Source organism: Tetrao urogallus, assembly GCF_951394365.1.
Source record: "Tetrao urogallus genome assembly, chromosome: 3".
Lineage (NCBI taxonomy): Eukaryota > Metazoa > Chordata > Aves > Galliformes > Phasianidae > Tetrao > Tetrao urogallus.
In genome coordinates this window covers 37,256,582-37,372,456 of record NC_136815.1, presented here as the reverse complement: position 1 = coordinate 37,372,456, position 115,875 = coordinate 37,256,582, and the positions used below count along the sequence as shown (strand labels likewise).

The following is a 115,875-nucleotide window of genomic DNA, read 5'->3' as shown; positions in this document are numbered from 1 at the left end:
CTTGCTGCAGCTTACAGAGAGAATAGGGTGTGTGGCTGGCAGCAGGGCTGTACCCTCTCCTTTGTTATTTATTCTTTTTCACCCTCGTACAGATAATGAGGAGAAACCTGACTGGAGGTCAGCTTTACTGGAAGTTACACACAGGTTTCATCCTGTTTTGGAGACCTGCTCCTCAGGCAGGCAGCATGGAGCAGCAGAGGGAGCACTAATCCCCAGTGGGAGTAATCCACTCCCAGTCTGGGTTTTGAGGGAGAGCAGTTGCCTTTGGACATTTCTTTGGGCAGAAAAGGACTCAGGCGAGAAGAGAAGTGTCTGTAGAGTACAGACATGAAATTCTCGCTGAAACACGGTTACAGAAAGTATACGAGATTAATGTTGATCGTGTTTATGAGGTAAGAGCGTAGGAATACCATTTTGAAGATGAGAAGTGTTGATTCTCCTCTACTTGGAGTGCAGCAAATCGTGATGTTGAAGGCAGCAAAGACTAAGCACTGAACCATGGATCTGTGCTGATGAAGAAGGCTTTGTAGAGTAACAGTGTGGAACAAACAAATGAAGGGAATTTTTTTTTAAAGATAATAAAGACATACTTAAAGATTTTATTAAATCTTTAAATCAGTTAAGAGACTAGTGGGTTTGTATATGCAGGTTGTTAAAAATATATGTGCAACTTGACTCATTGCAGGTGCAGTAAAGAAGCACCTAGGAAAGAATTTTCCAAAATTTATTGTCCTTCCAGTACCAGGCAATTGCTAAAGTGTTAAATGAGCATTTCCTACCTTCACATGTTTCAACTATTTAATTTACATCACTGCATTTTTTCCACTGTGCTGAAGAACTGCTGTGATGGTGCAGGCCCCCATGCCGGTATTTAAAAGGAGTTGGAAAGGAGAGAAACTACCTGCTCTGCAGTGTTTCCTAAAGAATGGCAAGGGAGATCTTTACTGTACACCTGCCTCTTCCTCAGAAATGTGTTGCATTTGCAGGCAATCCTTTTGCTACAAAGAGGAGAGTGGCAAGTGCTGATATTACAGGTCCAAGCCTACTGCAGCAGTAGCATATAAATGTAGTGATGTTATTAAAATTCCACTCTGACTTAATTGGAGGAGAAAAAAAAAAAGCCATAAAATCATAAGACCAAATGAAAAATAAATGTTTACTCAGTATGTTAATAGTTCTCTGTACACTGACATTTACTCATTTACTCATATTGGGCCTGCAGCTGCTTACAGAAAAGCTGTCATCTTATTTTTTAGTCCTTCTTCTTTCCTATAGTTAAGAATGACTTCAGAAGCATTTTGAGATCTCACTAACATCACTCGTTTTACCTCGTTTTACCACTTGTTTTATCAGAAAAGTGGTCTGATTTTGTTCATCGTCCAGTTTTCAGGAAGTAGAAGCTGAAACATGACATACAAAGTACATTTACTGTTCCAATGTTTGCTTCCAGTTTAGTGAACTTAATGGTAAAAATGGAAGGCTAGTTAAAGGCTTTTACTGCTTTAACCTGGCAAGCGTGTTAAGAGTCAAAAATGGAAGAATACCCTTGTTCATGCCTGTTCTTCTGTGTTAACCAACAAGTGCAAAAGATGTGTTAGCTGGTTGGTTGATTTGTTTTGCACACCACTTGAAGTCAGAATGGACTCTGCTGGGTTGGTTGCTGCCAGTTTTGTGCTTGGTGCAGTTTGCCATAGTGGAGAGCCACTCAATTAAACCTAATGGACTGACTCTAATAAAACCTTAAGCCTTACGTACCTCTAAGAGCGTTCGCTTTGTGGTAGTAGTAGTTTCAACCACCAAGCTCTTCATAGGGGACAGCATCAGTCGTTATGTGAGTTTCTGTAGGGTGTTGTTCTGCTTTGTATTTTGGAAAAAAAATGTGATGAAACAGAATTAAATTTCCGGAGTTTTAATACTGTGCTGAGTCCAGTAATATTTTGCATATCACATGCAGCAAATTGGTGTTAGGCTACCAAGTTACAATGCCAGTGCAAAGTAAATATTCATAGAGGTTTAGGCCTGTACTTTAATCTGCCGAAGAAGCTATGAGAAAAATGCGGAGTATTTTTTGGAGGCAGACTACTATTTGTACTAATTACCATAAAATGTGTACTCTTTCGCTTTCTGCCGTGCTCCCAAGGTTCTGATTTCTCAAGTTTATCTTAATTAAATCAGTCATTATACCAAGCCCACTGATTCCTTTGTTTCTGCTGCCATGAAGTGATGAAAAACAGCTCCAGCAATCAGACGCGAGGTGCAGAGCAGTGGTGGATCTCATGGGGTGGGAGCAGTGCATCGGGGCAGCCCAACCCCTCCCTTCATGGCAAGAAGCTCAGTGCCACTGAGGCAGCCGTGTTAGTGTTATGGCAAGAATCACTGTGCCGTGACGTTTTAACGTACAGGTTTTAGAAAACCTTCCCCAAGTGTAGTTTCTGAAATAACATCTGGCTCTGTATGCATTGCTCAGGGGTTACACAAACAAATTAGTGTTACACCACGGTGACCTTGGTAACATTTAGAAGAGGGAAACCCCATAAATAGCGCAAGGAAAACTTACTTGCAGTAACTCACTGAGCAAATCAATAAAAATTGTGTCATATTCATTTGGTTGGCTCTCTGCACCTGAGTCTGCCCACCCTCAATAACAAGGGCAATCCTAACCCAGCATATGGATGGATTGCTTGATTGGCTGCAGCCTTTTCAGCGCTGGAAATAGCATCCCTGTCCCTGGAACGTCTTGTTGGGGTTCAGAGCACTAAAAGTTGATTTTCAGTGTCAAGGAAGTTATGGGTTGCTGTATGAAACCAGAACAAAGCTATTTGGGCAAGTGTATTCGATTGAGGAAAGCCTACAGTACATTGGTTTTGTTTGTTTTTTATTTCATTGCCAAAAAGAAGGTGGGGAGGAGGAAGCAGCAGAAGAATAAATGCTGCAAAACCAGACTTGAAACTGATGCAGAACTAACTTTCCTGTTACAGCTGCCAGAAGGAGAAGCTGCTGAGCACTCCAGCCCACTGGGTCAGTAAGGAGTGTTTCCCAGGCACGTGCCCTGTGGAGATGCTTTGCTGGTTCCATTCACTGAAGTCCCAAAAATGCCCCCAAAGTCATACCAAACAATAATAACAACAGCAACCACTACCACAGTAATAATAATAATAAGGATGATAATACAAGATTTGTTACTTGGGAGACTGCGAAAGGGACTGCTGACTGGAAAGAAGCTAGAGGAATGGCCAGAACCAGATGGGCTGTTAGATGCTGCATGCTGGAGATATGCCCAAGCAGTGAGCACACTCACTGCAGCCCATGGGAAGCAGGCAGAAGGAAGGACCGACTGCAAACAGGGCTCATGCTCTGCAGGGCTGGGTTCCCATCTCCAGTCAGCACAGCCTCTGAGCATGAAGTCTGGCCCTGTGGTGTCCCCTGAAGGTATGTGAGATGCAGTTAGCACCTGATGATATGAGCAGCACCTGCTCACTGCACAAGGGTTTCCCTGTGTGGGGAATTCCCCACCAGAATGTGCATGAGGCTGTGCAGTGCACCCCTGCAGTCTACAGCACAGATTCATCATGTACTCGGGCTGTTCCTGCCAAGCCCTGGATTTCTGCATGGTAGGAGCCAGGGGTCACCGTCCCCCTAGGATATGTCCCTGCAAGAGCACCTCAGGGTTTTGGGGCGTAGTATTGACACTGTCCATTCCCGGGCCCCTTCTCAAGTCTCAAGCAAATGACTTATCTGAAGTCTCCCCGTGGAGTTTTGGCCCATCCCTTTCCTTGTTCCAAAACCAAAGAGACTCATACTTCCCAGTAGCGCAGGCTTCATTGAAAACCTGCTGAAATTGCTCTGGTTTTGTGGTTCCTCAAACTTAGGAGAAGTGCTGCTGAAGGCAGCCTGCCTTGATGACAGCGCAGTCCTTCCTGTCTCTGTATGGCTCCAGCTATTTTCTTCCTCCTTCACAAAACTGCACTGCAACCTTCTTGTGAAACTACTGTGGTTTGGTAGGGCAGTGCAATGGCTTCACCAGAGTCATTAATACCACACGGACATGAGAAAAGGCTCATTCTTTGTTGTATGGGAAATAACAAAATACCTTTTCCTCGTCCTTTATCCTAAAAATGCATCTGAGAAATAAGACTGTCAGAGAGGATATTTCTCTGTGTGGTTATTGCAGGTTGGTGCAGCTTGAATAAATACATTTATGATATCAGGACACCTGATATCATACCTGTCTGGAGCTCAGGAAGTTCTTCACAGTGTCACAACCAGCAATAGCAACAGTGGTGAGAGCTTTTGTGAAAGGTGGTATTGTGATCTGACAGCAGCATAGGTCCCAAGGTATTCATTAAATTGTTCCAGGCACGGGGACAGCCTATGATTATGCTGAACAGGAGCAAATTGTACACTTTGCTTGACTGGCATACAGGAGCTTAATCTGAAAGGCTGCATAGGAGGGCTGAGCTTGTACAGGTACAGCCCAAGAGCACAAACAAGCTCAGCCTGGTGGCTGACTTCCTAAAGCCACCAAGTTTCTTTGTGAGCTGGGGTTTCTCCAGCTCCAGTCTTTGCTTGTATCAGAAACAGTGCAGCCAGCAGGAGCAGGAAGATGACCGTTCCTCTGTATTCAGCACTGGTGAGGCCACACTTTGAGTACTGTGTTCAGTTTTGGGCCACTCACTACAAGAAAGATATTGAGGCCATGGAGTTTGTCCAGAGAAGGTCAGTGAAGCTGTGAGGGGTCTGGAGCATAAGTACTATGGGGAGCAGTTGAGGAAGATGGGACTGTGCAGTTTGGAGGAGGCTCAGGGGAGACCTTAGCACTCTCCACAACACACTGAAAGGAGTTTGTGGTGAGGTGAGGGTTGGTCTCTTCTTCAGGTAACAGCAATAGGATGAGGGAATGGCCTTAAGTTGCACGAGGGAAGGTTCAGGCTGGATATTAGGAAAAAATTCTTCTCAGAAGGCGGCGAGGCTTTGGAACAGGCTGCCTAGAAACATAGAGATTCACAGTCCCTGGAGGTGTCCAAGAAAAGAACATTCATTTCACTATTAATACGAACAATCACCTAATCCAAAATTATTGCTGTTATAAACACTCCAAGTGGAGAAATCATTTCATCTATTTGTAAATAGAAATGCGGTTTACAAGTGGATGCAGTAGCTGCAGAATCAAGGTCTGCCAAGAAGAAATCCAGTTTAGCTGATTTGACAGCCCAGTTAGCTGAAAAACAAGCTGTGCTGGTACAGAAGGCTCAGAGTACTCTTAAAGATTCATAATCTCGATGGAGCCCAGAGGAGGAACCAGTGGTGAGCAGCTGTTACACATCCAGTTACCTAAAAAGAAATAAATCCAAGGGTTTGGGTTGCTCACAGACATGATCAGTGGTGAGGAATTAGGGAAATTGCAAAAATGCCTTGAGAAGGAATTCCAAGGAACTACAGACAACAGCTTAACAGTGAGAAGGGACCCAGCTTTGGAGAGAAACAAAAGAAGCCAGAATTTGTAGATCACAGCTTATAGGTACCTGTTTTTCCAGATAGTCTGAAGAGGGAAGAACGTGGTGCCCAGCCCTGTGCTGGTGTTTGGTAGTATGGCTGTCAGCAGCCATGAATCTGCTGGTGCTGAAGAAGCTGCAGCCTTGCACAGCAGGACTACAGTGAGCAATGATGAAGCGATGTCCATGGCAGCTTGTAGAGACTTACGCAAAGTATTATTAAGAAAAGATCAAATTCCTGCTGGAGTCCAGGCTGTGTCAGGCAAACACTGCCTGTTTCTTTCTGCTCTTCTTCTGCAGTGTGACTTTTGCAATGCCTTTTGGTCAACACAGGGAGGTTTATTTGTCATTTTCACTGTAAGTGTGGCCAGATGACCTTGATGACAGTGCCTGGTTGCGTTTTTGAGAGCACACGCTAAGTGGCTGGGCCAGGATCACCACCAGCAGATCGTTTCCCACAGCCTACTGTGAAGGCAGTAAATACAATAACTGCTCTGTGCCAGCCACGGTAGGGCTCTGAAGCACAGGAGCACACCAGAAAAACTACAGTTAGAGAAAAATACCAGAGCTGATTCAGTGGATAGGCCTAGGATCCTGTGACGGGGTAAGAAATAACTAATGTGTTCTGAATGGGCAGGGGGATGCCAGGATCCCTCCTCACAGCCCCTGAAATGCTTTGAGTGCTGTATGACTGTCTGAAGAGAGCTGTGGGAAAGAGGCAGAGCAGCAAGCAGCCAACATCTATCTATTCAGGCCACCACTGTCCTTTCCTGTTCAGTTTTTCATTAAAAGCAGAACAAAACCAGAACCTCAGTGGCCAGAGGTGTGATAACTGTTAGCTTTCTGGTCATGAGAAAAAATCAGAATACTGCAGTTTGCTGCTTGTACCATAAAATGTGTTTGCTGAGACTCTCATGGTTTAACACAAAGCACTGAAGAAGTAATGTTTGTAAAAGATAGTTTTGAAAGTTTTGAAGTTTCTGGTTATAACTCGTAGCTTCTTGCTTATCCCTCTTCATTCTAGTTGAGCATTTGCTTCATGCTGTGGATGGAGTGAGCCTCAGATCTTTTCCTCTTTGCCAAGGAGAGATTCCTAGTTTTCTTTCTGTCTTGTTGCATTCCTACCACAACAAGCCAGATTCCAACCCTCAAATCAGTGCATGAATGAGTTTGCTGCAGCTTTGTCTGGAAGGACAAGCATTGCAGAGCTATAAGAAGGGTGATAGAGGCAGAGCCAATGCCCCTATGGAGTACTCATCACTGGGGCTTTTATGAGTGCATATCAGTGGCTGTGGAGACCCCCTTGGTAAGTGTCACATGGCAGGATCCCACCTTGCACACTCCAAGCCTATGCTGCAATCTGAGGGGTGCAACCACAAAATATGTTAAAAAAAATGCATTCTTGATCCTAATTGAACCCAGTTTAGAGATACTCAGAGAGAATAGGGCTGATGTTTGCAGCTTGGAAAAGCCATTGTGCAACTCAGCCAAATAAATTAATGAAGTGGTAGCAAGAAGGGCAAGATTGTTTTGAAATAGGAAGGAATTATTATTGTATATTAAGTTGATTATGCATCAGGGTTGAAATGTACAGAATGGGTAGGCTATGCTATAGCTGGGAGAAGCCAGGCACACAGCCAGAGGCACACAGGCACACAATGTGTGCGTTTGTGTGGCTGGTGGCAAGCAGATCCGTCACCCTCATTGGAGAGGACTGCAAATGAGAGTAGGGCCTGCCAGATGGCAGACATCCGGAAAGACACAAGGAGAGAGCAAAGCGTAACCACATTGTGCATGGCCTGGCCACAGATGGGAATCTGCAAATCACAGTCCCAGTGCGAGCTCACAGGAAAACGCTGACAAAGTCAGAACCAAGCTCCCGAGCCTCCTCTGAGCAACTGAAAGACTGGGGCGAGGGTCCAGGTGGATCTCATCCATGGTGCACAAAGCCAGAGGAAACTGCAGGCCTCAATGTGGCTGAGCTGCTGGCTGTGTAGGGCACACAAGAGGGATGAGGGATGTCAAACCTAACTTCACACTACTACTACTGCTCATTAGCTCTGGGGCTAGCTAGGCACTGGATCACCTTGTACATTATACTGGATGGGAATTTCAATATCATAAGGAATGCAAATATGTTCCCAGTTACCTTCTCCTTTGGTTGCCACCTTCCATGGGCAGCCACAGGATAAGGTGTCCTGGAGCTGCTGAATGCCGATGTGGGCTGGGGACAGGGCATTTCTGTGTAGTTCTTTTTGTGGTTGCATTGTGCAAACAAAAATTATTCTAGGCTTGAATTCCATAAAGTGAAGACTAGAATAGTTGGAAGAAAATAAAGGCGTTTGTTTTTTTTTTTCCTCCAGCATCCAGGCTGCATTTGACTGCTTCTTGCTTCTTTGCAAAACTATTTGTCTTTTTCCCTTTCAAGGAAGTCTGCAACACTGCAACGTGAGACTCATGACCATGTCCATTTCTATGTCCTCATCTGCCTTTGCTCAGGACACAGGAGGGCAAGGATAAGCAAGGCAGAAGTTGCTCTTCAGTCACTTTGGGCTCAAGGATTGTGGCACACAAGGACAGGATTCTCTTCTCTGACATCTTGAAGTTTTATTCTTAACCTATATGAGCCCAAATAAGAGAGGTATGAGGGGCCTGGATATCAATTTTCAAGATACATAGAATAACAGAATCATCAAAGTTGGAAAATACCTCTAAGATCTTCTAGTCCAACAGTCAACCCATCACCACCATGCCCACCAAATCGTGTGCCTCAGTGCCACACCTACATATTCCTTTAGGATATCCAGAGATGGTGACTCCAGCACCTCCCTGGGCAGCCTGTTCCAACACCTCAGCATTCTTTCTGAGAATATTTTTTTCCTAATATCCAAACTGAAATTAACATTAAATAATCCAACATTAAGACAAGGACTGGCATTTCATTAGGGTACTGCCACAGGACAGTGGGAGCATTCCTGGAAGCCAGGCAGACAAAAGCCTCTTCCCCTTATCTGATGAAGTCTTCCTCAGCTTCTTGCAAATCCAAGTGAAAGCAGGTAGCTCAGAACAGCTGACTGGATTTACACTGAAGGACACACCTGTTTGGACAAATCAGTGTTTCTGAAACCAACTACTGGTATGGGCTTTGAGTTCTACCCTATCCCAAAAATAAGACCTAGGAGAAGCACTATGATTTGGGTCCCATGTCTGCGGTATATCTTCTGTGCAGTAGCTCTTTAGACCTCCTTTTTGTGTGTGTATTTGTTGGGAGGCTGGGTTGATAAGAAGGGGGCTTTGTAAAGGTATGAGCTTTTCCACTCTGCTGCGATATAATGAGCTGCAAATGACTTGTCAGTTCATGTTTCCAATTACTGTTATTACTATTATTTAAAAAATGTGGGTGTTTCTGAAATTGCTTTATATCAGATGATAAGTATACTCGTTCTTTAGTTACAGTAATTAACATTCTGAGCTTGATTCTGCCACCTCAATTGCTTTAAGAGCTGGGGCTGGTTACCACATTTTCTATAAATAGATTACAACCTCCTCGTTTTAATTCCTGATGTCTCAGAGATCCCCCCTACCTGCCTCCATGTTTTCTGTTCCTTATCCCTGTCATTCCTTTAGTTTTTCTCACACCAAATTATATCTCTTGAAAAGGAATGCTCCAGGTTTTCTTGATTTTTTTCTTCTTTTTTTAATAACTGAAATAAAAATGCCATTTCTAAGCAATTACCATCTCTTGGCAAGTTGTCGTGGAGCACATTTGTTCTCACCAGCTCTTATGAACAGCTTCTGTGTTAGCCTCTTTCGGGCCACTGTTGAGTTTCCTACGATGGTGCAAACATCCCACTGCCCTGGGAGGGGACATTGTATAACTGCCCTGTGGAGCAGCCTGAATCATATAATCACAGAACATCCTGAACTGGAAGGATGCACAAGGATCATTGAGTTCAACTCCTATCTCCTGCATGGGCAGGACCACTCAAAAACCAAAGCCTATGTCTGTGAGCAGTATTCACTTGTTCTTTATGTTCTAGGGACACCTGTTTTAGGGTGCCAGAGGTTCCACAAATGCCATTTCCATCTTCCAACGAAGGCTTTATCCCAGAGCAAACCACAGCATTCAGAAGAACTGCACCACCCCCTTGTACACCACTGTTAAAAGAGAGATTGCACCTCATTAAGATGCGATGAGTAACATGTTTGAAAATGAAATTAAAATGTTTTTCAGTCATTCATGAACCCTTTTTTAATACAGTATGAAGCTTGACAATATCAGTGGTTGTACTTTGATCTGATGAAATCTCTGAATGGGAGCACATTTAGTAGGTAGTATTTATTCTGGCAGAGAACCAGTAGGTAAAATCTGCTTTCATTGCTCTGTGGAATAAAAGTTTTGAATTTTGCACTGTACTAAACTGCTTATTGCCTTGAAATAAGCAGCAGTAACACCCAACTGGATGCCTGTATATACTGTGCTTGCGAATGGACTGATCCATAATTTTAGTGCTAGTGGTGGCAATGGTGATGAGGAGACGGTTGGACTAAATGATCTTGTAGGTCGTTTCCAACCTTGTGATTCTATGATTCTATCATTCTATGGGAAACAATCTAGCAGACAAATCAGCCCCTTCATGAATTAAACCAAATCTTTATTTGGATATGAGGCATTTGTGCCTGAGAGAGCTATTATTTTGGAAAAGGCCCATAAATGGGCTTTCTAAAACCTGGGCTTTGTGTGTCTTACGTATGCAATTCTCACACAGCCATGAGTTATGCCTTGCTCTGCAGAAACCAGCAGTCTTCTGTGAAAATGCTTTTGAGACCTAAAGCTCCAATTGAAAGGCAAAACACAGTTCAGTGTCTGGCCAAGCCACTGAGCTGCTTAAATAGTTCCTCTGCCTCCCACCTTCTTTCAGCCTTGCCCTTGGGGCAGGAATTACCATTTCCGATCTGTTTCCCTATTGCACAACACTGAAAAACTTCTTATAACCAAAAGAGAGAGGGAGAAAGTTTACCCAGAAACAGCTGACCACTCTCTGCCAAAAATAAGCATTAGCATATCAAGATAATTATGCGTGCTTTCAGTCAGCCCTATCAAAACTCGCAATCTCATGAATGTCATGGGATTCAATGTTTTCTTCATTCTCCAGCCGATAACAATCAAGGAACCACATGAAAATCTTGATTTCTTTAGCAAACTTACAAAGTCACACATGAATTTCTAGATCTGTGGTTGCTGAGAAAACATGATGAAAGAAAACTTCTGAAGGTAAACAAAATCATCTCGCCATCATTCCGACCCTTTGTTCACTCCTCCTGGGTTAAAATGTGTAATGCTTTTGGGTTTTGGTTTTTTTTTTCTGTTTCTTATATGTGACCACACAAAACATGGTTTGTAGTGAAACATCCTGTAACGGTCTCTGCTCTTTTGGATAGATTGTTTCTCATACAAGGCCATAACACAAACAGAGGCTTTATAGCTGATCTCTACTCATCATATATGGCCCTGAGAGCAGGGAATGGGGCTCAGGCTCCCCCCTCTCCCATGCAGATTAGGAAGAAATGCGGCAAAGGAAGAAGCAGGCAGCAGGCATCCCTACCCCCATGATCTGGACATGTGCTGGCTACCCACAGCCTGGCTGCTGAGAGATGGGAGCTTTGCATGGCTTCCGCACAGCGCTGGCTGGGGAACAGCCCACAGCTGTTAATGCTGTGGTGATAGGGATGGTGTGAACTGCGGTTGAGTAGCCACTGATGGACAGCTCTTTATTGGAAAAAAGAAAAAGAAAAAAAAAGTATCAGGATAATAAATGCAGTATATAATCCACACCAAAGAATATGGTTTGGGCAGGATTCTTCCCAGTGATCTGGATGATGCTGTTTGCTACTGCATCACATAGCTTTCAAATGTGGACAGATGTATTTTTGTCACATGATATTTTTTCTGGCCTCCGATAAGCTTTCAGAGACAGACTTAGTTTCCTTAGCATTTCTTTGTATTCACACAGCTTTAAAACATCTACCATTAAGCATGTTGCAGGGTTGAAATGCTTGCCTCAGGAAGAAATGTGAAAAAGAAAGAAAAACATAATAGTTTCCGATCATCAAATATTTTGAGTGAGTCATTTGCCTGCATAGCTAGATAAATGCAACAGGACATCCTGTAGCCGTTGTGCAGTTACTTTAACTTCTATTTTTTTCCCTATGACATAAATTGTGAAGTAGGGAAGAAAGTGCAGTGAAGTCCTGTGCGGGAAGCTTTACTCTTCTCTACGTTTGGATTCTCTCCCATGACATGAAGGGGAATTTCTGGGGCAACTACCCACCTGGGTGTGAAAATACAGAGATGGGCCATGGTCTCTTGTAGGACAAGCAGCAGGGAATTCAAGGGTAAAACTTGAGGGAGGTTAGAAAAGCTGATGTTATTTTGCTGAGGTTTTTGTCTCATGAAAAGTTCCAGGTATTACCAGCATCAGAGGGAGAGAATAGCACTGAGCCTTCACCAGAGCTTTCCTGTAAAAAGAGCTGAATTGGTTTAGCTCTTGCATGGCACGAGAAGAATTTCTAGGAGATTTCTATTCTTTCTTTTGGATGCTGATAAATGGCCACAGCAGAATACCAGTAAAAATGCCGCGACTGAAGTCAAATTCTTCTCCCAGCAAAACGAAATATAATTCTGGTCATACACTTGATTTATTTAAAATCAACAGAGAGAGAAGGAAAACCCTGGTAGAAAAGAAAATAAATAAGATGTTTTCCTCATTCCATTCTATCTGCAAGCACAAACAGAGCTTTGAACTTCAGATCCACCAAATGTCAGTCTGTTCTTACCCAAAGGCCTTGGAAAAAGATATCTTCTGTCAGGTAGATAAACACGTAGTCAGTAATCTTGGAGTGGGTGGTTTATGTGCATGTGTTTGTATATACATATAAAATCACCAAAAATTAACAGCTTTAAACTACAGGTTAAGTGAAAGGGAATTAGTGAGGAGGTTGCAAATGAATAAAGCCTAACATTCTGCCATATTTCTGATAGAATTTTGGAGGCACGACTCCACACCTAAAATAACTGTAATCTCTTGACATTCACCTTTCTCCCTGAAATCCATTTCCAGGACTTATCTCTGCTGTAACACTTAAAAGTAGCTAGCTGATGAAACTGGAATGGCGATGTGTCACTGAGACAGAGGATTTTATTCCAGTCATTATAAATCTCTTTACTTAGTATCAGGAAATGCCTTTGTTCACACAGTATGTAGCATTGTGGTATCCAGTTGTAATCATAATAAACCCCGTTAATAATTACCTCAAATCAAATCTGTCAAGAAATATGTCTCACAACTTTATGAACTGATAGTGAGACGAGGGCAAGCCAGAGTCTAACTACTATTATTATGTACATTTGATTCTGGCATTGTTATTCCTCTTCCATATGTGCCCAAACTCAGTAGGCAGAACAATAATGATGTGGCTCTTTCTTTACTTTTATTTACTATTCACATCAACAGAAGCTCTCTATAGCTCTCTTATACAAATCTGACTTGCACTTCTTCCACTCCCTTATTCTTTTTACTCTGTTCCTGATCTGGTCACAGGTACATGGGAAGCAAACATTTTGTTCTTTACGTTGGCAAACTTTTTTTTCCACTTTTCAATCACCAGTCCTCCTATCATGGTGCTATCTATTTCACAACTTATTTTGTCAATAAAATTTCTGCCACTCACTGTCTGCATTCCAGCTCTGGTTTCTTGCCCTAAGTGTAGACCGGGAAGTCTCTGGGGCAGACACTGGCTCTGGATCTATGTGTGAATGTTTACTTATCCTCAAAAAGCCCCAGCTCTAAACCTCAAAGTCCTTTTTACAGTAATGCTGATGTAGGTGATAAAAATTTAACCTTTTAATTCCAGTAACTGCTCAAAGCACTATTTTCTAGCTTTGCCCAAAAGGTAAAGGAGTCTGTGAGTTCATTGCTCTCATCTTTTAATCCAGCTTTGGGCACTGCAGCCTCTGTTGTTCTATGCTATTAGTGCAAAGCCTTTTCTTTCCCTCCCTTTTGTTTGAAACAGCCTTCCAGAGCAACTTGTTTTTCCCTGCTTTTCTTCAAACATTACCTGAAACTTACCTTCCTCTCCTGATTGTTCTCACACAATTGTTCTCTAAACTCTAAACCTTTTGATATAGTTGGCTTACTAAAGTATGCTGTGAAAAAATGGCACAGGAAAGAAAGCATTGCTTTGTTCCTGATGATATTTTTATTTGTGCAGCGTCTGGGAACTCTCATTACTTACTAAGCAGCTTTCAGTGTTTGCTGTTGATGACAGTGATATCACTTTTCTGTCATGTTCTCATCAACTAGTCTGGTATAATGTCTTTGGACCTCAAAGCATACCTAATAAACTAACTTAGGGTTGTACTTCTTTTTATCTTTGATGACTGACACACTCAGTTCATAAAATAGGTGCTTTCTCCAAGTATTCAGTTGAAAAGGCTTTTTGAATTGATACAAAAAAAAAAAAAAATAGTGAATCTGGGAGGGGAAAGAGTTTGTTGTGCTGCTATACTCATAAAGTGAGTTATGCGCAATACTCTCAAAGCATATGCAGAAGCAGAAATGCATTCAGAAGCTGCATGTTGGTTTTGCACGAAAGTGTGTAATTCTGAATGAGTTGACCATGGCTAGCCTATATCAGTCTAGCTGAAGAGCATCACTGTCAGAGAACTGGTACAGATGGCATCACTGTTCCCTTCTTGAAGTACAGCATATCCGCACAGTTCTCACTGCTCTTCACAGGCTATGCTGAGGAAACTGGCCTTTCATGTCTAGGCTTCATTCCTGCATCCTGGGGCTGGGCAGCCTCAGTGGGACAGTTCAGAGCTGCAGTGCCCAAGAGGTGACATGGAGCCACTTCCCAAAAGATGTGCTTTGCCTGCCCAGGTTTTGGTTGCACAAATGACAGATCCACATGGCTCATTGCAAAGGAGTTTGATCTCAGCCAATGCTTTCAGCCTCAGAAATCTCTAGATAGCTGCTGACAGGAGTAGGCTCTCACAGTGGCTGTCTTGTGCAGGTGTTTCCTGGTGGCCTTGGAGCTGAAGCAGGGCGTAACAGTCCTCTTGTACAAACAGCCTCCTCTGTGCAGCCTCCCATTCACAGCACAGCCAAATGAATAGTAATCAGCAGTCTGTCCTGTAGACCTTCTTGTGCCTCATGCACATCTGCCTGTGCCTTTCTTTGCCTTTGTATCCTGCCACAGTACACTGTGGTAGACACTTTCCCCTCGTGAGTGTGAGATCCAGGCCAGGGATACTGGCCAAAGCTATCTGCAGCAGAAGATGCTCTCCTAGCAAGACTGTTATTTTGCCCTCAGATCTCACCCACACACTCCCCATCTGAAGGTCCTCAAAGTCTCAGGAGCTTCCTGAAAGCAATATTCTGGCACACACCAGCAAGGTGTGCTTGCCAAGGAGCCTGGAAGGGGTCACTAAGTGAAGTCCTCTATACCAAGTCCCTCTTTCCTCTAGATGTCTCAGTCAACGTGATGGTTTCTTTGAGCTGTGGGAGTCCCATGGGACAACTTCTGATTGATTTTTAGTGTTTCTCTTCCTAAAAAAGTAGCCCTCACTGGTTCCTGTTCATCTTCATTCATATCCTCCACTGTGTAGATGAGGGGAAAGTCAAGAAAATGGGGTACTTTTGAAGATTTTAAGTCATTGAATAAGATTTTACCTGACATGCCTGAGGCTTCTGCTTGGCCAACATTGTTTCTAAGTGCAATAATTTAATATTTTCATCATTCTAAGTACTATTTATTCAGAGTTAACACTATAAGGAAGGATCAGATTCCTAGGTTTCACAGCCTGTTTACAGTTAGCAAATAGCCTTAGCACTGCAGTGTGTTGTAATAGCAAGTTAATATCATTGCTGTCAGATCAAACCAGACTCTTGCCAAAGATATTTGTAACTTGCTTTCCAAGAGCCAGTCTAATACTGACTATAGCTATCATGTAGTTCTCAAATATTTGTTACTTTGAGTGTTAAATGCCGTTCAGCTTTTAAATGGAGCACAAAAATTTTGCTGTGGCAGGCAAGGTTCAATCTATGCCATTAATAGAAACCTTGTTTTTCTCATCCACTTTGCCCTAGTGGCAAACTTATATGATTCACAGAACCACAGAATCATAGACTGGCTTGAGTTGGAAGGGACCACAAAGATCATCAAAGGATCATCAAGATCCAACCTCCCTGCCACAGGCGGGGCTTCCAGATGCTAGATCAAGTACTAGATTGGGCCCCATCCAATCTGCCCTTAAACACCTCCAGGGACAGGCATCCACAACCTCTCTGGGCAACGTGTTACAGCACCTCACTGCTCCCTCAGTAAAAAACTTCCTACTAATCTACCATGTAATCTAAATCTCCCTTTTTTTTAGTTTAAAATCATTCCCCCATGTTTATAAACTCCCTTTAAATACTGGAAGACCAATATGATGATAACAGGTGCATCTTAACATCTTTTTCACATTTTTATTGTTTATTTTTAATCAGGATTTTGCTATTCTTGATATATTACTAAATTGAATGTAAAGAACCGTATTTCTAAATCCAGTGAAATATCTGCCCACAGTGGTATCCCACCAGAACACAGGATACAATATCTGGATACAATCTGGATGGTGGGGATCAACCTTGTACACAGCAAGCTGATTCTGACTCTCAGCAGATCTTTTCCTGCTCAGTAGATTTCTTCTAGCTGCTAGCTGCCGAGCAAGTAATGCTACCTGAAAGCTGAAGTAACTTCTTCAATTTCAAAGACAACTGGACACTGGGGAGAGCAGGATGAAGAACTTCAGAGAGGAAAGGGTGTGCATCAACCAAAAGCATGATCTCACTTTGAGGCCAGTGTTGCTGGCTGAAGTCCAGACAGCACGTGGGTTGAGTGGTAGTGAGCTAAAAGGAAGCTTATCTGAAAAGAAAGTCTTAAGAAAACTGAGACTAGCATACCAAAAAGAACTGAAGACAGAAAAACAGAATAATGTAGGTTAGCCTCCAACTGCCCACTCATATCATGGCTCACTAAGTCAGACCAGGTATCTGAGGGCCCTATCTAGTAGTCTTGAGTTTCTCAAGGGATGGAGATCTTGCAGGCTCTCTGTGCACCTGTTCCAGGTTTAGCCATTCTCATGCCAAGAATAATTCTCCCCAGACCCAGCTGGAGTTTTTATTGCCATTGTCTATTGCCTTTTGTCATTTCACTTTGCACCTCCAAGAATCTGACACCTTCTCAATAACACATTTTCAAGTCGTCAAAAAATATAATTAGACCTCTACCAAGCCAACTCTTCTCCATTATGAACATGGGTCTCAGCTACACCTCAAATATCATGCAGTCCTTTTTCTTAATCATGTTTGTAGCACTCTGCTGTGCCTGCTCCAATTTGCAACTCAATCCCTGGTGAGGAAGAGGTGAAAAATAATAGGAGAAAAGGTATGGGCAAAAGAAACTGTGGAAGAAAACCTACAAAAAGTAAAGCCAAGAGCAACTAGAACAGTGTATGCAAAAGAAAGTGAAAGATGGAAGGTGAAAAAAACAACATGAGGAAACAGGCCACATAATTCCAGCTGCGAGCTGTAGTAGGTGTGTTACTAGAGCACCTCAAGAATCTGGCTCAAAATACTTTTATCTGAGACATCTGTTGTTCCACTGCTTCACTTTAAAGATGAGTGTCAAGATGCATTTATTTCAAAACTGGCTTACTACAAATCTAATTAATTTTGCAGTAGTGTGCATAAGTTAAGGAGGGTATTAAATGGGAGGTTAAACACGTATTTTCAAAAAAAATCAGTGATACTGTTGTGGTTTTTTTTTTTACATTCAACTTGATCTTTCACAAACACAGATATCCAAGACAAGTCTGAGGCACAAATGTGGGGGTGGCAGCTACTGACATCTTTGCTCTGATTCCTTGATCTTCTTCTTTGTGGCAGGTATGGCCATGAGCTTGCTATGCACCACTTCCCCACTTGTTCTGAAGCATTCTGACCTTCTGGAAATTACTCTCCAGCTTAGCAGAATAGGTGTCATTTGGCAGTTTTTGCTTGAAGTGTTTGTCAGGGCTCTAGCTGTCAATGATATGAAGATAATTCTTCTACTGTGTTGGGACTGTTGTGAATAGTCATTCTGATTGTGAGCTTGACAGATCAACTGGCTGTTGTTCAGTGACTCCTCACCATGCTTGGCAGACATCGACTTGGCACAACAGGGCATGAAGCCACTTTGGAGGCCTGGTAACGTCAGTCTTTGACAAGGCACTACATGCATGCAAAGGTGATGGCAAACCAGAGCGACATTTTGAGTAATGTCACTGAGCCATGGGACAACAGCTGCCACCTTGAGTAGTGCTCGTCCTAGAAAAGACACATTTGCCTTTTTAGGGAAAACATTTGTAATTTATCTATAGCCTAATTCACTTTACGGTTTTAAGGATTGTCTTACAGTTCTTCTCCATTCGGGATATTGCTCAGTCAAGTAGATATTTTGCATTTTGATCTGCATCTGCAGATTATGAAGCACATACCTCTCTCTGCCATGGGTAAATTTCTTTCACTTTTGTTGTCTTTTTTACGACTAATCAGCCTGCTTAATCATAAAAAAAAAACAACAATGCTAACTGTTAACAAAAAAATGAGATTTATATTGAAAGAATGGAGTTAATAATAGAAAGCACAACATTTACAGAAAGAGGTAAGAACTTCACAGCACTGTACACTCCTAAGTCTAAATACCAAACAAAAGAGAAAATCAAAAGTCAAAGGAGATGATAGGGAACATGCAGAGCCACTTTATCTGGTTAGCTGTATTCCATCTGAGACTGTTTAAAAGCCTGAAAGAAATGGAATCCAGTTGAGTACCTTCAGTGAGGATATCCTAGGTATGGGTACTTCCTCACCAGGTACAGGATGGTTCTGATACCCTCCACTATGCTTGTATTTCCCCATTTAGTGGCATTTCTTGTAAGAGGTAAAAGACTTGGAAAAGATGCACTATCTTTTCAATTTCTCAGCATTCAAAAATTTTGCAGGCACAAAACAATATCATTTTTTCCTATCTGCTTTCACCAGAATTATTTAACACAAACTGCAAGGCAGGAAAATCCATCTGTAGAGTTGTAAGGTAGCAGATTAGAATTAGAATAGCATAGAATGTGTTTTACATATTTTGGTTAAAAATGTTAAAGATGGGTTTATTTATTTTATCTCTGAGATTGTACATTTCACAAGCTGAAGAAGTGCTGATGCGAACAACAAATTAGCCACACTTACCATTATGCAATTTGCATACCGAATGCAATGTATGCATTTGTGTCTGTAGGAGCTCTACATAGTGCACGTCTGTTTATTTTTGGAAACAAACTTGGCTTAGCTATGTGTATAAGCTGACAAATTTAACCCTTTGTGAGCAAGAGGGCTGGAAGAGGGCTTGCTTGGTGAGAGCAGGGTGCATACAGGTGTGGAACTGAGTTGTAGATGTAGCTTCTAGAACTATTAGATGTAAAGTTCAACACAAAGGAAATCTGCGTACTGGCCTCATAATACACTGCACTGACCTGAAACATACAGTAGAAAGTTTTCGTGGATTAACTTTGTATCAATAGATTTTAAGCTGGCTTTGCTATAGCAGAAATTCAGTGTCTCTCCCATAGTCAGACCCATCCCAAGAGTCTGCCCCATTGCCCTCTTGCCTCCACTCTGCTCATCCTATTCAAAGATAAAGATCCTTAGATGTCATCCGCAAGCCTACAGTCTTACATGCATTGGCCATCTCCAGTGTGTGCTGACGCTCACCGTAGTCAGGCTTCTTTATCACAGATCTCAGCCTATATTCCTGCCTTGCAACAGATACCTCGTCTTTCCCTTGGCATTCACACGTGTGCCAGTACAGCACTGTCACTGACAAAAGTCAAGCTCTAAAACTATGCAAGCCATAAAAATAGCTGTTGTTCTTCAGAAACAGTCCATCCCAACCCCATTCCTTACATACTGCTGCAGACATTTGTGGGCAATACACATCAAGATACAGTTCACAATTTCCCACAGATGTTTCAGTGGGGCCATCAAAGGGACCTGGGAAAATTAAGAGCAAAAGACAAATCTCAAACATTCTGGCAGCTGATCCTGGACAAGAACTTGGGAAGTGCCCATCTTCCACATCTACAATACAAGTATGTCTGGAAATAGCTGCCATGTCCCCTTTTGCTCAAGATTTGGTTTTATTTTTGTATTTGTTTTTCAGTAACTTCCTGTACTCTTGTTTCCAGCTGAGAGCTTTATTTGGGGGCTTTTGCAGCAGGGATGGATAGAATCAGAGTTATTAAGGATTGACATCTCAAGCATTTGAAACCCTGCGGCAAAGAGCTGTGGTGGATGGGACAGTATGGCTGGGAATTCAGAGTCAGCAGGGCCTGGCTCCAAGAATGGGATTCAAAGGGCTTCAGGGGGAAACAGCAACTGGGAACAGGAAAATCAGAGAAAAAATGATTTACAGCTCATGTCCAACATATGCATGATTTCAAGTTACAGCAAACAGCTGTCAAGCACTCAGCAGAAAGCAATTAGTCAAGTTGTCCCTGACAACATGACCCTCCCAGTTTTCACAGGACAGGACAGGACAGGAACAAGCTGCAGCTGATGGGGGGAATGGCTGTAGTTTCACTGGTTGCACTCTTTCCCTGTCACCATCTGCTCTTTTGACTCTCTTCTGTGAAGGAAGTAGTGTGAAAAGTGGAGGCTGGTTTGGAAGGGCAGCTTAGCAACCTTCCAGCTTCCTCTTAGTCACACTGCACAGCCTTGCTGAAGCCTTGTCCTGAAGTGGCAGTGCAACAGCTGGGTTGCTGCTAAATGCAAGAAGTGGACTCATACCATATTAGGGTGATTGAGCAACTCTATTGCTCTGAACAGGCCCAGCAGCAGGTTTGTACTCTACTTGGCTACACACCATCAGATGAGCAGGAGATATGGAAGATGTGAGTGCCATGTTCTTTGCCAGATCAGCCAGCTCAAATGGATAGCAGTAAAGTCATCATGACTAATTGCATCCGTCCTCCTGATGAAAGATTTGCCAGGTCAGGAGACAAGGAATAAAGAAATCACCCCCCAGTGTGTTGCCACTGCTGAACAGCTGAATAGCCACTGCCACGGCTGAACAGCTTTCCCACGTCTTCTTTAGCCACAGAATGTGCAGGCTGAGACCTTCATGGGTGACACCTCCCAGCTCACACAGGAAGCCATCACCTTTCCAAGCCCAAGGCTAGTTGGCAACGCACAAGCAAAAATTAGTGTTTTTAGGTTTAAAATAACATAGACAATCTTCCTGATGCTCAGTGGCACTGTGTTTTCAGTCCCAGACAAGAGCTGCTGTCACAAACCCTGGGGAACAAGGGGACAGGGATGATAATTTTGATCAGTACCAAATGTTTTCAGCAGTGCTACCAAGTGACTTCATTAATTCCATGTCCACATATGTTGCTTGATGCTCTGCTACTCCAGAGGAAAACAAAAGCTGCACTGTGAAGGGATGCTTCATATCACTGCATGGCTGTGGCCGGGAAAAAAGACTGCTTTCCTACTGCTACTGCAGCTGTTCAAGAGTGGCTTAAACACTGGTGTTGCACAGCAGAAATGCCAATGGTGGCCTGATTCATTTTGGTGAGAAAGTTTTCCATAAAAACTATCTTGGAAAGATATACTTCTGCAGCAGCTCGCTCTGGAAGCCACCGTCAGAAGCACCACATTGCCTGTGCACTAACATTTCACGTGACAGAGGGCAAGGAAGATGCAGGCTGGATGCCCGATCAGGCTGCCGAGATCAGGCATAAGGCCCATTGCTCAAGGTTGCAAAAAAAAATCCATTCTAACAAAAATGTCTCTACTGTGCAATCTTTCTAATTTGAAATGACCACACACCTGCTCTTGAATTAGCTCAAAGCTGTTTTTTTGTGGGTAATTTAATATTAGTGTCACAGAACCGTGTGCTAAATGAAATTCACACTTTAATAGGGTGGGCAGCCTCGTCAGACCAAAAAAGGAATCTGCAAATCTTTGAAAGTGAAGGTCTCATGGAACAGCTTGTTTGCCAGCTCACCCTTATTGTTGCCCAGATGAATGAGCTGTGAAGTTCGGCTGCTTTTCTTGGCTCTGTGAACAAGATGATATTCATGAGAATGAAGATCTTTCACTTGATCTGTCACTTCTTGGAGGAAGGCAATTTGGACAGTTCACAGAATACACATAGGCCATTTTCAGTTTCCATCACGATACTCTTGAGTGCCATGCCACAAACACAACTAAGCTCATTGCAACCAGTTCTCAAACTTGCTAGCTGCTGAACATGCTTTGGTTCACTAATGAGCATTTATTTCTGCTCACAGCCATGAAACAAGTTGGGGGGCGGGGGAGGGGTGAAGGATTCCTGTGTATCTAAATAAAAAGGTAATGGTGGGTGAATCAAATATCTAAGATGAGCAAAGACACAGAAGAAGGAGATTTTTCTTTACTTCAAGAATTAGAGTATCTCAAGGTAAGAACTTTTCCTATGTGCTGTATTACTATGGCTCATTCATGGGAATTTGAATAAACTAGATGAAATAAAAAAGGGGTGCCTTTAGGATTAATGACCCGAAAATGTCAGTGTAATAAAACATAGCGGGCTGTGCATTAGACACAGGAAAGATTCCTCTCTTTGAATCCACTGAGTAGGTGTCATGTTAGCTTGAATGACAGGTCAAACGCAGGAAGAGCCGAATAGGGATCTGCCCATTATCCCCTAAAGTGTTTTTAAATCATCCAGAAAAGTCAGCATGCAAATCTGATCATAAAGTAAGACAGGTCACATTTCAAATAATCGCAATGGAGCTGAAATTGAAATTAAGAAATTTTTTTGTTTTCGTTTTTTTTTCCCACCAGGCTTCAAACTGCAAACCAGAAGGGGAACTTGTGAAATAATATCCAGAAATATGAGTGCATTAAGTTTCTTTGAAAAGTCTTCATCAAGAAAAGCACATTTCTTCAAACAAAATTTGAAAATACTCTTCTTGCAATGTTCAGTCTATCTTCCCCTTCAAACACAGGGTACAATAAGGAAAGAGGCATTGGAAAATGAATACCAAAACATATTGCTTTCATTTTTGCTTATAATTCACTTTTCACTGCTTCTTTAAAAATCACTTTGTTCAAAAGAGGGGTAACAATTTGGGCTCCAACTATTTAATGATAATCTCTCGAGGAAGAAATAAAATATAGAAAAACAATGCAAGCAGTGACCACATAAATGCTGGAATTTCTGAAGAAAATATATTATGCTGTCAATGAAATGAGAACAAGGCTCCAAAGCTGCCTCAGTGTACAAAGCCAGATTATTTATTGTTTTAGCTTTGCATGCATCTTTGATCTCCCTTCCCGTCATTCTACAAAGAATTTAAATCTCTGTAAACCTATTTTGGAACAAAGTGATCTTTTCCGTGCTTTTTTGCATTGATTGAACCTGAGTGTTCCTTGAGATCTCTCAAATGACTGCTCTGGATGCTACAGTTATGATTTCATGACTAACTAGCATTCTTCTATCACAGCTCTGCTTTCGTGTTCAAGCACAGCATAGAAAGTAATCAGAAGCTGTGGAAGCAGGGAGTAGAAACAGTGAGAGACACATTTCTTTTGAAGCCTGCTGTTTGCATTGCCTGTGATAAAATCTAATTTACTGTCAGACATTGTCCCCTACATTTAGTGCTAACACGTTCTCCCAGACACAACCTAAACGATGACTGGTTCAGTAACCACCTACATGAGTGAATAATAGGATTGTTAAAGACTCCACAGGCTTATGTATATGACAGTAATTAACAGTGCCTGAGGGAACGCTGCTGGACCTTGGAGCTCCAAGAATACAGATTAGCTTCATTCTCAGCCCAGGCCAGTTATCACTCTCCAAAAATTTCCAGAGCTGATCTGGAAGTTAACATGGGCCAGAGTCTATTCAAACAGGAGTTTGCATGTAGTCCCCTTATTTGAGATGCCAAGAGAGTTTAACAGTGCAGACACCATGGGCTGTTACAGGGCCAGCTGGCCTTGGCACAGAATTGTCTTACAGCCATGTTTGATTCAGTAGTAGCAACATAGTCTGGGAATCAAGCCTGCCCAAAGCAGAAAATAAATTGCCAAGTATAAACTCTAGCTGGCTAACAGAATTCAAGACTTTTTTACGAGGACTTTCACTGCAGTGATAGGCGTGAAGTTTCTTTCACATTCCATTTTATGTTCCCCATACCCACCAACTTTCCTGATCTAAACATAAAGACATTTTAAAATACATGACTAGCAGTAGATACAAAGATGTAGGGAGGCTGAAGCAAGTCTTTATTTTTCCCTCTTGATGAGTATATAATTAGAGAGAGTTCCTTTCCTGCTTATGCTGTACAAGGCTAGACTTGGTGCATATCTGTCTTACGAGAAGGAATTACGGTGCATAAAAAGGTGACTTATTTCAAATGATACCAACAACCTGTCTTTTTCTTCTTAGAAAATACAAAATATTTATTCTACTTCAATTCTTCTATATATTAGCTCTTTCAGGGCAGAACGGATTAGTTTCTGCTACGCCTGCTGAATCTAATACTTGATAGCAGCCCACTGAGGACACTTCTAAAGTTTTTTGACTCTTTTGAATTATTCACACTATAGGCGAGATTGCATTTTACTAGATCTCTAAACTCTAGATTATACATTTATAAAACTCGGTTCCGTTTTATTTGCAATAATGCTTTTGTGGGAGAAAGTGAATTTTAAAACAAGTGGAGAGAGGAAATGGGAAAGAAAAGAAGGCCATTGTGGGCTCTGCTCACCACTTCTCTCCAAGATACAAGACCAAGGAACTTATCCTGTAAAGGAAAAGGGAAGCATGAGTCACTAGCAATAGGACAGGTGGGACTGATTTAGAAATGAGGCAAATCACATTCTGATTGCTTCTACAAATACAGCTTTCTGTGGCATCAAGGTAGTGGTGCTCAAGCCACAGCCTAGAGAGAGGACTGCAGTGCGTTCTAGTTGAGTGATTGTGCCAACTGCACATCACTGTGTGTAGCAGACCTTCAGATCCGTGCCCAAGTTCTGTATGTTCCATTATCAGTTTGCTTTCCTGGGAAAAATTTAGCTTCTTCTCTTAACCTCATAGGGTATGAGCTGCCTTGGGATACTTTCAGTCGCTGGGATGCTCCGACAGAAGGCCTCACCAGCTCTACTCCTAGTTGGGCCTTATTAAAAAGGATGCAGAGATACTTCAGCGCATCTTGTGGCTACTGCCATTTTTATTGTTCTCCAAACTTGTTCCACGGTCTTCAATGGTTTATGTTGAAAGCATAAAAGCTTTTCTTTTGAATTTCTGCCTTTGAAATCCCCATGACTTGAACTTGCCCAGGTGGCCTGGCAGGACACACGTGATGTCCTGATTCCAGTTCTTGTGCTGATCAGCTGCATCCTCTAGGCAGTATGTCTACACACCCTTATTTCCTGTTTAGAGTTTTGCTGATCTATGTGATTTTATTTCACTTTTCACCAGGCTAGTAAGCCATTCTTTGTTTTCTCCCAAGCCAGCTTTCCAGCTTTTACAGTCTTCATAGAATCACAGAATGGCTTAGGTTGATTATCTTCTGGACCCACTCCAACAGCTCCATGTCCGTCTTGTGCTGGGGGCCCCAAACCTGGACACAGTACTGCAAATGGGGCTTCACAAGGGCAGAGCAGAGGGGGACAATCCCCTCCCTCTCCCTGCTGGCCACCCCTCTTGTGATGCAGCCCAGGATACAGTTGGCCTCCCAGCCCCCATGGATCTTAGAGGCTACTGTAACACCAAGCACTGCAAAAGTTGCCCATGATTTTTAAGGCTGTTAGTGGAACAATTAACCTCTTCAGTTTTCTCTCTGGGGCTAGCACTGTCGCACCCCGTTGTAACACATAACGAAGGCCATACAATTATCTCCCAGCCACGGTTGCCATACTCCCATTGGTGCCAGGCAGCGGTCTCTTTCACAGCTCCTGCCACACCTCGCTCCTCTCCACAGGACACATTCCTGCTCCTCCAGGAGCTTCCTTGCCTCGGGGCAGCTCCGCTCCAACAAGGGGCTGTGCCAGCGCGTCCCGTTCACATCCCAACAACCCCCGGCCGACGGCTCTCCGAGCTGGCAGGGGACAGCGAGCCCGGCTTCGAAGCAGCCGTGGCCCACACCTTCCTACCGAGAGCGCTTTCCCCCAGCCCGTCCGCATGCAAATTGCAGCCCCGCACCAGGAAGTAGGCTGAGAACCTCCCAGCCAACCGCCTGAAGCGGAGCGAAGTTCCTCCGCCGGCTGCGCCCGTCTCCCGGCCGGCGGGGCAGCAGCGCCGCGCTCCGCAGCTCACGCCCGGCAGCCCCCGGGAACAGTGGAGTTTCCTCGCTGCTTCCCAACTTTCGCACCCGGGAAAGTAAGTGCCTCCGCCGCCCAGGGGCCGCTTTGCGGGCGGGAGTCGGAGCTGGAAGAGGCGGGATGGAAGAGGAGGAGGAGGAGGAGGAGGAGGAGAAGGGGGGCAGCCGGCCGGCCCGAGGAGCTCCTGCTCGGGGTGCACCATGGGCGCGGGGAGGGCGGAAGGACGGCGGAGCCTGGAGGGTCTTGGGGCAGTTGGGGTCGCAGAAGAACGTTTCGCCTCTTGCCGCTGTGCCCTGCTTGCTGTGTCAGGCTGCTCGGAGCCGGGTAGCAGGGTGTCTGAAGGCAGAACAGCAGCCTCAGGAGGAGAGGTGGCCCCCGGGTATTCCTCCTCAATTGCTTTTTCCAGGAGGAATAGTTTCTGGAGCATCGCCCAGCTTAAAGCTGCTTCCTCTTCGCTGTGCGCTCAGGCGTACTTTGGCTTAAAAGAAAACGGCATTGTGGTGTTTCTTATGTGGTGTTTCCTGCTGGCTGCTGCCGTGACGATGCTGTGTGCCCAAGGAGTGGTCGCTGGGGGGCTTTCTCCTGATTTTGATTTCGGATCTGAGTGTCCGGTTAGGTCTGTGTAGTTCTGCATTTGGCATTTCTGTTGAAATTGCATCTTCTGCGTGTTGGCAAGCGAATGCATTCATGAGAACTCGTCCTCCTGCTCCACTGACCTCAGTTGGTGCGAGAAACTGAAGAGATTAATACTTAAAATCTGCTTAGCTACATGTATACACATCTATACAGGAAATATCCTGTATATCCACATACTGATATGACTTCCCTCCCTATGTATAGGGAGCACGACGGTTCTTATTCTATTGTTTTCCCTTAGCCCCCTGATCAGTACCTCATCCCTTGCCCTTCATTCACACCTTTGAAAAAATCCCAGTCAGACCCATCCCATCTTAGCACAACCAAATGCCAATTGGAAGCGACCTGAAAGAGTTCTGTAATCTAGACAGCTTAATGTTAGTTGCAGGTATGAATGGGGGGGGTAATTCTATGCCGATCGTAGTACTACTAAAGAGTTATTTTTTTCCTTATTAAAAATGTATTTGTTGTTGTTGTTGGGAAATGGCTAAGCTACATTGCTAAAACAGCTCAGTTTCACCAAAGAGAATCACATCATGGGACTTATTTCAAACCCAGTGCTGAATGCGGAGAAGGCATTGCTTATGTTTTGTGATAGGACTTCATGTCTTTACAGTAGGTACCACCACCACCAACACTGAAGGGTGTGTGAGAAAAATCATAGCTTTCTCCAAAAAAGCAGCAACAGGCTGCAGCAGAAATCACTTTGATGCTGTTAAATAGGATGTTATAAAGTCTTGGGCAAAGATTAAAAATTAATGAATTCTGTGATCAACAGATTTCTCATTCTGTTTCTCTCTTCTGAAATTTGTGGTGTTTTTCTCTCTCTCCTTTTCAGCTTTGTGAGCTATAGACTAGCTAGAAATGAATTGACTTAATAACATGGAGTTCTATTTTAATTGTACGATGTTGACATATATATATATTTAACCATAATGGTGTAGAATGAACTTTCTAGTCAGTACAGTAGTTGTCTGACTTGAAGTTATTCTGCTTTTCTCCTGCAGTTTGTTGAATAAATAAGGTTGAGGTTGTTTACATATATATACATACATATGTTTTCCGGTTTGTTTCTGTATGAAGGAAAGGCTGAAGCCTTGTAAGTGCCTTTGACCAGCAGAATTGTGCAATAACTTTTACTGACAGTACAATGAATTACAAAACTTGCACATGTGAAGTAAAACCCAATTGCCTTTCAGATGTTTAATATTCCTTGCTTTTAACATTACCCTTTCAAGTGTATTTCCATAAATATGATGTTTTCTTTTGCTTGTATTTGGGAATGTATAAGCAGCTCTCTCGTGTACTGTTTTCCTCTGTTTTATCTGTGTAATTGAAGTAAGCTCCTTTCCTATGACTTTGTTGGCTCCTGTAAGGTAAATAGCATCAGGCAGCAGCAGGTATTGTGGGAAGGAATTCTTAAAACACGCACTGCAGATAGTCCAAGGCCCTAGGAGCTGTAATGTGGTGACTCACAAGACCAGAGATACAATGGCTGGCCTTCCTTGTGTTGCCTGTTGGAGAGAGGTGCTTGACCTATCTATAGCTATTCGGGAGCATTTAAGAACTGCAGCATTTAATCTGAGATGTGATTCCATTTCCGTCTTGAAAAGGAGGCACTTTTCTATCTGTATTTTGCATGTTGGAATCCTAATGAACATCTCTGAGGTTTTTGAGAAGAAAACTAGTGGCCATGAGCCAATTTCTGTTTTTGTTGATGCGCTGGGAGATCTGAGGAGGAAGCAAGGTCTTTCCTGCTCTTCATACACGAGTGTTCTGAGCGAAGGGCGGCTGTGACTTTATTTCTCGTGTTCAGGGAAGTGTAGAACCAATTTTACTCCTGGGGTTCACGGAGTTCTTTGTAAAAGCAGGTCTTTGCAAAACTAAATGAGCACAGAAAACAAGCAGATGAGGAACAGCATGAAGGGTTTCCAAAAAAAAAAAAAAAAAAGGTGAAGGGACAGTAAACATGGAGTAGGATTCCTTGCACTCTGCTTGTGGCAGCACATCTATACACAGAGTTGCGTTGATCAACATCAGTGATCCCCAAAGAATGCAAGATGTCATGTGATAGTGCTAGGGATGAGAGGAGAATTCACTGACTGGGAATCCTCGTGTGAGCTTGGTAACGAGCTGGTGATACTTCCTCATGGATCTGTGGAGCTGAGTTTATAAATAATTGCACAAAATCATGCGTATCTATTAAACAGTCTGTTATTTCATCCTTAGAGCATTTCTGTCTCTGTGAGTAGCAACTTCATTCTGTAGAATAAACATTGCCTGTTTTTTCTTTCAGACTATATTCCCACTTCTGTTAGTTATCTGCTGCTTTATTTCTCTCATTTATTTGTGTAATCTCTTTCATATGAGTGTAGGAGTGCTAAAGAGAGAAAGACTTCCCAACTTACCAAGTGATGCCGCAGGAAACTGTGTAGATAAGCAATATAAAATTACATTGAAATGAAAACAGCCAACAGCCTGTAGTGAAGCAAACAAGTAGGAGGAGACTGTCCTACTACAAACAGCTACAGTACCTTCCCAAAGAAACTAGCTTATACTAACAGAAAGCAAATACTAAGTAACTGTCCGTGTTGTGTATATTCCTAGCTTAAATTTAAATGGCAATTGTCCTTCAGGGAAGGATGTAAATGTCTGTGCTTTCTTATTTATTTTTGTGTGATGCAAATACGTTTCCTGTTGATGTGGTCATCAAATGGTGTCATTTCTGAGGCTGAATCATCCACAGTGGTGTTCGGCATCTTTTCTGAAGATGCGGGTTCATGGTACAAAATGTAAATGCAGAACTGCATCTTGTACTGGAAGTATTTGCTCCAAGTACTTAAGAAATACTTGTGTTCCTAGCATACCCTGAAGAACTATTCATTGGGGTGAGTAATTAGTTGTTTTTGTCAGCTGAGCATCAGAAGAGAGAAGATATCCTGACAAACACTGCTGGAGAGAGTAAGAGGACACGTAGGAAAGGTGAAGAGTGTATGAGTAGATTTCATTTCTTTGGGAGAAAAATGGAAAACCAACACTATTCAGGCCAATGTCTCTTTACTTTAGGAGAGCATCGCCTGTCTGTTTCAAAGTGCTGGCATCTTAAGTATCTACAACTGATTCCTATCTTTGCACAGTGCTATGGTCAGCTCAAAGTACTGAAAAGATAAATGGTCTGTACAGTGTGACCTTCTTCCTCTGTGGTCTCTGTTGCATGAGGGCAGGCTAGTTCTTCCTGTCTAAACTGTGGTTGATGCGTTGAAGAATTTGTTACTTGATTTGCAAAGGCTTCCTTTTTACTTTATACATTCATTTGACCAAGCCATAGAGAGAAGATCATATAAAAGTTCCTCTACTAGCAAACTGCGAGATGTTAAAACTAAAAAATTAGGTAGCTCACCATATGGATAGAAGTACAGGATACATCTTTTCTTCTGGAATGATAGCTTTTGGAGTTTTCTTTGTTTTAGCAAGCTCAGCCTACTGAAACAGAGAAAAGTTTGGAAGGAATGTACTCTATCTGAGGTAGGTTCCTAACTGCTTATTAGTTGGTTTAACAGAAAGCCATTTCAGGAAGCTCGTCACAAGGTTCATTGCCTGTTAAGTGGATTTATATCAGTAAACCACTAGTATTTTGTCTTCTTTAGTTTGTACAGATAAGTACATAGAAACTACTTTATTTCTTTAGTTTGTTTTCTTTTTGATGGCATTTTATATTCAAGCTGTTTCTTGAAACAAGTTATTACAGAAGTTAGTGCAAAGGTAAGAATATTTGGCTGATAAGCAGGTTTGTTCTTTCCATATATGACTATACTAGACTATTCTTGCAACAATATTAACATTAGAAGTCAATTCCTGTGTTATGCTAATGTATTTGTAAGTTAGTAGGTCTGACCTATGACTGAGTTTTACTCTATCTATCTTGATAATGAAAATATGTCCCAGTTTTGTCATTGGCATGGGAAATATTCTAAGTAGTAGTACATCTACTGCATTTATTGAAATTGCCAGCTCCATCATCGTGAGTCTCTTATTTGTTAGATTCAGTGGGTGGAAGCTCTTTTTCTCCAGGGCAATTCCATCCCTGTCATGTGTTTTGATGTGATATCTGAACCTCTTCAGTCAGTGCTGATTGCCCTAGCGTGACTGTGTTTTAGGTCTGGACAGATGGCAGCTGGAGAGCACAATTGAAGTGATGGTCAGTACTGGTGTCAGTGTCACTGAGGAAGTGAAAGTTTTTGGCAAACACGCAGGAAGGGGATGGGCAGGAGAAAGAGGAAATCTGACGTTGGATGTTCTGTGTTCAGTTTGTTCAAACGCTCTCCAAGAGGCATTTGGACATGTAGCTGTGGGGTAGCAAAGCATGCAAATGGGATTTAAAGGACGTTTTTACATTGCCAAAGGTTTGCTAACCTATACGAAGGCTGAGGAGCAGTGTTACAGCCCTGTCAGTGTATAGAAGAACTTGCCCTTTAAGCAACTCTCCTGCTTGATTGCTAGCATGGCACTTTGTATTCCTTTCTCTGTCCCGCAAGGTCTCTGTGCTGTCGCCACTTGCCAGCTGTGCTCACGCTGGCTGAGCAAGATACTAAAGCAGCTATCCTGGCGTCAGTGAAGAAGCACTGTGCCATATTAAGGTGAATGGTAAGCCCATTTCTCTTGGCACTTAGATGACCTGGTTGATTGGCTACAGACAGCAGTTCTGCAACTGGGCCTGACTAGGAGAGCTTACTTCCTTTGAAAATCCCCCTCTTAATTTGCTTGGTAGCAGTTCCCTTCCCTCTACCACTCACCAGAGTGACAGAAAAGCATTAGAGTCACACTACTTTGAGTGATACTGTTAATAGCAATGTCCTGTCCTCCTTTTTTTTTTTTTTTTTTCTTATTTCCTGGAAAAAAGAAATATTTCAATCTTTTTCCTGCCATAACAGTACTTTCTTCCTACCACTGTTTCCTTTTCAATTCCCACATCATTTTATTTCAGCAGTGTCATTCTGTTTCCGTCCTGCTTTGTTTTGGAGACTGTCAGTGGTACAGGTCATTTATTTCATCTCTTGATTTGGATCTCTGTGCAGTAACTTTTTCTTTTTCCCCTGTCACAATGTAAGCCTCTGTGCCTTGCATAATCTAGTTGCCTTTTGTAATCTACATGTGCTGCCTTATTAGGGAATAAGTGCCCAGAAATATGTACCTCCAGCCTCTTGCTCTGAAGTCCCAGAGTGTCTGGCTCAGCAGTACTGATATGGTCTTTGCAATGTTTTCAGAAACCATTGCTTCCTTATAGGGCAGCTCTGTTGTTCTATAGATGGCCAGAGTCCTTTATCTAGAATTGGTATTATGTATAAATGCAGTCTGTCTTTAGAGTAAGCTGTTAGTCGCGTTTGATTTAAAAGCGTTCTTAGCTTTACTTGAAATAGGCTAATTTCCTTCTTAAATGTAACCTGTGAGTTGGCTGCGACCCCTTTGTCTGCTGTCAGCTGTCTGTGATGCTGTTTCTAGCTCTCTTGGATCAGGTTTTGTCTCTCTTGTATGCAGGAAGATTTTCTGTGCTGTGTATGAAGGCTTTTGCAGCCAGTGTTCATCCTCCTCATAAATCCACCTGGTTTCACTGCAGCAGCATGGATTTATCAACATGCATGCTAGCCTGGAAGGAGAAACCAAGGCTTCACACTGAGTGTGTGGTGCTATAGCAGCTCAAGCCCCAGGATTTCTGGGCTGTGCTCTGGTGGCAATGTGCCCCAGGTACCCTGTCCCCTTGGATAGTGAAAGGAGTTAGCATTGAGAGAGCAGTACAAGCTTTGAAAAATCAACTTATGTGGAGCAAGCACCAGCAGGAAAGTGGTTTATCTGAGGGAGTGGTGAAGTGGGGGAAAAAGGTCCTTCAAGTGAGGTATATCTGTTTTAGATGAAACATTTAAGCAGGTCTGGGTGTATTGGATTCATTGGATTTCATGTCAGAAAATGGAATATTCAGCTTTTTAATACCTTATTTGAATTGGTGATGTGAATATTGCTCTTTTTTGTAATGGATTTAACTATTTGCTATTTGTCTTTTCCTGATATGATTTCCTTGCTTCGTTGGCAAAAATAAAAATATCAAGGTGCTTGGTGTGGTGTGACACAGAAAAGTCATTGCTCCTTTGAGCAGTGGTGCAACTGTTTTGGTTATTATACATTCTGTATCTTGTCATATCCATTGAGAAAATGTGTTTGCCTAGAGTCTGAAGTTCTCTGCCCTATTAGTTATTTTTTGCTGTTGATAATTTTTTCTCCTTTTATCTTTTTGTTTATCCGAACTTCCCTCTTCACTTATTTCCCAATATCAACCTCATTTCTGACCTCTTAGGGATTTCCCCTTCACCTTTTCTCATATGGTTTGTATAGTCCTGAGAACTTCCTGTGCATTCCCACAGTATTAAAGTGTTTTCATTGCATGGGTCTTAATTCTATGAGATTCAAACATAAGTTCATTGTGGAGTCATTACAATTTTCCTGAGCAAGTCTTAGATAATTGTGAACAAATACTGATTTATTCCTAGCTCTTGCTTGGAAAGTTAGCTGAATGCTGAAGACATTGCAGCTGCAAAAGTTGTATATAAACAATGGAGCTTTTGCACTGCCTGTGGTTTTCGCTCACTAAGGTATAATCATGCAGTTTGCCTGTGAGCTCTGTATTTCATACTTGAAATTACAAAGGTTACAAATTTTAACGAGCAGCCAGTACAGTTGTAATAAGAGAGCTGTAAAATTATTGCAATCTGTAGTATGAATGTGAAAATAATTCTTCTTAGGGACCTCGCCTTTACCACGTGTCTAAATCTGCTAAAATTATCACTTGTTTTTGTGCTCATTGAGGTCTGCGTCCTGCACTTTGCTTAAAAAGTCCTGGCCTGAGCTTCTCTGAGATGTCAATTACAGGATCAGAGCATGATTCAGTGGAAGTGGCTCTGGTCATAATTGATAGGTCGGCATCTGTAGCCAACTGCTAGGCTTCTGAGCATTAAGCAGGGCTAGGAACAACAGAAAACATAAATACTATGCAGTCTTGATGCTTTGTGAACGGATCACCATTGATTTTAGAGAGAGGAAAAAAAATGTCAGGCACAGCCAAAGTAGTAGCAGTGGTCAAAGTATTAAAGGATTTCTGAAAATGAAGGAAATGGAAATGTTAAGCAAATGCTGCATGATTCTTCAGGTCTGAATAAAACGAAAGTGTTGTCCTCTGCTTAGAACTTCTGCTTAGTGTAGCACAACTTATCCCAGATGTAAAAGGATTCAAATCAAGTTAATGTTCTTGCATAGCTGCTATTACAAGATTTGGAGAACTTTCTTTTTTTCCCCCTTTTCTCATTTTTGCTCTTGAGAAAGGTCCCCTGCAAAGACGCACGCGTTTGCAATCCAAGGTGCGCAGTTATTCATTAGGATGTTTGAACTAGGGACAGCCAACTGAGCTGGCGTGCCGGTGCTACACAATCCTTTCTCAAGAGTTTCCAAATTCCCATTCTCATCCCTCTCTGAAAGATGGAAGAATGTACAATATTTGATTTTGGTTAACTTTGGAGAAACTACTTATTCGTGCTCACGCGTGCAGCAAATGTGAAAAGAATGCTTAGAAACTTGAGTGTTGGTTCTTACTCTGTGTTTGTTCAGTGACATGTATTCCTCTTTACTGTCACCTCAGCTTGAGTTGTTTCACAAGATTTTAGTAAAGTGTACTTCTGCCTTTTTGTGCCAGGTTTTCAGTCCTGATCCTCTTTGCATTCCTTCTGGATTGTTTGGTACATTTACGTCTGTCTCTATCTCTTCACAAAGTCCTGATCTCAATGACGTCATCTAAAAAAACTCCAGAAATTGCTTACGCTGTAACTTTTCTAGTTTTATTTTCAATATTTGTAGCAAACGGTTGCTCGGACAATTTCCTCTGACACATCCATGTGCACCCCAAATTATGGCATTTGCTTGGAACTGATCACTGAGGTAGGAAAGTTACCTAGAATGTGCACATTTTAAATTCGGTGCTCCCAGAGGAATAGAATTGACGTAGAGTTTAAGTTAAATGGATGAATTATAAATGGACCAGTGCCAGAATGTGGATTACACCTTTGAAGTTAAAGCTTGTTCTGCTAATTACACCAGTGAGAAGAAGGTTGGGTGATTCCTGTCATGAATGCTTACACAGTTAGCACTAAATGTTCTCCTAGTATTACTGGAAAGTCTGAATATAGCACAAGACATCGTTTCTGCTACTGTAATTTACTGACACTGGATTTGACACTAATTTTTATAGAACTATTGCAACTTCCTTTTGCAACTGAAGAAAACTTGCCCAGGGTTTGCAAAGTTCCAAGAGGAACTGCAGTCTGGGTGAGAGTAATAGTATGCATCAGCACAACTGATTTAACCCCAGATTTTCATCTGAGTTCAGAGCTCACCCTTAAAACTTAATTACATTCCTCAGTACATTGTTCTGTTTGGGAAGGGTTTCTCTGAGTATACAACATGCCAAAGACAGTGCAGCTAATGAAACACAAAATAGTCTGCTAGAGAAGTAGATCTTTTTTGCTACTCAATTATATGTTGGCTTTTGAGAGGGATGGAAAAAAATACCTGTTTTGTGAGTTGTTTGTGAAAATCAGTGCTTCAGAGAGGCACCCCAGTCACAGTGTGATGCTACTGTAATGAGATTGCTATGTTTCAATGGCAGGTTTGTTTGTGAGTATATGTCAGCATTTGAACATGGAGGTGGTGCCAGATTAAGACCTCTAACCAATGGAGGAGCACAGTAAAAGCAGCATGATGCAAAGTAATGTGGGATGGAAAATGACCAGGCTAGTAGAGAGTTAATATCCATTGATATAGAAATCACTCATCAGTAATTTAATCGCAACTAACTTAATTAGGTGCTGAAAATGAGTTATAAGAGTTCTACTAACTTGATTTATTCCATAGAGTTAAAATTACCTGAATTTGGGAAAACAAAAGCTAGTATACACTGATGAATCTGCTCCCTTTTCCTTCAATACAACACACTGAAAACAGAAGATAAACTCAAAGAAGAAGTGGTGTGCTTTCTATGAGGCCACCCTCAAAACCTTCACCATGAATTTTTTGACTGTTGTCATACTGTGATAATTCCATTGTCTTTGAGCCCTCTGTTTACAGTATGGCAGTAGATTTGTTACAGGTACGTCTCAAAGCAAGGCATCATTTCTGCAAAGGACTTTTTATTGTCAGCAACATCTCTAACTGATTGAAGGCCATGTTTATTAGTAACCAATCTCCCCTTAGTCATAGCAGCTGTTGGTGATTCTCCCTAACCAGTACCTTGTTCATATGTTTGTCAGGCATGTTAAGGCTGAGTAATAAGGGCTACCTTATTCAGATGGGAATGAAGGAAGGCAAATATACCTTCCAATACAGCTTCTGGAGGGTGCAGAGTGATGGATTTCAGCTGAAGAGCTACCTGGGACACAGCCTGATGATGATACTTAAAGAGACAACCAAATTTTGAAGCACTTTACTAAATGTTAGAAAGCTGCTCGCTTTGTCCTACATCGTCTTCTGAAACTTGGTGAAACTAGGAGAAGGTCACTAATTTCTCTTTCATGTATTACATAGTAAATGCAGACATTTGGTACTGCAAAATAGCTCATATAGAGCAACTGGTTGCTCAGTGTAATTTGTGTGGCTACAGCTTTGTCCACAAGTAAATTGACAGGTATGTTCAAATCAACAGTATCAGAGTAAAACCGCTGTGTGTATGAACAAGGCGTTCTGGACTGATGTAGAAATGTTTGTTGTACACCTCAAACTACACCTTGTGTGGGAGGCAAAGTGTAGAATAGGGAGGGGAGAGCAAGGAGGTGGGTGAGTAGTGCTGGAGTGAAGGATAGGATGTAGGTTTGTAAATTGGCAAGACCGGCAGCAGTGACAGAGAGCTGCAGAGGTGTCAGCTGTGCTGCAACTGTTCAAAAAGTGTTCTTTAAATAAATAAATTAGTTAAAGTTTGCCCCTCTGTCCTTCATTTTTGTGACTTTGTATCCATGGATTTCTGTGCTGTGGTGTAGAGGTACCCCTGGACTTTGCCCCAGAGCCTTATCATTTTTGTGGGTGGTGTCCCATTTTCCTGTGCCATGGTGATTGTACCAGTCATTTACAATGGAGAGGAGAAGGATCCTACTGCTACTTGTAATGAATTGACATCTATAAAGCTCGGGTGTAGTTGGCAATGCAACACTCGGGGCAAATGCTGGACTACTGAACCTTTGGCACATTCACATTATTGACCAAAGCAGTGAATTTAAAGATGCACAAAATGTATGTGAATCACAGATATGCTCAGACTGTGATCCTTTGAGTTTGCTCAAGGGAGTGTAACGCTTCCGAATACTTAGGAAAATTTTTGATTCTCCTTGGTATAGTGGTTTGGCCAAATTTTCATTTGGAAATGGAGATTTGCTTACATGAAGTTGCTGTTTCTCATTAGTAAAGGTTCTTTACTAGTGCAAAAAATGATATTTTTATGTATAGTTTGCTCAACACTTAAGTTTGTAAAGTACTTGGTAACCTTCCCTTTAAGATGGTTAACATTTTGGCACACTTCTTTCCCTGTTCTGTTTCATATGATCCTTTTGAATAATTTGATGAAAGTATTTGTTCTGTTATGACAAATTAAGATGTTATTTGATCTTTTCCCCTATCTTCAAAAGGTAAATACAGTGGAAGAGAAGTTGAGGAAATGGGAGATGTGGTTGCCTGAGGGCTGGCAAAATGAATTAATTCATTGTTGATAATGATTCAAAAGTCTCGAGGATGCAGTTGAGGCAAATGACCGTAATAAAATGAAGCAAGTGTTATAAGGTCAGAAACCAGATGTTAGTTTAATATAAGACTTGATTTAAAATCAGTGCCAAAGGTGCTGACTACATGAATCTGGCACGTTTTCACGATACATGAAGTCTATTATGCAATGTTAACAGAATTACAGTCTAATGTGGATTAACTTTCTTGTGCTTTGGTATTTTTATTCAATTGAATAAACAGGGAAAAGAATCGGTAGTTTGTATAATCGTATTCTACATCATTTCAAAGTGATGTTTGACTTCAGAATTTTATTCTTATCCTTTTACAAGTGTAATAACACTGTTGTGCTACCATGATGGCATTAGGTACTTTCAGTTTCTTCGTGAGTTCCCTTATTTCTTAATTTTTAACTGTGGGCAAATTTATTACATGAAACCAAGAAATTTAGGAGAAAGCTGTGGTGGATTCATAAAAAAGAGATAACACTTCTCTCTTGCTCATTGCTTGGTTCTCTCCCCATCTGCTATCTGTGCTAGAGCTACCGCTCTCATGTCATCAGTTGTGCTGATAACCATTATATTTGTTACCCTGTTATTCATAAGTTCCTGTAAAGGAGCTGAGCACTGGATAAACTTATCTTAACCCTGGAATTTAGAGGCTAAACAACAGAAGATTGGACTTTGGATTAGTATCAGTTGAATATAGGAAACTCTTTACGTGAACTGATACAGTTAGTTTTGCCAAAGTTACTCTATAAATGCAGTTGCAGTGGTTGTGGAGGGAAGTGCAAACCTTGTCTGACCACACATAATTTCTACTTAGCCATATTTGACTATTTCATTCTTGGAAGTTTGAGGTGTGGTAACTTAAAAACTCTTACTTTCTGTTTGTTAAAGCAGTGTTTTAGTTAATATTAGACATCGCATAGCTAGAATGCCGTATTTTTAAGTTAAAAATAAGCTAAATTAAAAAAATAAAGAAAAGAGGAGGGATATAGAAGAAAAGGTTTCTCCTGTGTGTGCAACAAAACACATCGGTACAGCAACTGCAGGTATTTTATCACACCAGAGGTTTCCTGTTCTTATATTAGCTCTCTGGGGGATTGTTTTCTGTTTGGTCTGATACACTGTACACTTTCACTGTAGTCAGATAGCAGCATGTTTATTTCTTTTCCCCATTCTAACTTGAAATCTGATTTAAAAAACATCTTTAAGTTGACTTAAATCAGAAATGTTATGTAGTCCTTCAGCTGATTTCAATATGCAGACCGATATGGGAGGGGAAAAAAAAACAAACAAACCAACAATGCCAAAAGGTGGAAGAATGGGTGTCAAAAATGTAATGAGTTCAGTAAAGTATTTTGTCAGCCCAGATTGGTGTGGTCGGAATGAGATGTTTGTGTGCTCATGTTGGGAATTGGGTTGTGAAGGGGAGGAGCAGAAATACTGGTGTGGGACAGAAAAACCAAATATTGCAGAAGTAAACATGATGGATCTGGAACTGTAACAGGAGTGCAAACATTGGAAAACATTAAGGAGAGAAAGGAAAATGATAAAAAATGAAAATAAAAATGAGATAACATGACAAAGTTGAGTTTTCTTGCTCATAATGGCTTAGGAAGGAATTGTGAAAGACACTGAATAGGATTGTGGTGCCTGTCTGCTGCACTTCCCCAGACTCCTGTCTAGTTACACGTTCCTGTTGCTTTGAGACTTTTTTTTTTTTTTTTAACAGTTTCATTAGCAATAGAAAAAGTAGGAGAACAACTGGAGGCATTAGAAACACATGGGCAGTTGAGAATACTGTGCAGAAAGGACAGTCTGGCAAAATATCATGGAGAAAAGACGTAAGGACATGCTACCGGAGATATGAAAGTCTGCTCTCATGAATTTGTCATTATGAAAAATGAGACAAGCCTGGATGTTCTAACTGATCACAAGATGATTACAAAAGGCCAGTGTGATGAAAGTTTGAAAACAGTAAACTCACTGGGGAACGTATTTCTACCTTTGGAAGAAACAGAAGTGCTGTTTGTTGCAAGGCAATGCTGAAAGTCATCTTGGGGCACATGAGCAGCTCCTGCACTTAGGAGGGATGAGGTCGAGTGAATGCAGAGATGGGGATGTGGGCTCCTGGGTGGCTGGTGGAAATAGAAAAGACTGCGAGGTCTGGGTCCTTAAAACCTAGAGAAGAGAGTGAGAGATGCCGCGCTTCTTCCTGATTACTTGAGAAGGTGAAGAGCCAGTTAGGTTCAAAGCTGTTATCAGCCCCAGAGAGTGTTTAAGACTGGGAGTTGTGAGATGGCCTCAAAGCCAAGTGTGGTGAGGATCTGAAACCTTTCACATTTTGTTCTTCCCCACTGCCATGCAGTAACCTCTGTATAAACAGAGCTTTATTACCTTGTTTCAAAGCTTGTATAATGCAATTGTACTGCCTTTTCCAGAAGGTAGTTGTTAGACCAGTAATAAAGCAGATAGCTCTAGTGAACCCTTGGAAAGTTTTATGGTTCAGCTTATGTGTTTGAGGATATCTCATAGACTGCTCCATACAGTACAATGATATTTGTTCTTCGAAGGTTACCCTGTTGGTTAAACAGTTTGCTGTCTTTGCTTCTTTATAGATGTGCATGTCAAAATATTATTGTAGCTTTGTCTCACCCTTTCCCAGAAAGAGAAGAAAGAAGTTTAAGGACTCCCTGTTTTTTTTTTTTTTTTTTTTTTTTTCTCTTGTTTTTAGAAATGCTGCCAGCTGGAATGCAGTTTCTTACAATACAGTTACAAGTGGAGTCCCAGGCACATCTGTCATAGTAAACACTGGGTAGATGGAGGCTATTCTTGTTCTTTCTTATAACATTCAGGGCTCACGTCATGATTCGTGTCTCTGTGCCATCTGAGGGGCTGATTCAGTTTGAGAGACACGCAGATGATGTAATGTGGTCCAGTAGAAAAGTACTGAATTAAAAAGAGATTAAAATACATGAGATGAGGAGCGACTGAGACGTACATAACCATTTCAGCGGAAAGGCGAGGGAAGAACAAACTGCTGAAGTTCCCCTAGCTGGTCTCTGCTGCAAAAACAAGATGTAGGAAGTGAAACAGGCCCGAAGATAAAAGCTGACCCAGGATTTCTGTGCTCTGAATAGTCTAATGTAATGAAAGTTACCAGGCAGCTGAGGCTTACAATAAGAAGTCAGCAATGAAGTTTAAGATAAAGTCTAATTCCTTAAACTTGAAGATTGCATTTATTTCTGTATTTTCTGGAATGAGAAACTGAAGCAGTTGAAGGAGGTGAAGAATAAAGTTAGGGGATGGTATCGAGAAAGCGGGTGTTGGTGTCCTTGGACGGGGCTGGCTCACAGTTCTTCCTCTGAGTGGTTTTAGATCCAAGTTTATTTGTTTTTCAGACCCTGAGTGAGTTTGTTTCTTTCCTCAAGACTCTTCTGCCTTGGCCTTGACCTTGAACATAATGCAGAGCAGTCTCACAAGCTTTATTATTCAGTGGATGTGATGAGAGCATCACAGTCTTACCTTCTGTCTTTGGTACTTGTGAAATAGCAGGAAAAAAAAAAGGCAGGCATTAATGGCTACACTAAGATAAAATAGAATTAAACTAGGGAAAAACAGAAGGAAGAAAGGATGTAATTTTCCATTTTTGAAAGATGTGTTTAAAAGACGAAGGAATTTATCCCTCTGCTCTCCAAGCTATTTTAAAGTCCTAGCTTTAAAAATGTTTTTGTTTTTGTAGTGAAAATAATTGCTTCCAGTTCTTTTACTTGGAATTCTGGAGACAGAAAGCTGTGTTAAAGATCAGAATAATTTGAGGGTCTTCATTTATTTCTTCTCAATGGACCATCTCTATCTTATTTGTACTGCAAGGACACACTTCTGTATATATGTATAATGGAGTTGGTGGTGAAAATTTTAATGCTGATGAAACTTATAATTGAATACAAATTCACTTTATGTGTCAGTTTAAGCACATATGTATGTAAGTGTTAAAAGCTGAAGCTACCCACAAAATTGATGTTTACATTCTTGATTGCTGTTCTTTGGATAAACAAATATTTATTGGCTAAAATAGAATTGTGCATATACCCACCATCACATTTGAAGTTCTTTAAAAAATACTTTATTATTGGAAGAAGAAAAAACAAGCCAACAAAGTGTTTATTTTAGTTGCTTTCTAAAAATTATTATCATAGGTAAAAATTAAAATAAAACTGCTCTAGAGAATTGAAAAATCTGTGAGGGTTTGAGAATCACTTGCATTAATGCATGACTTCAGAAAGGCCCAGATGTATCAGGGTGATTTTTCAGGAAAGGGTTTCCCATTTGCACTGTAAATACCGTGTGAATCACAAGGATGCCAATAGTTGCAACCGTGAGCAAAGAGAAAAGTAAGATCAGCTTTTAAGCAATGGAGGGGAAATTAAACCTCAATTGCTAACGGTGGCAGATGGACAGGCAGTGGTCACACAGTCTCTGACTGCTGGAAGCAGCAAAAGGCAGATAGCACAAGAGCACTTCTAGGATAGAGAGCAGCTTTTGACCTTCAAGTATTGTGCTGCTTTCTGATACTCTGGAAATTTGCTTTGAAATTAAGACCCACGTGCTGCCCTAGCAAGATGTAACAGAAGATAACAAGGGATTCAGTAGGAAAATTTAAAGCAAATGTCTCTATAGATATCAAAGCAATAGTGAAGAGGATCTGTGTGGACAGCAAAATGCGTGGATGAATAGTAATACCTTCTGTACTGGAAAACTTTTGGGTGGAAAAAGCCTGAGTGAGGACTGACAGTATTTCCTCTGGTGTCTGTATTATTTTTATCTCTGAAGAACAATAATGTGGTGTCGTATGTAATTATACTGTGCTCCTGCATTGTTGGTTGTTGGTTTTTTTTGGCTTTCCTTTTATATCTTCTCAAAACACTTCCTTGATATTCATTGTGATACAGGAAGAGAGAGCTATGCAAATAAACACTTGATACTAAGTAAAATATTTTATTTATGCATGGATTAACTTTCTCCCTTCAGAATTTCTTTATGAGCACTGTGTAGACTACAAAAAAATGCACACTGCATACACTTCTTGCATTTCAAATCTATTCTGTTGAATGGGTAATATGCTAGGACTTAAAGTTCGTGATTAACTCTCGTAATTATATAGCATTTTATATTTCGAAATCCATTATTTAATGTGTTTTGATTGAAGCTCTCCTATCAGTGCCTGCTATTTATACTAGCTCCACAAATGTTTATGTTGATACCACTCTCAAAACCCTGGGAAGGAACTTTAGATTTCAGTATAATACTGTGGGTTATAAAACTGACAATGCAGGTGAAATGCACTGAGTATATGCCCTTCAGTGCATACACTACACTCAATCACTGAGCAGAGGCTTTTGGAAAAAAAAAAAAGGTACTGGAGGGAAGGGGACAGTAACTCCCCGTTGAAGCACGTACTGTCTTCAGTACCAGCTTGGGGCTATTTGGTTATTGGAGCCCAACTCCAATTTTCATAGAATCATAGAATGGCCTGGGTTGAAAAGGACCACGATGATCACCTAGTTTCAACCCCCCTGCTGTGTGCAGGGTCACCAGTCACCAGACCAGGCTGCCCAGAGCCACATCCAGCCTGGCCTTGAATGCCTCCAGGGCTGGGGCATCCACAGCCTCCTTGGGCAACCTGTTCCAGTGCGTCACCAACCCCTGTGTGAAAAACTTCCTCCTAATGTAGATGTAGCTATGTTCACTGAGGGCTAGGAGTTTTCATCTCTCAGGGGAAAAAAGCAGTTCTTTGTGATGAGATGCAGGATTTCTTTTTGGTGCCATCACACGCACTGTTTCACACACTGTATTTGTGCAATTTTACGTGACACTGAGTATACTGCTGTGGGATTAGATAGCACCTGCACATTGATACTACTGTTCCATTGTTATTGTTATGAACAAATGTTAACCTTGAGCTTGCAACAGGACCTCACAACAGGCTCACTGCTCATGTGCTTTAAGCTGCCAAAAAAAAAAAAAATCCAACAACAAAAAAAAGAACACGTTAGTAAAAATGCTTTTCTGTGACTTTACATTGGTGCTGGGTGAACTGCGGTCTCCCAAGGTATCTTCAGGTTTCTTACAGCAATAGACAAAGGCAGTTTGGATCAAATTATCTTATGTCCTCAACTTCAGCAGTTTGTTCTGTAGAAGCAGAAATACTCAAGAGCAAAAAGGTTAGCGCTTAGGTGGCTAAATACCTGATCTTGCAGATACAGCAAGTAATTAAACACTGGGCTTCCAGTAGTCTAGGGTGAGCTTGCAAACAGCAACTTGCTTACGGGTGTACAAAAATTCCCTGTGGACCATTTTACAATAGAACAAGAATCATTCATACATTTACAATTATTAAAAATAAGAATCCTCTTCTTTATCCCCTCCCTCCCCAAAGCACATAATCCACGCAGAAGTGAACGTTTGGAAAATCTTCCAGTGAACTTTGTCACAAACTAATATTAGGCATTATGGATGTATGCCTCTAAGGGAAGATCCTGGCTGCCTCCGAGTCTCTTTGTGCAGGAATGGGGCATGGAAATGTTGGTGCACAAGATGGAGAACCTCTTCTTCAGAGAGATGGAGGTGAAAGATGTAGTGTAGGGCGCTATGATCTAGCTTCTCCAGCTGTGTTTTGTTCACAGCTGGCTTACTTCAGCCCTCCATCTGTGCTGAGCTCTTATTTTGTTTTACACTGTTCTTCAAAGAACTGGCTTTAAAGATTAATTAGGGCAGGGGGAGTGAGAATATATGCCTGCAAGGGAAAATATGACCGTGAACCTAGCATTAGAGCACTGACCTGAAAGGAGGGAGAGAGGAAGGAAGAAGAGGTTTGAAAAGCCTTCCTAGTAGATTCTTTCAAGAGTAAGTAAAATTGCTATCCTCCGAGGGAGGAATATAGAGATAACATTGTATATGTGTTTGCTGAAGTGCTCTGTAATTACATCGTGGGATTAGCAGTCAGGTTCCAGCCATGCAGATGCTAGCAGCTGTATTTCATCTGACTGAGCATGGATGCACATTCTGTGGGAAGGATTATCCTTCTCATTTGTGTTGGAGAAGAAATACTTGTGTGGTGGTTTGTCATCACTGATACACCTACTGTCTGTTTTAAACTGCTGTAACAGGTTTATCTGGACAAGGAGATTGCTGAAGGTCACTGTAGCAGCATATCTGCCCTGGAGCTGGGATTGCACAGATCATCAGCCTGGCGAGAGACAGGGATTTGAATCCAGCCGAGCTCCCTGCTAGATTGGCAGATGCAAAATAAAGTGGGGACATACAGGCATGGCTAACTGCAGCTGCAGTTCTCATCATTCAGAGTGGATTATTTCTTTGTTTCCTGAAGATCTGCTACACTAGAGCCTCTGCAGTATTTCTTACAGCTTAAGAGCAGCCTTCTCTAAAACACAGAAACGGGTTTTCACTACAGTAATTATATTTGCACTTCTATTTGTTTTGAAGGTCACAGAAGAATCAGAAAGTTGGAGAGGAGGTGATTGAGGAGAAAAGATGATAAATCAGAAAATCAGAAATGTTGGAAATGGTTGGAATGGGAAATGAATATTTTGAAATATTTACTTCATTTGTGGATTGGAACAATAAATCATTGGTTTTTTTCCTTTGCATCAGAAAAAATCTTATAGTATGTGTTCCGAACATTAAGTTGTTCTTCCAGTGAACTACTGTATATAAAAAGGAAGTAAATGTTTGCTACATAAACCAGATGACTCTGTGGGAAACTGCTTGGTTTATGGCATAATGTTTTGTTTAATACCTTTTTTATTCCAACAGGAAATATGGGATGTATAAAGTCAAAAAGGAAAGAGAATCTGCATGGAGATGGTCTAGATTTGAAGAATCAATCAGTACGTAAAACTGAACGAACTATTTATGTGAGGGATCCAACGTCCAATAAACAGCAAAGGCCAGTAAGTAGATAGTCTCAGGGGAGAATTCCACTAGCAAGATCAAAGCATGACTGGCATAGCTTAAATTTCAGTCCAAAACACAAGCATGAAGAAATTCAAATTGATCATTAGTCTGCAATTTGGCTTTTAGTGTTGTGCAGTTCCCACTTAAAGGATATGTACTAAAAAAAAAAAGAAGTTATTGATTGATGAATTACATTGTTTTATGTGTTGTAATTTACATTGTTTTCTGCATGAAACACTGGGAGACTCCCTAGTCTCTCCTTGGGAGACTTTTGACCTAAATGTAGGTATGTCTGTAGAAGAATGCTAGGTAATTTTAGAGACATCAGTGTTGGATATTAATAGCTAAGGGATCCAGATGGTGATTACTTCTGTTTAAAACGGTTGAGGTTAGAGTCTTTACCAGTTGTAGTCAACCTTCCTTTTATTCACTGAAGGCCAATATTTGACCTTACATAAGGTGTGTATGTAAGGGAGCAGAAGAGGAGCAGAATGAGTGCAGTTCTGAAGCCGGCAGTACTGTGGTGAAAGAGGAACGAGCTAAGGGAAGTTCCTTGTGTGCTATCTAGCAAAAAAGAAGGGGTGCTGGGAAAGGAAATCTCACTGGTTAGTAAATAGGCTTGCTACTTTGCAGATTTACTCATACCTCTTTTCCCCACTCCCTCTTCTTCTGAAGAAGGAGTATTTCTTAACTGTCCTTACTCAGGGACTGCATTCTCTATGGATGTTGATTGCACCCTCCTATTGTTTGTCGCCAGCTGACACAGTATTATGCTCTGTATCAATGTACACAAATCGCAATTACTGTTTGCATTATTTTTAATTAGGTTTTTTTTTAGCTGTGCTTGTAGTTCTTTAGCATGACAGTTCCTTACACCGGCAATGTGATACTAGCCATCCAGTTATCCCATGTAAAGCCTGTTCAGCAGAAGTTGCAAAATGTGAACTTTCCCTTGTTGAACAGCTTCCTGGGGTCTGTGCTGCTCAGTTCAAAATCTAGTTGGGTTTTACTGTATTTTCTTTGTTGTAATTTGCTTTTGATGAGAGGTCAAAAATGATTGCAAAATGCTTCATAAGACATATAAGATAATAACAAAGCAAGTGAATAATATGTAACTGTAATGTAGTGTTGGCTCAGAGATATAAAACTGCTTAATTAAAGGCATATTTCATTATAGGCAAATACAGATGCACACCTTCTGCCGGGACAGATATTTGCCAATGAAGGTAAGTTTTCCAAAGGAATCTTGCTGCCTATGTGTTATGTCCTCATCAGATTGTGAAATAATCAGAATAATCCTTTGCCTTTCTATATTTGTAGAACCAGAAGAGCATGGACTCATTGTAGTAGCTCTGTATCCTTATGATGGCCTTCATGAAGATGACTTGTCCTTCAAAAAAGGAGAAAAATTGAAAGTTATTGAAGAGTGAGTATGATAGTTCAAATTGTATTGTAATTTCCTTTTTTTTTTTTTTTTTTTTTTTGACTTCTAAAATTCTTTTGTAATTTTTTATTTGCCGCTTGTAACACAAGTATACAAATGTTAAGAAAGATCCCTTATCTGTGAAAATATGAATGTGGGCAGAGCTTGGCAGCTGTAATGATAACCAAGCTTTGCTCTGATGGCACCAATGGCTTCTAAGTGGAGCCTGAATGCAGAGAAAAGGCATTTTTTCTCTCCTTGGCACAACAGAAACTGAACAACCATTTATGACTTTCCTTTCCTGTGTGTACTACTGTTGTGTGTTTTTCAGGCTGGGAGACTGGTGGAAAGCTAAATCTCTTACAACAAAGAAAGAAGGTTTCATTCCCAGCAATTACGTAGCAAAAGTAAACACCTTGGAAACAGAAGAGTAAGTTCTTCCAACTACTGCCAGGCTTCATTTTCAACCTTGTGTTGTATCTTTGGTGGGTGGGGGAAAAAGTTCTAACCCTCTGAAATATTTTTCAGGTGGTTCTTCAAAGACATAACTCGAAAAGATGCTGAAAGGCAACTCCTGGCTCCTGGAAATGGCCCTGGAGCATTCCTTATCAGAGAAAGTGAAACATTAAAAGGTAGACTTTTGGATGGGTGATTTTGAAATTGATATTACAGTTAAAATATGCAAGCTGTCTTCAAAAAAAAGTTTGCATCAAGTGCTATGGAATTATACCAGTCTGTCAGTTTTGAAATGACTGCAGCTACTTAGGAGTAAAAAGTATGAGAAAGCTATCAGGGAAAGAGATGAAAGCTACAAATTCTTAAGTTGAAGCAGAGGGGGATGTGTGTACCTGTGGATTATTACACTGACAAGAAGCAGCAATGAATGAAAATATCTTTTTCCTTCATAGCACTCATGATTCCTTTGTTAAAAGACAGTTTTAGTTCTAAATAGTAGAAGCTGTATTTTATTGTCTTCCATTTTTGTATCTATATCCATCACTGCAAGTTTTAAAGTATAGTTAACGCATAAAAGGAGTCTACACTTCTGTGTTGTAGCATCATCTAAAACACAAGCAAAGAAACAGTTTGGTAAAGATTTCTGATATACAGATACAGCTCTTTGTACTAAATGTTTAGTAAGTTCTCCAGGTGTTTCAACTGAGATGTATAGAAGAGCGTAAGATGGTTCTGCTCCAACATCTCAGCTCTAATAGTGACCTAACTGGATGCTCCAATTGGATACATTGGATCCTCCAGGTGGAAAACATGCTAATCCCTTCAGTGGATCATATGTCTGTCCTCTCCATAACAGTAGTTTTTTTTTGCCCTAACATTGCAGATGGCCAAATATTGGAAGTGGTTGCTTAGGGAAGTGGTGGAGACACCATTTCTGGAAGCATTTAAGAGGCATGTGAACATGGCATTAAGGGACATGGTTTAGTGATGGGACTCAGTAGGTTAGGTTAGTGGTTGGACCTGATGATCCAACTTAAATGATTCTATGATTGTTGCTTAGGAAGTTTTCTGTAACTAGCCCAAATCACTGTCTCTGTGCTCTCTAATGAAGACAGTGATTTAAATTCAACAGAGGCTTGTAGAAGTAAGGCAAAGTACCCACTAAATATTTCCTTCTGTCTCCTGTCACTGGATGTGCATGTGGAGAGAAAGAGAAGGAACCGAGGTGGTTTCTTCTCCTTTGGAAATGGATAATGAGATTTGTGTAAGTGAAAGAAATTAAGAGTTCTGTGGTTTAGGATCGATAATATGCTGCCCCATCTTAATTCCTAACTGAGGTTAGAATCCCAAATACTGAAAGACCTTCATGCCTTCTTGCATGCCTCAGGCCATTTCCAAACAATCCCTTTTCTAGCAGGCCGAGACATCTAGCCTGTTCCTTTTTTAACATGCTGATCTTCGAATTTTAGTTTCTATTTCACTGGTTTGACAACCCTAGAGTTGCTTTCCCAGATGTTTCTACTCAAATCAGTGTGACTTTATGCAGTACATTAGTTATGGATGACTGGATTATGGAACTCTTAAATTTATTGAATAAGAATGAAAGAGAAAGTCTGACTGTAAGCACTTTGGTGACCAGTTCAGAGCTAGCTATTGACTGAATTCCTTATGTTACTTGCAATAGGCTTTTTTGAGGAAGAAGTAAAAATAAAATAAATTAAATATTTTCGTTGATAACTGTGTGTGTGAGCAGCCCAGACTTGCTATCTGTTAATAATCATTCTTTCTTTATTCTCAGGCAGCTATTCTCTGTCCATAAGAGACTATGATCCCCAACATGGTGATGTCATTAAGCACTACAAAATTAGGAGTCTAGACAATGGAGGATTTTACATCTCTCCAAGAATAACTTTTCCCAGCATCAATGATATGATCAAGCATTATCAAAGTAAGTTAAATGTGTCAGTGGATTACGGAATAGAACACAGCCGTTATTTCCTGTGAAGGAAAATAAATAATTACTTTTTTGTTTCAAAACTTTTTGTCTCTTATTTCTAAGTAACTCAGACATGCATGTTATTAAAGATAAAGTAAAAATTATTGGAACCCTACTAAGGCTGCTTTACAACAAGGCCTAATACATGCTCAGTTGCATGCAATTGTAAAATACAGAACAGCTTTATAAAACATCTCATCATAGTGATGATGATGTGAGACAATAGACAACACTGACTGCATAGACACAGTGATGATAATGTGAGACAATAGACAAGACTGACACCCTAAATAAATAAATTCTGTCTTTGAGAGTATATTGCACCTACTTTTATTACAAACAGGAAGAGGGATAGGATCAAGTTTCCACCTATACTTCAGCTACAAAAGTGACTTTTTATTTTGCACAACCTGTTGTTCAGTAACTCAAAAACATATATATATTTTTGTCTTGCCTTTGGGAAGACAGAGAAGAAGAAAGATGTAAATCACATCAATTTTTCAAAGCCATGCTGAGTTCTTGGCCATGATGTTTCTCTAAGTTGTTAGATATGTGTGGTAAGGTAGTTTTTCTGCACGGCTTGTAAGCCTGATAATTATTTTACATTTGTGTTGAAGTTATAGCTGATATGTGGCTGGAGAAAAAAATAGTTATGACCTATTTCTGCTTGCATTCCTATGTGTGTGCACATCCGAAACATACGATAAGAATACCTGATGACAAATTCCGAATACAGATTTCAAGCTCAACACAAATGTGCATCTTCATCTACGTACTGTTATCAATCAAACCTTAAATTTATTTGTTACAAATTGTAATTAATAAAAAACAAGCAAACGAAAGAAAACCAATGATGGCAACCAGATGCATATGACACCTCTCTCTTAAGTGTGAAAAGATTATGCTTTTATCAAGTAACTGAACTACTTTGAATCGGCTTTGAACTGGTTAATGCACGCTTAAATTTGTCTAAAAGAATGTAAGGCATTAAAGTGTAATGGATTTTACAGTTTGTGTTTCTTTTGGAAAACAGAACAATCAGATGGCTTATGCAGAAAACTGGAAAAAGCTTGTATTAGTCCAAAGCCTCAAAAACCGTGGGATAAAGATGCATGGGAAATTCCACGAGAATCAATTAAATTAGTGAAGAAGCTCGGAGCTGGTCAGTTTGGAGAAGTCTGGATGGGTAAGCTTATTTCTTTGAAAAGAGTACATCAGCTGAAAGTAGTAGCGTTTAAGAATTAATCTGAATAACAGTAGATATGAAGGCCTGATTTAATATACTTAGAATATACTTGCCATGAGGAAGAATAATAGGAAAGAGGATTTGTGAAGGGTAAGGTATCTGACACAGACTAATTCTTAGGAGCAAGCACTGTAATGTAAGGTCTAATACAACTGGCTTTGTTGTTGTTGATGTGCTTTATGGGGAAAATAGAAGGTTTTACTAAGATTTGACTCCCAGTTCTCAAAATTGATTGGCATCTCAAAACTTTAAGTCAAATCAGGTTGTGGTGGAAAATCTGAAATATAAAGTAATTATCTTTTAGTGAATTATGTGTAGTTTTTATCATCCATTGGTAAAGAAAAGAGTGAAATATAGTGTATGGGGCTATCATACTGCATGAAAAAAATGGGTTGTTTAATCCAAGATTATTGTCTGAGCTTGTTGCTGAGGAAGGTAGGTGACTTACATGAGTGGAAGGTGAGAGATTGATATGGAGACTATCATGCAGGTCTCCAGTAATGAAAGCATCACAAGATTGTAGTAGTCAGTTAACAAATTTATAGTGTTAGTTGTAATCATAATTAGCCTTGGTTGCTTAAAAACATTTTCTCAGCTTCAATGACTTCCTTTAACAAAGAATTACAATCATTGTCTAATCACAGTCTGATCATGATTCAATTCTCTTCTTTTGAAATGCTGCCTATTCAGGCATCTGAGTATTCTTTTGGTTTCGTATTACATGTTCTGTGTGCTGTTCTTTACTTACACACTGGTTAGTGATTACTATCTTACTTAATCAAGATGAACGATACCTTCCTTAGGTAAAAGTAAAGCACGGAGTGGTTCTATTTGAGTGGCAAATTCCACACGTGTTTACAGTCAATCAGAAAGGTGTAATTCAATTGTAGGTGTAATCTTTCCATATAAACCATGTAAAAATGCCAGCAACGCATCTCTATGATGTTAAATAACCAGATTCAGTCTTTTGTCTGCCTTCACAAGAAAAGGCTTAAGAAAGCCTCTGGCTTGAATGACAATTTTTGTGCTAGTTGAGACAAGTGTTTGCCATTGAACCATTTTTCTCTGCCTAATAAATCAGGGCAAGAAATAATGAACTGACACTGAAGTACTGTGGAAAACTTCATGGCCGAACATTATCACCCTGTTGAAAATGAAAATCATTATGGGAAGTGACTATTTCTGCATACACACACAAAGGCATAAAACTTTGAAAGGGTGTTTCTGTTTCAAGATGCTTCCTCTTGTTTGTGTCCTTATTTTGACATCTCAGTTGGTCTAACCCTTGTATCTGAATTGCTGCGCTGTGAGAAAAATTAATGTACTGTGAAATGATTCATTGCGTTTCCTCTTCTCTGTTTCCTTTCTGAAGCAAGAGCAGCTGATTAGCTTGGTGCAGACCCTTTCAAATCAGGAGTATGGGTAAAGTTTGAGGTGAAAAAAAACTATGTGATCTGTGCAGGATGCCAACAAGCAAATGTGATGATGACCAATATAGAGGCATTTGGCATTACGTAGAAGTATGGAGAAATCTCCCAGTTATATACTTCATCTGAAGCAAAATGATTCTTAGGCCACAGTATGAATGAGAAATACTACTCCATATCTTAATTACTAAAGACATTTCAACTTGCTCAAGGTTACCTAGAATTTTGTTTTCAGGGGGAAGAGCATCCAGTTCAGAGGAACTGTATCTAGTTCTAGGTTTCTCAGTACAAGAGAGACACGGAACTACTGGTGAGATCCCAACAAAGGGCCACAAAGTTGATGAAAGGACTGGAATATGACTTCCATGAGGAAAGGCTCAGAGAACTGAGACTATTCAGCCTGGAGGAGTGTTGGAAGCAATCTTATCAATGTCCATAAATACCAGAAGGGAGGGTGCAAAAAAGAGAGAACCAGGCTCTTTTCAGTGGTGCTCAGTGCCAGGATGGGAGGCAGTGGGCACAAACTGGAACAGAGGAGGTTGCCTCAGAACACCAGGAGCACTTCAGTGCTATGCAGGTGACAGAGCACTGGCACAGTCTGTGTGGGGGAATCTCCTCAGGGACATTCAGCGATCACCTGGATGTGGGCCTGGCCCCTTGCTCTGGGGTCCCTGCTGCAGAGGGGGTTGGGCCCAATGTCCCTTCCAACCTACACTGTTCAATGTTGTTATGAAGAATAGAGCAGAATTGGGTGCACTCTCAGCAAATTTGTGCCAAACTGAGTGGTGCAGTTGATATTCTAGAAGGCAGGTACCATTCAGTGTGGCCTTTGCAGGCTTGAGAGGTGGGCCTATATAAATCTCATGAAGTCCAGCAAGGTCAAGTGCAAGGTCCTGCAGCTGAGTCAGAGTAATGACCAGTATCGGTACAGCCTGGGAGACTGAGAGCAGACCTGCAGAGGACTTGGAGATATTAATAGATGAAAAGTAGGATGCAAGCCAGCAACGAGCACTTGTAGCCCAGAAAGCCAATCGTGTCCAGGGCTGTGTGAAAAGAAACGTGACCAGCAGAGTGAGGGATGTGATTTTCCCCCTCTGCTCTGCTCTTGTGAGACCCCATCTCAAGTCCTGCATATCACTCTGGGGTCCCCAGCACAAGAGAGATGTGGAACTGTTAGAGCAGGACTGGAAAATGACTGTCCTATGAAGACAGACTGTGAGAGTTGAGGTTGTGTAGCCTGGGAGAAGACTTCAGGGGGACCTTATTTTGGCCTCAAAATATTTAATAGGTTCTTATAAGAAAGGTGGAGAAAGGCTTTTTACCAGGGCCTGTAGTGATAGGTTAAGCTTTAAAGTAAAAGAGGGTAGTCTGAGGTTAGAGATAAGAAATTCTTTACTCAAAGAGACCATGGAAGAGATTGCCCAGAGAAGTTGTGAATGGAACTGGAAGTGTTCAAGGCCAGGTTGGATGGGGATTTGAGCAATTTTGTCTAGTGGGAGGTGTCCCTGCCCATGGCAGGGGGTTGGAACTGGGTGGTCCTTCAAGTCCTTTTCAGCCTAAACGATACTGTGATTCTGTGCCTATAGGTGAGAAAGGAGTGATGAGCCAAACTGCAATAGGATGTGAACAAGCTGCTGTTCCTCAGTCAGCATCCTGGATAAACTGTACCTCTTGCAGCTGTGATGGCCTGAGACATTATCTGCCTTCTAACAGTGTCATATTTCTGTAGCTCAGGTTGTTCACAGTGTAACCTTATACACTCTGAAGGCAGAAGAAGGAGAATGCTGTGTCTTGTTCACAAGACGATCTGTTCATCTTTGGTCCTGGACATGTGGTCAGAAATGCTTTATTACTGTCTGTTATAGATTCATATCACACCTTGGTCTGATTAAGCCCATGCAAGAATCTGGAGACAACCTGGCTGTCCAGGACTTGTGTGTTATTGCTTGCATCACATACAGTGTTTTAAAGAAGCCTAAACTGCTGAGAGACTTGGTCCTGTCATGGTATGGAAAGCTTTTCAGCTGTGGAGGTTAATGCATTCGGGCAGCTCCCTTAGTGCAGTGACAAACTAGAGTAGTACTGTAAGAGTAGAGTCTATGCTTTATGTATTTTTGTTCCTAGTGTGCACTGATATGATGTGAACCATAATGCTCTGTGGCATTAATAATCCATGCAAAGAATTCTCAAGTAGGGGTAAGAGAAAAGTTAACAACACAAATGGAGCCATTATAGTGTATTTTATTAATGAGGCACATTTTGCTTGCATCTCAGTTACAAAACCTTCATTTTTTAAACCCCAAGTTAGAATATAAGTAATAAAAATTTTGAGATATCAGTAATCAGAGTAAACCATACTGCAGAAATTGTGTTATTAACACAAAGGCATATAAAATGAACTGGGAAAACTGATGGGTGTATCTCATCAGCATCACAAGTGTATTTTTACAGCACACACACAGGATCTGAATATTACTTGGCAAAGAATCTGAATTTCATGTTGGATGTCTTAGTAAGAACATAATTTCTTACCTATCATTTTGGAATTTGTGTGTGTGTGTGTCCCGATACCTGATGAAAGAAATGAATGAGAGACAGATCAGGACCAAATGTCTCTAATGCCCTTGTCCTACTTTGATTTCTGTTACCCCCATAGGAGCAGGACAGACTGTTTTCCTGCAGAAAACATCAGGGTTGGGTGAGGTTTTTGTCGTTAGTAATGTAGACCTTCTGTAGGCACCAACATCATCTGGTGGACTTCTTTAGTAAATGTGAAATACTTTTATGCTTTTATGTAGTTAATGTCAAGAGCGTAGATCACTTCAGAAGTAATGGTATTAATTAGTATGTTTAGCAGATTATTCCACAAAAGTAGAGTGGAACTAATGCTCTCACTCAGGATATGGAATAGAACATTATGAGCTGTATAAAGATGCTTTGTACTTTGTAAGCAGAAAGAGATTTAACTTCTTTTTTGGTGGGTGGAAATTATATATCTGAGCTTCAGTGGCAGAATTTGACCGGTCGTTGTCATTTCTAATTATTAGATCATATGGAGGCATGCTTGTATTATGCTTTAATCTTACTACGCTTGGAAAAAATACATTTAAAAATTGTGCAGGTAAATGTTTTGTCACAGATACAGTTGCTTTTGTCAGGCAGTGATCTCTCTTTTCCAAAGGTGATAAAATATGTATTGGTTAGAGCAGTGACTTAGGATCTTGGAGTTAATTCCTTGCTTTGCTTAAGCAGCAAAGAGTGTAAAGAAATGTAGTGTAAGGAACTGGTGGGCTCAAATGTAGAGGTACATCCATTGTGGTAATACAGTCCAGATTCATGGAAGCCATGGAAGCTTTGCCTCTTCCGAAATGCATTTTTGCAATGTTGAAATGTGTATAGTAGGGGGCAAAAGGCTGTGGTTTGATATTACTGAAGCGTTCTGTAAATCTGGAACATTAGGAAGAAGTTGTATTTATACCCCTCTCTGGTTTTTTTTTCTTCTTTACTTTTCTTTCCCACAGTAAAAGGCTTTACAAGATAAATTTTAGGATAAATTTTTTCAATTCTGTTGATTTTCAAATGCTATTTTAACATTTAATAAATATTTGGCTCAGAAAATAATTCACTACTTTCTTATTTATAATTGCTTACATCGCATATTAGTAGAACATTACGTCAGAAGGTTGAACAGAGAATGAAGCAGTCGCAGTCATTTCTGCACTTGGCATGTGCTTTGCTGGAAAGGAATTACCATGTTTTGAGTCTTGCTGCGAACTCTACAGGGCTGCAGTCCTGCCAGCATATCTTTGTTGGTCATGAGAATGCTCTTTTGATTGCACTTTACTGAAATGTTCCGTTTTGAGTACCGAGGGTTTAAGAAAAGATTAAAGGCATGAGACAAGCAGGCATAAAACTGGTCCAATCATGGTATTTAAAGACATTCCATGATCCTGTAAGCACTCCATTGCCTCTGTTAGAGTTTGAGACAATTTATGTGAACATTCATTAAAACACCTCTTGACTGTTTTGATATTTTCTCATGGGCTACTTATAAATGCAAGTGGCACAAAGTAAGATATCTTTCTTTAGGTGTTTTTTTTTTTTAAGATGTCATTCAAAATAGTGTAGGAAATTGATTAGTTTTTAGTAAATGAGATGGCAAAACGAAATGCGATTTTAATGTAAATACTTGTGCTACACCTGGTCACAAGCTCTCGGGTTCGTAGCTGCTAATGGAATCTAACCTCACCCGCATTGTGTGTTCCTACAGGTAAGGGTGCTGTGCTAAACAGGGTGACTGAACAGGTTTCCTCTTTTCAGGTTACTATCATAATAGTACGAAAGTGGCTGTGAAGACTCTGAAGCCTGGAACGATGTCTGTGCAAGCCTTTCTGGAGGAAGCCAACCTCATGAAGACGCTTCAGCATGATAAGTTAGTTAGGCTTTATGCTGTAGTGACCAAAGAAGAACCTATTTATATAATAACAGAATTCATGGCAAAAGGTGAGAATGACACAGGATCGGCGTCTCACTAAATGCTTCCCGTAAGTCAGTGCACTTCCTTTAAGAAGCAAGGAACAGAAAAGGAAAACTTGGGATTTTAGCTCTATTCTCTTGTATGCTCCAAAATAAGGCATCTGTCTTCAAAGGGAGAAATATTTAAATTTATAATTCCTTGTTGCGTTTTTAAGGTAGCTATTTCTACAGATTTCCTAAATGTATCATTCTTGAATTGTTTTAGATGCAGAGCATATAACACTCAAGTTAATCTGCTTCCTCTGAGTTCCAATATCTAATTTTTTGGTCTGGTGTTCTAATGAGGCAGTCAGTAATGAAAATGTTAGAGATTGCCTTGTGTAGCCCTTGAATTGATAAGTGTTTGGGTAGTAAAGTGAGTGATGTGTGCAAGGATTGCTGCACTACTAGAAAAGCACAACCTGTAGCAGAGCATCATGACACAAGAAAGTGCGATTTCCTTCACAGATTGTCTTAGTAGTGGTTTTTAATTTATTTGTTTCAGCCTGTTTTCAAGCAGTAGTGATGATGACTTCATAAACACCAGCTAGAATTCGGAATTCAGGAACTTGTTCTTTATGACTTTGAAAGAATTGATAAGTGTGATTCTCCTAGAGAGCTTTCTTGATATTCCGTAGAATAGGGTCGTTATCAAATTCACCACTGAATGAAGGTATGATTAGTTTTCAACACTCAAGAAAACCGCAAAACTTGGATACCTGACGTTCTGGCGTGAGCATTACTGTCATGAGATTATGTAAAGAGATGATCTTACTGCAATCAACTTGAAAATAAGTCAAAACTATCCACTACAAAAAATCTGTGACCCGAGAAATTGGGTACCCATTGGGAACTTTATTGTGATAGTAAGCTACACTGACTTAATCATTCTCCGTTGTAACAGGAAGCCTGCTGGATTTTCTGAAGAGTGATGAAGGAAGTAAATTGATGCTTCCAAAGCTAATTGACTTCTCTGCTCAGGTAAGATTTAAGAAATATGCTAAAAATTGAGGGGGGCTATTTGTCTCCAAGACTGAAATTCACGATGGAAAACTTCACCATATTTTTCTTTTTCATGAAGTGAGAATGTAGTTTTCAAACATATTTTGGTCTGAATAGACTGGGTTACTTGAAAAAGGGGATAGAGGAAAAAAGTGTTTCAAAGTGACCATGTGAAGGTAGGCATCCCTCTTCGATAGTGCTGGTGAGCTGCTTAGATGGCAGTGGTACACAGTCACTTCCCTTTGTGGAAAGATTGTTTTCACTTAGAGCAGCTATGAGACGGAAGTTTAAGTGCAAGTTCTATGGAGTCAGCACTTATGAGATTTGTTAATAGGAGAATAGTCTTCATAAATTAGGTCAATTAGTCAGATCTCTCTGTTAACTTCTGCAGAGTATTGCTGGTTTCAAAATCTAATGTAAATTACTGTGAAATTAGTAAAATCTAATCAAATGGTGTTTCACGTGCCAGTGGCTGACTTATGAACCAGTGATTGTTTAAAAATGCACGAGTTATCCCATAACTATTTATCATAGCCCAGAGTCTCTTGTATGTCAAAGTCTGTGTCAGTTGCCTATAGTCTGGTGTTCTGCCTCTGACAGTTACAAACTTCAGATGTCCAGGGGGCATATAGAAAATAAGGTGAGAATTGTGGGTTTGCATAATTACAATTTACATAAAGTTGTAGCTCATGTTACTAATATGTAACGAAGGCATTTCTGGTAGGTTTTCCTGTCTCCAATATGTTCTTAATGCATTATAGTTTGCAGAGGGTTGTAGTCTGTTTTACTAACTTGCTACAAGTCATGGGGAAAGATGAGAAAGCCCTGAAGAGATTTAATAAAATATTAGTGATTTATACAAAAACATTTGATATGAGATCGTTACACAACTGTTAAATACATTGTATATTGAGACATTTTTATGTAGGTGTTCAATATCTCAAAAACAGATTTTTTGTAACAGATTCAATACAGGAACTGTTTTAACTGTTTTTACTATAATTATTGGTTCAGCGTAGCTGCTGGTTAAGTATTCTGAACTATTTAGGTAATTCATCCTTGAGAATTTAGTGGAGATAAAAGCTTTGTAGATGTGAAAAAAAAACGTTTGATTCCAAGCCGTAGTTTGGAGATTGGAAGATTGGAAAAGAAAAAAATAAATAAGGAATTAATATTTGGTAACTTTGAAAATAGTGGGCAAAATTGAAGGGGGAGAAGAATATCTGTGGTCAGTGACTGACATGGAGGAAGGCTGAAGGTCAGCCAGCACGCGTGGTTGTGCAGTAGGCCTTTTTATTAGAGCTCAAGTTGTTGTGTTGTTTAAAAGAGTTTAGCATTTTCAGAAATTTCAAACATAAAAAAGCGTAATGAATTGGAGAATGAGAAAAGGCAACTGCATAAAAACCTGGGTAAATAATTTTCACTGCGACAGGGGTCAGTGATCATAATTTACAAAGCTTTGAATGGTCGCTCATTTGAAATGGAGGTGACTGATCGTCCTGATCTGCCAGTAACCTCTTTGAAAGCCTCTTCCTGCACTTGGCCTCAGAGGGCAGGACCTTAGGCAGCACAGGAGGTATGTGAAGTCGCTTTCTTCACATAAGATGTAGACTGTTCAGAGAGACATCTGAGATCAAGGCGTGCATTTGGTTGCAGAGTTATGTTAAAAGGATATTCAGGAAACACTTTCTGAAGATTTCCAACTGCAGCCCAAATAAATGGAACAGAGAACAAAATCCAACTGCAACAGGGATTTTTTCTATGGAAAGAATTTGTGGGTTTTTTGAGCACGTTTGTTAGAGGCTTTGAACATCGTCAACTGAAAACAGGACTGCATGGGATAGATTTGCAGGCTGCATTTGGTTCTCAGGCCAGGGATTTCACTTTGAATGACAAAGATGTTGCATGAATCCTGTCTAATTCTGGCTGTTCAATTGCCTGTTCTGTAGAACAAAAGTCAAACTAACGTAATTTCAAACTATGTGGGCCTATTGCTTAGATAATGGTGATTTTACTGCAGACTACTTATAGATCGCATACTACAAGACTGTAGGCTGTATTACATAAATGAGAGCATAATCTGTGTTTGGTTAGTTTAGGTAGTACTTTGGCTTGTCTAAAAGGGTCGTTAGTTTATTCTTACAGTAATGATGTTAAACTCTGAACAGCCTAAGGGGAAAGAAATTCAGTGAGCTGTGCTTCAGAAGAGGCATGGAAGGAAACCACAGTGATCTAAAATGAGATGAGGAATGTGTTTTTCTTTGGTGGCACACACATGAGCCGCGCGTGCCTCTCTGATCGTGCTTTTCCAGTAAAGCAGTTTACCAGCCTATCTAAGCTTCTTGGGGGGACTGAAAACATAACAAGTGGTAGCAGAGGATTGTCTTTTCTCATCTGATGAGTCTGTGATATTGCACAAGACTGACTTGCTCACAGCCACGCTACACAGCTGGCTTGCTTGTGTCCTCATATGTGCGCGTGAGAATCTTGTTGCAAGAAAAAATTCTGAAAGAATGTTACTCGTTGCAGAGCAATACATTAGCAATGGACTTGTGAGTCAGCAGAACAAAAAGGGACAGGATATGCTTCCACTTAATATGTTGCCTTTCTATCTAGAGGGATGGCATTTGTCACCTTACAGTGGCCTTGTTGGATAAGGAAGGATTGAGGATAAGAGGAGGATGTGGCTGTGTGACTAACAGACAGCCAAACAATGTAGTGCCCTTAGACGTGAACCCAGTTCTGGAGCTGATTTGTCACTGTGCTGAAGACTGCAGTGGGTTGGTGTTCCATTGCCAAGCAGCTGGTCAGTGCTCTGCTCCCTGAATTCATAGAGCCTGTGCCTGGAGAAATCTTGAAAGAAATCTGTGTTTGCAAGGGATAAAATATTCTGATTTTGAAAAACAAAACAAAACCAAAAAAAAAAAAAAAAAAAAAGATTTCTCCCACAGGGAATAGTAAGCATCTTTTTCAAGCAAGTCCATGAATATATTGCTACACCACTACCCTGATTTTGCTGTTTTGTTTGCTGACCATACACAGACATTGATGTCATTTTTAATAGTACCAGATGAGTACTGAGGTAGACTTAAATCTGGTTCTTATCTTTCATCATGGCTTTGGACTTGGATATATTTTTTTTAATTTCTATTCTTTGCTGTGCAAGCAGACACTATTTATGAAATCGGGTCTATGGAAAACATTGCAACAAAGTCGTCGCTAGGAAGGTGGTCCAGCTTGGTTTCTAAATCTGTCCCTTAAAAGAGCTGAAGTTTCTCTTTTGTGTTTTAAATAACATGTGTGGATAGAGACTGGGGAAATCTAGTGTTGGCCCTGCCCTAGCAAAAATACATTTGGCCCCTAGAGATGAATGCAGCAGTCTCTGTAATGTTTTAAAAGAAGCTGAGCTTGGCAAACCTTCAGCAAACCTTTGGCACACATTGCCTGCATTAATGCAGAGCAGGGCTATGGTATCACCTGCAGAATTCAGCAGAACTGTAAATTTGCAGTATATGCCAGAACCAAAGCCAGGACACAACATGTGAGCCTCCCTCCCTTATGGGCAGCTGAGCAGCACAGCGGCCTCATGGGCTGCCCTTGCAACTTCCTCTGCCAGCCAGCCTGATACAACTCACAGGCACTTCCACTTCCTGCTGCTTCTGCCTCTCAGCTCAGCAAGAGTGCTGAGGAAACATGGGGCTGCTCTTAGCTGCTGCTTCCCAGTCCTGAGCTTGAGCATATGTGGATTTCATCACTTTGTCCACAATCTACGCTGCCAAATCTTGCTAATGCAGCAGCCAGAGCATGCAGACTGCTCTCATTCCTCTCATTTACGGGCAGTAGCCAGGCGATTGCATCACCAGAGGTACTGCCACACTGCATTTCACTAGCTATTTTCTGTCTTGTCTCAAAGCTAACTTGCCCACGAAACTTGTAGTTCTTTGTTTCAGTTATTGAAATGACACTCGCCTCTGTTTTATGAGGTCAGCTAAGACAATATGATGCAAATTCAATGAACCTTGTGAACTAAGTTATGTTCTGCTCTTGTTTACAAAAAGATGAAAGCCCTTTTTTTTTTTTTTTTTTTTTTGCTACTAAACTGAAGAAGTTCTGGATTCCTTAATACCCCAATCTCTCAATTCAAGCATGCTTCATTTCTGCTGGCAGGCAGCAGCAGCATGGAAGGTATTTTGAAGCAGCGTTTATTCACAGCTCCCTGGCTTCTGCTGGGTGTGCTTCCACCTGGGCTGTCACATGTACAGGTCCTGAGAATAATAAAAAGCCACATCTGTCAATACAAAGTGAAGCCTTTTAAAAGTGTACCCAAGGCATCTCAGAGTAATCTAGATGAGTTCTGTTTTAGAACCATGGATGAAATAGAGCGGGAAATGTCACAGAGTTTTTATCCTAGCGTTTCTTAGTATTTTGCTTAGTAGTTTGCTTTGTTTTATTTTGTTGTTTGTTTTACTGTTCATTTGTACCTCGGAAAGGCTAAACATGTCCTGGATGCTTGTATTCAGCTGTTGAATGCTGTGCTTCCCCTCCTTCTGTCATTCAAAACTCTCTGCCTGTTTAGGAAAAGGAATACTTTTCCTATTTGTTTGTTAGTTAGTTAGTTAGTTAGTTTGTTTTGCCTGCTCCAGTGTTTGTACATGCATGGCTTCACTGCAATCCTCCGATTGGATGCACCAAAAACCACTGTCCTGGAATTTCACAGAAGTACAATTTTTATTTGCTGAAAATGTAATGAATTGTTTGCTATCACATTCTTAGTCTGTGACTAATCAGATGATGTCTTCAATTGTTCTGGCACAAAGAAGAGAAATAAAACAGGCTTTCCCATGGCTTTGCTTGGCTGGGTGTAGAAACTAAATGCCACCACCACCACCTTCTCTTTCCTGAGATGGTTCTTTACTCCACAGTCAGCAGCCAGTCTAAATGTTGCATCTGTGCATGGGAGTATGAGGAAAGTCAATTCCTTCATGATAGTTGCTGTATTTTCACACTGACATTGGTGCACCTGTCTGCATTACAGTTCTACATGCCAAGCTGGCCAGTCCAATTTCAGCATAGATCTTGATGCAAAACCTTCACTTTCACATTTCCTTCCTACCCAGACCCAAGTAATTATATTTGGAGGAGAGAACCAAATACCACTCTTTCATTTCGTGAGATGTCTTTGAGTCTCTAGCAAGACACTCTGCAGCAGTTATTTATAAGTAGCTTCTTCCTTCATTATAAAATACCTTTGACTTATATCTAGAAAATATGAAATGCAGATGTTCTTCACTCTCTTCATCATCAGTTTCTTCCTGGTTTAGTGTGAGCACCCCTTTGTGTTCTGTAAGTGAAATTAAAGACTGCCCTGCAGAAGTGGCTGTCTGTTGGCTTGTAAGAAAACCATTGCAGTGGAAGGTGGGAAGGAAAGTGGCTGTACTTTCCACTGCTTCAACCGAAAAAGAGGAATGAAGGCAGTGCGGTTTCAGTGCTGTAAGTGGCAGTAGTGTGTGCGTATGTTGTACCCCTTGGGGGCTTTTGAAAAATGCATAAGCAGAAGTGGTGCTCATGTTTGCTTAAAATTTAGTCAGGAACTTGCACCTGCTTTTCTGCACAGCTGAAACATGCTGCTCTGGCAATGAGAGGCATCAATGTACCTGAATTCTGCTGAGATGGAGAGGAAGGAGCTCATGTCTGAGGGACCAGGACTGGAAAAGGACTCTTGCTTTGCTTCTGCTTCATTAACAAATGAAGTACTTGAAAGGGGCCTACAGGAAAGCTGGGGAGGAACTTTTTATTAGGGCAGATAGCAACAGGATGAGGGGAAGTGGCTTTAAACTGGAAGAGGGTAGATTTAGACTAGATATTAGGAAGAAATTCTTTACCGTGAGAGTGGTGAGACACTGGAACAAGTTGCCCAGTGAAGTTGTGGATGCCCCCTCCCTGGAAGCATTGAAGGCCAGGCTGGATGAGGTTTTGAGAAACCTGGCCTAGAGGGAGGTGTCCCAGCCTATAGCAGGGGGTTGGAACTAGATGATCTTAAAGGTCTCTTCCAACCGAAACCATTCTATGATTCTATGAAACTTGAGAGCTTTTGTGTTTGTGCTTACCAGGTAGGGAACCTGCTTTGGCGGGGGGGTTGGACTCTCTGATCTCTGGAGGTCCCTTCCAACCCCTACGATTCTGTGATTCTGTGTTCCCCAAGCCATAAGGATGGCAAAGACCTGTTGCCTCCAGTCATTCTGGGATAGGATCTGTAGCAAAGGTTAGGTTGCAGGCCTTGCTTGGGAACAACCTACCAGCAATCTCACAAGGAAGAGAAATACTGACAGCTCCCAAATGCTATTTTTTTTTCCTATTTAGCGTTTGGACAGCATACTAACCACGTGTAAGACCTACTGCTCTGAGCTGAGAAACTATTTGTTTCAGTTTCTTTTCTTTCTGAAAAGCAGTGCGTTTTTCTTCAGTGGATTTAAAAAGAGCAGTCTGGACAAGCACTGAAATAATCATCCCAATGTATATTCTGAGGTCATTAATCACCTTTAATTTGATTTGGAAAATAACTTGGGTTGATGAAACACAAATGAAATGTACATATGATAGTATCTGAATGCTTGCTGATGCCAAACGCTCCTCATGTATGAGCAAGTAGGCAATGCTGCAGGAGAGGATAAACGTAAGCTATTTGACTTGTCTTAGTTACTGTTTCGTAATTGCCCAGGCTGATAGCAGGTGATTAGAAAGTTGGTGAGGATTTTTGTTTGCTTGTTTTTGTTTTTTAACTATTTGCATTGTTGCTTAATCAAACCTTAGAAGAACATCTGTCTCTCTACTGGTAGTGAATAAATGAATGTGACTTTGGTGAGTAATTGAAAGAACAGAGGTGCCAGGCTGTTGATGGTATTGTATAGTGTTGTAATACCAAAATATTTGTTCCTTTTGGTACAGATTGCAGAAGGGATGGCATACATAGAAAGAAAAAATTACATCCATCGAGACTTGAGAGCAGCTAATGTTCTGGTTTCAGACTTACTGATGTGCAAAATTGCTGATTTTGGACTAGCTAGAGTCATTGAAGACAACGAATATACCGCAAGAGAAGGTACGTACTTTTATGTTTGCCCTTAAAACTTCAGCCTCTGGGAGGCAATGGGACTGTATCTAAAGATAATAATAAGGTCACCAAGGACAGAAAATGCCATAACAACTTCCTAGAAGCAGCATTTTAAACTTTTAAAAAGAATAAGGAAACAAATAATGTTTCTGTGCTTCCCAGGCTTGTGGAAAACTTAATTTACAAAATATATATATATATATAATTTCCTCCTTTTAAAGGAAGTTAGGAAATGCACACGTTTCTTTTTTCTAAATTGAACAAATTGATTATACGTCCACAGCTTCCATCCCACTGAATTAAATGCTGAAAAACTATGAATTACTTTTTCTTCACATTGTAAGTGCCATGTGCACCACCTTTTCTCTACAGAAAGGAAGCAGTTGCAGTTGTTGTGAGGACCTTTTGCAAAACTGGTTGTCTTTTTAAGCTGTGGCTGTTTAGAAATAACTGAATGTGAAATATGTTAAGATACACATTGAAATATGTTAAAATGCATGCTGAAGCTAGATTGGCTTTCTTTAAAATGGTAAAAGTTAGTTAAAGCTTTGTGAAGTTCCAACTGATGGGAATGGTAAGATGATTTTCTTTCCCTGACAACTGGGCAGAAAGGAGAATGCTTACTGCCACTGTAATTCACGATGCTGAAGAGGCAAAAGGTGCCACGTACGAGGGTTGATCCGAAAATAATACCTCTTGTTTCATTATGTTGGCCTGTCACGTCAGAGGTGGATGTTGGTGGCATGGCAGTAGAGGCTGGACCTTCCTGCCAGTGTTCCATTACATCTGTTGTGTAACAGACGGCAACAGGACAGTCTGACAAAATGGCACATGATGTAGAAGTGTGGATAAAGCAAAGGTGTCATTGAATTCCTCCATGTCGAAAAAAAAATTGCCTTTGACTGATTGAAACCCCTTTGTTTTTTAGGTGCAAAGTTCCCTATTAAGTGGACAGCACCAGAAGCGATTAACTATGGATCTTTCACTATTAAGTCTGATGTATGGTCATTTGGGATTCTCCTGTATGAAATAGTTACTTATGGAAAGATTCCGTATCCAGGTATGGATGTATATTGATACTGTTTCTCTGTGTTTACACTTCAGTGTTAAAAGGTGAATAAAATACCCAGGGAAAGGAGGCTGAGGCTTATTGCTCTCTTACAAAATCAGAGTGGTGCTTACAGCACAGAGCGGGGTTGGTCTCTTCTCACTGGTGACAGGTGATAGGCCTAGGGGAAATGGCCTCAAATTGCTCCAGGGTAAGTTTAGGTTGGATATCAGGAAAAAACTTTACAGAAAGGGTTGTTAAGCACTGGAATAGGCTCCCCAGGGAGGTGGTTGAGTCACCATCCCTGGATGTGTTTAAAAACCATTTGGATGTGGTGCTCAGGGACATGATTTAGTGGAGGGTAGTGGAGGGAGTTAGAGTAGGATGGTTAGGTTGTGGTTGGAATGGATGATCTTTTCCAACCTGAGCAATTCTATGATTCTGTGAAAGAGCTGGCATTGGACAGCAGCAACAGCAGTGATGTGGAAAACATCAAGCAGGTAAAATTCATGTTTTGAAAACTTTTAATCACCGTATGTGTAGGCCATGTGCATCTCTTGGGTAAATTTTAGTGAATGGACTAATAGCACCATGAATGAGGAATCATTTTTATATGTTCAGTAGTTACTACTGAGCTGCTACATAAGTCACTGTCTTTTTTTGATGTAATATTGAAAAGTACTAAGGAAGTGTGTTTTCACAAGCAAATAGGCTGGAATATTTTGTTTGTATTAGCTAATCTAAACAAGTAAGAAAAGTGAGCCTAAAGCAATGTCTTGATGGACCACTAGGAATAGTTACAGTGTTTTCCTGTGGTTCAGATACAAGGCCCTGGTGAGGACATTGATAATGGCTACATTATGTAGCTGTGAAATGGTTTGGTGCTTTGTTTCCTATTTCTTTCTGCTAAACAAACATATGCTCAGGGTAACTTTTTAGGCAAGGGATATAAAATACGTACCTAACTAGCAGGTCCTCCCACACCTACTCTAGAAAAATGCTCATGTCCCCAAGGAAAGATCAGATGGAAGCTGTGTGCACCAGGGTAAGGTGTGTTTAAGGTTTGTTTCTTCCCACAGCTGGAATACTTTATTTCCCATTAGCACATTCCCATGTACCCAGACACTGGCCTATGCTGAGATGGCTTCCTAAGGTTATTTCTGAATGCCTTGAAAATTGTCCTTCCCTGAGCAAAGCTACAAGTGCACCTGGAAACCAACACTACAACAATCCAACACCCAAACCAGTACTTAATCCTGCAGCTAAGCCTGCTGTCTCTTCAGCTCTGTAAAATCTATCATATTTCTAGTTTAAGAACAAAATCAATTGGTACAACACTGTACTGCTGTGGGAAAATTCTTTTTTTAGGGGAAGCCTGGGCAGTTTTTTTTTTTTTTTTTTTTTTTTAATGTATGGAAATATTTTTATGAGCATGCTAAATAAGCTATATGCTGTGGATTCATTTGTCAGACAGCTGTTAGGTGGAGAAGCCTCTAGCCTGCATAGTGTATGATCTTAATAATTCTCAGGCCGTGTTTGCATTAAGCTGCAAGAGGGATACATGTCTATTTTAAACAAAAGAGCAAACCAAGTCACCTAACAGACAGAAAGTTAACATTGAAGCAGCATTAGGACAGCAAAATAAGTGGATGACCAATTTTTTTCACATGAAGAAATGTGACCAGTTTGGGCAAATTACCCCAGGATGGCAAGAGTAAGTTATAGGATGTAACTAGCAGCCACTGGGACAGAAACAGTAAATGGATTTTTCAATTCTAATGGGAACACTTAGTAATTGAAAATAATATTTTGAAGAACCACCAGCAGCTAGCAAGCTTTCAGCATAAAGCTGCATTTGAAAGGGTGTGATTTACACTAGCAAAGAAAATCAAGTCAGACAACTGTGTAGGAAGCATTTCCTGACAAAAAAGATGGAGCTCTTGTGATCTTTGTTCCTAAATTCCAACAGCTGTTTTTCTTCCAGAGAAACTCAAAGCAGGCAGTGGGACGATAGGTTCAGGAACTATCTCTGAAATATGGCATAGATCTGTAGGCAAGGAAGTTGAATTGGCTGTTAAAAATTAATTTCCAGGTGATTATACAGAATGTCAAATATTGGAAACAGACACATTTGCATCCCAATTATGTCAGCTGTTCTTCACAAGATGCACTATTTTCTATGCATTGGGATTCTTCCTCCATACTGCTATGTTCGCATCATTTCCTGGGCTCTATCATCTGAAATCATGTCTTTATCTATGAAGCTTAGCAGGTACCACAGTGTAAATTAAAACAGACCCATACAAAATCTAGAGTTGGTTCACTGCTAACATATAAGCATGTAAGCATAACAGAAATGCAACAGATATGTGTCACTTACTGACCAGGGTGTAATTTTGGTAATTCTTGCTGGAAAAAAGAACAGAAAAGTTGAATGAGTGGCAAGGAGTTTAGGGTAGATAGGTAAGCTGTTTTATTTTTAAGAAAACACATAATGAACATACATGAGCATGTATTTAGTATGAAATAGTGACAAAAGGTTTTTCAGTTTTGTCTTTTGAACTTGAAGAAAAAATATTTGTTAACTTACTTACTTAAAACAGTTAGTTATTTAACTAAAGCATTACTTGTCCTTGGCATTCAGCATGTAGCAATTATTCCTTAAAGACAGTAGACCTAAGCACAAGCCAAAAAGATGCTTTAACTCCCAGCACTGGTCCTGTTCAACACAAAAGCTGAGGAGCAGCAGTCCCCATGTGTTGTAGCTAGTTAAGGCTTTGCAAAATATGACCAACTATTTCAGTGAGTACATTCTAAACATCTTGCTTTCTGTATTTATTTTGGCTTTGATTTTTTTTTTTTTTGATTTGATATAGTGCACTAACTGTATTCTGTGAAAACATCCCATGCCCCTGCTGGAGTCTTGGGCAGAACTGCCTGCATGCAGTATTCCAGCTGAGGAGCAGCCAGCAGCTGTCAGGGCTGGAATACCCTTCTCAGTATAAAGTTCTCACTGATAGAGGCAAATATCCAGGCTGAAACACAGGTGCTTCCCACAGGTGTCATCAGGGGAAGAAATGGCATTCCCTGAAATGTAGAAAGCTTAGAGTCTTGTGTTTTGGAAAAGATGGTCCTGGCATAATTACTCCATTGGGTTGCACAGACTGTACAGAGGAAGGGGCAGCTGAAAGGGAGGAAGCAGTTCTCTTGCTGGCCCAGGCATGTGAAGGATTGCCTTCTAAGCGTAAGTGATCAGATCACTCTGAACCAAGCTGTCAAGAAGCTGAAAGGGGGAAAATAAGAAAGAAACAAGAGGAGTATACAGTTGATAGCAGGCCACGCTCACAGGACTGGTCCTTGAGAGGCAGAAGCTGTACTGCTGGTAGTTCTTTTTCTGAGAAAAGGAATAGAGAACAATAATTGAGAAACAAAACAAAACTCAGCACAAATAGTGCAAGGAAGAGGAGAGAGGAAATTGCCTGTTGCATGTAACAGTATCAGGGATGTCCATTATCTTGCAATCAGCAAGTTACGCAAAAGACAACGTAGGAAAAAAAAAAATCTGAAAGCTTCTTAATACAGCAAGGTTGCATTAACATGAGGGACTGGTCATGTGGTGAGACAGTTATGCTGCTCGCTGTTGGCATGGAGCAAGGAGGTTAGAACCTCTGCACGTAGGGACGCTAAGGAAAGAATTACACAGGTGGCCAGGGTGGGCATCTTGGCTGTGGCTCTCACCCAAGCAGAGGAAACAGTGGCAGCATGGATCAGCTCATCAAAACTTGTTTTTTTTAAAGGTATGAGCAATTCAGATGTGATGGTCGCTCTTCAGCGTGGGTACAGAATGCCACGAATGGAAACCTGTCCGGCTGAGCTTTATGATATCATGAAAAACTGCTGGAAAGACAAAGCAGAAGAAAGGCCAACATTTGATTACCTACAGAGTGTACTTGATGATTTCTACACAGCAACAGAAGGGCAATATCAACAGCAGCCATAGAAAAAAAGACCGCTTTTTTCCTATTGACATGGATCATTGGCACAGACTATTACTTGGAGAGACTGCTGTAACCAATTTACTTTGAGTTTGGACATCTTAACCGAGTGTGGAAGCTGGAGTGCTGAAGGAAAGAGTAATTCTGAGCAAAATAATCTTTTTCTTTTTTTTGTGGTCAAAGAAGTTATCTTTAAATGCTTGGTATTTTGCAGCTGCAGAAGCATCCCAAATTGAGCAGACCTTTTGGATAGGGAAGGGAGACAGAAGGAAAGCTTATTCACCTGTGCCATTTTTCAAAGCCTTCTTAGGCTCAAAGTCATGAAATGCATTACAAGGATCCCTTTATAAAAGGCATACACAAACAGCAGCTTTCAAAAGAAAAAGGAACAACCCCCTTACCTCTTACATGTTTAAGTTGTTCCTCATGACAAAGTCATGACAAATGCAGCATACTGTTAAAATTATTTCTGTATCCTTGTTATTTCACATTAGTAGTTGGAATACCATCATCTCTTGTCAGACTTTCTAAATGGTGTAATGATTTATTTTAAGGAAGGGCTATGGATGTAGTTCTTTACATTGAAAACAATTGTTTTACTGCTGTTACTCATGAAATTTAAAATCCTCTTCAAAGCAATGCAACAGCCATCTGATGCAGAAGAGCATCCATGAAGGCAGACTCAGCAGCGTGCCCAGCTCTGCGTTCAACCTCCAGTTTCCCACAAGGCCTAAGTTATCATCTGAAGTCAATGGGAAAGCACAGGATGGTGAAGGAAGTTCATACATTCATTGCAATCACTGCTACCCATGGAAATATTGTAAGATTAATTTTTAATCATGTGATTATTCAAGAATATTTCTTAATTTTTGCTGCTTCAATCAACTAACCCTAAAGCTGTTTTAAAACTAAAACTAGCTCAAGCACAGCCCAAACCAATTTGTGGAGAGATGCAATCAAATTTTAAGTAAGTTATAGCATCTCTGCAATTTAACTTTCCTCGTATATAAATCTGTAGCTCTAAAAGGAAATGCAGTTTGCTATGCTCTATATATCAAATTGTTTTTATCAAAATGACCAAACAGACGAGCTAGTGCAATTGCAATGCACCTACAGTATAGATGTAGGTTTTTTGTTTTGGTGACACTGGCTCTCACCACTGAAACCCAGGACATCTTTGCCACCTCTCACCTTACCCAGTTGTTCATGGAAATGGTACTTTGCAAAAGCTTCAGACTCTTCATTAAGCTTTGGTGTGCCTGCAGCTAAAGTTCAGCAGCATCAGCAATCATTGCTTTTTCTCCATTGGTTTCCTTCAGTCAAACTGTGCTGTTTAAGCAGACTATCAGTTAAATATGTAAATATTGTTTCTATTATATGGTGATTTTTAATTTTAAATAAACACTTAGTCTGAAACAAGTTGTACAGTAGTAATTTGGGACAAAAAAAGAAGTCTGATATTCTATCTGTAGCAGTAGCTTCACATGGAACATCTGTTCATTACCATTAACGAGTTTCTTTTACAATGGTAAATATTAATGGATGCTGCTTGCTTTATATCAGTTCAGCCTGAATCCACCAAAGCAGCCAGCCATTTCCACATCTGTTTCTTTTTGGAGGGGAGGAACAGATTTAGTCTTCAGCTGTCCTTTAAAACAGCACCTCCATAGCCTTTAACGTAACATCCTTTAACACTGTGGAAAGGATTACAGACAAAAATCAGTAAGAACTTCACTACAGGTTTTGCTTTAATTTAAGGGAAGGGAAAAAAAGATAGACACCACAACCTTGTTTTTTCAAACCATTTCCTAAGGTCAACAAAAGTATTCCGGAAAGTCAGAGCATGCATGGAAACAGCGCTTGCTCAGGGAATAAGAGATTATTGCTAGTATTATGCAAGCCTGCTCACATAAAATCTCAGACCAGGACAAGTGTGTCCTGACAAGTGCACAGCAGGAGGTCATTTGAAATGCTATAGCTTTAGCTTAGTGTTTGACCACTGTTGTCCTAGAGCAATTTGTACTTAATCTTCTCATTCAAGGGATCAGCACTCAGTGTATTGTGGCACAGCACCAAAATATTTTTCAGTAGCTGGAATAGCTTGTGTCAAAGAATATTTTAGAAATTCTACCAGGTAGGGAGTGTAGGCTTTTAGAACTACTGGTGCCAGATAACCTATCATAGAATCATAGAATCACAAGGTTTGAAATGACCTATAAGATCCTCTAGTCCAACCGTCTCCTCATCACCATTGCCACCACAAGCACTAACCCATCTCTCGCAGCTCCTCATCCAGACACCTCTTGAACACTGCCAGGGACAGTGACTCCACCACCTCCCTGGGCAGCCATTCCAGTGTCTGACCACTCTCCAAGAGAAATAGTTCTTCCTTATGTCTAATCTAAACCTCCTCTGGTACAACTTGCGGCCATTTTCCCGGGTCCTGCTCGTTGCCTGGGAGAAGAGGCCAAATCCCTCTTCACCACTCTATTCTTCACCACTATACTCACCACTGGTCAACACACAATACCGGCACTGGTTCAAGTCCCACCTCTTCAGACAGACTGAAGACTCAGCAGAAAAATTGTTCATCACTGTATTTGAACAGCCTGCCCCAAAGAACCTGTAGGAGTGTCACATCAGTGAAGGGCTGTTGCAGTGTCATGCAGGAAAGCTGCACCACCTAGTGACTTCAGCATGAAGCAAAGGTTCTCACTCCAAACTGAGTTCCCTTCCATCACGAGAAACAGCACAAACTGATCATTCCAACTTATATAAAAGCTCTTTGTTTTATAGCAGTTCTTCAACTCCTACAGGCACAGTACTTTCCCAGTAGTTAAAAAAAACTTCACTCTCACAGACTGAAATGGCTGCAAGAAAACTATTTTCAGATTTACCATGCTCCAGTCTTGCTGTTACATTGAGTTGGTAGATACAGATAAGTTAAAACCAGAGTTATGTTTCTTTAAACTCAAGACCATCTTATGTCAATCACTATGGCAGTTCAACCTCAGTTTATGACAGTTGGCTTTACTGAATATAACCTTTATAAAATGAACAAAGCTTAATATAATAATTGAAAGTTTTATTCATAATACTTTTTTCAAAGTTTAATATATACACTTAGTAGAAATTTAAATGATATTAAAGCAAGTTAGCTGAAAAAATAGAGAGGAGATAGATAAGACCTCATTTTGTTTCTTTTATGAGGTCTTATTTGGGCAGTTTAATCCCAGGAAGGTAGTTCTCAGGTCAAAGTTACAGTACTTTTGAAGAAGCAAGCTATTTTAGCCACTTGTTACAAGCTATCTCATTTCTAGGAATCAATAACAAAAGAAAAATACTTCATTTATAAAGGTATCAAGCAACAGATGAAGAATATTCCACTTTGTGTGAATCACATACAAGTACAAGAGACCTTGATAGCAGTTACTTAAGAATTTAAGATGTATAAAATACACTGATTTCCAATATTGATCCAGCTCAAATAACATCCCCATATCAACCATAAAAGCAGAAATTCAGGTCCGTACTTACATAACCCTAAACCTAATACAACTTAACTGACAAACGTTTAACATAATAATGAAGAGGGCATCTAAGAGTAGAAAAAAGCACCTACCAACAGTATGAGATTGATAAAGCAGTCCAGTAATTGCTAGTTTTGTTAACCAAATATCATTCCTTTGCTTTATGAGCGAATAACACGTGTTTTCTTGAGGTTGAAGCCTCTTCATGCTTCCCCCAGCCTCTGCCAAGAGGTGTGCCAGCAGTACCTGCTACTGTGGATTTCAGGTTAGCCAACAAACCTCTCCTGGGTTTCTGCTGTTTTGAGTCCTCAATAGAGAAATGCTTTTTGCATCCATCAAGTTCTTTTTGCAGGGAAGACACTGTTTCTTCGAGCTCAAGAGCACGTTTAGCCCAGTTCTGGAGACTATTCATTTCTTGATCCTGTGAGCATAAGGCTGCATTAGCTGTGTGAATGCTCTGAAGTCTTTTTCATACAAGTGACTTCCTATTTCAGACAGTTTTATTGTTTTTGGTAAACAACCCTATGATGACTATTTCAAATGACTATTCAGCAGCCATTTCTTCTGGATTACTTTTACATAATTAAGAGAATGGCAAACTATTGGGCCAACAGATCTACTTAGGATCTGCCTGAATAAACTGACTCTAAAATGCTCAGCCACACCATGTGAACAGTTTCACTTGTTCTAGGAACCAAATAAAGAAGTCTTTCCAGTATCCAGCTGCAAGCTTACTATTGAAACAAAACTGGTCAAATCAAAATTCATATCACAGTTACAAAGTCTGCTAACCAGAACTGAATAACTTTCTTTGAGTGAATAGAACACAGTCTTAAAGACATTCCCTAGACTTCATGGTTAACAAGACCACACCTTCCTGAGTCTTCAAACCAATTAAGAAAAATGAAGTTGAATATAATTAATTTTCAAACTCAGACTTGGGACTTAAATGCAAGTTAATATCCACAGAGAAAAACAACACGGCAACCTTTTACATGGTTTCATTTGCAGTTTACAAATGAGGCATACATGCAAAGCATCAAGAAGTCAACTTTTCATGTTTTACTTTGGCAGCCAGGTCAGGTGCCATCACCTTCATGAAGCTTTTGAAGTTTACCTGCCCAAAGCTACCAGACAGCTCAGCCACCTCTGCAAGAGGGGTAGGACAGGTTTCAAGCCAAAACCCACAGGGTTTTGTTGCATTAACACTAGCGTACCAACAGTTTGCCTGTCTTCAGCAAAACACATCATGATTTGAGAGAATTCTGCAAGAGTTCCAAGTCGTATTTTCTCTGCTTGACAACAGGTTAGGACATCTTTAGGTCAGCAAGAATTGTCAGCACCATCAGTTTCCCTAAGTCCATCACTTAATAATAAAGGAGTCTTATAACAAAGGAGAGGAAAGGAGTTTTATAACACCAGACACAAAGCCAAAGTGTGAAGTCTGAGGGCTGTAAGCTCAAAAACAATTACTAAGACTGAACATTGTTTTTACATGTGCAAACATGTAGAAACAACCAATACAACTACAGAAACAAGTCATATTGAAGTTGTTTTGAGAAGACTGACAAACCTTAAGCATGATCGTATGCTTCAGCCTGCTGTTCTCTTCTGCCATTTTTCTGTAGCCTTCATTAGCTTCCAACAGTGTCTCATTTAATTTCTGTATTTTAAGCTTCAAAGATTTTATAAGCTGAAAATAGAACCCATACACACTCAAGTTTCAAGACACCACATTTCATATGAGCTTAGTTCATGACTAGAACTGGTACATACACTGAAAGCCTTTCTGCTTAATACTGAATAGGGCAAACTAAGATCAAAGCAACCAAGATGAAGACTGCTTCTTCCAAATCCTAATGTCCAAACCCATAATTTCTAGCAAGACACATGCCAGAGTATTCAAGGGCCATTGTGCTAAAGCCAATGGATTGCACAGACCTGGCAACCAAAGAACATCAGTACAGACTTCTAGAACAGTACAGACTTCTGCTTCTTTTTCATAAGGGTAGTTAGAAGAATTCTCTCTCATCTCATATTCTGGAGTGCAGTTACAACAGAAAACCTCATTTTCTGATGCGAAGATAGATTTTAACATTGACAGATTGTTTTCAGAGGGGGGAAAAAAAACCTTCAAACCAGAAATATTATATGGATTTACATCAACACAGTTGTATGAAAAGCTTCTAGATTGCTAAATAAAATCTGTTAAACATAGACCAAGGTGAGTGGGAGAGAAGAAAAGTAGTCAATCACTCATGCATGCACAGATACTGTGAGGCAAAGCAGTGGAAGGGCACTAATCAAAGCAGCTGCTTTAATCTATGCTCATTCCAGTTATTGCCAGGCAGCATGGCAACTGAAAAGAATCAATACTGAATGCTCTTATCAAGCATTGAAACCAGATTTGCTTTCTGGCATCAAAATTTGAAACTGACATAGGAAATGGAAAATGTTGTAGAGCTATCAAGACCACGAGTGGAAAATAAATGCCGGGGCCATAAAACGAGACATTAAATTTGGTAAGGAAAAGTTATTTTTGGACTATACTTTTTCTATAGGAATGGATTTAAGTTCACTTTCCACTTACATGGTATATTAGAACCAGCTGGAACTGTTTCTCCAAATCCTACTCTTATTTGTTATTAGTGAAAGGAGCAACCCTCATCATTTCCCTCCCCTCCATCTTCTTTAAATATGGGAAACTAGCTAAAGCCTTGCAAAAAGGTCGTGTGATTTGTAGACTAGAAATATCTTTCTAAAAGCAATATTGTTTTCCATAACACAGAATGAAGCCCACAACTTCACTGTCTATATGCTATTCAGAACTGGAAGGATCTTGTTTGTTTAAAGAGAGACCTCACTCATTACCTAAACTTAAATGGATGGTGGAATTCCATACTGGTTTAAGGCAGTATTTTGGCTGTAGGTCTAAACTGCCACCAGATTCTTCAGCTGCTCCCATATGTATGAGAAGGCAGCATTTCCAAAATGAGAGCACTGAGGCCGTGGCAATTTTTACCATGCTTTCCAACATAAGTAAGTTCCCATCTTCCCCTCCTCCAACCTTACATTATGATTGCCACATGACTCAGCATAGTAGTAGATACCTCTAACAAACTAAAGTCAGAACACGGCCAGTCTTTGGCATGAATCATCCACAATCAAATAATGGGCTCTTTTGTAAACTTGACACCCACTTGCAGGCATTTTCATGCTTTTTTTCCCCTTACAGTGCAGTTCTTCAAGTACTGAAACCATGCCAGAGTTTAGGACTGCTAATCCCAGATTTGCTAAACAGTAAGTAAGAACTACCTCATCTTTCTCCATGCATTGTTTCTGCAGTCCTTCATTGGCTCTCTTCATTGTCTTGTCTGTAAAATCTACAGACAAAAGCAATTTGATTTTCATACAGAAAACAAAAAGTAATTTGAATTACAAATAGCCAGGTTAGATTCCCACCTGGTTCCATACCATTTTCAGTAGTCAATATATCTGAACGTGGACTTCCCAGAGTCAACAGCCTTCCTGACTGTTCATGAAGTTGCCTTTCCAACTGCAATATTTTACTCTCTCTATCCTGAAAAAATAAGAGGACACGGCAGAATTTGTCTAAACTTCCACTCAACCCCATGCACTACACCCTGTCCTCTAATTACACTACATATGCATATGTAGTTTACAAATCATTTTGGGTGGAAGTTGTGATGACTGTGGCTGAGAAATTGCTGTTAAGGAATGTTGCACTGATCACAGGAGGAAGTATTTACACAGGCTGAGGATCTGCACACTCTTTATGCTGTGCAAAGGAATAGCAACTTACTGACACCAGCTACTGGGAAGTCCTAGGTGTGAATATATTCAGGTTAAGTGCTCTCCTGCATAAAATTTGTTTCTCATAATTGTTTCTTATCATGTAAGCTCCTTCTAGAACTTTGGACCAGAGACCATTATAAGTAAATTAGTAAAAAGTAAATTGCCCACCAGCCCTTTCAGACCAGCTTTTTACTCCACACCCTCCAATTCCAAGAATATTCACATAGCCAGACTATTGTGTACAGTAGCTCTCAAGGTGTTGTAATCATTGCATTACAGAGATAAATATGACTTGGATTTAACTGAATCTTTGCCCTCAAAGACTGGGAATTTTAGATATACACTATAGCTAGTGTTAGACAAAAATCTCTGACCCTACAGTAAGAATTAGCAAGGCTGAACCACTACAGCTACTCTGAATGCTCATTGTTAACGAACAATTCCTGAGCAATTCTGGAAAGTTAGAATGTTAGCTCAGCACACAGTTTTTAGCAGTAGTTAAGTAATACCTCAACTTTCTCTTGTTCAGCTATAAATTCTTCTATGGGAACATAATGGTCTTCAATTTGCTCCATTGCACACATGTATGCATGCTTTTTAATGGCTTCTTTGTACATTTCAAATTTGCTCTCCAGTTTTTCTTCGTAACTGTCTTTCATATCTTCCAAGCGGTTGCTGAGAAGGAAACGTCAGTCTTATTTAATATACGAGCATTCCAGCTACTACAACTTGACAACACATAACCAAATACAGTACCAGTTATTTATCTAATTATAGATAGTGAACATAAGAGATTAAGAAATATTTTTTATAAAGATAAAGAATAAAGATCCTACCAGATTTGCATCAAGGTATAATGCTTCAGCATACCAAAAAGCACGCTATAGGAGAATGTGCATTTAATCCCAGAACTCAGACCTGATGTGGCTATTCTGTGGTTATTCTCTTCAACATGTCAACAGAAGCATGCCTATTAAACACAGCCACAGATCTCAGCACAAACTACATTGCTCTTGTTCAAAGCTGAAAGCCATAATAGCAGCAGATCAAAAGTAAAAGCATCCGTGGTTCTTAAATGGTTGTACACTGTTGTACCTAAGCACTTGAACCAGGTGCATGAATCTCCAGTGACACTAAACTTTGTATTTCACAGCTGAAAAACTGGTAACTTAATACTAAGTATTAATATCCCATTTCAGTGGGAAGCAGGCACTCAGATGGAAATTGCTGCTGCAGAAGACTGCAGTGCTGCATCATCACAAGACACCTTTGTCAACTAACTTGTCCACACAAAAGTCACAAGCACTTTTTCCTCACATACACAGACAACAGCTCCCTTTCTCCATACTCCTGTTTTCCTCCTCTAAACTACAAGCAGTCAGAAACAAACGCTCAGGAGATGTTATCCCTTTTAAGATTGAAAAAAAAACCTCAATCTGAAATCAAACTGTTAAGGTCTGCTGATAGAGATGCACAAGTGCTTGTAGCTATGTTACTCCTGGAAGTCTCTGCTGCTTCAATGTCTGCTAGAAAGTCAGATGTCCACATAATATTTTAAACTAGAAGATTTAGGTGACGACTTGGAAGATCTGAGAAACAGAAATTGTAATTAAAAAATCCAGCAGCATGTAATGGTAGATATCATTATACCCAACTAGGCCTGATACTTGAAGCATTTTTCCAGGGAAGCTGGGCAGGAGGGGCAGAGGTCTGTCATGGTTTGCTCTTCCATTAAAGATAAATGACAAATTCACTGTGCTTTGTTATTTCAAGTTACAGAAGGCATACATTAGTCTTGCCACTATTTAAAAAACTGGACAGCAGAGACAGAACATCAGTTTAACAGATAAAAGGCATCACTAATAGTTTTGTGTGTTTGGCCAAAGGACCCCAATAATTTTAAAGACGGCACAGGTGTTAAACCATAGAGCATGCAGTTGGCAACTTAACTTTGAGTGTTTGTTAGTAACTCAAGCAGCAGGAAACTTATTTCAAGAAGAGAAGAGCGAAGAGGAAGTGAATTCAGCTTGAGCAATCTGGATACACTTGAAAAATTCCCCAACTAAGTAACAAATTACTGTGGCTGCCTGCATTATTAGGATACTAAAACAAGAAAACTTCATAATTCATCCAGGAGCAAAAAACCAGAAGGAAAGTTCAAAGAATTGCAATTCAAACCACCTGAAGCACATGCATATATATTAGCATACAATGACCAAGTGCCTGTTTGAGAGGGATCATGTGCCTTGAGTTCAAATAACAGTCTTCTGCATCTATTAAGTATGGATAACAAGACAGGACAACCTTTGTAATTACAAATTAAATGAAGTTCAACAGAAAGCAACATTACCTTTTCATTGTACATAGGAAGAGGCTGATCTGTAAAACAGTTTAACTTCTTCCCTTTTCAACTGAAGGTTTGAAGCCAGCCAGCCCTAACTTCTCAAAACAGCACAAACATGCATATCTTACACACACACACACACACATATACATAAGTGTCTGTATTTATAAATGGGGCATTGTTTCAGTTTTAAATAGGACTGTAATATGACTTGCCTCCAGGCTTCCTCTGTTTCCAGCAGCTGTCGGAACATTGCTTCTGCCATCTCTCTACGTATGTTCACCTCTAGAAGGAGTTTACTTTGCCTTTCTGCAACTAGCTTCTCTTTCAGGTTCTCTGCAGTTTTCAACAGATCCTAAATTTAACAAAATTCGTTTGAGAAAATAAGCTAGATGTGCATTTCAATATGCAGGCATTAACACAGACAAGACATTCATATAGGGCCTTCCTACATATATCTTTCCAGGGAGGCTGTACCAAGGATGAAACGTTATCAAATTTGAATTTCTTCTACTGCTAAGCCAACCTCCTTCCATCTTAACTGTTTATGCTATCAAAATAAGATTATTGTGGGTATATTTTGGCATTCAAATATCAACTGGTAGTTTACTGCCATTAGATTGCATAGCTTTGTTCCTAAAATGCCACATCTCATCTTGTTGCCATTCTCAGAAGAGCATGAACAGCTAAATAATGCTGTGTCTTAAAAAAACACAAAAGTTTACAGTTTCCATTTGATACAGTTTCCAGTATACCTCTTACAGCACATTCCTAATATCAGAACTAATACCAGTGGCCTTGGGTACAATTTTCAGTAGATGTTTGTCTACCTCATGACTCAGAATGGTGATGTCCACTTCCTCTTCTGCAGAGGTTTCATTACTGTCAGGAAAGTCATCCACAGATGTGTTCACATCAAAACGTACAATAGGTTTGCCATCACCTCCAACTAACTTTGGTGGAAAGTCACCTAAATTTTTCGGTAGGACAGCCTGGATAACCTGGAAAGCCCAGAGTTGAACACACTGATTTATCAATGCCATCAATACTGCAGATGTCAGAATAGCAGGAAGAAGTAGCAGAAATACATGGTTGTAATTACAGTATTTAATGATTACAAAAACATTAACAAAATTGCTCACAGCTTTTAGCAGACAAAAACATCAATACAAAAAATAAAACTTCAGTACTGTAGCAAAGTGGAAATGGGAAAGATCTACTAAAAAACATAGTGGGAATGCATAGAAAGGTGTTTTCCTAACCCACCAAAATAACACAAAGCTTCAGCATATTTTCCTGAAAAGCTGATAAAAAGCTAAAGGCAAACACTGCAAAACATTTACAGCTTCCTGAAACATTCCACCCAGCAACTCATCCTAGATAAGCAACCATAAGTATGTATGTCACAGCACATTAGAAAACCTTGAGCCTCAGAACATGCTCTTATTTTGTCATGAAAGTTGCAGCTAAAAATTATTCAAAAAAAAAAAATCTCTGAGACATCCATGAGGAGTGGCCTGCAGCTCCTCACAGGGAGCTCTGTTTGCTGGTGACAGCAACAGGACCTTAAGAAACAGCATGAAAATCAGGGAAGGGTCAAGCTTGGTGTTAGAAAAGCTTCTTTACCAGAAGACAGCCAGGCACTAGAGCAGGCTGCCCAGGGTAGTGGTTGTGGCACCAAGCTGCCAGAGTTCCAGGAGCGTTTGGACAATGCTCTCAGTTTGATTTCTGGGTGCTCCTGTGTGGAACCGGGATTTGGACTCAATGGTCCTTATGGATCCCTTCTAACTGAGGATATTCTATGATTCTGGAGCAGGGAAATCAGGTGTGCTCTTACCTGTTTGGCTATAGCAGAAAATTTCATTACATGCAGTGTTTCATCATATGTATTAGCATGTTGATTGATATTTACAATCATGCAAGCTTTGCCTTTTCCACAAAAGAATGGCTGAAACAGGCGAGTCAATTTGCTCTCTCTGAATGGAATATAGCTTGGCTTCATCCTCATGGAAAAAAAGAATAATGAAAACATGAAACAAAATAAAATATGTGAAAAGGCCTGTGCAATACTGTAGCTTGGTTTAATTCTGTTTCTCTTTAAGGAAGCAGCTGAAGTATGATGCTTGGATTTGAGGCTAAACTATTTCACCTCAAAGAGCAAGATCTTTCCTAGAGCTAATAAGCACTCCAACAAGCTAAATTATTTAAAAGTAAGAGATGTAAAGTGTCAGCATCACTGTTACTTAGTATTAGAAACCAGCTTTTGTCTTGTTTCAGCCTCTTTTTACAAGAGATCTGCCAATTGCCTAAAGAGTCCACCTGTATATCTTGGAGGTTGAGAATAAAACAGAAGCTCTGTACACGAAGTGTATGGCTCATATGCAAATGCTAAAGGTTTGTAGTTTTGCTGCTAATTGCCTTTTTTTCCTCCATGCAGTTTTAAAGAAAGTGGTAATTTGAGGTACTCCAGTGATATCTGAAATAAAGGCTTACAAGTTTCTGGAAATTCACATTTTCCACTTACCACATGAATCCTTCATAGAAGCATAAAGAGATACTTAGGTTTTCAACCTAACACTCAGCATGTTGCTTACAACTTGTTACTTACTTTGGATTTTGATTCTGTTTCAGTGCTGCAATGCATTTTCCAAGGATATGAAGAGAATTATTTATATTTCCTGCTTCTTTTAGTCTGTCTCCAAAGGCTTGTGTCTTATTACACCTCTCTGACCCAGCTAGGTCACAGAAAGTCAACCTGAATGGAAGAACACATAAACAAGCATGTTTCTAAATAGTATGAAAACACAACTGTGTCTCTTTTTCCTTCAGATATCTCAAGTGTAAAAGCGTGACTCATTTCAGCCTACCTAGATTACAGAGCGAGTTGTACTTATGTATCTCATCTGGAAGGCACTATGCAGAGTATTAAACACAACAGCACTGAACTATCTTCCCAGTGAATATAAAGATTCTTGAATGAGATCGCTGCTCTATTCAGCACATTCAAAGAAATCTGCTTGTAGGCTTCATTTAAAGCTGTGTAGGCATTCTTCCAATAAAGGTTCCTTCAGCTAAACTTTAGAGTAAGATACAGAGAAATATTTCTACTATTTCTACTCCTGTACCTATCAGATTTCCAGCCAGCTTTATAAAACCAGGGCAGTTTGGATTTCCTTCTCAGCTCTCAGATGATTTTTTTGTTTTTTTAAACGAACCCCCCCCCCCCCCCCCCCCAAAAAAAAAAAAAAAACCAAAACCAAAAAACCAAGGACATACAGCAATTTGGCATGCTTACACCATATCAACTTTTCAAAAACACTTGCATTCTAGAAGTCAGCTGAAGAATTTACTTACTCAGAAACTCTAAGAACGTGTGGTTGATGTTCATCAGTTAGAATCAGTAGCCGGATTGAAAATATACTGTGACTGGAAAAGACAGCATTTTAATAAACTAGAATTACAAGAATTAGGCAGACACTCCAGTAATATTTGTATGCTACAGAAAATTCTGTGCCAAAAACAAACCCCCTAATTTATATCAGTTACCTTTGCAATGCATTCATCCAACAGCAAAAAGCAGCAATACGAGTTGTATTTTGTGGCTTTTCATTTCTTTCAATAAAAGGAAAGGGAATAACATCACATCAAACCTACAAGCTGTCTTGGAGAAAGAAGCAGCTAATTCCCTGAAGTTTACTGATCAGAAAATGAATGCTCACACAGCCACTTAGTCTACAAAATGTAGAGAGTATATGAACTCATTAAATTTGAAACATTAACTTCTTAGAAATGAATAGGTTGAGGAATAAGTTAACGTTCAAAAGTCCTGTAATTCTGCCTAGTTCTTAACATGCACAGTTATTCATCAAGTTTCAAAATTATTCCCTGTTTTTCAGAAAGGTTGGATTTCTAATAATTGAAAAGCTGTTGTTATTCTGTTTTAGACATCAAGCTACAAAAACAGAATAATAGACCACTTATGAGAAACTAAGAGAAAGTTCCACAACCCTATAAGCCCTGTCCCCCATTTTATCCAGTAAATCAGGAAACACATACTGTAGAAGACAAACTTCTCCAGGACAGATTTAAAGCAGTGCTTTACACCTCATCACCAACCCACAATTCAAGAGAAGTTTCTTAAAAAACAACACAAACCTGAAGAACACACAGCACAGTTTGGGAACAAGCTAAGCGGAAGTCGGGGTATTCCCTGGAGCAAAAATAATAATATTCTAGGAACAAAAACTCTGCCAGACAAGCACACATTTCTCTGCTGCACTACTTTAATCTTGGCTGAAAGTCACATGGAAGTACCACTTGAAATTTGAAGGAAGTTGTCTTTAATACAAAACAGTACAATTTTCTCCTCAGAGAAGAAGCAGGCTCAGTAGCGCTATGACTCTAGTAACTAAATATGCAGCATGCCCTCCTACAGTTAAAGAACAATTAAGAGAGCTTTAAAAACAAGTAGGAAGATAGTTTCTGTAGCAAGTATACCACTTTTTCCATATATTCCCCCCTACTCAGTTAAACCAGATTCTCCCTGGCCCCTCTCCCAGAGGGGCTAAGAGCTGGTGTCTTAATTCTTAAGAGATCGAGTAAACTCAGCTACAAAAATGCAATGTAACAGAACCTAGATAATCCAGAAGGCACCAAAAGGCACTGCAAGACTCATTCCTTCTCACATTCCCTACTGCCAGGCTCCAGCTTTCCAGTAATTACACTGCCAGTATGAAGAATTACCCAGCTTTTTCCTTTGAAGTCCTCGCACAGCCATCCCCACTCAGAGGGGTTAACACTTGCCAAAGAGCACAGTACTGTTGGCACTCACAACAGATGTGATTTGATCATGTTGGCTGTCCAAAGGCACTGAATAGCAACCCAACTCCTGCTACTGTTACAGTTCTAGAGCCTCTCCACATTCATCCAAGCTGTCTTTCAGAATGTCATAACAGAACCAGAGCAATCAAGGAAAGTCTTAAGATATTATTGAATACTGGCTCATCTAATAGGCACTCTGAAGTTTTCACCTCCCTCCCCCTCCTCCTCTCCTTAAAAGACAGAGCATGCTTATAATTAGAGGAACAAACCTCCTGCTTGATTGCTCATTCATTCTAGTACAAGCAAAGCTTCGGTTCTTGTTTCCTATTTTTAGTATTTTGCAGCCTTCTTCAGTGCTCTGAATGTTAATCCACTTCAAGTCTGCAAAGAGAGACCTTTCACATACACCTGTGGTCAAAGACACCCCATGAAACTGCCCCAGGTCACAAAATAGTATTGTTACCTTTAATATAAGAGTTTCCTCCTTGATCTTCACAAATTCTTAAGACTCTACGCTTCTGATTTTTTAATGTAGATAATACACTTAGGAGGTCATACACATACTCGTTATAAATCTCACAAAAAGAAACCCACACAGATGCTTGTGTTCTTTGGTGTATATTGGTCTGATAGGCGTCAATTGGAACACAATTCCTCTCTGCTAACCAAAAAGGAAAACTAGGTTCAGTGGTCAAACAACAACACTGATAAACCTCTAGTGACTTTAATGGACTCCCATGCCAAGGTAAGACATCAAAACTTTTAAAATAAAGTGGCTTTCACATATGTGTTTTACAAAGAGATATGCAGTACAGGATAACTGATCGTACTTTAAGAACATTCACAGCAGCCACCTGTACCCAGAACGTGCACAGGATTTAAGCTGTCCTCCCTCTACTGCAAACTTCCAGCATTTTGTTCATTTGCTGTGTAGTCTGAGATCTCCCTCTTCCCACAAAGGGCGCAAAGCTACACTGTCACTCCTCCTCCCAAGTTCAGCTATTTAAATTTGGTAAAGATATAACTAATACTAAGATTTTTAAATCTACCTATAATTACTCACTCTACGTTACAGAATTTCTAACTATTTTTTTTTCTGAATCAATTTTCCACTTTACCTAGTGAAGGCAGATTTCTTGAAGTACATTTGGAAGAAGCTGGCTCCACGTGACACATATTTGCAACTGTATTTGAGATGCTTTCAGTCTCCTTGAGGAAATAAGAGATGGTTACATCCAAACAGATAATGAGACTAGCAGAAGCGAAACATGACAGTAATTCTAGTATTTAGGTTTTAAATATTGAAGTAAACTGTTAAACTAACTTTACTCAAGCTGTAAATGAAATGTTCTAAAAATACTGGGCTGACAACCCAGAATGTCTTTATGAACTGCTGTTTAAGTCTGACCAATATTTCAGTCAACAAACCATATTGGAGAAGCAAGTCTCTTCAAGGGGCAGAGGGCAGGATATGGGGCAGAGGTCACTTAAAAACATAAATAAGCCAGACATGTATTATGTCTGTGGGCGTTTGAGCCAAACTTACTAAAAGACCTCACACAAGAGATCTTCATAAAGGACTCAAAGATCTGATAAACAGCCTTTAACTACGTTAAAAGGCCATTAAAAAAAAAAAAAAAGATCCTGTATAGATATCAATGTAGTTTAAGTATACACCCTTGCTGAATTTCTTCACATCAACAAAGTCATTTAAAAACCTTCTGAGGTTTATCAAGACATAGGCATCAAATTACCTCTAGGACAACAGGCGAAACAAAGTAGCAGTCCCTACTACTTAGAGATTCCTGTATCTTTAGGTATTAGCTTCCTTCCTGCCCCCCATCCTTTCCCCCATATCTTAAACACCAGTAGACCACTCACATTGACTTCCCAAAATGCAATCTTGATAGAGATTCACCTTACTGTAGTAGAGGGGAACAGATGCACAAAAGCAATGCAGTGTTCTAGCTATCAGAATCCAGGGGTAAGTTTATTATGGAATGCCTACTGATGCCTATGTAACTCACTTGGTATATGTAACATAGAATACCTGCAGACAAGTAGGATCTTCCACTTTAAACAAATATTTAATGCTATTTTATTCCCACTTATTTTAGTTAATTCTGCATTGCCAGTGTGCTTATGTTGTTTCTTGAGTAATTACAAGAAGGGAGGCTAATCATTTTCAGTTTATCAAGCACAAAGTAAAATTCTATAGCAGGATATGGGATTTAGCTGTGTGATACATGCATGTCAAAAACAGAATATAAAAAAGCAATATTCATGGATATGATGTTGAATAAGTTTTCATAAAGAGATTTCAACAAAATTAAGTGAATTACACACTGTATTATATATTATTCTTCAGATCATAAGACTACAGAAAAGAAGGTGAAGACTACCTAAAAACAAGCAGGAACATGGACTGATAGTGCTTGCTTATGACAGAAGTTAATATTTAGTAGTGAGTAAGAGGACAGGTGGGAATGGAAGTGCAAGTAAAGCAGCTTTTAATCCAATAAAAAGCAATATTTAATCCAGTGGAAAAGAAAAACAAGTAAAGGGAAGGGAAGCAAAGAGGGTCAGAAGTATGCCAAGTGTGTTTTTGCACCAATACTGTGTAACGAACATAAAGAGGAGAACATTAAATACAAGTGTATTACAGTAATTCAGAGCAGTTTCAACAGAGAATGAAAGCAACAACAGATTCTTTCTGCATGACATGTAAACTGAGCCTGGGAAAAAAGCCTACCGAAATCCATGTAAACCAAAACCAAGCTCACCAAACCATATCTGCCCTCAGATTACAAGCTTGAGTGAGCATTCAAACAGCTATGCTATTCACAAGCTACCAAGCAGCATGCCTTCAGCAGGGGGACAGCTGAGCTACCAGCGCAGACGTATCACAACACATACGCGAGTTCTTGTCATGCATTATTGTCTAGATGCATTTTTACCTTTCTTTCTTGATGGTGGAGTCTTGCTCGCTTTTCACTGTAGTGCATCAGCATCTAGATCATTTACTGTAACTAAACTATTAGCAAAGTCAGAAGGTGATTTAACAGAAAGGAATGGTTTGTGAAGTATCAAGTTCTCTTTCAAACACAGTATTTGACCTCCTGTTCTAGACCTCGAGTTCTTGCTTGTTCCTTCCTGCAAGCTTGTAGATTCCATAAAGATGTTCAGAGTATTTACCCACTATCCTCCTGATATTGTCAATTTTTCTCACCCCCTCCAAAAATGCATAAACATACTCATAGAATATGAGTGAACTTAAGACTCCTGAAATAAATACGTATTCTCCAGCATCTTTTAGGTTTTTCATCTGAGGCCTTATCTCAAAAGTTAACTAGACTGCCTCAAGTTCAGTTTGCAGGATTTAATCTAAACAATGGACTTTAGAGTGGAATTTTACTTATGAATGTGAGTCACAGAAAGATATTCTTTCAGACATAACTGGAGTTACAAGGATGTTGGTATTAACGACCACTGAAAAAAGAAAACCCAGGCAATTGTTACTTCTATACTTCTCAGAATTCATTCAGACTTGCTTTGAATCATAATCAGCTGAAATGACTGAATTCCGGCATTAAATACATGGAATTATATTTCTGATTTACCAGAAGTAAGCAACTGGACATTAGAAAAAAAATAACACAGACATCCTGTGAAAACTGGTGATTGGAATAAGGAGTACAGAACAACCAAATACACCAAGGTGCCCATTTTTCAGGTGACAGATGTTTCTTATTCTGCAAATAATAGAATACACTCACTACAGCTGCCATAGTAGAGACTTCTCTGTCCTGCCTACAGGCTTGGTGCTGGTACTTGTAGTCTGCAGGTGTGACCAAGAAGATCTACTTTGCAACAAGGTTTTAGACAGGTCAGATCATAGAATCTGAGAATGGCTTGGGTTGAAAAGGACCACAGTAACCATCTAGTTTCAATCCTTCCCGCTACATGTGGGGTCACCAACCAGTAGACCAGGCTGCCCAGAGCCACATCCAGCCTGGCCTGGCCTCAGATATCTCAGAGACTTTCCAAGGGCCAGCGCCACCAGTGTCACAACCACTCCTCTATGGAAATCCAGGCTCTGCAACAGTTTTTGTGTTGAACTATGTGCTGCTGCCCTCTGTGGAAAGTTCTTCCAGTTTACCCTCAGTCCTGAACACAGCCAGTTGCCTTACTGCTCCAGAGCTGACAAAGAATCCGTGCTGTAAATCAAGATAAATCTAAAGACCCAACAGTAAATCATTTACAAGACTCTTCTATTATGAATTTTTTAAACTCCATTCAGTAATTAGGAATTATATAGTCACTGACCTCCTTCAGTGATGCCAGAAGAGTGGCTTTTATGATTTCTTCTTGTTTAACTTGCGCCTCTTCTAATTTCTTAACATCATTACTCAAATATGGTTTAAAATTCATCTTCAGATACTGTCTGCCTCTTATGTAGTTAAAAATCATGTCAAGTGAGCGAGGTAAAATACCCAAGTCCTTTGAAGTTCCTTAAAATAAGTAAAGAAAACTTAGGTATTTGTACAAGCTTCTCATGGAGTCCTGACTTGGTTGTTACAGTTGCTTTTTGATATGTAAGGAATACCTTGGATAGTGAATGTCTTGCCTGCATTTGTAACGCCATAAGTAAATACCAGCCCATTTACTCCATTAACATATGCTCTCACAATCTCTTTTGTTGAGCCTTCAAAAAATTCGCTTTGAGTAGTTTCTGGCCCAAAGACCTTGGAGAAGGGAATGGGAAAAAAAAAAAAGAAGCAATAAACACAAAGAAGTTCAACATATCACAGTACAATGGCAGCAACTAGAAGATAACAGATTAGTTTTCTGCCTTGCCTAAAAAATTCAACATTTTCTGTTGGGATGTTACAGGATGCCTTCTTAATCCTAAGAGGTACTCAAACCTGCACTTAGTTATTTTTTAATGCTTTCTTACTTCTAAAATTATCTGCTCAGAATACTACTCATTAAGCATACTGTCCAATGGACACTTTCAACAGCTCTGCTAGCAGTGAACAACTCCTTCCTGCTCTGTACCAAATGCAATTGACTGCTGCAAATCAGCAGTTACAATGGTCTAAATGTAAGCCATTTGCTTTTCTAAGGAAAAAGTATCATGTGTAATTCAAAGAAGAAAAATCAAATTATACAATATCATAGAAAGCCTTCAATTGAAAAATACAACTAACTATATAACTAAAATTAAGAAAAAGCCTGCTTACCTGAGAAAAGGTGAATTTATGTACAGAGTGACCAATTCCTCTTTCACAGTTTTTCATTACAGGAGATTCTTTGGGTGCATGAAGAATTACTGTCTGGGGATCTTCAATAGTTACACAACCCTTGAAAACAAGAAAAGATGAATCAAAACATCCCACAAAATTGTTCATGTAAAGCCTATCTGGAGAGAAAAAAAGATCTATGAAAACTTGCAAAGTTAACAGATGATAGTCTCTTGAGGTATGTAACAACTATGCAGATATTTGCTTCACATAAAAGCCAGAACATAAGTAAAATTAAGGTAATTGCCTGGAGTCTTCTAAGAGGTTTAAGTTTTTACTTGGATTCCTCCTAGCAGTTTCTTTCTACTTCCCTGACTCTTTCTTCTCACTCCCCACTTTCTTCCCTTCTACCTTTCTCCAACTCCCTCCTTCTACTTCTCTCTTCTCTTGCCCCTTTTCTCCTGTCTTCTCCCACTCTTCCTTCTTTTTTTCTCCCTCTTCCCCCTCCACATTCTTTTCTTCCCCTTTCTCATTCTCTCCCTTCTCCTTTCCTTTCTCTCTTCTCCCTACATCTTCTCTCTCCTCCTCCTCTCATCTTCTTTTCCTCTCCCTTTCATCTCCACCACGCCTTTTCCACCACCACCCGCAACTCATCTTTTTCAAACCCTGGTATCTCATAATTGGAACTTGCAGCACTTTGTAAGCTATGGAAACAAAGATATACAGAAATGTACTATTTTCCCCCTCTTAAATCATTTTTAGTGCGAAAAAAGCTACAAATAGCATACATTAAGTAAATTTGCAACACATAATTTGACTGATAGATGATGTTATTAGTAGTGAAGGAACCTGAATTAGTTTCAGATCTGATTTGATTGCATCTTCTCAACTGAGTAAAGGCAAGATACAATTAGCCAGCACCCGCTTAACTAGATAAATATAAAATGCAATATCATAGGAAAATTGATTTTACACCCAATCATCAATATAGCTTGCCAGTGTTTTGAAGTATCAGCAGTAAGGATTATCAGTAGTAGCTAAACCTGGAATCTGTGTTCAGAGGTTGGCCATACAAATAATACACATGTAGCACACACCTAGGCCATACCGCTTGCTTTTCCTAAGAGCCTCAGTCAACAATTCAGTTTGTCAACTGGCTAATGCTTAGCCATGCTAAGTGGCTTGGTACTGAATTCAGACCAGTCACTTACTGCACGAGGCTCTGACCTCCTATACTCTCTAACACCCTCTTCACATTTCCAGGATCAGGAATGCAGGCCAGGCATACTAAATCCCTTCACAAGCTACACTACTGGTGTAGGAGGAATTCCACACCAGCAGCACATCCATCAGCTGCCTCCAGTGTCATAGAAGCTTGTGAGCAGAAGCCCTAAAGTAGTTGGATCTGCAGAACTGAAATCCAGCTGGTACCACGCCACTCTCATTATTTCCCCCAGCCAGCCTCACAGCTTTTAAAATTTTTTTCAGCATTTACTTTCTTTCCTCACTGCATGTAAGAGCACACAAGTAATTTCATTTATGGTCAAGTATTCTGAATTTTCCCATTCCAAAGAAGAATAAGAGACAACCTGTAAGATAGTTAGATTTTGTAAATCAGTGTAACGCTATAGCCAGCTCAGATTGCTGAATGATGCCAGACTGGAAAAAAACCATGGCAATGCATACTAGCCAAAAAAGAACTGCTTTTCCTACTGAAAACTTTCAACTCTAGCAGATTCAACACTACAACACACAACAATAAAATAAAATAACATATCTCAAGAAGCAAAGAACAACAAATATTAAATCCTTCTTAGAGAGGCCAGGAACAAGAGGTCTAACTGAAACTCACAGGGCCTTGCAAAAATCAGGACTGACAGATAGGATTGCAGAGATCTCATCCTCCAGGAACAGCTTAACAAATTATTTGCATCAGTGTTAACAATAAAGGGCTGGAGAAAGAGCAATATTCCTGTGTGGCTGCACGTGCACGTGGATGTGGATGTGTAAAACACCACAGCATCTAAGAATGACAGAATAAGTTTTAAAAGTTGATGAGAAGATCAGCAAGTCAAGCAGGACCAGAGATTTCAGGCATTCTCAAGCAGCTCAAGGGTCAAATACCTGTGTTATTCGTAGAGATGTTTGATAGCTTTCTTTAAACTTCTTTGCTTCTTGAGCCATGGGCAGATATAAGAGTGACAACTACTTTGAAATAACATACCACTGGAGTTTCACTGAGCTACAGGTGTGCATGTCTGTACTGTGCACATTAGAAAAAACGGTGATAGTCACATTCACACAAGCACCCACTAATAGTATTTGAAATAACTACAGGACTCATAAAAACAAAAAGACCCAGCTTACAATAGTAGGTATTCTCTGGCAGAGAATAAAAGCTTATTTCTTAATTCTACAACCAACCTGAGTTTCATGGTTTTCCAGTTCTGCTACAGAAAAGGGCCTCACCCTCAAGAAAACTTTCAAAGGTTGATAGGCCTATTGACAAAAAAAAGATGTGTTGTTACAGCAGCCACTTCTCCAACAGAACACCCCCCCAGGTGATATCGTAATACATCTCTGATGCACTATTTGCTGTTCTTAATGCCTCCCTCTCTGCTTGTGAAGGTCAGAGCTGTCATTTACTTCTTGACATTCTCATGCCCTAAATCTGTGTTTGTTTGGGTTTTATGATGCCAGCACCGGGGCTTTTAAAAGAGCATGATACGGGAGGTGTAAATTGCACTGCTTCCACCTTCTGGCTTCCCTCAGTATTGAATTCGAGTTTTAGTTTCTAATTGCTGCTCCGTAGCTGTGCACTTCCACTTAGCAGGGAGCACGCCAAGCCAACGGGCTGACCCTCTTCGCCAGACAACTGCAGACTCCTAGGTGAGGATTTACCCACCAGGTCCAGGAAGGAATCCGACTCCGACGCGTCGGATAGCTCCGCAGAGGCGCGGTTTTTCCCCTCATCATCCATTGCTCTGCGCGAAGGCACTCGCAAGACAAAAAAAGCACACCGTTCTGTCACAGAGCAAGTGAAAGCACACAGAAATAAAAATAAAGAGCACGGCAGCCGCTTCGTAAGAAAATAAGATCCTCAAAGTAAGACAGCGCGACAGAAACTTAAGAAACAAGCGGCACTTGGGCTGCGTTTAGAAACCTCCCAGTGGGAGCACGCTAACTGCCCCAGCTGGGCATCGCCCTCACCCACCGGCACAGCCCGGGCACAGCCCGGGCCCACCTCCGTACCGCCCAGCCCGCCCGCCCGCCCACACCGAGCCCTGCCCAGCAGCGCCCAGCAGCCTCCAACCGCCGCTACCTCGCCGCACGGGAACCTGCCGGACACCTCGCACGGGCGGCGCAGGGAGCATTTTGGGCGGGGGGAAAGCGGGCGCTGATTGGCCGACGGGAAGGGGGCTGGGCGGACGCGGCTCGGCGTCGCTCCCTCCGGCCGGCAGGGGGTGCTGTCGCACAGCGTAAGACTTGCATCGGCGCTGCCGCCGTTGGAGGGGCCGCTGCTGGGCGGGATGTGGCGGGCTTTATCGGGACGAGGGGTGAGCTGCGGGCTGAGCGACAGAAGGGCGGGCTGCCGGAGGCAGGGCTGGGGGAGAGTACGGCTATGTAAATATTTCTATCAAAAGTTATACAAAGTTACTGTGGCTGCTGTTTAACTGTTTAATACCACGAGGTATGCTTGTGAGGCATTAGAAAAGCAATCAGGAAGGCAAAGGAGAGTCACAGCCCTCTAACTCCCTCGGAGAGCCCTGGGTCAGAAAGGCACTGGGCTAAGCAGGAAGGTGGATGTGTGAGCGCGAACAGCTGATGACATACAAAGGCCAACCAGCCTCACGTACACCCCTGCTGTTGTCTGCCCCAGCTCACCCCCTCTGCTCTGACCAGTGCCATCACAGTCCTTGCTGTGCTTCTCAATGCACTCTAACAACATGCACCTGATTCTAAAAGACTAAAAATATGCCAGGAAGCTCATTGTTCACATCTTACCAGAAGCTTATCTTTAGATACCTTTTTTTTTCCTACTTTGTTGAGAGCACAGCTATTCCTACCAGCTTCTCAGCAGAAGCAGATGCGTAGCCATCCACAAATGCGACAAGGTTTCTCACCTCTCCTACAGCTCTTCGGATTGTTAAGATGAATCTACAGTGGCTCATCACAGAATCATAGCAGTTGGGAGGGACATCTATATAAGTCATCAAGTCCAACCCCTGCTAAAGCAGCTCCCTACAGCAGCCCACACAGAAAGCATCCAGGCAGGTCTTGAATACCCCCAGGGGAGTCTCCACCACCTCTGTGGGCTGCTTCTTTCAGTGCTCCTTGCATCCTCACAGGAAAGATTTTTCTCATGTTAGTATGGACTTTCCCATAGATAGATCCTTCTAAAGCTTGAAATTTAATGTCACTGGGATGAGCGTGCAGATGAGGGACTCCTAAATCCCTTTTTAAAGGTGGCTCAAGATTTCACCCGTTTATTTCTTGGTGAAGGCAATGAAATATCAGACTCCACACAAACATACGCCCTTGTTTCTGCTTTTTTAACTGAAGTTAACTCAATGCATGGAAAAGCCAGAACAGCATCAACTTAAATGCATGAGAACTAATAGTAATCTTATTTACTCAGATAGCCCCGAGTTAGATTTTTTCCATAAAGGATTCATGTGCAAAATGTCCATACAGTCACCAATCTCTAACCAAACTATGATGCCCAAGTTCCACCTTCTCATTTACAATTCCTGTGTTCTTCCTGAAAAATAACATCAGGAAAATGTGATCTTCCCAGATAGTATTTTGGTTATGTCCTTATTCAGGTAAATCAGAGAAATACCACAGACTCATGACACAAATACAGAAACAGAGAGCAATGAAAATTTGTAAGCCAGCTTTATTCGAAGTAGATAACTATGATTTAGGCATCGGCAATAGTAACTTCAACTTCTACACCTGGCTCAATGCTGATGGAAGTGATCTGCTTCACAATCTCCGAAGGGCTGTGCAAGTCAATGAGTCGTTTATGGATACGCATTTGGAAACGATCCCAGGTCTTGGAGCCTTCACCACAAGGTGTCTTCCTGGTAGTGATTCGCAGAATCTGAAGCAAAACCATAAACACAGGGTATCAAGCTGATGTACACAAGAAGCCCTTTCTACCTTCTGCATTTGTCACACAACAGTTATCAAAGCATCAAAGAAGCAAGGTATGCTATTATCTAACATAACCTTCAATTTAATAGCACTGCTTCATATCTCAACTTTTATTTAAAAAAAAAAAAGACGTTTTAGGTGTTTATTTGCAGAAATACAACATGGTTTCAATTAAGTTTAAATACCTTGGTAGGCATGCGCACAGGTCCTTTCACTTTCAGGTTTTTCTCCTTAGCGCCTCTGATCAAGTCAGCACAGACTGAAAACACAGAATGCTTTTAAGGCTTGTGGATCTTTTGTTTGTTGTTTTGAACAAAGACTTAAAAGACATGTTGGCTCAGAATAGCGTATAAAATGATCACTGCAATTCAGGTTTAGGAGTTTATCCTCATAGCCAACTACATCAAAATCAAACGACTTACCCCACAGTAAGATAGCAAAAAATCACAACAGAAGGTTATTACCATTTAACCCTTATCTAAGCCACAAGCAACCCAAATGTAAGGCAACAAGCACTGCTTCTACATTCATAATATGTGATTAAAATGTTGCCAACATCAGTTCCTAAATGAGATCTATTAATGCCTTACTGAACACTTAACTTCTAACTGACCGCTTAATAACAAGCATGACAGAGTATCAATCAAGAAACCAATAGCTTTCAGTTCTCAGACATTCCAACAGTAACATCTAAAACCTCCAGACAAACAGAGGGACAGAAGCTCTCTCTTACCACTACTCTAGTTTAAAAAAAAAAAAAAAAAAAAAAAGTGTCACTCACCCTTCTCAAGTGATTTTACATTGCGACTGGTCAAAGTAATTCTGATGCGATGAATTGCTACCTCTTGCTCCACAGGTGCCTTGCCAGTATCTTTAAATGCCTAAAATGTGAAAGTTAGATATCAAACACGACTATCAATACCAACTAACACTACTGAAAACAAGCTTGTGGAAAGTAAAGAACAATTTGGTTTTGGGACTATATTATTTGCATGACGTGATCAGGCAGGTACAATGGCATGGTCCAAACAGTGGGAATAAAGGATGATCAGAGGTGTGTGGAGCGCTGTGAAAAGTAACTGCTTTGCAGGGTAGAAAGCTTTGAGAACAGCTCTGCCTGATTTGCCTACATATAAAGCAGCCTGTCCAGGCACTGATCATGCCTGATTCTCCTCCTTCCCTACTAATTTGCCCTGGTGAGACCACATCTGGAATACTCTGTCAAGCTGTGGGCTCTTCAGTTCAAGAAATGCAGGGAGCTACCAGAGAGTCCAGTGGGAGGCTACAAAGATGATCAGAAGCCTGAAGCACCTCCCTTATGAGGAAAGGCTCAGAGACCTCAGGCTGTTCATCCCGGGGAAGACTAAGAGGGGATCTTATCGCTGTTTATGAATATCTGAAGTGCAGGAACCAAATTGATGGGGGCAAGATGACTCCGTGGCAGTATGCAGCAACAGAACAAGGTGCTATGGTCAAAAACTGGAACACAAAGTTTCATACAAACACGAGGGAGAACTTTGTTACCGTGAGAGTAATTAAGCACCAGAACAGGCTGCCCTGTGGAGCTCCTTCTCTGGAGATACTCATAACTCACCTGGACACTTTCCTGTGTGAAACTTGCTTTACAGCTTTGCCATACTTATGTTCTTTATTATGAGAGTGGTGAGGTGCTGGAACAGGCTGCCCAGAGAGGTTGTGGATGCCCCGTCCCTGGAGGTGTTCAAGGCCAGATTGGATGAGGCCTTGGTCAGCCTGGTCTAGTATTAAATGTGGAAGTTGGTGACCCTGCCTGTGACAGGAGTTGCAATTCATGATCCTTGAGGTCCCTTCCAACCCTGGCCATTCTGTGATTCTGTGTGATTACAGAGCGCCGGGCCAGATGGTCTCCAGAGGTCTCTTCTAAACCCTGCGTGATTCTGCGATTGTTCTTGTATCCAAAACCCGTGAAATTCTACCACCCTAACAGCCCCCGCATAAATCCAGCAGCAAGGATATCAGCTAAATGGGTGGAACATTGAGCAAACAGACCAGAAAGACTGACTGCACCACTTCAGGCACTGATCTGAAGAGCTTCGCGTAATTAAATGTTTGGGGAAAAAAACTGTATTAAAGCGGACAGATCGAACCGATAAAAGAACGGGAAAAAACACAGTAAAGAAGCATTTTAAGGTAAACGTTAGAAGCACGGCGTTTCTCCGACCGAGCAGCTGACACGTGCCCTAATAGCTGACCACGCTGTTCGCTTAAGAACGCACACGAAGGACAGGCGCAGAACCCAAGCTCACCCCACGGCGGCCCGCTCGGGGCCGGATGCACACGGCCGCCCCACAGCGCTCCGCGGGCACACGCGGCACCGCCCCGCCCCAGCGCTGCGCTTCGGGCCCGGACCCAGGCCGAGCCGGCGGCACGCGGCTGGCCGGACCCGGCGGCAACCACGCGGCGCCGCCCCCCACCCGCTCCCCCCGATCCATCGCTCCCCCCGATCCATCGCTCCCCCCGATCCATCGCCCCCCGCCTCACCATGGCGGCAGCGGGGCCTTCCTGGCCGACTTATTCCCGGGCGGGGCGCGACGCGGGGCCCAGCGAACAGCGGTGAGCCAGGAGGAGGCGGCGAGAGGAAGGCGCTGCGGCGGCCGGCGGCTTATATAAGGCGGGCGGCACCGCCTCCATCCGGGCGCTGCGGGACCTTTCACCTCGGGGCCGGCGCCCGGAAATGGCGGCTGTGGGCGTGCGGTTCTGCCGCGCTCCATGGCCGGTGGGGTGGGTGAGGGAGCATTCATAGCCCGTCCTGGAGTCTGTTTGGTAGTGCTGCCGGACTTGCTTGCGACGCGGGAATCTGGAGCATAGTGAAGGAAGAATGCTGGTTCCGTTCGTTCCTGAGCTTAGGGACTTGGATTCGTTTTGTTTATTGGAGTCTCCGCGTTCTGCGCTGTCTGCCTTCTCTCGAGAGCGCTCGTTATGGCCGAAGATAGCAGCCAACAAAGCGAGCGTTTTGCTGCTGCTGCCCGCACGGCTGGTCATGCTCTTCTGTAATCATTGTGGTTGTTGAAGAAAGCTTGACCCGAACTTAGTTTCACCTGGCACCCTGCCCTTCTATGTATCTGTTTTCCCTGATCAAATATTTCACGGGTCTTCACGTGGTGCGAGTCATGTGATTTAGATAACTTTTGTATGCCAATGTCGCATTGTGATGCTCAGTTGTGGGCTTGTTGTGCAGTCACAGCACCTGTAGTTGTGCTTCATAGTCTCTCACTAATGTATCAATTTTCAACTCAATGCTCCATTCTGATAAAGCACTTTCAATAAATATGAGTAATGAGTACAGAAGCCATTGTCCTGTTACAGCTCCCTAGAGGGCTGCTGTGTCCTTTGCCAAGTGAGATCCCTACTTCAAAAATCTGATTTGATAGCAGTCCAGTTTCTCTTCTTCTCTGCAGCAAAAGCAGCTTTTGTTTCTGGTTGTTTGTTTCCCAATTCCTTCAACAACTACATTAACAATTTTGAGCTCAATTATGCATAAAGATAATATTAGAAACAAGAAATTGGTTATGATTTTTAATTTCACTTTAGCCCTTGATGGATTACAAGAGGATCCTCAAAAGGTTTCTGTCTTCTCTGTTCCTTGTGAACTTAGGAAGGGGGTATGGCTGTTTATGAGGCTGGATAGTGATAGGATAAGGGGAAATGATTTTAAACTAAGACAAGAGATTGAGGTTAGATACAAGGAGGAAGTTTTTCACCCAGAGGGTGGTGAGACGCTGGAACAAGTTGCTCAAGGAGGTTGTGGATGCCTCTTCCGTGGAGCGGTGGTTGGTGACGTAGCAGGAGGCTTGAAACTCGATGATCATTGTGGTCCTTTTCAACCCAGGCCATTCTATGAAAGACTCCACTATTCCAATTCAACTATTCCAATTTTCTGAGGAAGTTTTCCATCCTACAAGCGTTCTGTATTTGTCATTAAGTGCATAACCACACAATGACCATGCTGAAACACTTAGTTTTCCAGTAGTTCAAATGGTTCTCAATCAGCTGTCTTGCTATGCTATTTAATTGTAGCTTTGATGAATGTTAGTACCAAACTTTATTTCCTGATAAACTGATAAAATATTAAATAGCTTAGAGCCAAGAACTAATTCTAGTGGGATTCAATTAGAAAGACATCTGACCAATTCCTCACTGACGACACAGACCTGTAACCTTGGTTTTTATTTACTTGCAACATGCTATCTACGTAAAATTATGCCACTTTTTTGCTGTTGTACTGAATAAATCCATGTAGGCATAAGTTATACCAGTGCTGTTCCTGTTGCCTACCAGACATACGCTCTAATCACATGAGCAATACAGTCAATTTTAAATTTAATTTGAGCTGTGCAATTTAAATAAAACTTTGTCATTTCTTTTTGTTTCTATACCAAGGATTCCTTTTATTTAGTTTTGTTTTGTTTTTCCCCTGGGAGTACTGCAAGGTACTGATTTCATTCCTTTCTTATGCTTTTACATATATATATACATATGTATTGGCACAACCTCAGCTTTCTGTTAGACTTTTTTTCTTGAGCTTCCCCAGATTTCTCAAAGCTTATGGAAAATCCACATTAACAGCACACAAGTCTCCTTTGCCAGCTCTTAAAACTCTTGGATGCGAGCTATCTGGAGCTGCTGATTTAAAAAATGTCTTCCTTTAGTTCCTATGTTTAAGGCTTTCCTTAGTTATTGTTAGAACTTTGTGACATTTGCTGTTTCTCCCCCCCCCCCCCCCCCAAAAAAAAACACAACACACACCCCCCCCCAAAAAAAAACACATAGAATAGCAATTTATATGAAGTTTCTGCTTTCTCTGAAATACATTATTTAAGAAAAGAATAAAAATTACTCCTTCCTGCTCTTCACACAGGTAAATAAATATCCATTATCAAAATAACTTTTTGCTTACTTTCTGAATATTCTGCAGTTCTTAGCTCCTAATTCACATGTTGTACTATGCCTATTTCTCTTATAGTAAAGCCCATTAAATTCAAGTTATGCTTCCAAATTAATAATTCAGTTACTCCTGTTAATTAACTATGTATGTGTTGGGAGTAGGTTTCTTGCCATCATGTATGGTCCTCTGCTTCATTTTAGCTTGAACATCTCTAATTTGTGATGAATAGATCATCCTATTTTTTTAGCTGATTGTTGCCATTGAATTTAATCTTGCCAGGTTTTGCCTGGGAAGATTTTCCAGGTGACTGGGTTTAAATCATAGACTTTTATCCAAAAAAAGATGTCCCAGTATTCTACAAATGTAAATCCCTTCAGTCTAGACATCAGCTGATCTTCTGTCTTCCTTTGCTCATGTGACAGAAAGAATCTTTGAGGAGACCCCCTGTATGTCCCAGCCAGAGCCAGGGTGGTCATAGGTCAAGTGTACGTCCACCTACATGACTGAACAAGCAGCACATGCTGGCTCTCAGCACCCTCTGAAGGACTACAGTGACTGTTCTTGAAGCAAAGGTTTGTGCTGCCTTTTGGTGAGTGCTGATCTCTGAAGTCTGACTGCACTTTTGGGTGGTTCAGAAGACAGACTTACTCTGCAGGTTCTGCAGATTGGCTTGCTAATTACACACACACACACACACACACACACACACACACACACAAGGTTGGAAACAACGACCTGCAAGCTCCTTTGGGTTACATTTATTCTAATTTCATGCCCTTTTTGACAGTGTGCACAGTAGCTTCCTTAAATTTCCTGTGTTGTATTTCATAGTGATGATATGATGCTGGCAGCTCACTGGAAGCAGGGCCTGGATTACACCCGCCTAAGCCTGTAGTCTTTACTTCCAATGATGATAAACACATTGGCAAAATATATTCCTGTTTACTTTCAAAATCATAGAATCATAGAGAATCATAGAATGGTTTTGGTAGGAAGGGGCCTTTGAGATCATCTAGTTCCAACTCCCTGCTAAAGGCAGGGACACCTCCCTCTAGTCCAGGTTGCACAAAGTCCCATCCAGCCTGGCCTTGAATGCTTCCAGGGAGGGGGCATCCACAACCTCACTGGGCAACCTGTTCCAGTGTCTCACCACCCTCATAGTAAAGAATTAATATCTAGTCTAAACCTACCCTCTTCCAGTTTAAAACCATTTCCCCTTATTCTGTTGCTACATACCCTTATAAAAAGACCTTCCTCAGCTTTCCTGTAGGCCTCCTTCAGGTGCTGGAAAGTTTCTATGAGGTCCTCCTGGAGCCTCCTCTAGATTGAAGAGCCCCAACTTTCTCAGTCTGTCCTCAGAGGGAGGTGCTGCAGCCCTCTGATCATCTTCGTGGCCCTCCTCTGGATCTGCTCCAGCATCTCATATCAACACTTCATGTTGCATGTTACTGTATGCATGATCTGTTTTCTCTTTTCTCTAGTCCATCTTCCAGCTCATGGGGCTAGAAAGTTTTTCATTCTCACCTAGACCATTTTTAGGAGAGGCTGTACCAATTTAGAAGAAAGTCAATACCAAAAGCTAACTCTTCTGTGAGGTCGTTTCTAACATCAAATCAATTCTAATATCTAGATGTGCATACATTTTACTAACCCATCACAGCATGTTGGACTGACTTCCTTCTCCAAGTTCTTTGAAAACTGGACAAACTCTTGGAGATTTTGTTTGAACTTCTGATCATAAAATACCTGTGAAACAGGATTGTACTTGAGGCTTCCCAGGAAATCATCAGTAGGTAGTGCAGCAATCCAGTGAAAGCATTTTTCAAGGGTTTTAGGAAAGCCTTCAGCATCTGCTTGGTTTTACTCGCAAATATTTGTAGATCCTCTTGTCTTGACTTAAAGTTACTTAATTGTATCTTATCTGAGAAGTCGATGGGTTCTTTCCTTGGCTGTTAGGTAGATCCTGTTAATATCCCCCTGTGGACTGAATATCTATGTTTGCAGTGCCCACAGCTGCCTCAGCTATTGAAACTCTTCCAGAAAACCTGCCAGAATTGAAAACAACCTCTCTTTTTAAAGACTGATGTGTGAGGTAGGTAGTTACATGCTTCAACACTAGTCCAAAGCTGAAATTCTACATCATACCTAGCATATCCCTTTTAAATTTTTGGGTCACTTCTGGTATAGAGCTTGCCATAAAAATGTAACCAGTATTGGGTACTCTTTTCTTTAATTTCTTATTTGAGGAGAATATGAGCTAGATCCGTGACTTGGAAAAAAGAGCAATTGTGCTTGATGGAGTCCTTTTCAGGTGATAAATGTTGTCACAATCAGTGATGATAATGGGACTTTCAAATGTGCAGTGTGAGGTAACTATCACTAGCTCTTACCTTGCAGATAAGTACTTTACTACTGATAAAGATTGTAGTTGGCTTCCAGAATCATTGACCTGGTTTCCCTAAAGCTTCTCTGTCAACCTTGGTTGTCTTATTCTTTGGATACAAATTATAGCAGTAGAAATGCTTAACAGCTAATATATTTAGCATTTCTGGTGAAGCTGAATATGTGATACATCGCAACATATCTTTGAACACTCAGGATGAAAACAAGATAGCAACAAGTTTCTAAGTGCTAGCTGGAGACTCAGGCACGCATACCTGTGCAGCCACCCCAAGTGCTGGTTAAAAGATGGGTCTGGCTGTGGCTTCATGCTGGCTGTCCCCTTGCTCATATCCCCAAACTGGGGTGGGTTGGCAATGACATGCAGTGTGCAATGGGGAAGATACCTCCTTTCAAGTTAACTTCTTTTCTCGTACTAATCCCTTGGTTACTGTTTAATCTGGATGATCATTGTCTTAAGCAAACTTTGTTATTGTCAGATTCCCCTTAGTGTTATCAGTTTTGGACAAACAACCTCTCAGAACAGCCAGATTTGGGTATTCGGTTCACACGCACTATTGACACTTGCATTCCTGCCATGCCATCTGTTGTTATCCAGGCCTTGCTACCTCGAGGCAGGGAGTCATGCAGTTCCTGTACAAAAAAAAACCTAGCTCCATTTCAGTAAAAGATCTAGTGGACACAAACAAAACTGCTGATTCTGCATCCAGTTTTCGTTTTAGAAATCACTGGAGAAGACTTCATGTGCAGAAAGGTTAATCAAGCATAAGAACAATATTCCAAGCAACACAGTTCTTTTAAATTGTTCTTCTGTTACTTCAGACTCTACTGTTTGACACTGTTTGTCATGATCTGTGACTATGAAGAAAACAGACCATGCAGGAAGACTGCAATGGTTTGTAGCATGACATGAAAAGCTGCACCTATTCACTTCATGCTGACATGACCTCAGCAAGCTGCTCTAACTGAACTGGAAGTGGCTTCTACCACAAGTGTTGGTTTGCTGCCTGCCTCACTGGCTTTTCTACAGGTTCTGTACTCAGAGGACTGAGGAATTAGCAGTGTGTACGAGCTCCCGCAATGCATTTGTGCTAATAAAGAACGGTAGCAGTTGTCTTTCATCCTAGTGTCTGCCTCCTACAGAGTCTGTGGAAAGCTACCAATGACAGGGGATTTGCATGGTTGAGGTCTGTCTTCGAGGAAGAAAACATTGATGCTTTTGTAGTAATTATGATTACCAATATATGTAGTGCACACACATTTTGCTTGTGATGTCTTCTGTTTTAGAATCCTGTTATGAAGGATTACAGTTTTCTCTCAAAGACCAGTTTAATCTAATCTAATTCTGTGTCGAGACAGAGTAGGAGGGAATTGTTTCACGGTTCTTGTGCTGCCTCCCTGTCATGGTGCAGGGATAATGTAAGGAATGGTTCTGACCTCACAATGCCTTATGACTGACGGGCTAGCCTCCTGATATCAAATGCATTGTGCATCATGTTTTTTATGTTTTTTTTTTTTTCCTCCAAAGTTTTTTTTCCTCATCACTTCAAGATTAGTTTCCTTCCTACAATATTCTTGTGCCAGACGGTCTTCAGATGATGAATGTTTGCAAGCACTAGGAAAAAATTGTAAATCCTTGCTGTAGATAACAAAGAGATTTAAAGCAAGGGGGAATCATCATGTTGATGGTTCAGGACTGTTAGATCGGCAGATTGGTTGCATCTCACGATTTTATTGAGGTTATGTTCCAGTGTCAGGCTGAGTTCAGTGGGACTTGTGAAGAGATGCCCTTTCCAGCCCTCCCATCTGTAAGTGCAAACAAAAGTCAATTCAGTAATTCATCTTCTATTGTGACCTGACCCTGTGTGAATTAGCAAAGTTAAATTAGTCAAAAACTGACAGAAACAAAAATAATAACATAAAACTTAGGATCTGGAACAAAACGGGATACTTTGGTGTTGAAGTTGTGCTTTAGAAACAGGAATTAGCAGCTACTGAGGGAATCATTACATTGTGATTGTTCATAACAGATGGTCAGATCCAAAATGTAACATGAAAGTGATCCAAGAGGCTTCAAAGACCAAGAAGTTTTGTTTTCAAAGGGCTTGCTAACTTCTCAAAAAGGCTAATGTGGCAGAATGGCAGCTGCAGCCTACTGCTTAGACATTGTGAGCTTGTGACTGGGGGGCAGGAACAACTGTAGAGTTTTTAATGTTCTTCCATAGAAGAGTCAGTTCTGTTGAGAACTTAAGGTAGCCAAAGGGAAGTCTATTAAATGTGTCTTTGACCTAAATACACAGCAGAAGTTCCTGATTGCCTTGTAATGAAAATGTAGGCTGTACGTTTCATATTGGTCTGTAAAACATTATAATTACAAAGAATATTGTTTTGTTGGTGACCCAGGAAATGTGCTATTAAGAATACTAGAAAGTAAAAGAGGATATTTTCCCCTGCAACAGTAGCTTGAATAGTTTTAAGAGCAACCACACTTGGGTGCACATGGCTGCAGCATCATAGAATGGTTTGAGTTGGAAGGAACATTTAAGACCAGCTTGTTGCATCCCCCTGCCATGGGCAGAACTGCCAAGATCCCACTGTATCAGACTGCCCAGGGCCCCATCCAACCTGGCCTTGGGCACCTCCAGGGACAGGGCATCCACAGTTTCTCTGTGGGCCTGTGCCAGTGCCTCACCACTCTCTGAGTAAAGAATTTCCTCATAACATCTAATTTAAATGTACCATCTTGTACTTTAAAACCATTTTCCCTTGGCCTCTTACTATATGCCTGTAACAATCAGATCAACATGAGGGTATTACCTACCTGTTGAAAACTGAGGAACGGATAGCATGACATCAGAGGGCTATGGTCAAGTGTATTCGATTTTTATGCAGCAGAAGTTAAATTCTGTCCTATACGTAGAAGGTGGTTTTGAGTCTTGTAGCCATACTCCCTGAAAAACATAAAATAAATATCAATACCTGCAGATTTTTGAGCATTATGATCTCATGTTTTTATTTTAAGTATAAAATACTTATATTACAACATAATATTTCAATAACTATGACTGTTTGAAGATATTTCTGAGACCACCCAGCCTGTACTTCATTCTATCAATGCCCCCCTTTCCATAAACTTGCAGCAGATAAATTTCCTTTTTGAGAGTCCCTGATGTGTTCAGATGAAAAACTGCTTCAAATACACTCTCATGAAATATTCCTGGTGTGAGGTAAAGCCAGTCACTTTGTTCTGGCTGGCACAAATGTATATGCTAATGCCTAGGGGCTGCTTCTGTTTCCTGGAAAAAAAAAAAAAAAACAACACACCTTTGATATAGAAATTGAACTCTTTACTCTTTCTTCTGTATACAAAAGAAATTTCTTTTTCAGTGAAGGATCTGCTATTATTGGTGTGCTTGTATACGTTGCTAAGCCATTTGTGTTATCTCCTTGAAGGATAACAGTAACTTGTCATACTAAGTAGCTCATAGTGCAGTCATAAAGGAAAGAAAGAAAAAAATCTCTGGGGTAGCTTGGGGCTTGGTACTGATAGGCAGGATGAGTCCAGTTGGTCACTTTTTGGTTCTGATGATCTAGGGCAGTAGGGTTTTGGAGTGTGGGGGTGAAGGGAAGGCTGTGCTGCTTTCAGCTGAATCAAACTACTGAGGCCGTCAGCTGAACCAAACTACTGTGGCCCATGGTTGCCAGTGACCTGTCTGAACCAAGTTTGTGATCTTGCCCAATTTTAAACACTGCTTGAATTCTCTTAGATCCAGTCATATGGGGTCGTGCTGGTCTATTCAGCAGGCACCTCTAGGATACAAAGCAGAAATTCAAACACCATCATAAGATAATGTTTCAGTGAGAACCTCACTGACTGCAGCTTGTAGGAAATCGCCTTTTTTTTTAAGTTTCTGGCTTGTTTTGTTGCCTCCTCCAGCCACCCTTTGTTCCCCAGCACAAATGGCTCTTTCACACTGCCCTTATCATTTTTGTCAGGTTGTGCTCATCTTAACCATTAGGGCACTTTTACTAACGCTGTTTGCAATTCGACGCACAACTTTTTAAAATAAAAAATGTAATATTAAATATACAAAGCTAAAAAATAATTTCAAAAACAATTGAAGAAATGGATTTCCTCCAAAAGTCAGCCTTTGAGGGGACTGAGTAACTAAGTTTTAAGAACATCCGTTTTCTCCCTTTTAAGTCAGAAAACAACTTATGGCAGTCATTTAATTCCCCAGAGATACACAGGGAATGACAGCTGTAGGTGTCTGGCGGTCTGCAGAAGTTCTGTCACTTTATATGCAAAGAGAAGCTCAGGGGACCCGAGCTGTGATATATTCCTTTGAATGCTTTGTGTGTGGCTTTCGTGTTGTCTGCAAATCATTTTAATGAAACTATTGGCCAAAGTGTATGGTATCTGTCTTTCTAAACTTGCTGTATTACATGATACGTATTACTAACTGCCACTAAAAAAAAAAGGCAGTCTGCCCAGTGTATCAACTGCCATATTTACACTCAGCTGTTTTAATACCCCTGTTAAGGTGCAGCTTTCCGTACTTGTCTCTGGGGCCAGTTTCACCGGTGGCACGTGAATCAAAAGCCTTTCACCATTTTTGAAGTGGCTGAAAACAACGCATGGCTTGAAAATAAAACTGCCTTTCCTTCCGCCCCTTTTGGGGGGAGTAACTTAAAAAGAGAGGGACATTTACATTTCCAATATTCAGCCTACTTCACTCTTTGTAGCCTGGCACATATGCAGTAGAATATTTATTAAGTTATGAATTACCCTATTATCCCAGGTGCCCTGCAAAGGCAAATGCAGTCACCTCCCTGCTCTGCTGAACACTTGGGCTATTGAACTTCAGTCTGGGTAGGGAGCACGGCAGCTCAGCCCCGTGCACTGGGAACTCCAGGTCCAATGGTGCCTCTGCTATCAAATTGTCCCAAGGCATCCTGAGCTGATGGCATACTGGGACGGAAGCCAGAAGGCTTTTTGTTGTTGTTGTTGTTCCCGTTTTCTTTCTTTAACTGGTTTTAAGGCTGCTCTTTTGACAGGCAGACAAATATTTGGCAGCTGGGCTAACTGAAGCACAGAAAGAGGCTCTTTGAACACTGTGTAAGATATTTCTAGCAGATGAATGGCTAAAATAAAGTATAAGTAAAATATTCAAAGTATAGTTAATATTTTAAAATAGTCATTTTCTACCACTGTTTTTGTCTTAGCTCCATAGGAGGAATTTGTAAACATAGGTAAGAGTAGTGGGAAAAAAATATGATAGACAAGTCAAATCTGAAGCATCCATTTAAGCCTTACTGAATTTACAAATATTTGGGGTGCTCTGTAAAACAGTTTTTTCATTTTCTTTGCTGCAGAGAATAAAACCAGATGCTTGTGTTTATATTATAATCATAGAAGGTAAAAATAGAAAGTTTAAAGAAACTGGATTGTGATTGCTGAAATAGTTTGCATTTGAGTTCTCTGATAAGTGATATGCAATGCAGTTCACCTCATAAAGATTCAGAACTTCAAAAGAAGCCTCCAAGGAGAGAGGAGCAAACAACACAATAAGCCAGAAGCAGGCTTTCAGGGGCACTCCACTGATGGGAAGCCACAAGCTATGTAAAAGTGAAATAAATAACAATTGCTGCTTAATTAGCAAATGTGCTTAACAGCAATGCTCCCAGCTCCCTCCTGCAAGACAAAAACAAAAACAAAACAAAACAACAAAACAAAACAAATTAAGAAATAAAATGCTACTTCCATCCTATTTCTTTTATTTTCTTATTCTTCCTAGAAATTGTTCATTACAATTGCATGCTACCCATGCTTTCACCCATTTTTCTTGCCTTTTTAAATTTGACTGCTAAAGAAAATGTCAGATCTTAGAGATTCTCAGAGCTCAAGAGAGCACATGGAAGTTGCTTTCCATCGTGGACAAAAGTATTTAATTTTGATCTAAAACCAGTTCAATACTCCATAGTACTGGCTGTTGTGAAGATTAAGTTCAAATTGGATGTTTAGATGAAATTATGGAATCATAGAATCATACAAGTTGGAAGAGACCACTAAGCAGAACATCTGATCCAACCACCAGCCCATCCCCACCATGCCCACTAACCACATCCCTCAGTGCCACATCTCCATGTTTCTTGAACGCCTTCAGGGACGGTGACTCCACTCCCTGGGCAGCCTGTTGCAATGCCTCAGCACTCTTTCTGTGAAGAAACATTTCCTAATATCCAGCCTGAACCTTTCCTGGTGCAACTTGAGGCTATTTTCTCTCATCCTGTTGCTGTTACCAAGCTGAAGAGGCTGATCCCCACCTCACCACAACCTCCTTTCAAGTCATGCTAAAGAGCTACAAGGCCCCTCCTGGGCTTCCTCTTCTTCACACTAAACTGCCCCAGTTCCCTGAGCTGTTTCTTATAAGACTTGTGCTCCAGATCCCTCACAGCTTCCTTGCCCTTCTCTGGACGTGCTCCAGGGCCTCAATTTCTTTCTTGTACAGAGGGGCCCAAAACTGAACATAGTACTCAAAGTGTGGCCTCACCAGTGCTGAGTACACAAATCTGATGGAAAGGACTGGATGCCATTTACTACTGAAAAAAAAAAGAGGCTAGAGTTAAAACTTCTAGTTCATGCTTTCCCATAGTAGACAATATTATCTGTATAATCAAGGAAGCATAAAATGTAACACTCTGATGTGATTAACATGTCCAAAGCTACTGCTGTTGGTGACTGAGCAAGATAATGCAAGCATTTCACAGTGTCCTTTTTAATAGGAGGTGTCTGAAATTAGTAAAGGCAGCCAGATGTGATAGTTAGGCACTAGGGTGTTTATGGGAACTAGCTGAAGTTTCCATGCAGACTGTGGCTACCCAGGACTGCTATGAGACAGCAGCTAACCCAATTGGTTTGGACTAGTTAACTCAGTGCTGCAGAGCTGGAAGCCAGAAAGGCAGCTTGTGCTGGGGTCCCGCTTACGAACCGGGAACATAACAAAAAGAGCTCACAGTAAGAAGATAGGCACTGTGGCATGGCACAGCAATCCCGGGATCCCAGAAATGGCACTTTGCTGTGCCAAAAGTTATGCTGTTAAATAAACATAAGAATATTTCAGCCTCCAAGAAAAATAACTATATCAAACTAAGGAACTGAGTTGATGGTAAGACATGAGAGATCTGGCATTTACCAACTGGGACAAATGAGGCTCTGTTCCTTCTGAAAAGCACAGCCCAGATGATTTGGCCACTTTCGCAGGAGAAGGTCTGGCCCACTCTTAGTATCACTCTTACACTGAACAGAGCACACTGGCTGGCAGATGGCAGAGCCCACTGATACACTGCAGCACCAGTGATGCTGCATTATCTGAATCTGTGCAATAGTGGGCCCCATACTTCCAAATTCGCAAGACCCTACTAAGCTGATCAGGACAAGAATGCTTGTTCAGCCTTTCAAGCTCCTTATGTCTTCATATATACCCTGCTGAGGCATGTAGACCACAGATTAAAAAACTGATGTTCCTTTTTATGTTTTGCGTCACGTCAAACACTATTATCAGCACCCTCCTTCCATCAAAGGCAGTGATAAAATAGAAAAAAATTCTCCTACCTTCTTTGACCTCTGCCTCCCACACTGGAAGTGGAAGGATGATCAGCACTGGTTTCATAAGTATATCATGCTCAGTAGATACAGACAGATGTTGATAAACTGCAATTATCTGGTTGTAGCGCTTTCTCCAGGCCTTTAAGAGAACCCATGTTTAGGTTCATCACCTGCTGGCAATCAGCTTCAGAAATGCAGAAGATAAATTAGGGATGAGGTGCCCTTAACACTTACGCTGACTTACAACCATGAGCACGGTTTGAATTTCCAGTGATCCTGTGTGAAGCAAGCAGTTGGACTCGATGGGATGATTGTCCCTCTCTACTCCCCATTGTGAGGCTCCACCGGGAGCGCTGCCTCCAGGCCTGGAGCCCCCAGCACAAGAAGGTTGTGGAGCTGTTGCAGCAGGTTCAGAGGAGGACCATGAAGAGGAACAGCAGTGAAGCACTTCTCCTAAGAAGACAGGCTGAGGGAGCTGGGCTTGTTCAGTCTGGAGGCTCCAAGGAGATCTCACTGCATCTTTCCAATACTTAAAAGGAGATTCTAAACAGGAAGAAGATCAAATTTTTACTTGGGCATATAGTAAAAGGACAATGGGAACTGGTTTTAAAGTACAAGAGGGGAGATTTAAAATTAGATGTTATGAAGAAATTCCTTACTCAGAGAGTCACTGGCACAGGCCCATAGAGAAGCTGTGGCACCCCATCCCTGGAGGTGCCCAAGGCCAGGTTGGATGAGGCCCTGGGCAGCCTGGTGTGGTGGGGGCAGAATAATCTCATCTGTTGATGCTCTGGAGGAACTCGAGATGCCTTTCGCAGTGCAGCCCAAGATGCTGTTGGCCTCCTTTGCCACAAGGGCGCATTGCTAGTTCATGTTCAATTTGGTGTCTGGAACTCTGGGTCCTGTCCTGCACAGCTGTTTCCTGGACAGTCAGCCCTGAGCCTGTAATGGTGTCTGGGTCTCTTCTTCCTCAGTTACTGGATTTTACATTTCCCCTCACTGATCCCCATCAACGGATTTCTCCAGCCTGGCAAGGTCCCACTGAATAGCAGCACAACCCATCTGCTGTATCAACCACTCCAACCAATTCAGTATCCCCTGCAAATTTGCTGATGGTGCTCACTGTCCAGTCATCCACATTATCAATAGAGATTTTAAACTATACTATCCCCAGTATTAACATTCAGGGTACACCACTGGTGACTGACCTCCAGCTGGACTTTGTAAATCCATGCTAACTACACCCAATTACTTTCTTGTTCTTCACGTGCTTGGAATCATTTCCAGGATCAGTTGTTTCACCATTTACTTGGGGGAGCGAAGCAAAGTGAACTGTCTTGTAGTTTGCTAGGCACTCATTTTTGATGATCTGCAGATAGCAGTGACATTGCTTTCTGTGAGTCTGGCAGAGCCCCCCTCACTTGCCGCAGCCTTTCAAGACTGGAGTGTCCTAACCACAACATCAGCTAGATCCCTTGGCATATGTACATACACTCAATCAAGGCCCATGAACTTGTGTATGATGTGTTTGCCCGAATGTTCCTAACCTGTTCCTTCCTATACCAAGTCATCCTTGCTCCATATTTCCCTTTGGTCTCAGTGGTGCCCAAGATTCCTTAGTGCAGGTCTTTGCATTAGAAGCTGAAGTGAAGAAACAATAGATGAATACCTTGTCCTTCTCCCAGTGTTCCCCCCACCCCCCCCCTTTTTTTTTTTTTTTCCTTTTTTAATTTTTTGTCACTGGCTCCCTTGCCCCATTAATCAGTGGGCCCAGTTTCAACCTACTGTTCCTTTTACTGTTGATGTACCTGTAGAAACCTTCCTGTTGCTCTTCACAACCCTCACCAGACTCAATCTGAGATGGGCTTTCACTTCTTTAAACCCAGCTCTACATGCTCTGACAGATCTTTATTCTTTCTGGGAAAAGCCCTTTATTAAAAAAAAAAAACAAAAAAACACACAACATTGTTATGACAGCTTATTACAATGTACCTAAATATTAAGTACCGTGCAGAGTTCTTACTCTACCCTGAAAGAATCCACTACAGCTTGAAGTTAATGTGAGAGGCACCGATGGCTTTATCTGACAGTTTATTTTATGCGCCCTTGGCTAATCATTGTAAAAAGGAACTGGCTCATTATAACAACTCCTGTAAGATAGTTACTGTTTATAATCAAGAGAAGTTATACAACATGTAAAACAAGTTCTGGTTTTATAGCATAATTATTTTGACTGGGAAAACAAACAAAATTACAACATTTTCTCAGTTCCAGCAGGCATTTCATAGTTCTACTTAGGAGGGACAGGAAAGAAAGAAAGAGTTAAGCTTAGCTCTGCTTTATAAAGCATGGATTTCAAGGAACAACCCAAACACCATAAAGACCTATAGAATCATCTCAAATATACATAGTTGCTCATTTCCAGGATTTCACGGGGCTGTGAACAGATGCATGTCAGAAACCAGGAAAATGGCTCAATGCCTTTGGGATTTCCACCCCCCTTCCCCCAGAATGGAAGAAAGGGGGAGGAAAGAAAAACAATTGGACCAAAACTTCACTCTTACTCTCTTATAAAGTATAGCTCTTGACAATGACAGTATCAGCTACAGCAGCCAGATCTTTATAATTCCAGATAAGGGCTGAGATCTAGACAGATCTCTAATGATTGGTTTTGATAAGTGAAAAACTGGAGCTCTGTCTCTAACATTGCCTGGAGCAGTTCCTCTCCCAGACACATTACAACCAGATTAGGAAAGACATTAGATAAGAAACAGTGCATTCATGAGCAGAGGTTTGTTCAACAACATACATTTTAAGCACTAGCAAAGTATTATTATTACCGCTTTAAGCAATCTTCCTTTACAATCTCTTTGGTATCTTATCTGGTACTGACCCACGTATTAAGAAGAGAGAGTAATTTCTTGCACTCCTTCCCCAGTTTGAGGTTTCTGCACCTGTGCATCTCCCTTTCAGTTCATATACATATATATTTTTAAATTTACTCTATCTCCAAGATCTAGGAACTTTCTGTTCCACACGAGATGCTCTTTAATACTTCAGATACTGCAGTTTACAATATACCAGCCAGTGAGTTCCAACAAACACCTGGTAGTATGGAAAGACTGGAAACTTGAACATACTAACAAGCTGTTCTTTTCCATCTTCTTGTTAATCAGAGGCTATTAAATGTAGGAAGGTCCCTCCTTTCAACAGGGAGATAAGGTATTTCACATTTTCCACTTCAGAAACAGTTTATTTACATCTAAGAACAGGAATAGACAACAACAAACACTGGTGCTCTGTATCAGTCTATGAAAATCTCAAATGCCCAGGCCTAGTTAATCTAAAGAACTACATGCGTCTCAAATTTGGAAATACCAGAGAATGTTATATACAAAATGTTATCCAGAAACAGCACTCTTTTGTACTTGAAAATGATTTTTCTTTGTCCCCAGTTTTTCCTCTTAGTGAGGCAGCACAGCACACCAGACATCAACTAAAAAGTAACCATTAAAAAACAAAAACCAAAAAGACTATTATCACCAACACCTTGCTCCTTGCCTCTCTATCCCCTCTGTAGTTCAAAAAACAAACTCATTCAATGTCTTTATTTATTTTCTTATAACAAAACATCTTTTTTTAAATATAAAAATATCAAAAGTCAAAGAGGCTACAGTCATTATTTTCAAAGGAAAAGCAGAGGGAAAGAACTTGAAAGTAACCTTGAGTTCCCCTAGAGGTTCCCCTTCAGGGCCCTGAGGCTGGGGAGCAGCTGGACTGCACTGAGGCGCTCCTCTACATCAGCCTTCCAGCAGCAGCTGATGATTCTCTGAAGCCTTTGGCCCACCGGTGACTCCTGGAAGATGGTGGCCTCCAGAGAAGGGCGTAAGTTGTAGGCTACCACTGCATAGAGCACGTATTGCCGTTCGCCCAGGTAAGGCTGCTCCCGCATGACAATCTGCCAGAGGGTGATGGCAAAGGAGTAGATGTCTGCTTTGGCAGTCACCTTCTCGCCCTTGAGGAGCTCAGGAGCACGGTGGGTGTACGTGCCCCCTTGCTGACAAACATGCTGGCTCTGGAACAAGCCTTCCTCCAGTCTCTGGGAGCAGCCGAAGTCTCCGATCTTGCACACTCCATGCTCAGTGATGAGGATATTGGCAGGCTTCAGGTCGAGGTGCACGATGCCCTGCGAGTGAAGGAAGGCTAAGCCAGTCACTATGTCACATGAGTAGCACACAGCCTCCTCCATGCTCAGAGCCTTCCTCCCACATCCTCCTTCCTCCTCCTCGCCCTGCCTCCACACATCTCTAGTGCCATAGATGACATGGTGCAGGGTGATGTTGCCAACGTATTCCATGATGATGGTGCCCAGGCTGTTCTGGCTGGCAGGAGCACACGTGCTGGCAGCCACCACACGTACCACATTGTCATGCTGCAGTCGGGCTACGTTCAGCTCAGCCCAGAAACTCTGTCGGGATGCCAGCCGATTTTTGCTGCTCTTCTTCACCTGCTTCACAGCCACAGTCACACCATGGTAGGTGGCCTTGTAGACAGCCCCAAAACCCCCAGATCCCAGGGGCTGCAGGAGGCAGAGCTGATCCCAGTCAATGGAGCACCAGGCCAAGCGCGGAGGCAGGCGGCGGGTCCTGGGTGAGGGGGTCCCTTCTAGGAAGGTTTTTCCATCTTTGCCAGGAATAACTACAGGGCTGCTGCAAGGTCTCAAGTCTGCAGATGGGGAGAGCTCCAAAGGAAGAAAGCTATTAAAAGGAATAGGTGATGGCATAATAAGATACCAGAAAAAGTTACTAGGACAGTAGACTAGAAAGCTTCCTCATGGCGTCTTCCAAAAGCTCTTTTATTCTCTCTGCACAACTTTCCCCTCCCACCCCTAATGATCCGCATCTGTCTCAATGAGCTCACCCTATAATCAGGTGCACCTGAGAACATTTTTTTTCACCCTTAAGTAAATCTCTAGAAAGTAAAGGTATATGGATTTTAAACTAAAATGTATTCATTCATGTGTATTTTGCATGATTTTTAATCACAAGAGACGAGAAAGATACTTTGCTCCATGAATGCCTCTAGCAAAAGGGCCTGGCAGTAAATAAATCGAGTGCTTTTTGCTGGGGCTATAGATAACAATGGTAACTGTTAGATGCATTTTCTCAGAGGACACAGCTGAGATAGTAACCATTAGCATTTGGTAAGCCTATGGCAGGCATAACTAAATTTAAAAGTGAGTTTAAGGGGACCCGCAACTCATGTGTGATAGGAGGGGTTTGGCTGCTGAAGTCTGCCCTTCCTGGGTGGTTAGGTAAGCCTAACAGTAGCAAAAGGACTGGCTGATGAGCATCACGTATTGTTGCATTGGCTATAGCAATGAGCATTATGCACAGGGTTTCATTTTGTACAGCTAAATGCTTTTGAACATTCTAGCAAGTATCTTTCCATACTTGCAAACAAATCAATTGGAAAGTTTGGTCTCCATTTCCCACCTCCTTATCCTTCAGGTCCTTCATCTGGATGTCAGCATGAGATGAATGACAACAGAAAACCTGGGTTATCACCCAGTGATGTGAAACAGATCAGCTAAGGGAGATTTAGATAAATAGGTGCTAACGTGTGGTGGGAGTTGTTATCAAGGTAGAGGTCGGAGAGCTGGGGATGCAAGAGGGTCTCACAGGGACAGGGCTCTGCTCTGACATCAGCTGTGCTGGGACACTTGGGGGCAGTGGAGGACACCAACAAGGAGCCTCATTGCAGTTTTAAATATGCTGCAAAGCAACCAGTGCAGACAGCAGGTCCCAGCAGTGCTGGGGTTGTATGCCTGCACGATGGCTCCACTTAAAAATCTTCACAAGAAATGCATTCTCAGTAAGTGAGCTGTGATGATAACAAAAAGCTGTGATAAGCAAATCCACCTATACTGGAGACGGAAATGACTTCTTAAGGTTTATTTTGCAACAGCCGTAGAGGCTCTAACTCTGGCACGGTCTTATGTGACATATAGTACATAAATACAGCAGAGAAGTGATCTCTGCTATAAATTCTCCAAGAACTTCACCTATCTCATGGAAAAAGTACACACATTGCAACCTTTTCTCCAGCGTTAAGGTCACAGAGAAGCTTAACAGGGAAGCTTGGGTGAGAGAGAGGAGTCAGTGGAGTGCTGCCAGGTGTGGGCAAAAAGTCTATGAGCTGCTCAGGAATTGCAGGATAATTTTATGAGATGCTGAATGTTGCAGAACACCGTAACAAAAACCAGAGGGTTAGTGTTAGGACTTTTCCCAAATTTCTTTGCCTGCAGTCTCATTCAGAATAATATGGCAGACTTTCCATTGTGTTTTTTTTTTTTTTTTAACTCCATGTCTTTTTTCAGTAATTTTCCTTTTCTGCTGAAAACCTTTCTGTTTTTCTCCTCTCGTGGCAAGAATGTATTACTCTTT

General features: G+C 40.9%; 4 protein-coding genes across 6 annotated transcripts; 1 reads left to right on the top strand and 3 right to left on the bottom strand.

Moving 5' to 3' along the window:
• Nucleotides 1-30,944: 30,944 nt before the first annotated feature.
• LYN (LYN proto-oncogene, Src family tyrosine kinase) lies at nucleotides 30,945-69,587 on the top strand (the record flags this gene model as incomplete). Of its 3 annotated transcripts, XM_079533932.1 has the most annotated exons (13): nucleotides 30,945-30,984; nucleotides 45,223-45,359; nucleotides 46,541-46,589; nucleotides 46,684-46,789; nucleotides 47,118-47,216; nucleotides 47,315-47,418; nucleotides 49,041-49,190; nucleotides 50,272-50,424; nucleotides 56,232-56,414; nucleotides 57,331-57,407; nucleotides 64,374-64,527; nucleotides 65,468-65,599; nucleotides 69,385-69,587. In XM_079533932.1, the coding sequence occupies 13 exons, from the start codon at nucleotides 30,945-30,947 to the stop codon at nucleotides 69,585-69,587; spliced, it is 1,587 nt and encodes a 528-aa protein (XP_079390058.1). The 3 variants fall into 3 exon arrangements, with proteins under 3 accessions (XP_079390058.1, XP_079390060.1, XP_079390059.1); XM_079533934.1 differs by lacking the exon at nucleotides 30,945-30,984 and having other exon boundaries at nucleotides 45,228-45,296; XM_079533933.1 differs by lacking the exon at nucleotides 30,945-30,984 and having other exon boundaries at nucleotides 45,228-45,359; nucleotides 46,690-46,789.
• Nucleotides 69,588-73,260: 3,673 nt separating this feature from the next.
• Nucleotides 73,261-92,710, bottom strand: LOC306945134 (kinesin-like protein KIF20A; the record flags this gene model as incomplete). Its single annotated transcript, XM_079533840.1, has 19 exons — nucleotides 73,261-73,533; nucleotides 74,686-74,805; nucleotides 76,428-76,495; nucleotides 76,575-76,692; nucleotides 77,438-77,603; nucleotides 79,488-79,627; nucleotides 80,103-80,273; nucleotides 81,110-81,275; nucleotides 81,881-82,027; nucleotides 82,627-82,698; nucleotides 84,363-84,474; nucleotides 84,557-84,754; nucleotides 85,212-85,302; nucleotides 88,420-88,604; nucleotides 88,700-88,838; nucleotides 89,337-89,456; nucleotides 91,761-91,835; nucleotides 92,242-92,360; nucleotides 92,686-92,710. The coding sequence occupies 19 exons, from the start codon at nucleotides 92,708-92,710 to the stop codon at nucleotides 73,261-73,263; spliced, it is 2,505 nt and encodes an 834-aa protein (XP_079389966.1).
• Nucleotides 92,711-94,235: 1,525 nt separating this feature from the next.
• On the bottom strand, nucleotides 94,236-96,967 carry RPS20 (ribosomal protein S20; the record flags this gene model as incomplete). The annotated part of the gene is made up of 4 exons (XM_079533864.1): nucleotides 94,236-94,443; nucleotides 94,682-94,755; nucleotides 95,278-95,377; nucleotides 96,782-96,967. The coding sequence occupies 4 exons, from the start codon at nucleotides 96,965-96,967 to the stop codon at nucleotides 94,261-94,263; spliced, it is 543 nt and encodes a 180-aa protein (XP_079389990.1). The 3' UTR covers nucleotides 94,236-94,260.
• Nucleotides 96,968-113,162: 16,195 nt separating this feature from the next.
• Nucleotides 113,163-114,212, bottom strand: MOS (MOS proto-oncogene, serine/threonine kinase; the record flags this gene model as incomplete). The annotated part of the gene is made up of 1 exon (XM_079533353.1): nucleotides 113,163-114,212. The coding sequence occupies one exon, from the start codon at nucleotides 114,210-114,212 to the stop codon at nucleotides 113,163-113,165; it is 1,050 nt and encodes a 349-aa protein (XP_079389479.1).
• Nucleotides 114,213-115,875: the final 1,663 nt, after the last annotated feature.